At 40.5% G+C, this 144,179-nt stretch overlaps 7 protein-coding genes across 8 annotated transcripts; 3 read left to right on the plus strand and 4 right to left on the minus strand.

Annotated features, from left to right (window-relative positions):
- Positions 1 to 16,505: 16,505 nt before the first annotated feature.
- Positions 16,506 to 26,056, plus strand: LOC134749072 (acid-sensing ion channel 5-like). Its single transcript, XM_063683978.1, has 10 exons — positions 16,506 to 16,880; positions 17,772 to 17,850; positions 18,886 to 19,007; positions 19,507 to 19,618; positions 21,312 to 21,502; positions 22,637 to 22,742; positions 23,373 to 23,524; positions 23,993 to 24,117; positions 24,384 to 24,677; positions 25,905 to 26,056. Exons 1-10 carry the CDS (start codon positions 16,735 to 16,737, stop codon positions 26,054 to 26,056), a joined length of 1,479 nt encoding a protein of 492 aa, XP_063540048.1. The 5' UTR covers positions 16,506 to 16,734.
- Positions 26,057 to 26,093: 37 nt separating this feature from the next.
- On the minus strand, positions 26,094 to 43,135 carry LOC134748812 (heterogeneous nuclear ribonucleoprotein M-like). 2 transcript variants are annotated; one of them, XR_010128434.1, is made up of 13 exons: positions 42,984 to 43,135; positions 42,464 to 42,663; positions 41,401 to 41,563; positions 40,912 to 41,002; positions 39,706 to 39,823; positions 38,716 to 38,862; positions 37,439 to 37,777; positions 36,542 to 36,812; positions 34,740 to 34,855; positions 33,865 to 34,000; positions 32,948 to 33,017; positions 27,532 to 28,404; positions 26,094 to 26,206 (listed from the first exon to the last, which is right to left on the minus strand). XR_010128434.1 is itself a non-coding variant. In XM_063683617.1 (12 exons), exons 2-11 carry the CDS (start codon positions 42,647 to 42,649, stop codon positions 32,962 to 32,964), a joined length of 1,623 nt encoding a protein of 540 aa, XP_063539687.1. In that variant the 5' UTR covers positions 42,650 to 42,663; positions 42,984 to 43,135; the 3' UTR covers positions 29,795 to 30,550; positions 32,948 to 32,961. The 2 variants fall into 2 exon arrangements, 1 of the variants encoding a protein (XP_063539687.1); XM_063683617.1 differs by lacking the exons at positions 26,094 to 26,206; positions 27,532 to 28,404 and adding an exon at positions 29,795 to 30,550.
- A 150-nt stretch (positions 43,136 to 43,285) lies between these two features.
- LOC134748805 (integrator complex subunit 3 homolog) lies at positions 43,286 to 55,830 on the plus strand. The gene is made up of 5 exons (XM_063683599.1): positions 43,286 to 43,527; positions 43,713 to 46,313; positions 46,840 to 46,965; positions 49,969 to 50,103; positions 52,082 to 55,830. Exons 1-5 carry the CDS (start codon positions 43,453 to 43,455, stop codon positions 52,145 to 52,147), a joined length of 3,003 nt encoding a protein of 1,000 aa, XP_063539669.1. The 5' UTR covers positions 43,286 to 43,452; the 3' UTR covers positions 52,148 to 55,830.
- Positions 55,831 to 59,315: 3,485 nt separating this feature from the next.
- LOC134748831 (uncharacterized) lies at positions 59,316 to 63,374 on the minus strand. The gene is made up of 5 exons (XM_063683641.1): positions 62,951 to 63,374; positions 62,282 to 62,435; positions 61,264 to 61,364; positions 60,068 to 60,188; positions 59,316 to 59,504 (listed from the first exon to the last, which is right to left on the minus strand). The coding sequence occupies exons 1-5, from the start codon at positions 63,194 to 63,196 to the stop codon at positions 59,407 to 59,409; spliced, it is 720 nt and encodes a 239-aa protein (XP_063539711.1). The 5' UTR covers positions 63,197 to 63,374; the 3' UTR covers positions 59,316 to 59,406.
- A 4,373-nt stretch (positions 63,375 to 67,747) lies between these two features.
- LOC134748768 (UDP-GlcNAc:betaGal beta-1,3-N-acetylglucosaminyltransferase-like protein 1) lies at positions 67,748 to 69,130 on the minus strand. The gene has a single exon (XM_063683547.1). It carries the CDS (start codon positions 68,921 to 68,923, stop codon positions 67,883 to 67,885), a length of 1,041 nt encoding a protein of 346 aa, XP_063539617.1. The 5' UTR covers positions 68,924 to 69,130; the 3' UTR covers positions 67,748 to 67,882.
- Positions 69,131 to 71,672: 2,542 nt separating this feature from the next.
- LOC134748816 (arrestin domain-containing protein 17) lies at positions 71,673 to 81,614 on the plus strand. The gene is made up of 8 exons (XM_063683622.1): positions 71,673 to 71,887; positions 74,064 to 74,219; positions 74,379 to 74,590; positions 74,963 to 75,145; positions 76,924 to 77,112; positions 77,631 to 77,819; positions 78,070 to 78,160; positions 80,080 to 81,614. The coding sequence occupies exons 1-8, from the start codon at positions 71,773 to 71,775 to the stop codon at positions 80,226 to 80,228; spliced, it is 1,284 nt and encodes a 427-aa protein (XP_063539692.1). The 5' UTR covers positions 71,673 to 71,772; the 3' UTR covers positions 80,229 to 81,614.
- Positions 81,615 to 82,144: 530 nt separating this feature from the next.
- LOC134748804 (regulator of nonsense transcripts 1) lies at positions 82,145 to 108,927 on the minus strand. Its single transcript, XM_063683598.1, has 12 exons — positions 108,567 to 108,927; positions 108,297 to 108,484; positions 104,721 to 104,921; positions 103,714 to 103,784; positions 101,170 to 101,237; positions 100,680 to 100,795; positions 99,269 to 99,478; positions 96,070 to 96,240; positions 94,671 to 94,830; positions 94,141 to 94,407; positions 93,273 to 93,444; positions 82,145 to 84,200 (listed from the first exon to the last, which is right to left on the minus strand). The coding sequence occupies exons 1-12, from the start codon at positions 108,744 to 108,746 to the stop codon at positions 82,894 to 82,896; spliced, it is 3,111 nt and encodes a 1,036-aa protein (XP_063539668.1). The 5' UTR covers positions 108,747 to 108,927; the 3' UTR covers positions 82,145 to 82,893.
- Positions 108,928 to 144,179: the final 35,252 nt, after the last annotated feature.

The raw sequence follows: 144,179 nt of genomic DNA on the forward strand, positions 1-144,179 counted from the left end.
GGAAGAACATGATGGAAATTTTAAGGGAGGCAGGCTTAGACTTCAGAGACCGAAGAATAATTTTTAACTTATATAAGGAACAGGAGACAATTATTAGTGTGGGAGAGGAAAGTTGCAGAGCAAGGATAAAACAAGGTGTGCGGCAGGGTTGTCCACTCTCACCCCTTATTTTTAATATATTTATAGAGTGTGCCATTAGAAAATTTTTAGAAGAAACTGAAGGAGGAGTCAAATTTAATGGGGAAAGAATAGTATTTATTAGATTTGCGGACGACATAGCAGCACTGGCCCCTAGTTCAACTGAATTAAAAAGAGTAATGGAACAGATGGATTTAATCTTTACACAATTTGGACTCAAAATTAACACTAATAAAACTAAAACACTTATTGCTTCAAAATCTCACCCGGTTAAAGAACAAATTGACATCAGAGGGACACACATAGAACAAGTAAACAAATTTAGATATTTAGGCAGCTTAATTACGCAAGACTCCAGATGTACAGGGGAAATAGTATCAAGGATAGCAATGGCGAAAACAGCTTTCAACGCCAAAAAACATTTGCTTAAGGCTAGGATCTCTAAGAGTACAAAAAAACGCCTAATTAAGATATACATCTGGAGCATCGCTTTGTATGGGTGTGAGACGTGGACAATGCGGCAGAAAGATAGGAAGCGATTAGAGGCTTTTGAGATGTGGTTGTGGAGAAGAATGGAGAGAATAAGTTGGACGGAGAAAAAAACGAACGAGGAAGTGCTTCGAATTGTGGGAGAGAAGAGAAACCTGCTGAGAACTATAGAAAATAGACGAGGCAGAAGTATAGGTCACTTGATAAGACACGACACTTTCTTTAACACTATATTAGAAGGCAAGATAGAAGCGAGAAGAGGCCGCGGAAAACCACGAGCAAGCTACACACAACAACTGAAAGCGAAAGCAAATGTCGTGTCTTACAGGGACCTAAAGAACCTGGCCGAGGACCGAGAAAACTGGCGCATACTCCACCGACAAGAGCCATGCTTTTAAATTATGAATGAATGAATTTTTTAATGTTGAAAAACCGTTCTTAATAAGTTGTCTGAATGGAACAGAACGCCTGTCAAAGAAGAGGCGTATTTTCTTATTGCAAGAATGTTTTAAGTTTCCAAAGGCAACATTCGATATTGTTTTTATAAATATACAATACACAAATAATCATAAATAACGATATTTAGGTAATAATAGTAGTTTTAATATTTACAATTGTTTCTGTCTTATAGAACATGCATTTGAAAAAAAAACTATTGAAGTGGGTTCAATAATAATATCAAAATCAATTCTAGTAGAATAAAAGCTAGAAAAACACTTCTTCATAATGTCAATGTCAATGATGTCACAGAATTAATAATATAAAAGTTTCGAATTCCGTTCCTTACTTGTTGCTTTCCTTATTTTTTCGCAACTGTATTTAAAAACGTCGTTCGATACACGTGCGGAGATGTCATTCTTCACTCGTGGCAAGATATCTCGGTACTCGTGAAGTAATGACATACTTTCCGCACTAGCATCGAAATGTACTATTACATAATTGGATAACCATAGCTATGCCCGCACGTTACGTTTGACTTTTTTCGATTTTTTGATTATAGTAAAAATTAGGAGCGAAAAACAGATCAAAAACGAGCAATCGGACATGTCGACATCGTGGTCCTCCTCCTCCGCAGCCTCAGGCAACGGCGCCGGCGGCGGTGCTGCGGTTTCCGAGGACACCTCCTCTCTCGGCTAATGACATGAGGTGGTGGCCATGAGAACTCTGTGATAAAACAACTCAAACTAATTGTGTTTGGGGTTGTTAGAATTGTGTCGATGAGTAAGTGCTTGTGGAAAGAAAAGTGTCAGCGATAAAAGCTTGTACCAAAAAAGATTTTTTTGCCAGAAACTTATTTTATCGTGAGATCAACGTTGTTCGTTAAAAATTACTTGTATTTTAGAAGTACAATTTCTCATGGGATGATGATATATGTACATTTTTAACGTTTATATGTGTCATTTCCAACCAAAAGGTACCACATTGTCGGTTGTCGATAAGGTTAGAATAGAATAGAATAGAATAGAATAGAATAGAATATTTTTTATTTGATTGATTTGTAATTGAAGCTATATGGTAATAGTGTGTCCTAGCCCTAAGTTAGCTCCTAGTCATTAGTTAATTTGCATGTTAATTTGTTTTGTAATAGCACTAACATTATCTTTATTAGCTATGTAAGTTACTAACACATATGGGTGTATTAGGCCTGAAATAAATGACAATTTAATTTAATTTATAGCGCCTTACTGACAAGCGACAATAAGTACCCTTTTGGTTGAAAATGGCACATATGTTGATATACTTATAGGTATATAAAATTTGTAAACAAGTGTCACACGTCACACGAGTGAGTTTGATGTGCTTCGTAAAACCGATTAAAGCAATTTTGTGTACATAAAACTGGTAAACCACATCCACCATCCATCAGCGATCAATCGATCAGCGTCGAATATGTACATAGGTATGCCTACAAGATCATAATGTATATATATATATACAGGTCTTTTCCCGTCTGCCGCTGACAAGCCAACTGGTTACAATTTACCATTACTTCGAAACTTAGAAACCCTGTTTCGCAAATATGTAATCACAAATTCACGGAATCCACTACTAAATAAACGAGTAGGTACCCATAGTAATGTTTGTTTTCTATTAAGCGATCTCGCAAATAGTTGCGTCTTCTGGCTAGTGGATTAAAGGTTCGTCCACACCGGCGCTCAAAAGACGAAACCCCGTTAACGCAGTGATCTGACTCATGCGCCACGTTTGTTTTTTCCTAGATTCTACAAAATAAGGAGACGCACCGTAAATAGAGCTGCGTCGAAATTGCAACAACTACAATCTGGCACACTAATTTTGTAACACTAAAACTATATACAAATCCTTCTCATCAAAGTTCGAAGACGGTTAATATGTCATAGATATAAAACTAACCAAACTAAATTTAACTGTGCACCAACGTTTTTCGAGCACCGGTGTGGCCGAAGCTTTACGTTGGATTGGAAGTACATTTGACGTAAATATCATTACGAACGAGAATATTTACGCTCACAAAGTGTCTGCAAAGTTTTGATTAAGCACGTTATTGCGGGAAAATACATGAAACACGTGGGACCCCTCAGTAGTCGATCTCTTGCAATCTTACTTTTTAAATTGTAAACTAGTATATTACCGGTAAATCGCAAAGCACTGATTACGATGACCTCGTAACGTTCAATATTACTAAAGGTACTGTTTTGAAAAATATTAAATTATAACCTGTGTTTTTGGGGTTTACTCTGTTTGGGGTTGGGATCAATTTTCATATATAAGCCCGGGGTATGAAAATATATGGGGAGTAAAATCATACGTTACGTTAAGTAACGCGTTACGTTATGTTTTGTGCGCAACGCAACTTATCTTGCGCATCCCCTTTTTTTTTTTTAACGTTGGGGAAATGCGTTTACGCATGCCACCTGGTCCGGGGGAACCAGGAGGGATGACGGACTAACCAGAGGACTACCGTCTAAAACCACCAACGAGTGCCGAATCCGCCTTAGATGGGATCTTGCGCATCCCCTAGTAAAGGCTGCATGAAAACAGGAGCGGTATTCGACATGCGTTAAGTGACGTTTCGTGTTGAACTTCAGTTGAATGGAAGAAATCGTGTGTTGTCAAATAGGTAAATTTGACATTAGCAATCCACAGTTAGGTGACAACGAAACCAAACCGAACCACGCAGAGTTCAGAGCCATTTTAAACCGTATAGTAGTAAGAAAACAAAGTTGATTTTTGTTGCATAATTTTTTCAATGAATGAGTTTTGGTGTACAACCAAATGATACTTTCCACAGTTGATGAACAAATGATTCATTCCACTGTTGAACTGATGTTGAAGCCGAAACTGACAGTTGTGCATCTCGAATAGGGCCCCAGTTTATTATTTATTCAATGTCAACAAATAACAACTGTCATTTTGCGGTTTTGATCTTATATAATTTATTTTATAATCGTTCGTATAAGGAGGAAACTCCAGTCGTGCGTCGGAGCTGACAGACACACACTTATTTTTGAATTTAAATCTTATGCGTTTTTTTTGCTTCACAATTTTATTTAGTTATTGCAAATTATTTTCATTCTGCTTACTAGTCGCTATGCTAGTATGAGAAAGGGTCTCTATTGTTTGACATAATTATTGAAAGTCATAATGTAATGATTGTCATATTATCATTAGTCATAATTTGGTTTTTCTCAGAAACGCGTAACTTTTCAGGATTTCCATAAAACAAACCTAACCTAACCTATCTATAGGATAACCCGAGGAAAATCCTGAAAAGTTAACGGTTTCAGAATTATGACTAATGATAATATGACAATCATTACATTATGACTTTCAACAATTATATCAAACAAAGGGACCCCATGAGGGAGCAGTTAAATGGCTGGAGCATATTGTCTTCCAGCAAGAAGAAGAGAATCTATCTAGTGATCGTAAATTAAGAATATAGATATGATAACACTTTAAACAGTTCAGTTAACATTTGAGTAAAGCAATCGAAATTCACTTATTTACGCCTAAATAATTATTAATTACAAAGTTTAAATTGTATGTCTGTTCAAGGACGTCGCCAGCTGATGGGCTTGGGGGGGACAGTTGCTATGGCCGATGGCGGTGGGAAGCTTTTTTGTTACAAATTTTATTCTCTAGGGGGGGCAGCTGCCCCCCCCCCCCCTTCGTCCCCCCTGGCAATGCCCTTGTGTCTGTTATTTTCTTTCACAACGGCAAAAAGAAAATGTGACAGCGAAATAATATCTTCAACAAACAAATAGTTTATAGGTATTTGACGTCCGTACAATCAAGATTTAGTATTTAGGTTTCCTTTGCAATGTTTTACTTATATAGTAGAACTTAATTTGGTATTAATTTTGTCTTAGTCGTAATAATTTGACTGCCTACTAGCCACTGAATTTTTAATCAAAATTATTTTAAGTAGGCAAGAACCTCCTCGCGAGAAAACCAATATTTTCCGATGTCCATTATAGTATTTTCCACATAGCTTGGGTTACAGTGGTTACAGCTCACAATTTGTAAAAGTTCAATAGGCAAAATATTGTGTAATGACAGCTGTCACCGCACACCGCACCCAAGCTATGTGAAATAGTTATTTACGATACAAGTGCGGAAAAGAGGAAATTCGAAACGAGTGGCGATAAATTAAAACACGACCGCAGGGAGTGTTTTAAATCGACACGAGTTGCGAATTACCTTTTCGCACGTGTATCGTACTACGTTTTACAGTACATATGGCCCTTTAAACTTTCGACATATGCACGAAAAGTGCTCTTTACGCACTAGTGCGAGAAAGTAGCATCATATGTACTGTAAAATTCTATAATGTCCATCGCCCACCTATGTTTTCTAACCTAAACCTAAATAAATGTTTTTTTATAACCTTTTGAACGCTTTTCCTCAAGCGTCAAGACGAGTCCTACACGCCAATATCTCGACTAGTGAATAACGAATATAAACCTTATCTGTCAGCAGGATAATTGCTTTGACAGCGTCCGCCATGACCACTTTAGTGGTCGCTGGCGTGGCAGGCACGACAGCACACGACCTATTAAGTGACTCTTGGCGTCCAAAAGGGTATTAGTACTTGACACACATACGTGGTACAGTATACATGGTAATACTATAATTAACACAATTTCGCCCCTAACCTGTGTAAGTTCGTAACTGCGTAATTAATATCTGTGGGAGCGGTTGAATAGTGAATAGCGGCCAAGTTTGAATGTGCTGGAGCGAACTAATTGGCGAGCTAATATATCGTACGTAGGCATAGAAGATATATTGGCGATCTAATATAATATAGTAGATCGCAGATTACTCCTTTGACTTCAGGAACGTGTTATTTTGAGTTACTTTAATTCGTTATGAATCGTGAAATAAAATCGTGCTGGATCGTGAAAAAAACCGGACAAGAGCGAGTCGGACTCGCCCACCGAGGGTTCCGTACAAATTTAACTTTTTTTTTTTTTAATGTATAATTTTGAGTATTTTTCCTGTACTTGTAGTGTAAGACAATATTACTTGCTAAATTTCATAGTTCTAGGTCAAAGGGAAGTACCCTATAAATGTTGATTCCCTTGAATGTCAAAATATACGTTTTTTTTTTCGGCATATACGGCCGTAAGTATCTTTTTTCACAGCTTCAAGGGACTGTAGACCTAAGTATATTTATGGTTTTAATTTCAACTGGCAAAAACGAGGTACAAAAATTCATCAAAAAACACCTCATCGAAAAGAAAACACTTTTGAGAACAGTAAAAAAACCGACCAAGTGCGAGTCGGACTCGCGCACTGAGGGTTCCGTACTTTTTAGTATTTGTTGTTATAGCAGCAACAGAAATACATCATCTGTGAAAATTTCAACTGTCTAGCTATCACGGTTCATGAGCTACAGCCTGGTGACAGACAGACAGACGGACAGACGGACAGCGGAGTCTTAGTAATAGGGTCCCGTTTTTACCCTTTGGGTACGGAACCCTACAAAATGGTCGGCCAAATTCCGTGTTGGCAGGTTCCTGTGTCCGACCGAATTTGTGGTACCACGTGACAGCTACATTGTAACTTATAGACCGCTATAACAACAAATACTCCGTACTCCGTAAAAAGTGGGCGAGTCTGACTCGCAATTGACCGATTTTTTATTCTGAGCTGTGGTTGTATATCTAGATTACACACAAACGATTACAAACGGGGTGATGGCGATGGCGGGCGTCTTGAGCGCACAATTCTTATTTAACTTTAAATAGCTTTGAAACGAACGAGGTGAGCTCGCGGCCGGAGATTGAGGCGCCGGGTCCCGGTGAACGACCGAGCTTTTCGACAAAGAGTAATGATGTAACTGCGCCGGACCGCTCCAATGTTCTTGTTAAGGTGGCTACATACAAGATACATTTGTGCGAAACCCGATCCTGATTAACCTGAACCTGATTAACCTGAATAACTTGTTACGATTTTGATCTTACTTTGATACGAACTTGAATGTCGCGAAAATGCTACTATATACCTACATTTCCTTGCCATTGTAGTTAATATTTACTCCCTATCGCAATGAGACCTACTCAAACAAAATACGTTAACCGACTCCATTGTAAAAGATCAGCGGTTCGGATTGTTTGCCATTCCATCGGCAGCCAAACGAAGTTGTTATCTCGGTGCACGTTTTGTTGAATTACTAAGAGGGTACAGACAAACGGGCAATAAGAAACGGGGAACGATCTCTACGGTGTTGCTAGGTAAATGATTTGAAAATTCTGAAATTTGTTAGCAATTCGAAACACGCTGACAGACGTTTCATGGGTGCTTAAATAGATCTGTGAATTTGATTGATTTTGACTATAAAATTGAACTTAAAGTACTCATGAAATAAAATTATGAAAACGGATTATATCGCGTATATTGAATTTATAATACATCCCGACGTTTCGAACCCTTTACAGCGTTCGTGGTCAACGGGTGACAAAGGAAAAAAAAAAGCACTCAAAAAAACTCTTAAAGTACTCTTCAAAATGTCACCCATTTTCAATGAATAATCTAATATATATTCAACTGTAAATAAAATTTATCATCTTATCCTTATCCTACAAATTCTGATCATGATTAATCGGCCATATGTTCATCATGATTCATGATTATGGATGATGATGATTATTATTAGAGATTTAGTTTGACCAGCTTTCATAATTAAAATTCTGCTATTTTACTCTATAACTATTCCCTTATGAAACTACTATCATTAGAATAGTCATTGTTCATAATGTTCATTGGCGCAAATCGCAATTAATGTTAGAAAGGGTTATACTTTGTCTTCCAGCTTTCCCGTGATCTCTAAAAGTACACATTATTTTAAGTTTACAATAACATAACGCAGCTGGAAACAGTTTTTTTTTTAATCTATAGACTTGTAGTTTTGTACTGCCCGGCCCGAAATTTTTCAACTACAGATTTTTCAACCGCCCTAGCAACGCAGGTTCCCCGGCCCACTACGAAAACGATAGTGGCCGACTAGTTACGATAATAAATAGCGGCTTAACGCTAGCAAATGGCCGATTAGGGCATTCTTGACTACAACACGGGCATTCTGATAAAGTTCGCGTTTGTTTGCAACGAGTCTCGAGGGCTGGCCGGTGAATGGATCGCTCCCCAGCTAAATCACTACTCCTCTGTTTGAATGACTTGCTCGTTTGCAGCGCTTTGGCTGTTAATTAGGTTGGCCAAAGTTGGAGTTTGAATAGCTATGATGAGCTAGACGAGTTAGATTCTATCATAAGATTGGGAACCGATAATCTGTGCAGCGTGCCATGTGCCATGCAAATTGGTAAGGTGAACTATTGAATACATAGCTTTTTTTTTTAACCTGACTTGGGCTCTATTGCACCTAGGGCAATTAGAGCGGTAGGACTGTGTGGGGGGATAGTAGCCTGGGGAAAATCCAGGACCCTTCCGCATCACACGAGACGGTTTTGCTACGCTGGAATACTCCTACAGAGTTTTCGCTCCAGCGCAGATCGGTTGAGCGGTCTCAACCTGATCTGAGGGTGTAAAGGGAATCGAGCTAATGGGAGAATACATAGCTTATAAGCTAAGGGCTATAGGCCTGTGAAATACAGTCATTGGAACTTATTGTTGTAGGAAAATTATTACTACTGCATTAAAATAAGGTTAAATAGATCTCACATTGGGAAGCACCAGTAATGGGGTGGGTCCAAAAACATTATTTTATTTTATTTTGTTGTCGTCAATCAATGATCTATACCTGTAATAGCATATCTACTCGAACTAAACAAGTAAACAGTAAAATAATCAACTCTTTCACGATTAAGAGCCCGTAGTCGATTTGAAAACGCGCGAAGATACGACTTTTACACAGTAACCGAACGCCGGCCGCTGCTTGAAATAACGCGACCGCCTAAACAATATTGATACTTTCGCAACATTATGCGTCACTTTATAACTTTAATTAGGTTAAAATAAAACTTTCGGTAAATTTGATATAATCGTTTATTACTCTTAACAATTTTCCTATGTATTCATATAATACATACAAATTATATAGCATGATGATAATGATTTGCACTAAGGCAATATCTTATATATATATATATATATAATCATCTTACTCGCGTTATCCCAGCCTTTTTGCCACGGCTCATGGAAGTCTGCTAAGGTCCGCTTGGCAACTAATCCCAAGAATTGGCGTAGGCACTAGTTTTTACGAAAGCGACTGCCATCTGACTTTCCAACGTTCCAACCCAGAGGGGAAACTAGCCTTTTGTTGAAATTTGGTATACAGATAGTTTGAATCCCGGGGAAGGACATAGAATACTTTTTATTCAAGAACTTACCCTTTAAGGGGGTGGAAATTTGTATGGGGAATCAATAAACGCTGAACCGATTAAGATGAAATGAGGTATGGACATAGTTTGAGTCCTGGGGAAGGACATAGGATAGGTTTTACCCCAGAAACGGGGGGGGGGGGGGGGTAATGGAAATTTGTATGGGATCCAATAAAACCGATTTGGATGGAATTTGATATTATGGAGATAGTCTTAATCGTTGGGAAGGGTGTATAACAATTTTTATTTCCAAAGTCATCCTCTTCTCTTCTCCACTCTTCTAACACTCGCTCAACGTGTTGTTGGTTGTACGATGAATACTGCTCAAGACCTGGAACACCTGGAGTGCTTCTGGGTGCAAAGGGTCAGGGGTAACACTCGCTCAACGTGCCGCTGGTAGAGTTTGATGGGGATAACTCAAGACCTGGAACCTGGGACTTCAGGTGAAGTGCTGCTGGGTGCAAAGGGTCAGGGGTAACACTCGCTCAACATGCCGCTGGTAGTGTGTAGTGTACGATGGATACAGCTCAAGACCTGGAACACCTGGAATGCTTCTGGGTGCAGAGTCAGGGGTAACACTCGCTCAACGTGCTGCTGGTAGTGTATGATAGGGAAAGCTCCAGACCTGGAACACCTGGAGTGCTGCTGGGTACAAAGGGTCAGGGGTAACGGGTAACACTCGCTCAACGTGCCGCTGGTAGTGTATGATGGGGAAAGCTCCAGTTCTGAAACACCTGGAGTGCTGCTGAGTGCAAAGGGTCAAGGGCAAAGGGTGGGTAACACTCGCTCAACGTGTTGTGGGTAGTGTATGACGGAGACAGCTCAAAACCTGGAACACCTGGAGTGCTGCTGGACGCATCGGATCAGGGGTAAAACTCTTTTAATCTGAAGTTGGTAGAGTATGCTGTAGGCAGGTTAAGTTCTTCAAGACCTGGAACACCTGGAGGGCTGCCAGATAGCAGGCACCTGACCAGAGCTACCACACGTTTAACATGCAGTAGGTACTGGGGGTTAAAAGGGGGTGGAAGTTCTGATAACAATAAATGAACCTGAGTTCCACTAAGTACAGCCAGGGTTCATCATCAGCTCTATCTTGGGTACTGCTCTCCCATTTGCTCATCAAGACGTGTCAGAAGACCAAAACAGCGTGTGCCTATATTGCACCAAACCTGAGTTCCACTAGGTACAGCCAGGGTTCAGCTTCAGCTCTATCTTGGGTACTGCTCTCCCAAGTGTTCATCAAGACGTGTCGGAGGACCAAAACAGCGTGTGCCTATGTTGCACGAAACCTGAGTTCCACTAGGTACAGCCAGGGTTCAGCATCAGCTCTATCTTGGGTACTGCTCTCCCAAGTGCTCATCAAGACGTGTCGGAAGACCAAAACAGCGTGTGCCTATGTTGCACGAAACCTGATTTCCACTAGGTACAGCCAGGGTTCAGCATCAGCTCCAACTTGGGTAATGCTCTCCTAATTGCTCATCAAGACAGACCAAAACAGCGTGTGCCTATGTTGCACTAAACCTGCGTTCCACTAGGTACAGCCAGGGTTCAGCATCAGCCCAGCTCTATGTATACTAAAACCTTCTCCAGAATGTAACAAACACTTTTCTAAAAACCGCATCAAAATCGGTTCAGCCAAATGCGAGATAATCGCGAACAAACATACATACATACATACATACATATACATACAAACATACGGGTCAAACTGAGTACCTCCTTTTTTTTGAAGGCGGTTAATAAACAAGTACTTACAACCCAAGGATTAAAGTTTCTGGTCGCAGTTTACACGCACACAGTACAGCCAAACACGCAAACAAATATAACTTTTTACACGGCGAGCGACGCACACAATGATAAATAACTTCGTCGTCGTCGATGCAACGTGCGGAGCCGATCAACAAACGTCCTGCCTCTACCAGCTCCCGCGCGGGACTGAGGCCGCGGGCGCGTGTCACCGATGTTATGCCAGTAAAAGGGGAAGTTTTTAAAAAATCGTCAGAAAATAAAAGTTGCAATTTAAATAAAATGAAGTACAGCAACAGTTTAAGTAAACATTGCAGATTATTTGAGTATGCAATCTACGTCGAAAATAAGTAGATTTTCGGAGAAATTGTCACTTGTTTTGAGGTCATTTCTGGAGAAAATTGAATTCGTTTAACTTTCATTTCCTCGAACTTTAAGTCATATAACAACAATGTAATCTGATAAACCTAGAGTACAGAATATGTGTAATACAAATTTACCATTTTTAGCAGTCCAAACTTTACGAAATTTACAAATAAGAGCATCAAAGTCAGTGCTTTACACGCGTTTACCTAAACGTCCATCAGAAAAAAAATCATTACTAATTTAGTAAGCCTTTTTTCAAAAAAATTATCTGATAAACCTAGAGATAAGAAGTCGTGCTAATAGAAACCAGTACTTGTTATTTCAATTAGGTAACAAAAGGTGTACAATTTCACAGAAGAAATCTATCAACTTTACATTTTTGCGAGTAAAATCGTAACCGGGCTCTTAAATAATCAGCATTTGATGTCTACCATATTGATAGTGGGTTGACGCCTTGTCATTGCATATGAAATACTTATAACTCAAGAAATCGTTTTCAACTGAGGAGCTTATAGGTAAATTGACAGTTTCTAAAGAAGATTTTAGTTAGGTGTATTCCGTGGCAGGAGTTTCTAACAGACTTTTTTTTTCTTTTTAGGCAACCCATTTTCAAAAAAAGATAAAAAATACAAATACGAATACAAAAGATGATTAATTTTGTTTCCTAAACTGGTTCCGAAACTTTGATTTCGGTAGTGGCCGAAAGGGAACCTTCAAATTGTCGCGCACTGTGCGCTTCAAGAGGAATTTTGTCCCGCGGACGCTCTGGCTGTTGATTGAGCTTCCTGCTGAAGTTTTCTCGAGGGACTATAACATGGGGTTCTTCAAAAAAGTAGTGTACAGGTTTTAAAAGGTTTGGCAGCGCGCATGTTGTTACATGGCGGCCATAGGCTACTGTAAAGGTTTGTAACCTTTCCAGCCTTATTATCAGTAACTGGCAACAGCCACGTTTTGAATTTAGAATCGTATCGCCCTGTCAAATGGAACGGGGGTGCGTGTTCGCCATTCCTGAAGAGGCAGCCATCTCGGCTAGTCATATATATTTGTAAACTAGCTAACTTGTGAGAAAAAATACGAAGATATTATCCATAACAGCAGCTCTGAAATACCGTCTTTCCATTCCACATCCTCCCACTAGGCGTATCCCCATTACATGGTGGAGGTGCGGGGTGATCGCTTACCATCAGGTTGGCCGTTTTCTCCCGACGTGGTATAAAAAACATCGATAGCGATATTGTGGGGCGATTATATGTCTCTCCACTTTAGGAGGACTATTCCGGAGACATATAATCGCCTGTTATTAAAACGGGCCGACCATTCCCTTTGTCAGGAGGAGACATCTTGCGCGAAATGTCTCTATTAAACCTTTCATTAAGGACATTTGACTGTATATCGCCGGCGAAGAGTGTGTTTGAAGCAATTGGGACCGTGTGAATTGTTTTAAAATCTCATATTCGCTTGATATTAGGCGTTTAATCCAATGCTAGTACTTTTGTATGTCTTTATAAGTACTTCAATAAAGACTGATGTTTGTTTTTCTTTTTCGTAGTTTCGTACAGACGGACTGACGTCCGGAGTCTTAGTAATAGGTTCCCGTTTTTACTCTTTGGGTACGGAACCCTAAAAATGAACCACCCTATTTATATTTTCGAGGCTTTCAGAATATCTCAGTACATAGTAGTATTTCATAATGAACTAAAGTTGGTGTTAGTAGTTTCGTGAAGTTTTTTGTTTCCGAGTTAGGCATTCGTAGTTTCACTTCGTATCATTATGAGATTCGACTGGTGCATTTTACACGAATATTGTGATGTTTCATCTTACCCAGAAGGTCTATTTTAATTATCTAATTATGATTACTTACTCAGACATTTTTAAATTATAATTTTGAATGTATTTGATAATGTAATGTATATTATGTAATTAAATTGTATTTTTTAATTTATCAAATAATGTAAATTGTATGTACTGACGATCATAATATAAATTCGTGTAGATTAGTCTGATAATTTATATTGTAATTTTATATTATGAGAATAAATAATATATCTAAATCTCAAAATATTTATCAGTACGGTTTTTACTCACTATTATTTTTAGTCGCTTTTGGCGACATGTTTCGGATTCTTTGGGAATCCATCCTCAGGCACGAGTGTCCGCGGCGGTTGTACGTCGTGCACACAAATAAATATTTTGAAATATGTCTCACGATAGTTTAAGTGCGATATCTAAATTTATCTAAATCTATTCAAATTTAACTATTTTATGGTTCTGAACTGGTTTTGATCTTGGTGATTGGCATTGGAACGCACGACTTCACTTTATTTCGCATGCACTAATCAGCGTGAGCGATCTTCAAGGTCGTATCAAAACAAGATCATAACCGTAACAAAACGTTAAATCTGAATCGGGCTCCTGTTCATTATTGTGCAAAAAAAATTACAGAGAGTACCTACTTAATTATTATAACCAACGACCTGAGTCGCCTGATCGCCACATATCGTAATTTTTGTAGCAAGAAATTTCGGTTGAACACAAACGTCACTTTTGACACTGACAGATCAGTATCATATCGGTAACAGATCGAATAACTAAAACTCGAATTGGCCTGTTGGTCGATCTGCGTAATTTATCCTATAATAATATTTATACTGTCTTCGGTTACCGCGATAGTTACTCATGAAATAAAACTATGAAATCGGACTGTATCGCGTATATTGAATTTATAATACATCCAATGCGATATAATCCAATTTCATAGTTATTTCCATAATAATATTTTTTTACCCCACTTACCTACTGATTAGCTCACTGTAGTCACTGTATCATTTTACCATTGTTTTGTAAAGCAATCGGTAACAATAACAGAATTCATTTCACGTTAATGTTCCCGAATCTCGACACACAAAAACGCCCTTATTGTTAAGCTAACAATCAGAATGTTATATTGTAGTTAAACAATGTTTCGACATTATTTCATATTTAATAAATAATCACATTGTCAATAAATACAACTCAGTAAAAACGCAAAAGCGTGGAGAGGCGGGTACTTAAAATTTCAAAACAACAAACCTATACAGCGATTTATAATATTGATAGGTACAGTAAAACAATTTAACATACTATGTTAAAGGTACTATATATGTTACGAGCAAAGACTAGAAAAAATGTTTCTATTAATTTGGCAATACACGACATGCTTAAAGTTGCAGTGGAGAGTATTGACAGAAGGAACCCGATTTGTGCGATTTATAACAACATGTCTAAGGCTTCTGATTATGTTTGCCATGATCGACTCTTACACAAACTTTGTATGTATGAATTGTATGGTGTAAGGGGCAACACATTGAATCTTATATCGTCTTATTTAAAAGATAGGACACAAAATACTGAGATATCCAGAATATGCAACGCAACCAAGAAACAATGTAGAACATCTGGAGAACACTTTATACAACATGGGGTTCCTCAGGGAAGTGTACTCGGTTCGTTATTGTTTTTAGTCTATATTCATGATGTGCCGAAGAATGTCAATTATCCAATTGTTTTATTTGCGGACGATAGTACATCAATTATACGTTGTAATGATTTAAAAAACTATGAACATGACATAAATACAGAATTGAATAATAAGACAAATGTAATGCATTTTCATCAGCGGACGTCAACACAATCTAACAATAGCAATATCAATGTTAACTACGAAGGTACAACAATAGATAATGTAGCCGTTACTAAATTTCTAGGTTTATTAATACATTTTGCCCGCGACTTCGTCTGCGTGGACTTAGTAACAGCAGCCAAAGTAAGTATAGCGCCTGGAAAAATTCTCATAGCAATCATTCAATTTAAGCATAGATATTAGATTAGATATATTTATTTCACAACATATGATTACAGTACAAATAAAGAGAAAACACAAATAAGGAGGATTATGCAAATCTTACTTGAAGAAATTAACGTTTGGATTAATTACCCTCTAGGATGAACAGAACATTCAATAATCATAAACCATCGTGAATTAGGAGGGGCTTAATACGGTATTAGCCTATAAATATAGCTACGCATAGCGACCAGATTATATTTTGTCGACAATATTGCCCGACAAAAATTTGCCCGGTATTAGCATATAGATAGATACCTACCTATCCACAGCGACCAGATTAGAATTCCTCGACAATATTTCCAGATGCAAAAAATGCCTGATTCGCCATAGGTAGGTACAAGTTCCGAGAGGATTTCGTTAACTCGTTAATATCTTCAGATAAGTGGCGGAAGACAGGGGACACTTTAATTGTCCAACAGTGGGGCATAACGAAGGATTTTAAGAAAACTACCAACAGATTTTTAAATGAAAATGCACCCATTTGCCATATAAGTCGTTCGAGAGATATTTGCAAATTATATTATTCCTAAATTACTTACATCTAAATAATTTGTTCAAATGAAAGGCAGAATATAGCATTCTCCATGGCTTAAAGAAACCCATCAACTACCTACAATTTTATTTATTTATTTTGCGAAAACTTAATACTAAGAATTTTACAATAAAAATTTGCCAAAATTTCACGTTTGATGGGACGATACGCTCATTTTTTTAAACAAATATAAAAAGCATCTTAACCTAACTTTTCCTTCGTATTTTCTCAGAAACATTCGTATAATTGTCATGCTTCAGTCAACCTCAGTGATTTTTGTACCGAGACTGACTGAAATAGTAAGACATGTTCGTACGTTTCCGTGAAAATACGAAGGAAAATAATTATGCACTACATCTGTACGTGACAACTTGATTTGATATTAGTAATGTCGTATCTCATATTAAGTTGAGTTTTGTAAAGTTCGAATAGGTCTCCTATTTGTTTAAAATACGATCCTATTTTATCACGGAATGTAAGTTTAGAAAGTTTGAAACTGTATTGCTGTTGTTAACTTGCTTTAACACACTACACATTGATATAAATTAATATTGTACCATAAAGAGCACCCGTACTAAAGCTAAACTACAGTTATAAATGAAAGCTATAATTATTACGCGAAGGCCTCTCTAGGGACGCCCTAGTTCTCAGCTTCTGACTCATTAGCGCTGAACACCGTCCAACTCCATAATTCCATTTTCTACCGTCTAGGGGACACTATTATCACACTAACTAATAAATTAATTGAAACCCCACATATTATGATTAATGAAAGGCTATTGATGATCAAAGAAAAGCGAAAAATGAAGAGAGAGAAACTTATCAACTATTTACGGACTGAATTACGAAGCTCGACGACTCATGGGTTGCCCTATATTGTAAACACGGAAATACATTGGTTGGAGAGGTAAATATTGACATTTCATCACCGTCGCGGGAAAATTACGAAAAAGCTGATTTTTTATGGGATATGTTTACGTAGACGTATTGGGGCGTTTTCTAAAATAAATATTGAAAACATGATTCTTTTAAATCTGGACTTTATTGGGCCTCATTCTTCTCAGAATCGACAGCATTCTCCATCCTTCCATTAAAAAGATGTCCCAAAATTTTCATTCCATTACGTCACGTTTTAGTGTGATCATTTTTTTTTTCACTTTTATGTGCGTGACGTAGTGGAATGTACAATTTTCATACAAATTTTTGGGACATTTTTTTAACATCAGGATTGAATATGCTAGTGATCCAGAGTTGAAAGAACTCAAAAACACCAGGATCAATTTTTAATATTTATTTTAGAAAACGCCCATTGACGATGATATATATATAACGGCTGTGGCTGGGTAGAATTTTGTGTAGGTGTATCACAAGTGGATTAATATTGTCTTCGATTTTGATTTGGTTTGATATAAACAAGTGGCTTGTTGTGTTGGTATTTTTTTTTTTATAAGGTGTGTCTCTGACCATGGGGCTTTAAATTCAGGGCTCGATTCTATTCCCTAAACTGAGCTACTTTTATTATGGGACCATCCCCGAAATCGCGAAAAAAAATTAGCTTTTTCATACATTTTGGCTGATCTGATGTCGACGTTTTCTATGAAAAAGCCAAATTCTTTTTCGCGATTTTGGGGTTGGTAGGCACTCATTCCAACTCGAATTATTGGTGCTCTCACATTCCTCGTTTGGTTTTTTGTCTCACAATACAATGGTGGGTTCATTTTAGTATATGGTTAAGAAATATAAAAAAAAGAATATTAAGTAAAATCTAAATTTAATACGTTATTTTTTTACTTCGCAGAGCATACTGGTTGATGAATTTTGTAATATGTTTGACAATAGCAACCATGTTGCTGACCACGCAATACATAAGATTCCTGGTAAGTATTATTTTAAGAACTGTACCGTACATTTTTAGTGTGTACCCAGTGATGGTATATAACTATAGAAAGGTAACTTATACTCATAAGGAGCACATAAATACTTCCATATTTTTATCATTACCTACGAGTGAATCGTTTTTTTGTTGATTAATTTTTACCTACCATTCGTCTTTTTTACACTAGTTCTCTTTCTCTTGCGATGATCGGGAGCTCTAACGAGCTCTAACTCGAGCTCTAACTGAGCTCGTGCTAACGCACGTGTACATCTCTCGCTTGCCTAGGTGAGACTAAACAGCAACTGTACAATTTGCACAATTTAAGCGCCTCAATCTTGGAACGCCTAATAGTTCAAAGTACACTTCATTTAACGTAATAATAGCAGCAAAACTACTTTATCCAGTAAACTTGCTGCTTATTAAATTAAAGCTACAAACATACCTCAAAAATTACAATACCTACTATCGAATTAACTGATGTTAGCTACAATTAATTGTACGGAACATGAGACTACGTGCGCGTCTTACTATAGAGCGCGCGACTTTATCTCGACGTCATATATTATTCAAGCCCCACGTTGGGCGCCATTTATTGTACTTGAATGAAACTACGGAGCATTCCATTAACGCTTCGGAAGCCGTTCTGGAGGCCAATTTAAAGTTACAAATTCAATCTCATTTTCTAGGTATTTCTAATCCCATGCATCACTGTATTTGGTGGTGCGAGCAATTATGCGCTGCGCTTATTATGTGCAAGTAAATAAGCTAAGCTGAATAAACTGTGTAAACTGTTACATAACAACGCTCTTAGCGCTACGTCGCTGTAGATTATGTCAATTTATGTCAAACAAATCATCTTTTTTTTTTTATCTGAATACCGCCTCTATCCTTTTATACCCGTCATTTATATTTTGTCCGTAATTTCGCAATGGCTAAGTTTACCCTCTGGGCCAAAAGTTGACGGGTTTAGTTACACGGAATTATATTTATTTCTAAGGTATTTTTTCTACTTAATATTTGTTACTTGTGTTGCTAGAAATCGCCAGTTGTGATGAGTGTGGAGATGGATTATTTCAACTGGAACGTCTCTTACCCGGCTATCACACTGTGTCCTACTGGCAAAATTAATCAAGAATTATTCAGTGCGCTACTTAAGTGAGTATTAAAATAGAAAAGTTGATATTGTATTTATTTAAATTAGGTCAACCAAGTTAAATGCCACCATGGGATTGTTACGTCTTTTCTTTATTTCTCGAATACGAATTACGATTGATCGGAACGCCCTCTATGTTACGTTTTATTTCCAAGTAGCTCAGGCGTTTAACACTAGATGACGGGAGCTCTTGTAATTCACGTTGTTTAAAAATAGAACTCAATTAGACGCAATGACCCTAGTTATATTTAGTTGCATTAACGTCGACCTTAATATTATGTAAAAATAATTTAGATATTAAATTAAAGATCAAAACACTTTCCAATTCAAAAGGAGCAAACAAATACTTTCTCTGCCAATTGCACTTCGTTTGCACGCAGAAGCGACACGGCCGTTTTATCTAATCTGAACAAACCAACTGTCCTTCCAAGTTCGAAGGGATAATCAGATCAACTCGAGTTAGTTAAACTAATGGAAAGTAGCCGTTAATTCCGTTTGTTCCAGTGAGACGCGGCTGAGGACTGGCAAGACCTTGTACTCGTATTTTTGGTCGGTTGCAACGGCGTCTTTGGACACAATCGATAAGCTTGCTTTACAAAACTCGGAGACAGTAAAGGTAACACTAAAGTTTTCGCAAAAGTTCGTGTTTGTTTCGAGTGCTAATTTTGAGTCCCAAGCAAGCGAAAGATTATGTTGTAGCTTAACTTTGTTTTGTTATTATATTTTTAATAAATGACCGAAACGTAGCAAAGGTTTACGTTTTGACTCCCCGGGTATTTCGCTTTCCGTCCGGTATCCCCAGATGTTCTCCTTTACAGTTTACAATTTTCAACCGATTCTCGTGAAATTTTGTGACCATATTCTATAAATAAGACTTTTTTGTTGATCCGATTTTGGATTTTTTTCAAAATGGCGGCGTCGTAATAGCTCGCTCCTAAATAAATACTCGTATCGATAAGTTTTTTTTCTTTGTGAGACATGTTTACAGAGTAAATGGCAAAAATATACAGAAAATTAGTATCGCTGGTTTAGGCGGTATTTTGATATTTAGTTTTTACTCGAGAATAAGTAGCCAAATTTCGTCAACTTAGCTAAGGCCAGGATTACACATGTAAGTTTTACTAACGTAAGTAGGGACACAGCTATACTACAGAATGAGATATGAATATCGTTATCTCATTCTAGCAAATAGCTTTGTCCCTACTTACGTAAGTAAATAAAACTTACAAGTGTAATCCTGGCCTAAGAGCTATCATGGCGCAGTTTGCAAACATTCACTGAAGTAGGGGGGGGTCCCTGTGTAAAGGATTACAGTCTATTTCAATCAAAGCAATATTTCCAAAAGAAAACAATTATTCTACACAAAACCAACTAATAATTTCAAATACAATAATCAAAAACATAACACAACTTGTATAAATATATATCCCTCACATTACATACATGTAATCTCATTAAATTTCATCAGATAAATTCCCATTCAACATGGTAAGTAGTGTAAGTACTCAAATATTCCTCCACTCGACACGTCACCACTAAAATATAAATAAACCAGCTATCTCCTTTATTCACCCACTCGACTCATCAACACTAATCATCTATAATAAACCCTTTATTCTCCCACTCGACTCATCAACTATAATCATATTTAATATACAAGTATAATAATAACTCTAATATAAATAATAATTATTAAAAAAATAATTATAAAAATATTGAAATACAAACAGGAAAGCGCGGGCTAAACGTACCTAGTCGTTTCATAGTTCTACAGCTCACAGAGCCACTATATTACATATTTTAAATTTTAAGATGTAGCTATATGATACCACATGTGCTCTGCTGACTTGTGTGAGTTGTGTGTAAAATTTTATAAAATAAAAACAATATATTTCACCATTTTGTATACCGGTCATTTTTAGAAAACATCTGCAATGTATTTATAGGTACCTACTGCGGACATATTCACTGAAAACGTTCCAGTGTAGATAGATGCTCTAATTCCAAAAGTTTTCAACCCATTTTAACCTCTATCACAGAATAAGTAATTAGTATTATCATACAGAACGGCCACGCACCACCCCGCCCCAACTCGAATTACCTCGCCCCGAGACAGTAGTGAGCAAATTGGCCGCTCAACTATTTTTAAGCAACTTACTCCAACAATGACGCATGCCTTGTGTACAGACGTGTCGTTCACACAAAGAAACGCAAGTGATTTTTGATGTATAGCGTGTCCGCCCTGTGCCTCTATTGATAGAACAAGAGGTTAACTATTGGAGAGGTGTCAAGCACTGGTACACTAACGTTTATTCCAAAACTCTTTTCAGTTAATAAGCCCGAACGAATACGCAGGAATAGCCGGGCTGCTGTTCGAGAGCTTCGAGAACCGGACGGTAATGACGAAGACCAACTGGCCAGTGACCGTTGACGCGGTGTTAACCGAGATGGGCATGTGTCATGTCATTAACTCGAACGTTGCTGCCTTCCACGACCCCTTGTAAGTAACCCAGAGACACACAGGTGACTGGTGACTGTCTAGAGTAATAGAGCATACAGAATTCATTCTTACTCATGTAACTTTTTCCCTCCATCTTTTATTTAAAGTCAAACTTAAAGCATTTTCACATTGTCCGATCCGAAATCACATGTCGAATACACAAAGAATACAAAAAAAAAGGTGTTTATTTGTTTAATACACGAAGCTGTAATGTATATTTTGGTATCTGCCGATATCTAATCGCAAGGCATCTGCATGCATCTGCTCGGTATATTATGATATATTTTGGTATATTTCGTCTCTCTCACAATGCTAGACAGAGAGCGATATATATTTTGGTAACGTTGCGAGTGTGGTGCTTAGTGTTACTCGCAGATATCTGTCGGTATCTGCCAATATATGCATATATATTATCGCTCCGTCTGTGACTTTTCTGACGTCTGTGAATATCGCTGATTAGCGAACTAGACTCCAGTCTCCATACTTGCGTGCGCGGCTTCGCGCCGCAATTCGCGCACGAGTGTGGAGGGCCCTTTAGGTAACGCAAAAATAAAAGCACTTGATGCCGTAAAATAAATAAATAAAAATAAAATTCGTTTAATCGAATTTAAACTATCGTGAGAGTGAGACATATTAACTTAACTAACTTAGCGGTTTCACTCACGTATTTTTAGTCACTCGCGCGACATGTTTCGGAGAGCCTAGGTCTCCATTTTAAACCACTAACATGATGTACATGTTAGTACTTAATACTATCTAGTAAAGCATTCTCCAGCAGCTTCTTCTTTCAAGGGTCATTCGACATTCCGATATCGGATTGGAAAATGTGAAAACGCTATTACTTTAACGTAAAATTTGTGGGCAATTTAATTTTGTTACTCAGATCACATTACCATTAAATTTAAAATTAACTGTAATGAGGACCAAATAAAATAATACCGCCCCGTCAAATTCCTCTTATATGACTTAGGTACCTACCTACTAAAAACAACCAGCCAATTTTCTCTCCAAGATTTGTATTAAGATAGAAAATCTCGTCTGCAATCCTCACTCCATTACAAAGTAAAGCATATGACAACATAAAGTACACAGCGAAGTTTTCTTCTCATACCGAATTTTCCGTTGTATTTCTAGCAAATGGAAAGACGAGACGATGGCGTACGTTAAAAACAACATAGAACTCTCGGCGCATGACATAGATTTCTTTACTCAGATAATAAATTATGCTGATGAGTACAAGGTAAATTAATTTTTAACAAGCAGAAACATCTGCGAACGATGCTATTACGCTTAGAATAGATTTAAAAGTGTAAAAATACTGCCTTGGGTGAGACTTGAACTCACGGCCTCTAGATCGATACTCCAGCGCTCTGCCAACTGAACCACCAAGACCTCATCCATAGACAGCAAATCGTCCCACTATAAGGGTTTAGGGGACCGTAAGAGCGTTACACTTCTGAACTCTTCGAATGCCTTGTCCCGTATACGTCACAGACAATTTGAACTTTAATTTACAATTTCAAGGTTATTAATTCAGTAGCAAATTTTTGACAAAGCGTTCGAGGGGTTGAACGGCCACCGGAGTTTAAAGTCATATTGGAAATTCACCAGTTACGATCTGCTACCCATTCTACATTTATTTATTTATTTAAACTTTATTGCACAAGCAAAGAAAAATGTACAAATGGCGGACTTAATGCCAAAAGGCATTCTCTACCAGTCAACCATTAGGTCAAACAGAGACATAAATGTTGGTACAGGATAGATACATACACACACACACATACATTGGTTTTTAACAAGCAGAAACGACTGCGAACGAGAATAAAACTTATGTATTTCTGTATGTGTATGACCCTCATGTCGGTAGGTATACGTGCACAGCCCCGACGAGATCGCCCTCAGCACCACACCATCATACACTTTCGACACGGAGGGCTACGTGTATTTCGGCTACCGTGTGTGGACCGCCAAGATATCGGACACGCTGCGGCATGTGCCCGTCACTATACGGAAATGCAGGCGAGTTCATTTATTATGAACCTTATTATATGGACACTAGATATACGCTCACCCCACCATCATACACGTTCGACACGGAGGGCTTCGTGTACTTTGGTAACCGAGTGTGGACCGTCAAGATATCGGACACGCTGCGGTATGTGCCCGTCACTATACAGAAATGCAGGCGAGTTCCTTTATTATAAGCATTAATTATTACATGTGCGTGGCAGTATTACAGGTACTACTACATGTACCTAATTTTAGCGTATAATGTTAAGCATCTATGAACGCAATGCCGTATCAATTTATTTTGAAGTAATTTGTCGAAAGTAAAGTGGGATATACGTCCATAAAGAGCGAACTGTCAACAAACATTTTCTGACAAATATCTGCCCCACGTTTTCTAAATATAAGAGGTATTATCATATCATTTAATGATTAAAATAAATTGTGAACGCACTATGATACAATTTATTAAATTTTCAGATACTTGGACGAGCCTCTGACCAAGAGGTACCCAATATATTCGTATAACCACTGCTTGATGGAGTGCCGAATCAGAATGATCCAGACGCTTTGCGGATGCGTACCGCATTTCTACAAACCATTAGGTCAGTCTCACAGTACAGTTTGTTCTGTGCTCTGTATGTATTTCAAGAAACTCAAGAAAGTACACATAAAAGTGAGAGCGCACTATTCGCCAACAAACTGTTTTCAGTTTGGCGAAAATATTGTATAAGTAGTCCTAAAGTGTATTTTTGAAATAAATAAATTAAACAAAGAAAAATAACTTTGCCATCTTGTAAAACAAATACCTAACTATTATCATAGTTATATGCATTCATGCACTAATCTCACTATTTACCTTATTTTTCAGATCACGAAAAAATCTGCGATTTATCTGTACTCCGCTGCGTCTTACAGCATAAAAACGAAATACTGCGACTTTCTGTGACCAACGACACTCTCCACAAACACAGGAACGTTCCCTCCTTACCAAGAGCCTCGAGGGACTGCGGCTGTCCGAGCGACTGCGAGTCGCACGTCTATTTGAAAGACGCAGAAAGTATTCTATCGCAGTCAGACATGAACCGATTGAGGATCGGCATTTCTAGGTTCCCGAAAGTAAGGGTGATGCGGGAGTTCATTTTCAGTACGCCTGATATGTTTTGTGAGTAATGTCTATTGATAGAGCTTCAGGCCTAGTTTCAGTGTTGTGCATATCGCAGCCGTGAATAATGAATATAAAATGTGGCCAGTTTGCGTTCACCAGTGGAGACAGTGGGGAGACACTCCTTTCGGACGAACTCGGCTCAGTTCGGCTCAGCATTGCTCGGAGCACAAAGTCAAACCTGTATAAGCGAGAGCTCAAGGGGCCAGAATATTTTTTCTCGCTCATAGAGGTTTTTCTCTAATCAAAGTTTCTTACTCTTAGAGGTAAGCGATCGGAGATTTCTCGCTTAGGCAGGTTTGAAAAATAAGTCGCAGTGATATGTTCTATCACAGAGAAATATAACCGCAAATTGCGAACTGCGTTTTCCGCGGTTATAGCCTAGGCCACAGAAGGAATTTTAAAACTTGACTTCTCAAATCATACCCCTCCGAAGTTGCACACTACTTACTGATACAAGTTAGATTGCCTGCCATTCTGGTCTCCACCGATTAACATGTGCCAGACGCTTGGATATAATCATAAAGCAAGGTTTAGACCAGCAAGAACTTTCATCTAATTAAACTTTTGAATGCAGTCTAGTCGGCATTGTAACATAAATTGCATGCAATAAGTAGTCTAAGCCTCGCTTAAGGCTAAACTTAAGTTTCGTTGTTCTCAAAATTGTAGACCGGTTTACGGGGAGTCTAGAACTAGATTACTCTAGAAGCAATCACTCTTTATCATCGTACAAGTAAACTTATTATCAGCAGTGTTAAAAACAGTTACTAAGTACATCGGCATTGGCGTCTCCCAATTCTATTTTAATAACAAAACTTCCGTGAGACACGGACATATTAACTAACACGGGTCACTCACGTATTTTAAGTCGAAAATAGTTCAGTCTGCATCGGTCCGCCAACGCGTGCATCCGATTATGCTACTCGGTACGGAGTGAAACATGCCGAGCAATTTTCGACTTAAAATACGTGCACTATTTGCACAAAAATGAGAATTGAACTCCATTAATCTTAAGGTTACGAATTGTTACAGTAAATAATTTCACGGTTTAGACTCACTTGTTTTAGTCCCTCGCGCGACATGTCGCAATACACGGCCGTCGTGAACGCTGCTCGCACTATTAGTGCTTGAGAAAGGAGACCTAGGCTCTCCGAAACATGTCGCGTGAGTGACTAAAACAAGTGAGTCTAAACCGTGAAATTATTTTAAATTCGATAATTGTTACAGTGAAAACAGGAGGCGTAATAAACCTTTGTATCGGAAGTTCGGTAATATCTATGCTTGAACTGATACTAACAGTCATAAGGATCCCAATATCTAATCTGACCAAGTGGGCCGTCGAGAAAATGAACAAGCTCAGAGAGAGGAAGAAGAAATAAAATGACCACAAGTTTGTAATCAATTGTATTCAGTCTTTAATAATCAGAAAAAGTGGGTATATAATCGTAATAAAAATAAATTATATAGGTAATAAAAACTACACTTCTATTCAAAATATCACCATGCTAGCCAGAATGTAATGGAGTAACCTGCAAAGAAATAAAATGGATTAAGTAAATACCTATATCATGTTTTAGATGTTATATATGTATTGTCTTGTTGTTATTAGAAATATAGATCAAAAGTAGTCGAAACCAATGCTTTTTTATTCGCCTGGGTACGTTTTGCTTATTAAATTTTCTCCCTTATATAGATGAAATTGAAATTGAAATTGAAATCATTTATTGCATATCACATAGCAGGTACCGGTGTTCTTAAATATAAGCTGTTCATGTGACGCCCTGTTAGGGCACGGCAACATAGTTCCACATAGGGAAACATACTTATTTAATCTAAAATTATACATCTTATTATTTACATATGTGCCAAATAATTAATTAATTATTTTACATTTAAATAAAATCTGCCATGCACAATATCAAATACAATTACAATCAATTTACGATCACAAGTATCACAAAAGAGATATTATATGTCTTCAAAAAATTCTCTGATATTATAGTAACATTTATCTAACAGAAATGTTTTTAGTTTCTTGCTAAACAGGCTTAATTTACTCTCGTTTTTTATGTTATTTGGGAGGTGATTATATATTTTTATTGACATATAGTGTGGGCTAGATGTGAACAGTTTCAGTTTAGAAAAGGGAAGTTTCAGTTTATTTAAATTTCGGTCGTTTCTTTTGGGTAGTGTTTCAGGAGAATATAGTTCGCTATGTTTTCTTACAAATTTACTGGTCTCTAGAATATATATAGAGGTAAGAGTGAGTATTTTATACTTTACAAAAAATGGCTTACAGGTTTCCATTTCGTCAATGTTGGCCATTATTCTGATGCATCTTTTTTGAAGAATAAATATTTTATCTATGTCGGTACTATTACCCCATAATACGATTCCGTAGGATAATCTGGAGTGAACGTATGCATAGTACGCTGCAAGAGCTGTTTTTAAGTCCGTTACGCGTTTGAGGTGATTTAGGGCATAAATGAATGACGATACCCTTTTCGTCAGGTTTTGTATGTGTTGCTTCCAATTGGTACTAGTATCTATGTCGATCCCTAATAAAGTTGTTGATTTTATGCATTCTAATTTAATATTATTATAAGTAAGGCTGATTGGCAAGTCTTGTTTTTGATAAGGTTTGAATTGTATGAGTTTTGTTTTATTTAGGTTAAGTTCAAGATTGTTGGCTTGTAGCCATTCCTCTGTTTTTTGTAGCGTTTGGGTTAGTATTGTGGCAACTTCCTCAGACTGTTATAGATATAGATGAATGTATGTATGTTAACTAGATTGTCAAACATTAATTAATAACTACCCATGTAGTTTACCCCAAAACACATACAGAAACAATTACCTTTGCTTGCAGCAACGCGAGCATACGAGGGGCGACTGAAAATTTCTAAGCCTAAGATAGAAAAAACTATTGAATAAAATTTAACTAATTTTTATTTTTCAATAATCTCCCTATAATTCAATGCATTTATATTTTTTTATATGAAATGCTTTTAGAACGTTAGTTTTTATTGGCTGTCATAATGTTCCTGTAGGTACAGCTGTTTTCATTTCTTCATCACTTCCAAATCGTTTTCCTCTTAAGTCTCTTCAAATTACTGGATAGGAAATAATCGCTACGGGATAGATCTAAACTGTAGGGTAGGTGGTAAATTTATTTGAAGCCGGTTTCCTTCAGAGCAAGCTTGGCAACACGAGCGGTGTGAACGGGTGCGTTAGTGTTGCAAAAACAAAATGCCTTTGCTTTTCGTCAAAAATACTTTGCGGTGATTTGTTATTTTTCGTGAGGAACTTAATTACAGCACGGTGCTCAATTTTTTACAGACTTCAATTTCATAGTTATAATATGCGTTGAAAACACATGATAAACTATATCCTTGAATATCACGAGACATAATAAAATAAATGACATTTGTTTTATTTTTTATAATTTCCTTTTTAAATGGTATTTTTAGTGGTCTGTTAACGCATATGCAACCTCGAAGTACCTTAGGCTTAGAACTTTACAGTCGCCCCTCGTATTATCTCCTTGGGCATCGTATCCTCTGTTAACCATCTACCAAATAAGGCGGGTCCGTCAATTTTGACCCTTTAAATCCCACGGCTATCGTGTGCGCAAGTGAATCTGTAGCCGCGCCCGACAGTTGACATCTTTGGCGGTCAAATGGAGGTCAAAGGAATGGTCAGTTCCATTTATTTTAATCCATCTTGTAACCTGAAAATAGCACAATACTAGACAATAACAAGAATATAAAAAGTATAAAGACATACTTGTGTTTTAACATCTATGAAGGTCTTATAAAAGCAAAATGTTGGATGTCAAAATATTTGTCCATACAAACTCATGCCCAACAGAGCACCCACATTGAAAATATTGATATCCACATACACCCAACTCGTATTCGACCCATAGAAGTCACTAACATTAAATTGATTGTTCAAATAGGTACCCTGCCTTAGAAAGGCGAGACTTGGTCGAGTTACAGTAGTATCACGAATATAAATTACATCAACGGTATTGGGTAGATAATTTTAAAAATAGGCCATTATTTTTATTTAGTTGTACATTACACTTTAGAATTAGATTTTTTTATGTTACTTCTACTCGGAATCAGCTCTCTTGATCCTAATAGGAGACAAAGTGTCCGAAAACTTTCAGTCTTTTTTTAATCCCTCCTTTCCGTTGCCAAATACAGTCTATGAAAAATGGCAACGGAATGGACATAAAAATTTTGGGACAGTTTTTCTAAGGATCGAAAGAATTGAGTACCAAAATATCGAAATTAAAAGTGTTACAGCTTTATATAAATTGGCCCAAACACAGGATTAATTAGCTCAAAACAAGTATAGATAGAAGCATCAATGAAATATATAATGGTGATAATACTGTATGGGCACATACCTAATTCCAAATGGAAAGCGGAACCTGCATTACACTACCAAGTCTTTAAACACTTAAACGTACAATTTTAGAAACAACAATCCTACTAAGACTTCTTGTTGTTCAGAATCACAAATGGTAATTGTTGTCGTCCGTCGTGATTTTAGATATAAACTCAAAGCGCTTTGCCAAAACATAATATTTGTAGTGACAGTTAAATTTTATTAGAAGCAACGTAGAAGATAGGCAGATACGAACAACGAACGCAGCATCAACGTAGTTAACATAGATACCCTGCGCACGCGCACGGACGTAAGATCAAAAGAATCCCCATGCAAACCGTCAAAACTATAAGGGCTCGATGGCAGGCGACTTACCATTTAGTGTCACTTATTCTGAGGCTTGAACGACATCGCTGGAATCGATTCTTCGAGACATCATCCCTTGGAGAACCAAAATTATCTTTGAAGGAGGCCGGTGGGGTTCAAGCGAGACGTGGTAAGAGTGGAGAGCTTGACAAAACCACCATGTTGACCAACCTCTCAATTCTTTCTCGTAGATTCGTCCTTTCGGATCACACTTAACGAATAATAACAGTGAACTCAATATCGAATAACATCGAGAACTTTTTAGAAAGCACTCGATAGAATTCTTGAGCCATCTTTCTAGTTCACTGCAGAAATACTCGGGCTATAACCACGTGAGCGACAAAAATAAAAATTCATTGTACACAATACATTAAAATTTATTCAATTATACTTTTGCATGTGAATGGAAGTTATGACTGAACAATATTTATTAGACCTTAACAATTGTGCCGACTGGCTCGTTTTAAAGATACAATACACTACGCAAACTAACTTAAATTGTATAAGAAGGGTTTCGAAAAAATCTTGTCTCCTCCCACAAGGTATCCTAGAACCTATATTCGTCGCAGTTATAATTTGTAAGCAAATAAAAGTACCCGATTCAAAAAAATGTTTCAATAGAAACCCAATTGATCAAATTGTGGATAAAACAACACGATTAATGTCCAATTGAGCTCCATAACACCTGCCGGTAGTTTCCTTAGTAAAAGCGCAATATACGAGATAAATGAATATTCATTACAGTGTGATATCCCAAATGAGGGGAGTGAAACAAGTGAATCGTGAACCAGCTTAATATTACATCGAACATCAGCATATCACGCAAGTTCAAGACAAAGATCGACCCATTCTTAAGACCGAACCTATTTTTAAACAATTCTAAGTCCTAGATTTGTATTCAATTAAACTCAAAAATAAAATAATCCATCTTACAAATACATTAGAAACTAAAAATACGCAAATAGCAAACCGTCAACTTACACTAAACTTAAGATACATAACTAATCTGATTGTCAAACACAAAGTGGACTATTTCATGGAGAGTAAAGAACAAAGTTTTCTACGCAGGCAGCCGTTATACAAACCCCACAACAGATCAACTTGAAACACTCCTGAAAACACAAAAAAAACATACTGTTTAAGCTGAAGGAAGAATCTCCGGTTAACCAAGATCGTGTGTAAGGATTGCCTGTCAGTGTTATCGGAGATACAAACTCAGAATATAATCCTGATGTTGCACCATTAATGTACAAAAAAAAAGTCGTGTTGACAGGCGAAGGTTATAGCTGGACCACTGTCGACTACGACCGACGCAGCTCTTAAAATAGCGAGCAAACCCTGACAAGATTTTATTTGACCTTGGCCATGTTGCGAAGTTTAAGTGGTAAGTAGACAAGAAGAAAATATTTCGCAAATATAAACGATTTTACCACAAAAATGCCAAAATAGATGGTCAAAGATGCAAAAAACATTATTTTGAATATAATAAAACATTTAAGTACATCAATAATAAAAGGTCCAATAACATGTTTTGAAATTAGTCATTGACCTGACCGATAGGTACTTACATTTTATTTGACTAAACATGACGCACATTATTGCCATGTGTAAGCTGCTTGTAGCAACACTATTTCAGGGCCAAATAGAATCTTGTCAGACTTTCCTTGCTTTTGAAAACTGTCAAGAGATATCGAAGAGTCGGATCAAAAGGACCGGAAAAGACTCATTTACATCAGTTAATTTACTCGTTACACGCCTACACGACCGAATGATTCACTTCAACTGAAATCCACCCAACTATCCAAACGATTCCACCACCACCACCGCCACCGGTGGTTGGGGCCACCGGTACCAATCAACTATGCAACTAAACCACTTCGTGTTTGGGCTCGTTTGATTGCTCAACAAGATCTTTGATGCAAGATAAGACTCAGGGTCTGATGATAGAGCTCGAAGGTGGCCACCGGTACCAATCAACCATGCAACTAAATCACATCGTGTTTGGGCTCGTTTGATTCGTCTCAACAAGATCTTTGACGCAAGATAATACTCAGGGTCTGATGATGGAGCTGGAAGGTGGTGGTGGATCTTCATTATGATGAGTCATTTTCTAGTACCGACTTAAATGCAAAGCGACTCTGTTAAAAAGTATGTTTTTTTTTTTACGCACGATTACCCTACAAAATTTTGTAAACTTGTTTGTTTTTGAGAGTCCAACAAAAATCAAACAGTCAGCAGAAGTTGCTCAGCGGGCCAGTTGTTTAAAATGATCTTAACGCGACTGATGATGATGATTTTGAACACCTCGCCCGCTTAGCAACTTCTGCTGCTGACTGTACGTGCAACAGATTATAATTATAAACCAAATATCTACGTTATTTGAGGAAGCCGTACAGTTTTATCAGAAATGCTTGGTCAAGTTAAAGAAAAATTACTCGTTTGTGGATCACTGTATGTTGTCGTCCAAAACAGAAGCCTTTGACTAGTCAAAACATCCCGGAGACAATTGTAATTTTGAAAATTATGACCCAGGAACGAAGTACCTACGAGAGCAGAGTCGAGATCCAGACGAAGAACCGTAGCGTATTTGTTATAGATCAAACAAACATCGAAAACATTGAAAAAATAATTAACTCGGTCAGTACTTGAAACACCGATAACACCTTTTTCAGAACTTGCATGCAATAAACTGAAATAAATGTCATATACGAAGGAAAAAATGACCAAAGCCTCCAGTGTCCAGAGCTGGTAACGAACCAGCGTCCCCGGTTTACCGGACAGGTGCCTGAACCGCTCTGCTATCCCGGTCACGATGGCGTTGGTCGAAATTTCCAAGTATATGACAATTGTGTGCTTGTGGCGCCCCCTTTTGCATGCAATATTCGATACATTGGTAATTACAGAGTACAATTAATTCAGTCGATTGACCAAATAACTCCCGCAGGCACGAGCATTCCATGAAAACGGTAAGTTTTTCATCTAGTTTTTTTACAAAATTCTTTCTTTATGCAATGTCTACGTGTAGGACAAAGTATTGGCGTATATTTCATGCGAATCGCTAACGAAATATTTGCTTTAATTCCGAATTACGTTGTATTATTACTTGCTTTGTATTATTATTTGTGTTGACTTGCGTATTATAGTAAAAGTAAATTAAACAGTTTATTAAGTAAAGAAAACAAGCAGCTTTAAGATGATGCCAATATTGCACTATAAAAACGCAAGCCAAAAAAGAACCAGGCTCGGAAAGTCGAAACAATGGGTCCGAATGTCCCTTACGTAACGATGGAATGCTCCCGCAATGTAACGAAAATCGCAAGTTTTTGTACAGTCTAAATGGAGATAAGAGTGAAATAAGGTAACTAATAACTAATGACAAAAACTGACAATGTTTTCGATCCTTGTATTTAAATATGAAAATTTTCAGAAGTAATATGAAAAGCATGTAAAATATCATGATAGTAAAAACATCTGTGACCAAATGCATAGTGTAAAAATAACAATCTTACCTTGTTTCTTCGTCTCAGAAAAATCGGACGTCAATAGTTCTTCCGTCAATACGGGTCCTGTCGAACATTTCTGAGGATAACGTTAAGAAAATTTATTTGTAATCGCTGTTATAATTTAAATCAATATTATCTAGAGTATGATTAGACCGGTTTGACGACCGGTCTGGCCTAGTGGGTAGCGTGTGCGGTGTAGCGGTGCCTGTGAAGCCGATGGTCCTGGGTTCCAATCCCGGTAAGGGCATTTATTTGTGTGATGAACACATATATTTGTTCTCGAGTCATGGGTGTTTCCTATATAAGTATGTATTTATTTATCTATATACTAGCACATATAGTACAAGCTTTGCTTAATTTGGGGCTAGGTTAATCTGTGTAAGATGTTCCCTAATATTTATTTATTATTATACTCTTTATTTACTTTTCTTCTTAAGAGAATAATAACAGATAAGAAAAAGTTACGCAGCAAGAAGATAAAACATAACTACTAAATTAAAATTATTTATATAAAACAAGCATCGTACTTATAACTCTGTATCGGTCCGGTCCAACCATACTGAGGCTGAACATTACAGCTGCATATGCAACTAGCGCCAACGGTAGCTCGGGGCCATACTAGGACTATGGCACAGAATAAGTAATAGTATTATCATACAGAAAGGCCACGCCCCGCCCCGCCCCGGCTCGAATGACCTCGCCCCGCGACAGCAGATTGACGGCCGTTTGCCGGCCGCTCAGTACTATTTTTAAGCAACTTACACTATGATGCATACCGCGTATACGTGCCGTTCACACAGAAACGCAAGTCATTTTTGATGTAGGTATAGCGTGTCCGCCCTGTGACGTGTGTGATGAGAAAGCGCTAAGTCGTTTTGATATGATACTCGTATATTAGTAAGTGGTGTTGTAGTAAAGGATACTGATGGCCCGCTCGGCGTCCCACTCCTTGTGGAAGCGCACGATGGCGGAGTCGGCGCCGGTCATCTCCGCGAACTTCACGTCGCCGCACTCGCTGAACTTCTCGCGGATCAGCTGCCACGTCACCGTCGGCGGCAGCTACGTACGTATACGTACGAGTATAGCACGTGTACGACAACGTTCAAGTAATATACGGGGTGGCCAAAAAATAAGTGCATTCCCGTTGCCAGGGAGATTTTGGGATTATACTGAGCAACTTTTACTATGGGACCAACCACAAGACCGCAAAAAAAAAATACCCTCCCATAGAACATGGACCAGCCAAAATGTATGAAACGGCCAAATTTTTTTCGCGATTTCGGGGTTGATCCCATAGTAAATGTTGCTCAATATAATCCCAAAACCTCCCTGGCAACGGGAATGCAATTATTTTTTGGCCATCCTGTATATCAAAAACCGTCCAGCCGTTTGGGCCGGGCTGGACATATATACATACCCACGCTCGAAAAACGTTACCCTCCTTCTGATACAATCGAGTAAAAAATACGTTTCCAGTAACAAAATAGTATAAAATAGTATTTTTACCCGAAAAAAAGAGAGATAGACATGACTGCCTTAATTGGGTAACACGTTGGTAACAGCTGGGAATTTTTCCTGACCTTTCACCACTGGGAACGACGGGGAAAAAAATCTCAGTACTACTCTTTCCAGCAGTTACCACTAGTAAAAGATGAGAAAACTAATTCCCAGTAGTTGCCACCAAGAACTTTGTTATGTGTGTTATTAGTGTAGGTTAATTCTACACAAATCTCTTCATCTGTCTTAATTTGTCAAAGGGTACATTATTAATATAGCAAATATTAGGATTGTAACTTACATTAGTGATAGCAACCATGTCGGACGACTTGTCGCGGGAGCTCTGCTGGACGATGCTGGAGTCCCGGCCGTAGCCCTGTCCAGATCCGGTCACTCCCACCATTTGTCTGCTTGAAGCTGGAAATTAAAACTTATATTAAAATATGTTCATAACATATCAGTATCCGTATATCCGCAACAACAACGTATAAGAAATAATTTGCAATGAAAAATGTCCCGAATTTGATGGCCAATTTTCGGATTTAAACTATTATGAGACATATGTGCCATTTTCAACCAAAAGGGTACTTATTGTCGCTTGTCAGTAAGGCGCTATTTCCATATAGCGTCAATTAGAAATCAACCTTATCGACAACCGACAATGTGGTACCTTTTGATTGAAAACGTCACATATTAACATTAAATAATTTTACGGTTTAGACTCGCTTGTTTTAGTCACTCGCGCGACATGTTTCGGAGAGCCTAGGTCTCCTTTCATGTCACGCGAGTCACTAAAACAAGTGAGTCTAAACCGTAAAATTATTTAATGCCAATTTTCGGGCTATTGGCAAATTCCATGGCTAACAATCGGGACATGTGGCGGGAAAACATTTACCCCATCATTGGCAGCTTGGGCTACCTGGGCTTATGTCTGGGCCAGGGGATTGTTGCAAACATTTACACCATCATTGGCAGCTTGGGCTACCTGGGCTTATGTCTGGGCCAGGGGATTGTTGCAAACATTTACACCATCATTGGCAGCTTGGGCTACCTGGGCTTATGTCTGGGCCAGGGGATTGTTGCAAACATTTACACCATCATTGGCAGCTTGGGCTACCTGGGCCAGGGGATTGTTGCAAACATTTACACCATCATTGGCAGCTTGGGCTACCTGGGCTTATGTCTGGGCCAGGGGATTGTTGCAAACATTTACACCATCATTGGCAGCTTGGGCTACCTGGGCTTATGTCTAGGCCAGGGGATTGTTGCACACATTTACACCATCATTGGCAGCTTGGGCTACCTGGGCTTATGTCTGGGCCAGGGGATTGTTGCAAACATTTACACCATCATTGGCAGCTTGGGCTACCTGGGCTTATGTCTGGGCCAGGGGATTGTTGCAAACGCAATCTTTTATTTGTATAAAATCGTAAAATGTGACGTTTTCAACCATAAGGTACCATTCTGGCTTGTTGATAAGGTTGATTTCTAATTGAAGCTATATGGAAATAGCGCCTTACTGACAAGCGAAAATAAGTACCCTTTTGGTTGAAATTAGCACAAATATTCCCAATGCAGTAGCTAAACGCAGCCGTCGGGCTCGTCTAGTATACGGAAGCTTTTTCTAAAGCGCAATAGAAGCGCTCATAATTTGTATCGCGGCCAATTAGAGGCACCTTTTAAACCACTTTTTTAGGGTTCCGTACCCAAGGGGTAAAAACGGGACCCTATTACTAAGACTCCGCTGTCCGTCTGCCTGTTTGTATCTCGTGAACCGTGATACCTCGACAGTTGAAATTTTCACAGATGATGTATTTCTGGTGCCACTATAACAACAAATACTAAAAAAGTACGGAGCCCTCGGTGCGCGAGTCCGACTCGCACGTGGCCGATTTTTTTTAATGTTCAATTTTGCTAGATCACTCTCTCATCAGCCTCCATACAATAACCACCACTTCTACACTTTTTAACCGTCGGTCTTAACCCTTGTGAACCAATACCTTGGAAGAATATAATCAGTTTACTTTAATTTTATTTGAGTCGTCGAGATCTGCACGGCGGCAACAGGGATGTTATGTACCTACTAGACACTCATATATTTACCTGAAAGCGGCCCGCTGCTCATAGAAGAATTTCCTCCCATGACATTACTATGAGGATTATTCCCGAGCGCGCTCAAGTCATTATTCAGGTTCAGGCCACTGTTCACATTGACCCCGACACCGGCCGAATGCGCCACCTGGGCTTGCGCTTGCGCTTGGGCCTGCGCCTGCGCCTGCGCCTGCGCCGTGAGCATGGTGGCCAGGTCGCTGGCGGTCAGACCTTGCTGGAGGAGCTGGTTCTGGAGGGCGCCTAGCCCGGTTAGACCTAGAGCCTGAAAAGAGAAGGCTGTCTTGATATGGATTTTTTGATACGGATTTATACTTATGACATACAACAATTGAATTGTACAATAGAAAAAAAATCATTAAACTGTACGGGGACACGTTGGAGGGTTTGCCATCTTGTGCCTAGATCAGAAACTTAAACTTCACACTTCACGCCCCAAAGCAGGTGTCCCCCTACAATGCGCGTTGTAGGTTCTGCCATCTTGTGGTGTAAATTGGAAGCTTAAACTTGACATTTACACTTTGCGACAATAAACAGGAGGCTCACTGCTGCCCCCTACTGTTCATTCACGCTCCCTATATCATTTTCTCAAGCATTAAAGTCCACTTTCCAATGATTTATGGATACGTTTCTGTAAATTGATGAAATATTGTAGATTTTTACAGAGGTGTGAACAGAAAACGGTTTTTCTAACAGGTAGGTATAAAATAAGGTAATGTATGGTGCGACAGATCTACTATTGGAAACTGCACTTCCAATGATGAGTAGCGAAAAACGAGCAGCGATGAGCGAGTTTTTTCTCCATCACCAAAATACTATCTTCATAATGCAAAGGACATAAGATTCACTGATCAAGTGATCAAGTAAATATCCATGTTAGTAGTACAATACCTGTAATCCCAATCCTCCTCCTAATGTGTTGGTGGTGAGTGGGTTAGCCGCTAGACCAGCCCCTAGCCCGTTGAGGGCCACGCTGGCGGTGGGCACGGCCCCCAGTACTCCCGTCCCCAGCGAAGAGTTACTATTATTCATGTTCAAATTCGGCCCATTGGAGTTCTGAGGCAGATTCCTCGCTACATCTCTTAGTGGTTCGCCGTTAGGTCCTAAGCCTAAGCCGATGCCTTTTAGACCCTCGGGCAGCCTAAATTCTGACTTTTCTGAATTGCCTCGGTCCATTCGGACTGTCATTCGACGTTCATGTAACATTTGCTTGTCGAACATGGATATTGCCTGTAAAAAGAAGGAGTAATACCAATTTTCGTTAACACATCAATTCAAAGAACACAACTAATCAGTTCTAATAAGAATCATATATTTTATCTTTCACTCTAGGTATTCTGTCTACGGATTTGCCGTAAATAGGTACTATTTCAGGACGAATATGAGACTTGTGTAATAGAAAATAAAACCCATAGAAATATGAAACGCTTATCAGATATTTACATAAGGCTTTACTCATTTAAAGTAAAGTTAAATAAGTTTAACATAAAATGTTTTCCTTCTGGTCAGGTCAGGTTTTGTAAAAACCAGTGCCTAAACCAATTTTTAGTATCAGTGGGCTTAGCACAGGAGCGCCGCGATATTACCTCGCCCGCGAGTTAGACTTCCTGTCTTTTTCTAACTGTATTAATAAGAGAGGAAAGGGTAGTCTATCTCGCGGGCGAGGTAATGTCGCGGCGCTCCTGTGCTAAGCCTACAGGTTGCCAAATGGCCAACTAGATGCAACTGGGAACGACTATGATGTCCTAGGTTTTTATTTTTTAATATTCTCAGTTCATAGTAGTAGTCTCATTCTCAGTTCTAGTAGCTTTAGTTGACTTATATTGACCGGGATATAGACCGTCATTACATCAATCAATCAAATCAATATAGGTCTAGTGAAACTAACAGTGAATCATTCAAAACTGTTAGTAGCTTTTTATTATTATTATTAAAGCTTCATTTGTTCTACAGTCAGGTTATTATTATTTTTGTTTTTCTTTATTTTAACTTTGTTTTGGGGCTGACTGCAGATCCCATCTGCTGGGTGAAAGCCTCCTCACTTTTTCTCCACTCATCCCTGTCATAGGCTTTTGGGAGATGTGTGTGTGGGCGTTTGGGGTCGTGGTCTAATTCCCCACGAGGACCAGTCGGCTTGGGGAGTGTTAGTGATAGTAAATGTTATTTACCTGCACGGCTTCAACAGGATGGTCGTACTCAATAACGGCGAATCCCCTGCTGTTGCCATCCTTATCTACCGCCAAGTCTATGTTGCGGACTTTACCCGCCATTTTGAAGATTTCCTTTATTTTGGCACGATCCGCTTTGTAGTCAAGCTGTAAAGGGAATGGGTAATGACAGATTTTCTTGAAAGGTTTGGTGAAGTGTATAAAAGGCAATGGCGTTGCTACCAAAGGGCAAGACGGGGCAGTGCCCCGGGGCCCCTAAGCTCGGGAGAGCCCCAAAACCTAATTATTGATAAAGTAGCTTTGCATTTTTAGGGTTCCGTACCCAAAGGGTAAAAACGACCAGGCTGTATCTCATGAACCGTGATAGCCAGGTAGTTGAAATTTTCAAAGATGATGTATTTCTGTTGCCGCTATTTAAGTGGGGCTACCATATAACAAACGTGATTTTTTTGCCATTTTTTGCGTAATATACAGAACGGAACCCTTCGTGGGCGAGTGCGATTCGCACCTGGCCGGTTTTTTAAACTATGTATTTATGTATATTGGCCCCAGTTTTATTTTGCCCCAGGGCCCTTAGTCACCTAGCTATGACACTGATAAAATCATAAAAGGTAGTCGTTTTGGTGAGCTTGTTTATTAGTCTCTAGTGATTTATTGTACTAGGTAGACAAGAGGTTAGAAAGTCAATTTTCGATAAATCCAACAATCAAATTCAACTTCAATCAACACACCATTCAATATGGGTAGGTTGAACCAATCCGTCTGTCACTTTTAAAAATGTTTGAAAAATATTATTGCATATGCATGGGAAATTTACAGGTCACTGCTGATTGATGTTGATCAGTCTGTCAACTGTGATTGGTGCAACTATTCTGAATCTATTTCAAAGTAAGCGCCATTAGAAGGCATAGAATCTAGCAGCTAGCGGACCTGATTAGACTATGACATTATATGAATTTAAAAAATCAAACTTTAGGATTAAGAACTTACGTTGGCAACGAAAACTTTCTTCACTAGCGGCGGCTGAACATTAATGGAGTCGAGGAATTCGAGACTGAGGCCGTACGTGTTGAAGTTCTCAGGTTCGCGCGGTTTCATCATACCCCAACTAGAAATAAATACATTACAAATTGTAACTGAACATTTTCATTCATATTGCCTGTACCTATAACCTGTATACAAATATGTATAAAAGATCAAGCCTTTTAGGCAAGCCAGTAATAACTTAAAATAACAGTAATAACAACGCTTAAATAGGATAAGTTGCAAAATTTCATTAAACTAGGCATGCCAATTGAAATCAAGCATGTTATTCATCATCATTGATCCCACTTCTTGTTGTTGTAAGACAGATTAAGAACAAAATATATACAATACGCAAAGGCGAACTTATCCCTATACGGGATCTCTTCCAGTCAACCATGGTCTTACACATGCTGGTAATGACCAATTAGCAAATGCTCACCTTCAAATATCATTGATCATGTAATGTAGGTTTTCTTATCATCAAGCCTCGGATTTTTTATTGCATGGTAATATGAAAGAAAACTATGGAGTCGATATTAAAACTAAAATTAAACTCATATTCATACTCATATTCACTCGTTTTCTTAGTCCCGTAATATTTTTATCCCTTTATCAGGCTGACAGATCGAAAATTTAGAATTAGAATTAACAGAATTTAGAATTTTTGTAGTACGAAGTGGGAAGTGTTATGCCGTTAACTATATTTTTTTCAAGTCACAAGTGAATTTTCAACCAAAATAGAACCTGTTTTACGCCAGCAAATAAAAAAAAAATTCGCGATTATATACTTATTTCACAATTATAATTTTGAAATGGACAATACACGCCATAGCTTGGCAACATTTTGAAGCACTCATGCCCTATGGATATTACAAACTGGGAGCTTTCTTAATGTTATTTTTATTTATTGCGTGGCAGTATTTTTTTGTTTAAAAAATAAACTGTATTCAAATTATTTATTTTATTTATAATTCACTTTCGGTATTAATTAAATGAATGAGTATGAGTATGAATATGTTTTAGTTAATATCAACTCCATAGTTTTCTTTCACCATGCGATAAAACATCCGAGGCTTGCTTATCATATTTTCCTTCACTGCCACATGCAGTTTGGTAGTTTGGAAACTGTGATACTGGCTTGTGTAATACTAATAAATAAATATGGCTTACCCATCTTTAATATCATCCCTGTTGTTCCTGTTGCCGCCACCACCGCCCCCACCACCTTGTCTGGCAGACCCAACCCTGTTGCGTTCATTACCTACAACATACAAAGTCTTATTAACATTCACTACCAACGTCCCTGCGGCTCTGGAGCCCCAGATCGCAAAGGACGACGGCAAGCGCCCTGACGGGATGTCGTTGATCCCCTGGCGGATGGGTCGCGCGCTGGTGTGGGACCTGCGCAGACATGTTGGCCTTCTTTTTATGTGACCGTACCATCGCAGCCTGCTCTCCTACATTTTATCGGCGAAGTCGCGCACGCCCAGGCTTCCTCTCTCTAGTCTGTCTCTGGTTGATAAATACTTAAAATATCAAACAATATCTATAGATAGTGATTTTTCTATAATAATTCATATTGTTTTGTATTGTTTATTATTAATTGGGATCTTATTTAATTTAACCAAATAATAATTAATGGGAATTAAAATGCGTTACCTGTCTCTTCTTTTAACACTAGCTTCCTTCCATTGAGTTCATATCTGTGCATAACAAAGAGAGCTTTCTTCATGGCCTCAGTGTTACTGAACTCAACAACACCACACCCTCGTGGTTTCCCATTGTCATCATTATATAGCTCTACGTATGCCACATCACCAACCTAGAATATGATAAAAATGTTTTATGTGGAGAAATTAAAAAGATAGAAGCTATAAATGCAACTCTATAGAGTCTATAGTTTGTTCCCGTTAACCCTTCATATGCTTAGGAGCAGATCTGCTCCATATATAATCAACTAAATTCAACTTAAACATGAAGTTGTCACAATTGCTATTTATATGGTAACTTTTTGACATGCGCATCCCAAAGGTTAAGAATGCAGTAAAATCATTATTGTCTGCCAGCCTAGCCATGCCTGTAACCAATGATATCATTCCTAATTAGAAAGTCAAACTCACAGTAACCAGATAAAGGCATACTTTCTGATTAGGAACAATTTGATTGGTTATGAGACCCGACAATGATGATTTTATTGCATTCTTAAAGCGACCGAACTATAATCATCCTCCTGCAGCAGGGATAATGTGTTGTATGTGCCAGACTCATGACATTTCCACCACATACAACTTACCTTTGTCTTACAGTGTCTAAACTACTGTAAATTAATACAAAAGAACATTATTCAGAAAACTAGTGAAAGCTTTTGCATGTCTGTATGCACTACCATGTGTGTGTGTATGTTTTAAGAATAACTAGAATACAGTAATGATAAGAGTTTTGTTCAGAACTCATCTTTCGTCACGGAACGGCCGATTGCGTCCGAAATTCGAAGATCGGCAACGATCGGATGCGTATATAACGTCCGCCGACAGCAGCCAATATTGAATGACAAACTCACTGTATTTAATTTAATTATAATTTACAAATAAATCATTGTGAACAAGTTTAAATAACAAGTCTTCATTGAAGATCCACTTGGGCATCCCTGCATTACCTAGAAAGGAGCCTAAGCCCCAACAAGTTTCACTCTAACAAACCCATAAAGTAAAATTATGCCTACCTTTTCCTTGAATAAATCTTTTAGCTCAGTCCAGCGAAACTCGTATGGAATGTTGGACACGAACAAGCGTTTTCCATCTGACCGCGATTCGCGGTCACTAGATCGGTCTCTTTGAGCATCTGAAAACCTGGAAGGCCTGTCTCCACGCTTTGAACGGTCGCGTTCTTTCTCTCTTTGGTTATCCATTTCGTTATCAGAACCTAAATATAATGAAAATGCATGTATAATGATAATTACGCGTAGTTTTTTGCTGTTATAACATCAAGTGGTACAAAAAGCATCAAATCTGGGTTAATGACGTTAAGTTATGGAAACTTTCATCGATTAGCCTGCATGTACTTGTACTGACAGACTTGAACTTATTTGCTAAAATTTGTAAGAAACTAAGGTAACTGAAACGATAGCGTGTTCACTCGCCGGTTAACGTGCAATTACGCATGTCGAATGTGATGTTCGATGTTCCCTTTGCCGGCCAAAGTAAGATTGGTATTAATGTTATAATAATTTAAAAAATACTTACTGTTGGCTGCTATACCCTATAATAATATTTTAACTAGCGTAAAATTATAGAATGCTGTATCAATTAGTAGAAATTAACAGTGGTTATCAGTAAACAAATCACTCGCAAAACTGTACAAAATGGCGGTTCGATTTCTTTTTTTGTTATTTTGGCAGCCTTGTCACCGTATCTATTCCAAGCCGTTTAAGATATTCGTAATGACGCGGAAATTTGCATTTTATGTCCAGGTTAAATCGTGGGCATTGATTTTATGCGTAGAATGGAGCGTTATTTCGGTCGAAAGAAGCGATGGCGCACCCTGACGGTACTTTTTGACATGTTCAGGTTTTGTGACATATGCACGCACACATTCATGGCTGTGATTGTATTGCTTGTACTTCATAAATATTTTTCGCCTACGACAGCCATGCAGGAGACATCCTGTGCTAGATTTTTAACTAAATAAGTAGTTATAAAAAAAATACAAATTATGGAGCAGGCTAAATCTAGTTCACCTAAACTTTTTATGTGCACCGCTATAGAAAACAAGGATGAAATTGAAGAGGTACTGTCTAGGATTTTGCAGTTTTCCAACAAAGAATCATTTAGTCGGCCATGTACAGCATTAATTTCCCTTATCGACGATAGTGGCGCTAGTGGTTTTCGAGGCGCGAAAACTTAATTTGGTTGCGTGAGTTAATGTTTTCCTTATATTCTTAGTTATTCATCACGAAATGCGTATGTTTTCAGAGATACGAGAGAGCCTACAACTTCTTCCAATCCCTCGTAGCCGACTGCAGTGAAAAGGAAACACATGATGCACTTAATAATGCGGTTTGCAAAAATCATGAGGAGGTGTCCCTTGGGATGCTGATGTCCATATTGACAGAGCCCCACAACGCTACGAAGTGCTATCGAGATCTAACGCTAGTGACCCGCGATGGACTCACGTGTGTGCTCAACAATCTATCCAATTTGATTCTGGAAAGGTATTTAAAGTTTCAAGATACTACTCGAAATCAATTACTATGGCTGGTGAAAGAAATGATACGGAATTCCGTAACTGGAATAGACAGCGTGTGCTGGAACTTAATGCGATATGCTTCTGGGGGTGATATTACCCCAAAGAACATATTGTTAGTAGAATCTCTATTGGATATTTACATTGAGAACAGAGCATGGCTGGACAAATTTCCTGTACTTATTTGTATGGTGGTGTACACATATTTACGGTTAATAGAAGACCACAATATTCCACAACTCATGGTCTTAAGGCAGAAAGAAGTGAACTTTGTAATTTCTCTAATAAGAGAAAGATTTGCTGATGTTTTGACATTGGGACGAGATATGATCCGATTGCTGCAGAATGTGGCTCGCATTCCAGAATTTAATCAACTATGGCAGGATATACTAACAAATCCAAAATCTCTGTGTCCCACTTTTACTCATGTCTTGCAAATTCTACAAACAAGGACCTCCAGAAGGTATCTACAGTCCAGGTTAACACCGGACATGGAACGGAAATTAGTATTCCTTACATCTCAAGTAAGATTTGGTCATCATAAGAGGTATCAGGAGTGGTTTCAAAGACAGTACCTTGCTACACCAGAATCACAATCATTACGGAGTGACATGATACGATTCATTGTAGGTGTGATACATCCAACAAACGAACTTCTTTGTTCTGACATCATTCCGAGATGGGCTGTTATTGGATGGCTATTAACAACCTGCACGTCTAATGTTGCCGCTTCCAATGCCAAATTAGCTCTATTCTATGATTGGTTATTTTATGATCCAGAAAAGGACAACATCATGAACATAGAACCTGCAATATTAGTAATGCACCACTCTATGAGATCACACCCAGCCGTCACTGCCACTTTGTTAGACTTTTTATGTCGAATAATCCCTAACTTCTATCCGCCTTTTGCTGAGAAAGTTAAGCAAGGAATATATAGTTCCCTTCAGCAGATCATAGAAAAAAGAGTGCTGCCTAATCTTCAACCATTGTTCGATTCTCCTAAGTTGGATAGAGAATTGCGAACAACAGTGAGAGAGACTTTCAAAGAGTTCTGCAGCAATGGTAATGGGGAAGGTGCTTCCGGGGTGCTGGCGGAGAGTAACGAGGAGATGCCTAGAGGTCCGGATGAGCCTGCATTCTCAGATGATGAAGAAGACCCCTTGCCAATTATAGCTGAAGATACAGATGACGATGACTTACCCTTGTCTGAAGTACGTGCGCGCGAAAGACCTGAACTAGCAGCTGCTTTGCCTTTGAGCCTGCGGCCTTTAGCAGAAACTCTTCTAGACGACCGCTCCGCCGCCGCCGCGACCGCTCTGCTGAACGCTTGCAGCACATCAATGCCAACAGCTACGGCTCTAGCTGATCTTTTTACAGCTGCAAGTCAGGAGGCGCCACCGTTAAAAATCAGCGCAGACCCTACTCCAGCTGAACTAGAAATACAAGTTAACACGCCTATTTTCGCCATGTTCAACTTCCTTTCCAAAAGCAGCGACGGAGGCGAGACTAAACGCAAACTAATACTTGAGACATTCAAAGAGATTCGAGCTCAGAACGCATTTCACGGAGCTGGATACAGCCTTTTATTTTACTTGAAGGTATGCTTCGAGCGCGACCGGCGCGCCGAACAGGACCTCGGGAAAAGGAGAAACGTGAAATTCAAGTCAGAAATTTACCGAGATTATTGTAGTTATTTGGAACTTAAGATTGGCGACAGTTTGGCGGACGATTTTGAGAAATGTCAGGAATGCGACGCTAACGCTTTAGTGTGGTTAATACCGGACGTGTACAGAGAATTTAAAGATCAGGCTCAAAACCACATTAAGTTATTGCATGTGATAGTTTCTACTTTAGATGCTGGGCAGTTACAGCGCCTCGTATGTCTAACGTTGCAGAACAATTTGATGATGTTCAAGTCTGATGACATCACGATGATGTTATTGACAAGTTTGGGGTGGGAGACATTTGAACAGTATTGTCTATGGCAACTTTTGACTGCTCACGACATTTCCCTTGAAGATGTCTTGCCAATTATCCCGAAGTTGTCTTATAAGGATCATGCGGAAGCATTGACATCTGTTTTACTAATGTTGAAGCAAGGAAAGCCAAGCGCAGATGTGCTGAGACAACTGTTCTGTAGGGTGGTGCAACAGGAAGACACGTTTGTTGTGTCAACACTGTTGTATTGGTGTCAAGATTATGAGGACAAGGTTGGGGATTTGGTAGCGGTGTTGTTAAGCACGCGGTATCCAGGAACAAGCCCCAACAAGAGAAAACGGCCCGGGAAACACAGCATTCCACCGAATGCCCCTCCTTCTGCTGAACTGGTAAGTTACTTTTTTTAATACTACGTCGGTGGCAAACAAGCATACGGCCCGCCTGATGTTAAGCAGTCTCCATAGCCTATGTACGCCTGCATCTCCAGAGGAGTTACATGCGCGTGGCCGACCCTAACACTCCTCTCCGTCGTTGAGCGCTGGCAACCTATCTCAACTGGTCAGATACAGCTTGGTGACAGACAGACGGCAGCGGAGTCTTACTAATAGGGTCCCGTTTTTACCCTTTGGTTACGGAACCCTAAAAAGCTATAGGTGATAGATTTTTACGAATCAAATTTTTACGCTGCTGCTGTCCGCTGCCGACAGTTAAAATTTTCACAGATGATGTATTTCTGTTACCGCTTAACCGCTATAACAACAAATACTAAAAACAGAATAAAATAAATATTTAAGTGGGGCTCCCATACAGCAAACGAAATTTTTTGCAGTCTTTTTCGTAATGGTACGGAACCCTTCGTGCGCGGGTCCGACTCACTCTTGGCCGGTTTTTATTGTGTAATTTTCTGAATTTCAGGTCCTTGGACATCTAGAGCAGATGAGAGTGAACTGCGTGGAACAAGATGATATGTCAATTTTTAATATGGAATGTATGCAGAAATCGCTACAGTTAGCTCAGTCGAATAGTAGTGATAGTATAAGGGTAAGTTTATATATCTAAAATAAATTTATTGTATAAGAAGTATCAGAAAATAGTGGTCCTGAGTTTAACAACCGAACTAGATGGCGCTGTACGGCGTCATGTGTTTAATGGTATACAAATTGATAAATTCAACTTTTGTCAATTAAAACCATCTCATAAAGATCATGTAAGTATATTAACGCATTCACAGCCAACGTTTTCGGAGCGCTACGCTAGTAACCGATCCCTACGTTTTCCCGCTTTGTAGAGGAAAGCGACTACGAACAGAGAACCCATCGAGCGGGTTACCGGCACTCAATGTGTTAAAATTCGTGATGTTTTCAAGCAAAGTGCCTATTCCTATGTGACTATAATTATGGTTAGTAACGGAATTTTTAACAACCGCCAATTGTGCCGTTTTCAACCAAAAGGAGTACTTATTGTTGGTCGTCAATAAGGCGCTATTTCCTTATAGCTTCAGTTTAAAATCGACCTTATCGACAACCGACAATGTGGTACCTTTTAGTTGATAACGTCACAATTATAGCTACTTCTCTTTTGCTAAACTCAAATGGGGGATGACGTAGTACAGCTCATAAATTATGCCGCATTTGACCACTAAATATATGGTGCAGCAAAGCGCCATCTATTTCGGCCGACACTTTTTTTTATTAACTTTAAAATCAATCAATATCTATTTGTTAATGTTATTCCTGTCTCCACTTATCCCATTTGACAAGCGACAGAATATATATAGACGAAGCTCCTTCCTAAAAAACCGGTCCATAAAATGACTGAGGGCGTCGTCAACGTCGCGCACGTGCACGATGCGGGCGCACGCGCACGGGTGCACGCCCCTGCGTCCGCAACGTCGCGCACGTGCACAATGCGGGCGCACGTCCATTGTCGGCAGAACCCGCCGCACGAGCCCGCGTTAGCGTCGCTCATACTATTTTTCGTCCGCGACGTTGCGGACGCCCTGACACTTATCACGTTGCGTGCGGGGTATATTTATGGGGGGATAACTTTGAGTGATAAGTTATCTCTTAAAGTTATCCCCCCATAAATATGTATACCCCGCACGTAACTTTAAATATTATGTTACGAAATATTATCCAAAGCAATGGTGCATACCGTTATTTAGAAGAAGTTGTGATTGATCAATAAAAAGTTTTAATTGGCTATAATAAAATTCTATGTAGAGTGCTTTGGGGTAAGATTAAAGGGTTTTTTATGAGGGGTAAGATGAAAAGTCGTCCGTAATGCTTGGGCATACGGTTTTTTTTTTGTCTTACCCCATAAAAAAGTGCTTGTTGCTGGCCTATTTGAATAAAGAATATTTTGACTATTGACCAGGGACCGGCCCGCTATCCCTTATCGGGGTTTTATAAGGGTATTGCATAAGGCTTAACTCACCATACCCTTTGCCAGACGAAACCCTTTGTTTTGGTTTTAAAAACCCTTATATAAAGCTACCACATTTGAGTAATCGGTAGCCCAAATACCCTTACAAAACCCTTATCATCCGCTCACCAACACCTTGCATATTGCTTATAAGGGTTAGCCTTATAAAGGGCTTCCCTTTTAGCATATAAGCGTGCTAATTTAAGTCGTCTACCTTGTTCATAAAGCACACATTACTTCGAATCCGAGCGATCGTCGGCGGCGACGGCGGCGTTCTTTGACTAGGCACGTATTTTCTTTCCTTTTCATACACTACCGTAGATATATACTAACCCTGTCTCTTTCACGCAAAGGGAAACCTTTATAAAAAGCGCTTAAAGATAAGGGTAACCCTTATTAAGAGCTAGCCTTATTTTTGGTTAGCTTTTCGGTAAGGGTTAGTCAAAGGTAAGGGTATGAATGGGCTTGCAGTTCAAAAGGGAAAGTCTTTCAATGTGTTAGCCGTGTTTAAGTGTAGCCCATTGAAAGGGTTTTATCGCGGAAAGGGTTGTCCGGTCCCTGCTATTGACTAAACCCTTCAATCTTACCCCATCGCACTCTTTATGTCAAGAATGTTGCGCGACATACTGCATGCGCGCAACAGTTGAGTCGCTCGCAGCACCATTACCATGGGGTCGATTTTCTATAATTATTCTAGTTCAAATTTAAACATTGAAATATTACTGCCTCGGGTGAGACTTGAACTCACGGCCTCTGGTGGTTTGGAAGTCTCACCTCCTTAGGTAGTTTAGGCAGTTAGGCTTAGGCAGTTTTTCCACTTTTAAATTTATTCTAAGCTTAATAGCATCGTTCGCAGACGTTTCTGCTTGTTACAAATTAATTATTCTAGTACGTTGCATTTGTCATTTGACTAAGTGCCAGTTGCACCATCCGCACTTGACAGACTGATCAACGTCAACCGGCGCGCCGCGGCGGTTCTATGAAACTTTCCATACAATAAAATTTTGCGAACTCTTTAACGATGACATTTTGGTGCAACCGACCCTAAGGGGTCATCCATTCAATACATAATTACATCACACGTTTAGGGGCAGGGACGGGGTCAAGAAAATGTGACATGTTACGACAAGGGGGAGGGGGATGTCACAGCACTTTAACTTACTTAAATTATTTTATTCGCTGTACAGTTAAATAACAAGTTTTTGGAACGATAATCATTCTTATTCGTTTAACCTTTTGGACGCCAATGACGGATATATCCGCACCGCAAGTCCAACGCCAAAAACGGATTAATCCGTCACAGACCACAGAGCAACATAGACCTACGCGCATGTGCATAAAGTTCAATTTCAGTTCACTTCGGTCCGAGTGGCTTCTTTTGTGTTTGGCACGGCGTCGAAAAGGTTAATTTTCTTTTCTAATCACTTTTGGGTTATAAAATTACTAATACCTACCTACTTAATTCGATTTGCCGATTTCGTTGAAACAATGTGACGTCAAACCAGGGGGGGAGGGGTCAAAAAACCTAGAAATTCGTGTGACGTAATTAATGGATGACCCCTAAGTCTGTTATGTGACATGATATTACAATGCTAATTTTTTTTTCTTTTATAATTCCAGAGACAATACAGTGATTTGTTTCTACTGGCATGGGAAGACGAGTTGCCAATCTCCAGACGCGCTAGGAAGCTAGTCTCCAATTCACTGCCACTATCACTAAGCACAAGCTTGCATTCTTCCAACGACGATAGCGAGGTAACTACTTTTTTTTTCTAAAAAAACGAAATAAAATCAGCATGGGCATTTAAAAAAGTATTTAGCATTGGTGGCAAAACTTTTAAAACGAAGGTCGTAAACCCGCGACCTTGGCTTGTATTTTCTTGAAACTTAAGTACGATCGAAATATCATTTCATATAGTTTGTCAAAGGACTGTCTCATTTCAAACATAGACAGAGATAATCATACTATCTTTGTCTTACACTAGTACTAGCACCCAAAAAAAGGATGAGTATAGTTTTTTTGGTTACCAACTATATTTACCAATCTCTTTTCGGGGAAGAATAACATTGTTAGACGGCAGTCACTTTTGCAAAAACTAGCGACTATGTCAATTCTTAGGATTAGATTGCCTAGCGGAAGGAGTCATGATGATGAGGTTAGTTTAGACTAGTTTTTATTGTGGGACTATTGATTTAAAGAAAAGAGATTGCATGTAGCGGAAATGAGAATGTTAAGATGGATGTGTGGTGTGACAAGAATGGATAGGATAAGGAATGAGTATATAAGAGGAAGCCTGAAAGTTGCACCTATAGTAGAAAAAGTAAGAGCGAATCGCCTAGCGTGGTACGGACATGTAATGCGGAGGGATGAAAGGCATGTGACGAGAAAGGTATTACGAATGAATGTGGAGGGAAGTATCGGGAGAGGAAAACCGAGGAAAAGGTGGATGGACTGTGTGAGAGATGATATGAAACGAATGCGAGTGAGTGATGAGATGACGGGCGAGAGAGAGGTATGGAAGAAAAAGACATGCTGCGCCGACCCCAAATGAATGGGATAAGGGCAAGCGAATGATGATATTGATTTAAAGAATTAGAAAGAGCAACCATTTGATGTTTGAAACTCACTAACTCAATATTAGGACAGGTAAAAGCCCCAAATTCGATACTAAATTTAATATTCATGTTTTTTTGGTGGCATTTTTCGACCCCTAAGGAACTTTACATCCAACTACGTCTCTTTAATATCCTTTCCTCCTGCAGTACCCAAAGGATTTTGAGGAAAACGCCGTAACAACAAATATATGTAAAGGTTTTATATTTAACTATAGGTAGTTTCCTCTAAGGACATATTAATGTACATACCAGACCTTCATATACGTAGAAAACTAATCATATTACTGATACTCGTGTTTTAGGGTTCCGTACCCAAAGGGTAAAAACGGGACCCTTTAACTAAGACTCCGCTGTCCGTCTGTCTGTCTGTCACCAGGCTGTATCTCATGAACCGTGATAGTTAGACAGTTGAAATTTTCACAGATGATGTAATTCTGTTGCCGCTATAACACATACTAAAAAGTACGGAACCCTCGGTGCGCGAGTCCGACTCGCACTTGGCCGTTTTTTTAGAAGAAGCACAAGTGAATAAGCAGGCCAGGTGTTCAAAATTATCTTATTTTCCTAACAGGTTTTGTTTAGATATTTTAAATAGCTCGCCTCGCTTAGCTACTTCTACTGCTGATTGTAGCAAAAAGTCTATCAATCAGACCTAAATATAAAGCCTGACCAGGAATATATGATCACGCGCCATGTTGCGGAATTTCACTGAAACTATTTTTTTCATACTATACTGAACTGTCACCCTACATAAGAATAATAGCGCCCTCTTGACAATGATCAATATACAAGGGCCTGACACTCTTTGATAGAGAAAGATAGTCTTATTGCGATTCCTATAAGAGGAAAGAGAAAATAGTGCCAAGCTTTGTCCTTATCACCGACCGGGTTTTTTTTCATGGTCGGGTTATGGCAGCATAGGTAGGAGGCGATGGCGAAATACCGAAATTTATAAGTGAAAGAGCAAAAAGGATTATGCTGCCATACATTAACATGTCAATACATTATGTCTTTCTCTTACCCCTGGTCGCTCGGTTTCATGTCTATAACTACTATACTATGTCTATGTCAATATATTACTGGTCAGGCTTTACATTGTCAGTTTTTTATGTTACAGGAAGAAGAGATAGTGAAGCCAAAACAGGCAAAACGACGGAAGAAGGCTATCTCCGACAGCGATTGACATATCTGGCGTAAAATGGTAACTTAAACACCAAAGTGCAACTCTACGATACAAACCTCGTGAGGCCCACCATACAAAGTTTCCCTATTTTAAATTTGAGCCTTGTTGTATAATATATTGGGGTGACTTTCGTTTGTTTTAGAAAACAAAAGAAATGCAACTTTATTACGTTTCTGAAAGGTTCATATTAGATTGAAACAGGGTGTACATTGTAATGCACATTGGGCCTCACGAGAATAAATATTATGTGTAATACATAATTACGTTCGTTACCTTATGTTATCATCCGGGTACAGTTCTAAGAATTGTTACCTTTAGTTTTTTATTAGTTTTGCCTTTTAAGTAATTGTACATTAAATCCACACTTAATATACTCATGGTTGTTGGTTCTTAATGCTGTTGTTAGGCGGATTTTAGTTTTCAAACATTTGCCGAAACCGTATTTCTTCATCTTGTGGGTACCCTTTTAAAATGCTGGTTCCGCCGTCATTATAACCAGCATTATGATAAAGCTGTTTCTATATCCGAGATACTAAAATGACAATGCGATTGTCGTAACGAACAAGAATGACGCCAATGACCGGTATATCGGCACCGCAGGTCCAACGCCAAAGACGGATTAATCCGTCACAGACCACAGAGCAACATAGACCTACGTGCATGTGCATAAAGTTTAATTTCAGTTTTGACACTTCGGTGACGTGGCTTCCGAGTGACAGGTATTGTGTTTGACACGGCGTCGAAAAGGTTAAATACACGGTGGCTTAAAAATGAGTGCATTTCCGTTGCCAGGGAGGTTTTGGGATTATACTGAGCAACTTACTATGGGACCAACCCAGAAATCGCGAAAAAAAATTTGGCCGTTTCATACATTTTGGCTGGTCCATGTTCTATGGGAGGGTATTTTTTTTTTTCGCGATTGCGTGGTTTGTCCCATAGTAAAAGTTGCTCTGTATACTCCCTGTCAATGGGAATGCACTCATTTTTTAGCCCCCGTGTATTAACCTTTTCGACGCCGTGTCAAACACAAACGTTGTTGCCGCTACTAAGTACTAAAAAGTACGGAAGCCTCGGTGGGCGAGTCCGACTCGCACTTGTCCGGCTTTTTTTAATAAATGGAACCAGGTGTCAACTTCGCCTAAAAAGGTACTTTACGAGTAGTAATAATATTATCGCAAACATTAGTTCAACAAATATCACAATAAATGATTGAGCAGATCTGAAGGCCTACCGCGAACAGTTCGCAACGGGCATTTTTTTCTGTCACTAATGCCAATTGGAGTAAAAGGGAAAGACGCCCGCAATTTTCGAACTTCGGTGTTCGCGGTAGGCCTTCAGATGACCAAAACTCACTTATTACTACCACAAGTTCAGAGCCATCGTGAACAGTACTGGGCGTTTTCTAAAATAAATTTTGGTGTTTGACGATCCTTTTGTGAGTTTTTATTATTAAGTTTTGACATATCTATAATAATTCAATGTTTTTAAGAATAATAATAACTGTATCAATAAATTGCTCTGATATTTAGATTAAGGTAATATTTAAAACTTGACAATTTAAAAGTGCTTGTTGCTAGGTCTATTTGAATAAAGAATAAATTGAATTGAATTGAAAACCTGATTCTTTCAAATCTTGACATTCTTGGGCTCATTCTACTCAGAACTGACAGCATGAAATGAAATGTATTATATTTGTCAGAATATGGTACATTGATGTTATCTTAAGTTAGAATTAATGCAAGTAAAAATAGATGTCCCAAAATGTCCATTCCATTACGTCACGTTTTAGTGTGAAAAAATTTTTTACTTGCATGTGACGTACTTAGTGAAAAGTACAATTTTTATACTAATATTTGGGACATTTTTTTTATCATCACATCAGGATTCAGGATTGAATATGCTAGTGATTCTGAGTTGAAAGAACCCAAAAACACCAGGATCTGTGAGAATCAGGTTTTCATTTATTTTAGAAAACGCCCTACTGTGTTACTCACAGATTTAATATACGCTAGATGACGCAAATACCGCGATTTGTATTGAAACCAAGCGTGCCGACTTTTTCATACAAAATTTACGCATAATATAATTTTAAAATTATTTATTTGTGATAGGAAATGTTCTTGCCTTTGGAGTGTTGCTCGCAATTTTTGGGCTGTTGCAGTTAATTATTATCCAACAAAGCATTTTTTAAGTTTTCACGGACGTCCGGCTGCAACAACCGGCGGCGTGGACTGTAAAGAGCGACGGTCAACCTCGACGCTTGGTCGGGGTTCGGACGCGGAGTAGATGCATTTGCGTCTTCTATGGTATATTTATTTGTGATGTTACTCATCACTATGCCGACCTACTACGCAACACCGTATTTTCCAGCTACATATATTACGAACGTAATGACAAAATTCCGAAGCATGTTTGAGAAATAAGTTTAAATTTGAAACAACGCATGAGTACCTGAGCCATGAGTTGAAGAGGCAATATAAAGTGGAGCACGCTTTAGCGACGACTAATCACTGAGGGGCCTACCGCGAACACCGAAGTTCGCAAATACATCTTTATCTGTCACTCTAATTACGCCTTAATTGGAGTAAAAGAGAAAGATGCCCGCATTTTGGGAACTTCGGTGTTCGCGGTAGGCCTCCTGCTTTTAACGTGAACAACTTTGTTTCATTGTGCCGTCTAGCATATATAAATATGTGCATTCGAAAACCATTCAATTGTAAACCTTGCGTTTATGCAGCAAGGTTCATTTTCGGTTGCACGTACCGATTAATGCTTAGTGGCGCTATTTCACTGCTTTTGTGTTCACAGTTCGCCGCTAGTTCAATATTGAGATTTTTTAAATTATTGCGAATAAATATAAAAATGAAGTTAGGTATAATAAATTAAAAAAAGCATAGGCTTTAACTTTGCCTCGTCTTTTACTTAAGGGGACATTTTAGACCCCCCCCCCCCCCCCCCTAAAGGTGAGCCGACGATCTGGTTGTGGAGTTCCTCAGTGGAGAGAACTCGAAATGCTTTAAAATCCTGATAGAGCTGATAATACCTATCCCAAACGCAGAAATGACGATATGCAAAGAACTTTGACTTGAAAAACTTGTAGTTAAAAGTTTAAAAACCTCAATAAGTGCTAATGAATGTGGGTACAGGCGGCCAACGAAAATATAATTAACAGAGTAAGGTACTTCGAATTCAAAGACACTTAATAACGTTCTTTGAAGCAGGTTTCTTAATGCAAAAGGTTACAAATATGCTCAACTTTTATTAGGCTTACTGTACCTATGTAATATTGAACTAAAGGCCAGGGCACACCGGTTGCGGATCTATATATATTGTAGTATACGAATACGTATAAGAGACGCCACATCGATTGCGTGACATGTGCGTGCACGGCTCCAACATTTTTCACGGCTACGCACACAGCCGGTGTGAACAGGCAATAAGCATTTAGGCTGAATGTAAACACAAAAGCATAAAGACAATTGTAATGTAAATTCTAGCACATCCGAGTAGTCATAATGTGTAAAGTTAAATATTGTTGTACAGATTTTCTATTCCCGTATCAGTGTTGGACTTATTTTAAGTGTAAGGGTATGAGACCAAGAATTTTATTCAAATGATATATTGTATTATCGCAATTTTCGAATTACATTTTACACTAGGATCAATAAAGTATTTCCCCTTAATTTTGTTAATTTTATTTTGTTTCGTACATGAAATGTTCATATTCCAAATAGATACATATTTACATTTATTGGAAACTTTTTTTTAAATAATTGTAGCAAATTCTACAATATAAACAGTAGAGTCTCGCTAATCCGGTGATTGCTGTTATCCGGATGGTCTCGGGCTGAAGAATATTACTTTGATAGTAACAACATTTCTTTCCTAAGTGTCTTCAAAATGAAGTGCTACTTAAGTGATTTTTATGACACGAAAAGATTGAAGATAATTTGGAAACCTCTATAATCCGCCATGCCAGTTTTTTGCCTGTCCGGATTAGCGAAATCCTATTGTAAATCAAAATAGTAAAACTTAGTCCCAGCCCATAATTGTACCTACTGGAGTTTTTTCTCAAGTGACATTTTTTGCGTTTTCATAGTTTAGCCATATTAGATAAAAGAATGTTAAGACGCGCAAAGTAGTGTAAAATGTTGTGCCGCAAAATTGATGACTGAAGTAGGTCAGATGGCGCTATAATACTTTTTGTTGTAGATAGCCAAACGTTCATGATACGGGGCCGTACAACACTAAAACACCATCTACTGACAATTTGCGGCTACAGTTATAGTATGAATTTTCTCAAATGATTTTTAGACTTCCGTTAAACAAAAGTCTTTGTTTCTTTTATGGACAGGCGCCTTAGTCGCGTGCCGAGCGCTAGCCAAAGCAACCATGTCGTTAAAAAGCAACTATCATGATAGCATTATGGTTCAAAATGTAACAGCTCATTCTGAGATGAGTTTGGGTAATGAAGGACGATCGGTTGCCTGTGTGGCCTCAGAATACAGAGCTGCTACATAAATTTGAACCGTATAAATAGGACGGTAAAATTTCTTTTTAAACGAGTTTTTTCCCGTTCAGTCAGTAGCGGTAGCATCGGTAACCGCTGAACAAAAGAAACAAAGGCTTTTGTTTAACAGATTAAGGTTTGAGGCGTCAAAATCATTTGAGAAAATTCATACTAATGTGCCTTCGGAAAGTTACCAAAATATTCACATACGTTTGTATGGGAATCGAAACGAAATTTTATATTTCAAAAAAAAAAAGTTTTCTGTGAAATTTTCGAGAACTTTTTGAGAACTTTCCACAACTTGCATATCTATAGCTACAATTTTTGCACTACTTTACTAGTTTTAGTATTCTTTTGCCCATAGTCCTTGTTTTATGTAATATATTGGGACAATGAAATGAGTTCAATTGGGAGTAACCAACTTGTGAATTTCAATTTTAGTGTTGTCATGAATTGTAAGTCTTTGAACAATTTTCGTAACATTGTAAGTACGTCTCATAAGTTTGAAAGCATCAACTTTATCACCCATCAACAGAAAATGTGATCTGAAATTCCAGATGAAACTTGGATAAAATAAAGTAAATCTAAAACTAATTTACAAAGTTTTTACTTTCTATAATACAATCATGTATTGTTACCCCAAACCATTAAGAGGCCACCAACGTGCTCACTAGCGCCACTGGGAAATAATTGTGATTATTTAAAATTAACGATAGATATTCAAAAAAGGGGGCCGCTACGTACTGTATTTTGGTACCGTTTGAATACAAATAATACAATATAATAGTTTTTACGTTGCTATTCGCAAAGATAGATATAACTCCGTAATAGATGTTTACAGTCTAAGGAAAAAACGTGCCTCGAAAATCAAGAAAATTTGATTCTCGTTCAGAGGGCGTCACTAGTTTTGGCCCACTGTCGTATAGATGGCGTTGACTGTTTCGTTTGTTATTTAACAATTTTAACGCATATCAGTGAAAGAACATGGGTCACAATCATATAAAAATAATTAATGCAAACAAAAAATTCATTTATCATATTCATCATATTTAAATACATTTTATCGTATTTTTATAAATCTTAATTTTTAGTTTTAAAGTTTGTCGACAGATGGCAGTGAATTTACTGGGGTTACAAAATTTACTATGACAGTACCGCTCTAGTATAAGTTACTCTATGCTATTCGTCAATCTATGCGTCCAAAGTTAAAACGGCCGTTTTTGTTTTGAGTTCATAGATCGACGAATCCAGCAACGTAAAAACTATTATAATGTATTCAAAAGGTACCTAAATACAAAATAGTAGCGGCCCCCTTTTTTAAATATCTATCGTTCAATTTAAATAATCACAATTATTTAGCAGTGGCGCTAGTGAGCATGTTGATGGGCTCTTAATTTTTTTTATGTATATAAAAATCGATGAAAAATTGGTATTGGGCAATGAGGTTGGCCGGTCGAAGTGTTTAGCAGATGGCGCAATCATAGCTTGCCCTGTCAATCCCTAGAAATGTGTCAAATTTTTGTTTTTTTAATGCCCTTGATGCCAGCCCTTTAAGCCAAATCTCATAGAAAAAGGGGCAAGCTATGATGGCGCCATTTCTGCAAACCTTTGACAGTTGCCAACCTCATTATGCCACTGCCCCCACAAGCTGCCTTCCCCGTTTCAAGGAAATCGAATATACCTACGCAGTGAAGGTAAATAAAAGTGTGTAATAATCACTAATACAGACAGAATTATATCATACGGCACGGGTAAATAACTGCCTCAAATTATTACTCCAGTTCTATACATACAAGCTTCTTAAATATATTGATAACGGGTCACTCACGTGTTTTAAGTAAGAGTGACCCGTTATCAATATATTTAATATGTCTATGTCTCACGGAAGTTTTGTTATACAAGCTTCTTGTTTGAGTGTAAAGCGCATTCCACATGGGCCGAAATTAAGCATCGAAATCTCACAGAATAAATTTAGATATTATCTATAAAACCTATATTTGGTCTTTCTATACAAAAAGGCAGGTGCCATAAACAATATTCGAGTTAAGACTCCCCGGCAAGCTCGGTTCTCCATACAAACGTAGTTACGCTCTCATTTTAAATAAAACGACTAGCTAGATTTTTCTGAAACTTTGTACTTACAATAGGATAAGGTATATCTAGGTCTGTAATTAGTTCATGCAGTTTCAGATACCATAGTAAAAAAAATACAGTGAATTTAAGTTTTTCATATAAAACTTGTTTTTGCTCTATTTCGTTTGTTTTATATACTAGAGCTATATAAACTAATTACAGACCTAGATATTCCTCATGTCATTGTATGTGCAAAGTTTAACCTTTTGGACGCCAATGACGGATATATCGGCACCGCGGGTCCAACGCCAAAGACGGATTAATCGGTCAAAGACCACAGAGCAACATAGACCTACGTGCATGTGCGTAAAGTTCAATTTCAGTATTGACATTTCGAGTGACAGCTTTTGTGTTTGCCACGGCGTCGAAAAGGTTAATTACAATCCAACGCGTAGTTTTAAAATGAGAACGAAACTCCGTTTGTATGTGAAGGTGAAATTTGGCCGAGCTTGCCGGAGACTCTTAAATAAGTGATTTCGGTGCTTAATTTCAGCTTGCGTGCTTAGGGGAGTCGAAAAAGGTACGCAGAGAAGATACAAATATATTAAAATTGGGCCTATTAAGAGCCTAGCTATAGGGACAATCCACAATTATTGAAACAAAACTTAACCCTGGACTAGAGCTTGCCCTGCTTGTATCTGTGTCTTGCCTGAGCCTTGCTGTATTTCTTCTTTTCCGTTGGAGTCTCTTTCTCTTTCGACTCATCATTAACACCTGAAACCAAAAACATAATTAGCCTTTTGACCGCCAAAGACGCCAACACGCGACGCGTTCGGTTGCAGTGTAATATCAACCTTCGTGCATTTCTATAAGGTTTACAATAGCGCGTTGTATATTTTGTCAGCAAATGTTTAAAGATTTTGAAAATAGCAGAGCCATGAGAATTGCGAGGTAAGCAGCTCACAGAACGACTAGTCTACTCTACTACTAGACTATTTTAGGGTTCTGTACCCAAAGGGTAAAAACGGGACCCTTTTACTAAGACTCCGTTGTCCGTCTGTCAGTCTGTCCGTCTGTCTGTCACCAGGCTGTATCTTATGAACCGTGATAGCTAGACAGTTGAAATTTTCACAGATGATATATTTATGTTGCTACACTTGCTACTGTAACAACAAATACTAAAAACAGAATACAATAAATATTTAAGTGGGGCTCCCATACAACAAACGTGATTTTTTTGCCGTTTTTTGCGTAATGGTATGGAATGCCCATTTTGCTTCTTTATATTTTATAGTTAGTTAAAAAAGGAGGAAAAAGTTTTATAGAAGCTCATTTACCTAAGTCCTCTGGCGGTTGAAGTGATTTACCGGGATTGCTGCCCATCATGGTCGCAGCTTTGCCCGCCATCCACCCAATCCCAGACAGGGCCATTGAAAACGCTACCATGCTAAATGGATTCTGTGGAAATAATATTGTATTTAGTTACGTTACAGTAGGTGAAAACGGTACCCTATAACTAAAACTCCACTGTCCGTCTGTCTGTCATCAGGCTGTATCTCATGAACCGTGATAGCTAGACAGTTGAAATTTTCACAGATGATGTATTTCTGTTGCTGATAACAACAAAATACTAAAAATTACGGAACTCGGTGGGTGAGTCGGACTTGCACTTGTCCGGTTTTTCGCGTAACGGTACGGAACCCTTCGTGCGCGAGTCCGACTCGCACTTGGCCGGTTTTATAGTTTATTGTAGATGTCTATGTCACGTAATTATTGTTCCAATAAGGGCGTACGCTAGATGGCGCGGTTGCTCGTTACGGAGCGGGTTTACGAAAAATAGTATGAGCGTTGCTAACTGGCGCGGACGCGTGCGACGGATTTTACCTGCAATGGCATCCGCGTCCGTGCACCCGCCCAAGCTAGTGGACGCCCTAACGGCCCGGCCACGACAACGCGCGGCGGCCATAGGTGGGAACGGAAGGTCCGATCGCTGTGTCTCGCTTCAACCTATGGCCGCCGCTCGCCGCCGCCGCGCGATGTCGTGGCCGGGCCGTAAGAAGAAGGCTGTAGGCCTAAAGTGAAATAAATGTGCATATATTTGATCTAAGCAAGCAACATCATTAGTTTGTTTAGGTTTTAGTCCAAGGTGATCAAACTAATAAATATGATGGCGGTATAAAATCTTATGATTTTACTAAAGCCTGACCAGTAATATATGATTAGTGTCAAGAGGGCGCTGTTCATTCTCATGTATAGGGTGACAGTACAGTATAGTATGAAAAAATTAGTTCCAGTGAAATTCTGCAACATGGCGCATGATCATATATTCCTGGTCAGGCTTTACATTAGGAGCTAGCAAAGGATAAAAAATTATTTACTGAGTAACTCAACCATAATGACAATACAGGCATAATAGATAGATGGAATGTTCAGGTCCAGGAATAATTTTCAATTTATGCTTATAAATTAAACATTATCCTATCCATAGTTGAATCTCATAAAAGTCATAAATAATAATTAAATGGCTACTTACCGATAAAGTCGGGGTCTTGGTTAAACTATAGTCAAGTATAACAATAACAATACCAAATATAAGGCCAACACATGAGCAAATCCACATGATATTTTGACTATCTGTAAAAAAAGGGTCAATAAAAGTAATTTGAGTATAAAGAACCTGGTTCTAAATAAATTTAAATTTAAATTATTTATTATTGATTATATACCTCTTAGGCCCACTTGCACCATCCCACTTAAGCGGTTAAACCGTTAACCCAGTGTCAAATTGTACTGGTAACCATGGTAACTCCAGGTTTAACCGGTTAACCCCGGGATAGTGGAATGGTGCAAGTTGCCCTTAGGGCTTACCGCAAACACTGAAGTCCGCAAATTGCGTGCATCTTTCTCTGTCACTCTAATGATGCCATAATTGGAGTAAAAGAGGAAGGTGTTGGTGTTCACGGTAGACCCACTGCTGTTTATTGCACTTGTATTGTTTTCAAGAACATTGGCAAAAGCAGTGATACATATATCTATCAGGTCAATGTGGAGAAGACCGGAATATAAAATTTTTGCTCTAAGAACAAATTAAATTATTTTCTATGAAAATATTTTAATTTGTGGTTTTTCAAGTAGACACACTACTATTTAAACTATAAACTGAAATAAATATCATATACAAAGGAAAAAATGACCAAAGCCTCTAGTGTCCAGAGCTGGAATCGAACCAGCGTACCCCGTTTACCAGACAGGTGCCTGAACCGCTCGGCTATCCGGCCACGGTGGCATGGGTCGAACTTTCCAAGTATATGACAATTCCCGAAGGTTTTTATTTCAGTTTATAAAATTTTTGGTTGGGAATACCGTCTTAATGCACTGTCGTATTTGTATACGATATGTGTTACGCTCTGACACGGTCAGAAAGGATGAGCTTTGCTCCTTAAGCTCTACCAACCTTCTGTAAGTGGAGTATGTATACAAGTGCAAGTTAGAAGCAACGAAAGAGCTTGGTCTACTCTACATTGACTTTAGCAACAATCTTCTCTACCAACCTCTATAATTCTTTTTCTGTGTTTCACTTATGTTCTTAATGGACTCCATCAACTTGGTGTTGTGTGGGTCCAACTGGAGAGCCCTGGTGTATGATATGAGGGCCTCATCGTACAACTCACTGGCCGCTTCCACTTCAGCTCGACGGAAATATCCCTATATTGTAGAGAAAACAATTAAAAATAAAATATTCACATGAGAATTCAATTTTTATATGATAATTTCCTTTAAACTAGCTGCACTATTTTCTGGTCCAATATAAATATGAAAACGGTTTATTATAGATAAATGAAATATGTTGTTTTTATAAGCATACTTGAAAGTTCATAGCTTCCATATACCATATTTGTCTTAAGTATTTTTAGAGAAATGTATTCATTTATTACTTATTTAACAGTATTTGAGCCATTTTCATCCAAAAGGGTACTTATTGTCGGTAGTCAATGAGGCACTATTTTCATATAGCTTAAATTTGAAATCAACCTTATCGACAAGCGACAATGTGGAACCTTTTGGTTGAAAACGTCACATTTCTTTAGAATAGTTAGATTATATCCTTCATACACTTCGATAAAAAAAGCCCTACTTCTTCCTTTAGCATTTTAATTAATTTTAAAAATAATATTGTTACATAATGCTGTTGTATACAATAATATTCTAATTAATCTTACCTTGGCCCATTGAGGCTGTAACCTAACCGTCTCATTTGCATCTTGCAATGATAAGTAATGCTGGTCTAGTTTCAAGAACGCGAATGACCGGTTGCTGTACAACACATAATTGTTCGGGTCCATTTTAATAGCCTGGGTGTAATGTAGTACCGCTTCAATAAATTTTCCATCTTTAACACATTCATTTCCCTTGTTTTTTAGATCTTCTACACTGGGGCTTTGAGCACCTTTCTTCGATTCTTCCATCACTTGTAATTTAGCCGAAATTCAAACTCTTGGCATACTCTTAAAGACACGAATTGCGGACTGTAATACTAGGAAAATTAAACGTAATCCTATAATTCAAAATTCAGTAAAAAACGTAACTATCATCTAATTAAATATTGTAATGAATACAATGATAACCGTGATAAGACCTATTCATTTCATCTGTATTGGGGTACGTTCCAAAACTAGAAAGTAATAGTTTGACATTTATGTTGGTCAAACCAAATCAAAGAATATAATACTCACTAGGAGAACCAAATTTTCAGTAAAAACCGGCCAAGTGCGAGTCGGACTCGCGCACCGAGGTTTCCGTACTTTTTAATATTTGTTGTTATAGCGGCAACAGAAATACATCATCTGTGAAAATTTTCGGTTCATGAGATACAGCTTGGTGGACAGCGGAGTCTTAGTAATAGGGTCCCGTTTTTACCCTTTGGGTACGGAACCCTAAAAAGAACAAAAAAAACCATACTCATCCTTTTCTTTTGGGTGCTTGTACTTAGTGTAAGACAAAGATAGAATGATTCTCTCTGTCTATGTTTGAAATGAGACAGTCCTTTGACAAACTATACCTATTTCCTACACGAATTTATTTTGTATGTCATTTATCTTTTACTTGACATGACTATAATTTGTAATTATTCTATATTTATATTGTTTACAAAAGAAGGGTAAGGTTGAACTTTCTATTGCAGAGGGTCTACCGCAAAATTAGAAATTGCGTTATATGCCTCTCTATCACTCTTCCTCTTTCGAGCGATAGAGGCAAATCTCCAGCTATTAAAGATCCTACCACACGGTCGGCAACTGGCTTCCGACCATTGCGGCAAAGAGTAGTATAATCATTTCGGCCTTTGTAAGTCAGATTTTTTCAGACCGTGTAGAGGTGGTTGCCAACTAAATTGTATAGAGCCCCTGCCAAGATCAGGGTGACCTTGGAGTCGTTGGACCCTAAGGTATGGATGGTATAGAAAGGATGCCAATCTCTTACGGCAGAATTGTTGCAAAAGTGACCGCTTTCAGCTTTAAATAATAGTTCCTAATCTCTCCGGTGGCGCTAGTTAGGCTCTGGGACATGAGTATATTCCCTTCATAGATAATGACACTCACATCACAATACCTATTTTACATAATTAAATATATTAGAATGAACATACACCTATTTCCAATAAAGACATTTAAAAGTTCACGTATCACACAAAAACACAAAAATAAGTTGGACTCGACATGTTGCCGACTTGCGAAATCCACCAAAACGATAACTAATGCAGGGCCACCCGGCACCACCAATATTTTTAATGCTATCAGGTAGTTTATCTACAATAAACTACCTGATAGCATTAAAAATATTGAAAATGACCTGACATTCTTTTGACGACCGGTCTGGCCAAGTGGGTAGTGACCCTGCCTGTGAAGCCGATGGTCCTGGGTTCGAATCCCGGTAAGGGCATTTATTTGTGTGATGAGCACAGATATTTGCTCCTGAGTCATGGGTGTTTTCTATGTATTTAAGTATTTATATATTATATATATCGTTGTCTGAGTACCCATAACACAAGCCTCCTTGGGCTTACCGTGGGACTTAGTCAATCTGTGTAAGAATGTCCTATAATATTTATTTATTTATATTTATTTATTTATTCTATAATCAGTTAAAAAAATGGTTGACCACAAAAGCTCTTTATGACATGTCAGAATATAATAATATAATAATAATAATATATTTATTGCTAATAATAATTATTTAATCTTAATTTAATTTTATAATTTGTATTTTTATTAATTATTGGAAATTTGAAATGTGTTGATTATTTTTATATTGTATTATTTTACTTTAATTTAATTAATGATTATTTGAATGAATTGAATATATTATGTAAATCCAATAGGGTATTTTGACAACATTAATAATAAGCAATTCGTTATGCTGTCATCCTGAAAGATAATAAACTAATAAAGTATATTTCACTATATTTGAATGTAAATTAGGACTTCCGGTTCGAGCGCCATCTTGATAGTTAGCATCGTGATTAATTACTTTGTTTTTTGCTCATTAATATTGTTTAAAGTGTAATATCGATAGCTTATTATACAGTAAACTAATGTGGTAGTGTGCAGTGAATGGAGAATTAATTTTGAAGCGCGTTTAACCACCATCTTGGAGTCAACGGCCGGTAGTCCACGTGCTTCTTGTAAAGTCTAGCTATCGATTTACAAGAGCTAACAAATCACCGTACACTGTCTTGTACAACCGTACAATTTTTGTCGTTTTTAAACCTCTTAATACCTTGATACTGGCGAAATAGTCCCACTGGGCTGAAGCCATAATTTTAAAAGAAGAAGAAGAAGAATGTAAATTATGTTTATTTTTTGGAAAATAAACGAAAGAAGATTTAATATTTTTTGAAATTTCATCAGGGACGTGAACGCTCTGTGATTGGTCAACGCTCAGATGACGTCACACGCGGGTAAATTCTTGATTGTCTTGAGTGTTTTAGCAGTTTTATTTATATTTAGTTAATTATAGTTATTGTTCCACAGTTTTCTGATATATTCCGATTTATCCGTTTGTCGGTTTATTCGTATATTTATCGTGTAGTGGCTAGTGGCACAATATTCATAAGAATCTCAAAATGGAGCCGAAATATGTGAAAGCTGATAGCGGCAACCTTCTTTAAAGATAATCCGGATGCTGCGGAACTTAGAAATGTAATATCATTTCGATTTCGATGATACGAATACGACGACGATATATATATATATAGAATACGATAACGAGAATAGTATCTCCATACTGCACTTTAGTTTGAAAGAAAAAGTATGCTACTAACTACCTACTAATGCTGAAAGAGCTATGTTATGAGGTTATGTAGTAATACATTAAATACCTAGATCTTGTTTCGTTAAATAACAAAATCCGCTGCTTTAATTACCATATTTATTTAAAGTTAAATATTACTTACATCGAAGTGGTCTTTACACATAAAAACATTTGTATGCGCTAAAATGCTCTTTGGGGTCTCTTCGCGCTAGTTTTAAACACATTTTTCTTTTTTGGGATTCGTCGGAATGGAAACAAACGATTTGTCTGGATTTTTTATAGTCGTACTTGAACATTGCGGCACTATACACCATTTATATACCATTTTACAGTGAAATAATGAATTCAAACATAAACCATAAGATTAACTAAGGTCATTGACTGAGTTTACTTGCGCGTGACGTCACACGTGTCACGTGATTAGCCCCTTTGCGAAAACAGCGTTTAAGGCGCGTTCAAAATAAATAAACTTTAACATTGTTTTTTTTATATTTAATACAGGAAATTTCACGGAAATATCAATGTAGTGTAATTATTAAGACATAAACAATCAATTAAAACCATTTTCAAAAATTAGTCAAATAGCCTATTATGACGTGTAATATGAAATATTATTATAAATAAATGAGTATGAGTATAACATGGACCATATAAGGCAACAAATAACCCGACCAAATTACGTAGGTTGTTTTTGGTAGTATTTCGGTGTATGGTGGCGCCGCCTAATTACTGTTTTTTGATGGACACTTTTCGTGCATAGAGATTTGGCTCCTTTATACATATAGTCTCCATGCCCTAAGGCCCCATCGCACGTGACGCACCCATAAGTAAGAGCGAGAAAGAGATATCGCTTTCTCGCTCATACTTATGGGTGCGTCAAACACGCAACGCTTTTTAAGCTCTCGTGCTTATGGGGCCTACCTGGCTTGCAAAATTGAGCCTATTTTCTTCTTATTATATTTTTCATGTTATGTATAACTAATGAAATTAATATGCCATGGGACACCATGGCTTGTCTTGCGTAATTAATATGCTGTCCTCGGCGAGGGCTACATATTTGCGCCGTTCGGAGTCGAAACTCTGGGACCCCTACGGGCCCAGTGCGAAATTATTATTCAAAGACATTTCCGAGCGCCATAGCCTCGTAGACGCCTCTGGTGACCGGTGACCAGAGGGCTGGTAGCTACTTCGGCCAGAGACTAAGTCTGGCCATCCAAAGAGGTAAAGCCCGCTCCAGACTACGCGGCGCGAAGCCGCGAACGCGAATGTGGAGTCGATTTCGCTGATTAGCGAACTAGACTCCACACTCGTCGCGGCTTCGCGCCGTGATTCGCGCATGAGTGTGGAGGGCCCTCACCGCTGCCAGTCTTGGGCACCATAACACATGATAGTGACCTGGGGAGCACTTTGATTTATAAGTTTAATTGATTTGGATTATCCTGCTATTATTTTTGAAATTTATTTCTGACAATTACATTACAATATAGATTCTTATAAATTGACGAAATTAATGTAATTTTTACTGTATCTTGTGAAATAAAAATAAATAGATCTAATCTAATCTTACTATTTTTATATATTATTTACCTAGTAAATTAGGTAACCATGAATTTATTATTCAAATCAAATTACATAAAACCTTAGAATAAAAGACTTAAGACTTACTTAGGTATTATTTATTTATAAATTGAAATTTTCTCAATTCTCACCCAACTAGTATAGAAAAATACATATGTACTAAACCATATTTTCTTAATTACATTTTTATGGCACAGTGGTAGATATATTATGTAGATAACTACATAATATATTATATTCATAGATCAGTGTAAAAATAATAATTTTTAGTTAAATATGATATAGTCTAATCCTTCATTGAGGTTCATTGACTTGAGATTTTGTTCAAAAATGCCATTAGTCATGTCTAGCTTCACACAAATGAGTAAAGGTGGTTTTGCAGCAGAAAAATGAATAACTGGTACACTAATGAAGACTGCTTTCTTCACCGGGCAGTATAACTCAACTGTAGACCCAATTTTCTTCATATCAACATCACAAAAAGCTACTACGTTTTTTATATGCTCCTGATTCAAAGCTCGAACCAATCTTCTGCCTGCTTTACCAGCATTCCAAATAGTGAATGTCTCCCAATTTGGTAAAACAAGCTTTTGCAATCGTTCTAACTGGATTTGCCATATCATTTCTCTTTTAACAGAAAATGTTGCCGCACCTTCATGGTAGGTGTAAATAAGTAATTCCTTGTTGACTTTAATCAAGTCTCCTCCCACATCCAAGTGTGAATAAAAGAATATCAAGTCTTCCGGAGTGCCTTTGCCACTTTCATCAAAACTACCCACTCTTTCAAATACTGTTCTGTGGCAAAACCAAGTAGGCATTAACAAGGTGGGCCCATTGGCAGTGTAGATTTGTAATTTTAGTTGTTCAGCACTGAGACTATTGGCCCAGCGAACCAGACGCGGAGTAGAATCGTGCGGTATTCGAGAAATATTACTGCCAACAATTGCATTATGATTACTTTCTGCAGCAAGTAGCTGGAGATGTATCCTGTCTGGGTGCATAACATCATCAATATCTTGAAAACAAAGGAATTCTCCTGTGCTCATAGACACTGCCCCATTTTTAGCGGCACCGACGCCTCTCGAAATTGCAGATCCGGTTAAAATTAACTCAATTCCATGTTTTATAAAGTAGCGCTGCCATTCCTTCAGCAAATTCTCTGTTTCATCATTGCTTCCGTCATTATATACAACGATTTCGATGTCGATTCCTGAATTAAGTATAGATTGGTCTGTTATTGATTTTAAACAGTTATTTATCCACTGTTCGCCGTTACGTACTGGAATTATTATGGAAACTTTAGTCATGCTCAAACTCCTAATAAAAATGGGGTCTACGTTTATTAATTACTACCGTTCACACGTCAAAAAAGCAATTTTTGGATGTGAAATGAATGAGGGCGCTTGAAATATGTTTATTGTTTACTTTACACCACAATAAGTACATTATAACATCCATCACGCCAGGACGCCACGCAAACGCATATTGTCCTCTGTGAGTCTGTGCCATGCGATTGCGATGCGGACTTGACTTGACACTGACAGCTGAGATTGCCATTTGCCAAACATGTGCAGGTTGTGTCGTCGCAGGGTACGTTCCAAAATATAACAACGTAAAACAAATTACTGTCAAAAAATCTTTGTAACACTTATTGCCGACTGTATTTCTTCATGTTGATCTATAATACTTCTTAATGGTTGGAGAGCCGGCAGTAAAATTTCGTACCAACTTGATACCGCGATGAAATGCACAATGGTTTCCCATAAAAGTCATACGGGTTCCACAGATGTTGCTTACGTAATCTCGTATTTCAAGGTGTTTCGGCAGACTTATAGTTGGTCAAGTCATTCTTGTCAGTAGAAAAAGGCGGCAAATTTAAAAAATGTAGGCACAAAGGGTTATCGTCCCATAGAAAATTTGAATTTCGCGCCTTTTTCTACTGACAGGATTTCCTTGCCCAACTATATATATTCCTGAAGTGAAGGTTCATACCTACCGACTGGGCTGATTAGCGAACTAGGCTCCACACTTGCGTTCGCGGCTTCACGCCGCGATTCGCGCATGAGTGTGGAGGGCCCTTTAGCAATTGGCATTAACCTGAGGCATTAACAAAATAATGGGTGACGTCGCAGGGTACGTTCCAAAATATAAAATATTAATACAACTCGCCAAATCGGATATAGAAAATTTTGAGGAATGGAATGAGTTTTGTCAGGATATAATTTCAATAATTATGTAAGAATTCAGCAGTTACTATAACTATACATATTTTTGGTTGCAGTAATTTAAAAAAGAATATACTTTAATTTTTATTTTATTCCAATAAATTGTTTGTGACTTAGATTAAAGCCACAGTGCTTAAAGTTAATTAAGCTCTATTCCTTAGTTAATTAAGTTCTAGAATTAGGTCTTGATACTCCTTCTGTATGTCTTCATTGTAACTCAGATGAGTGTTGCTGATGATAAGGTGCAGTCGGTGCCCCAAGCAGAGGTTGTGCCGAGCAGCCGCTGCGCGTGCAGGCAGAGTTGATGTTAGTTCCTGCGCCCCACTCACGGACAACCATGTGAGCTTAGGACAATCAGTTATGCAGGTTATCACATCATCATCACATAATAAGGTGAAGTCATGTAGCCCGAGTCTGGTAAGCCGCAGACCGGAATTTCGGCAAATAGTCTTCACAGCCTGCGAGCTGAGAGCATTGCAATTAGAAAACTCAAGGCTTCTTAGCTTTTTGCAGCACTGTGTTATGGCTTCGACTACATTATCGGTAACTTTCATGCCTGTACTTAGATATTTCAAGTGACTGAGTCGACATAGAGGCTCAAAATGTAATAAATCAGGCTGATCTGTTTTTGCATGGCTGTATATATATACTACAGTTTGACTTATTTCTAACCATTCTAATTTAGCCATCTTATCCAGCACTAACTGAATTTTAGTACATATTTCATTAGGAACATCATTTAGTATAAGCTTAGTCAGCTTAAGTTGGCTCATAGTTAAAAGAATGTACTGAGACTTTAGGCTATAGCATATGTCAAATACAAGGGATTTTAAGTTTGTTATTTTTACAATATTCAAACATTGACCAGTGATATCATAACAACTATTGAATTCCAATTCTTCTAAAACTCTGTCACCTATGAAATTACTGACACAGTCATCTGAGGTGTAACTTTCATAGAAACAAATTTTTTTGAGGCATTTGAAATCTTCTTTAAGAGTGTGTGGGGCTATTTCCTCTCTGGACTCGGGTAGGTCATACATGTGGAGCAACGTGAGAGCTACCAAGTTAGGGCAGTTAGCTCTAATTATTTTCAAACTCTCCAGGTCTTTGCAATAAGTAGCCACAACTGAAGCGCCTAGTTTGTTAGTCCACTTTGCGAATGACTGATAGTACTCATTACCAAGACCATATCGTGACAATCTCAAACTACATAGATTAGAAGGAAACGGAAGATTCTTCTTCTTTTCATCATATTCCTCCTCTAAAGACGTGATACGAAAATGGGTCCCTCGCAAATAGATCAGCACAGCGCGTTGCCATCGTCGGCTCGCTCGCTCGGTTCGTATTATATCCAAGACGGGCACATAGCTTAGCACGACGCGCCAGCAGTCCTCATTTAAATAATCTAGTATTGAACGGTTGTTATTAACTTCTGCTTCATACATACTCGAAATCAACCAAATTTTAGCAAAACTACAAAGTAAACAAACTGTCACTGTCAACTGTTGACATAACAGTGAGCAAAAGGAAGACTTTATACTGAAACTGACTTATGAAATTTAATCTTACTGAAGAAGAGGCAGTATGGCCTATGGTCTTAGCCTGTCCAGAAGGACGAATATAAAAAAAAGTGACATAAGCGCTTAAAGGCCACTCCACACGGGATAATCAAATCGACCGATTTAATGTCACGCTTACCTTGGTCAAGGAGCAATATAATTTCTAGCGATTGAAACCATAACTCAAACAGCATTTTTGAAGTTGACAGTAGACATCTAGACATCTAGACCTTCTCGGCCTGACAGGCTGTCAATTACTGTAATGACTGTAACCTTTTCCGGTTATTATTCGTATTCTTAATCTTTTTTAACCAGTGTGTTTGACTAGGCTTAGATTATTCATTCTAATTTGGTGTTAATGTTTAAACAATGGGCCTTAAAGAAGCAGTTATTTATCTAGACAATCAGTTGAACACATATTATGCCGGCCAAACAATTAATGGAAGGATAGAATACGTTTTCGATAGTCCCAAAAAAGTTCGTGGTAAGTGGTAGACTTGCGATGATAAATGAATTGATGATTCATTGTCTAATTATAATTCATATGTAATCAACTCGGTTATTGATTGCTTAATGCACTTGCACCTTGTTTGCATTTTAATTTTTCATTTGCCGGAAATGATTATAGTTTTAATTGGTTTACCTCACAAACTATCGAACGTTAATTTGAGTCTGTGTAATATAAATAAAATGTGGGCGTATGTTTGTTCTTTAATTTTTTTTTTAAATCTATATTTCGTTAAAAAAGCATGTATAATTGCATATTTATAAACTTAGCTACCACTAGCTACTAATCTTAAATTAAAAAGATTTTTTGAGTTAAGGAGTACAAGGAGGAGGAGTTCTGAACAAGTAATATAATACTGTGAAGTTCTCTCAGTCTATCAAATGGCTGTGAGTAAGAAATTACATCAGTATCTAAATATTGTCACGCGTATATTAAATGTATCGTTGTATTCCAAAGTAATAGCACTTGTGAGTTTTATAGGTATTTGGGCAATTTTATTTAAAGTTGTAGTCACCTGCAATAATATGTTATTCTTCGAAGGCCTTAATAGTTATTTTCACCTCAGCAGCTCGAACAAGCTACAGGGAGTGAAGAAAGTGCGACTCCTCACTCCAGGGAGTGAAATGAAGTAGCTTTTTAATTAAGTGAAGGTAACTGCCACTTCACACTTTTTTTTTGTCTGTATTATTCCGTGTAATTCGAAATACATTTTAACCTTTAATATGTTCTCACTACTGAGGTGAAAAATTATGTGTGCAACACGAGAGCAAAGATATTTTACATCACATGTTTTTGAGTCCCTCGCTACGCTCAAGATTCTAACTTAGAATGACTCGCTTCGCTCGTGATTCAATTATAGAATCTTTCACTTTCTCCAGACTCAAAATAAACACTCTCAAGAAAAACCAACTTTCCTCTCTTGTTACACAATAGTTATTTGATTAGAGTGATTTTAAGTTAGAATCTTGAGCGTAGCGAGGGACTCAAAAACATGAGATGTAAAATAACTTTGCTCTCGTGTTGCACACATAATTTTTCACCTCAGTAGTGAGAACATATTAAAGATGTATTTCGAATTACACACAATAATACAGAAAAAAAGTGTAATAAAAGTATGAAGTGGCAGGTCATAGCCTTCACTAAATTAAAAAGCTACTTTGTTTCACTCGCTGGAGTGAGGAAAAGGTTTTCTTCAGTGACGTGAGTGAGTGACTAAAGTAGGCTTGTTCGAGCTGCTGAGGTGAAAAAATATTTGACACACTCTTATGGCTCTACAAATAAGATTGTGTCAGATATTTTTATGATCTTTGTTGTGTAACATATTATTGCAGATGACTGTACACTACACTTTTTTTTTATTTGGAATTATATTTTTTTTATGTTATACTCCAGTCACAAGCTCGGTCCTATTAGGAGAAAGGGTCCCAAAATTTCGATACATTTTTCATTCTTTCCATTTTGTTACAGTCATGCAAAGTCTAGGAATGGTAACGGAACGGGAATAAAATCTTGGGACACTTTTTATTTCATATAATGGTTAGAGTGTAATTCTAAGTAGAAATAACATAAAAACCGGCCAAGTGCTAGTCGGACTCGCGCACGAAGGGTTCCGTGCCATTACGCAAAAAAACGGCAAAAAAATCACGTTTGTTGTATGGGAGCCCACTTAGATAAAAACGGGACCCTATTACTAAGACTCCGCTGTCCGTCTGTCTGTCAGTCACCAGGCTGTATCTCATGAACCGTGATAGCTAGACAGTTGAAATTTTCACAGATGATGTACTTATTTCTGTTGCCGCTATAACAACAAATATTAAAAACAGAATAATATAAATATTTAAATGGGGCTCCCATACAACAAACGTGATTTTTTTGCTGTTTTTTCCGTAATGGTACCGAACCCTTCGTGCGCGAGTCCGACTCGCACTTGCCCGCTTTTTATTTCATAATTATTAGGATAGAAAGTGTAATTCTAAGTCCCAAATCTCAAGCCCATTTACGGCTTTTAGAGTGGTTGACTACAATAAATTGCATTAATTAGCTAAATCCTGATACTGACATTCAATTTTGATCTAGCTGTGATGACATGTCTCTTAAACTATTTTTCTGATTTCTAAAGATAAATTTGAACAATGTGATCGCAATCTTTTAGGTATCCATGTCAAGTTTAAAGGCGAGGCCCACACTGAGTGGCGTGAAAGTAAAGAACAGCAAACATCCGACGGGAAAACTGAGAACACTGATGAAGTACACACGGGGAATGAGGAGTACTTCCAAATATTTTACTATTTACTTGGAAGCAATACTGGTATGTTATAATTAATTTTGGTTCCATTTATGAAAAATGCTTGAATGTATTTTTGAGACAACCACATAAGTTAGTAATAATGAAGAGGTAACAGACAGACTGACACACTTTCGCATTTATAATATTAGTATGGATTAGTAAGGATTTGTATTTTTTTAGGTAATGAGATAGAAGTGCCAGCAGGCAAGCAAGTGTACAGCTTCACCTGCGCCCTGCCTCCCGTGCTGCCATCCTCTTTCGAGGGGGAATTCGGATATGTTCGATACACGGTCAAGGTGACCCTTGACCGTCCGTGGAAGTTTGACCAGGAGACGAAGATGGCTTTCACTGTTATCAACGCTTTGGACCTTAATCTCAATCCGTCTTACCGGGTAAGAAGTTTAGTTTTTTATTCGGATACGTCAGATACACTCTGTCAAGGTGACTCGCGACCGTCTGTGGAAGTTTGACTAGAAGACGAAGATGGCTTTCACTGTTATCAACGCTTTGGACATTAATCTCAATCTATTTTACCGGGTAAGAAGTTTAATTTATAATCTTGCACGGTTATCTCAAAAAAGTCGGAAAGTTTCCAAATTTGCAAAATTTCCACTTATTTAATAAAAATTCACTGTCTTGTACTAACCGTAATATTTTAGCCGTATTTAAAGCTCCTAATACTTTGATTCTGGCGAAATAGTCCCATTGGACTGAAGCCATAATTTTAAAAGAATAAATTAATGATAGAATAATCACTTATACAGGAGCCAATCCGTATGCAGCTGGAGAAGACATTCTGCTGCTTTTGCTGCGCGTCCCCACCGCTGTCCGTGGACATCCAAGCCCCGGTGTCCGGCTACTGTCCCGGACAAGTGATCCCCTTGACTGTGGACATTGAGAATAAGAGCAATGTGCAGCTGCATTTGGTTAAACTGTTTTTAAGAAAGGTGAGTGTTTTTTATTTCGCGTTATTCCTCCATTCCACCGCTGTCCGTGGTAGGGTTTGCAATCCGAATATTCGGATATGAATAATATTCGAATATCCGCTAATAATAATACCCGAAAATATTCGAATAATACAACTTAAAATATTCGAATAATCGGATATTTTAGATAACACAGAAATAACGTTTTTAACTATGTTTTAATACAAAGACCCCAACCAATTTTAAACTTGGTAGGTAGATGTATTCTGTGAACCGCATTAAGATTTTCACACAAAAAAAAAAAAAATTTTTTTGGGGTTCCCCATACTTGGAACTGACTCAAAAAATTTTTTTTCATCAAACCCATACGTGTGGGGTATCTAAGGATAGGTCTTCAAAAATGATATTGAGGTTTCTAATATCACTTTTTTCTAAACTGAACAGTTTGCGAAGAACTGAACTGAACACTTCCCCCTTGTAACATCTAAAATAAGAGAATGATAAAACTGAAAAAAATATATGCAAACTTCCACCGAAAATTGGTTTGAATGAGATCTAGTAAGTAGTTTTTTTTAATACGTCATAAATCGTAAACCGCAATTTACCGTTCACTCACGTTTCACATAAAAAATACATTGTTATAAAATTATGTAATGTACGCAACCCTCGGTGCGCGAGTCCGACTCACACTTGGCCGGTTTTTTTTAACAATTTCCTTCTTACAACATACTTACCTCCTCTTGTACATACGAGTATAATACATACGTTGTAAAATATGTTCACACAGTTACCTCAGTATTATGTAACGAATTACGTCATCATGAATGGTTGAATACATTGTGCTAATAACGCTAGTTGAGTCATAGTATAGGCTCAGCCAAACGAATGTGGTAAACGGCGGCTACATAAAAATTGAAAATGTTTAACATTAGTAACTATTTGTGACGTTTTTAACCAAAAGGTACCACATTGTCGCTTGTCGATAAGGTTGATTTCTAATTGAAGCTATAGCGCCTTACTGACAAGCGACAATAAGTACCCTTTTGGTTGAAAATGGCACATTTTAGGATTTTTTACTCAAAGTTAACAAAAACCTTAGTTTTCAAAACAAACTGTGAGCATTCGGTTACTTTGTCTTCGGTATATGACATTTGTGTATTATGATTTTCGAGTCCGACTCGCACTAGGCCGGTTTTTTTAGTATTAGTAAGAAGTTTTCCCTGCCGAGGTTTTCCCGAGGGGCTACAGTATGGGGTTCTTCAAAAAAGGAGTGTACAGGTTTTTAAAGGGTCGGCAACGCGCGTGTAATATCTCTGGTGTTGCAGGCGTCCATAGGCTACGGTAACTGCTTACCATCAGGCGGGCCGTATGCTTGATTGCCACCGACGTGGTATAAAAAAAAAGTTAAGCGATCTTGACTTGTCTTTTTATTAAAAATCACTTTTGAAAAATAAGATTATAAATCATTTACGATCTTTTACATTCTTTGGCTTTCATAAGTAATATAAACAATTTTTTGTAAAAGCGTTTTTCAATATTTTTCAATCAAAAGACATGTCAAGATTACCTTTTTTCTAATGCTAATAAAAACGAACTATAACTTCGTAAACCATAGTTGCAAAGACAGTCCACCGATAACCTTTGAAGAATGTTGCTGTTAGTACCTTAATGTCATTCTTTTTTCAGCTCACTATCATTCGATATGTTTTAAGGTGTCTCTGCAAAAATGCGTTGTGCACGATGCCTCTAAAGTTTTGATTCCCAAATTTACCAATCATTTAAAGAATATATTTTTTCAGGTTGTGACATACCGAGCGACTTCGCCAAGCACAGCCACAAAGAAATGCAAAGAAGTGGTGTTAACGGTCCAAGAGGGCCCCGCGCCGGCCGGCTCCACCAAGCACTGGGACATGCGGCTCGAGATACCCCCGATACCGCCCTCTAACCTGGTCAACTGTAGCATTATCGACTTGGATTACGATCTGAAGGTAATGTAGCTCTACTTTGCTTTCCTAAAATAATGATTTTCTGTTTGGGTATTATACCTAGATTTAATTGAACTAACGATTACAAAGTCGACATTATATGCCTCTAAGCGCAGAGCAATGTTGTTGCAAATCATGGCAATCTTCAAAAAAGTAGTGTACAGGTTTTTAAAAGGTCGGCAACGTGCATGTAACACCTCTGGAGTTGTAGGCGTCCATATGCTACGGCTAATTGGACTGTCATCGTTTTACCTCTGGTCCTCAATAGAGTATTTTAAAATAAATTATTTTACACCATGCATGAAATGAAGCACCAGAAGATTAATAGAGAAACGTAGACAGCTGTTATTTTTAGACACAATTTCTATTTCAAAACTCGTATGAAACTATAGAGTAGGTAATTTGATTGTGACGTCACATGCTAGTGTTTCATATAATATCCATAGTAGCAAAATCATTTTGACAGTTCAAAAATAAAACTGATTTGACTGGTAGTCTAATACCGTATCATAATATTACAGGTGGAGTGCGTAGTATCGGGGCTGCACACGAACCTGAAGGACCGCAAGTACGTGACGATCGGCACCGTGCCGCTCATGGGCGGCCCGCTCCCCTCCGCACCGCCCGCCCCCGCCCCCGCCCCCGCCCCGGCGTCGCCCGGCCAGCCCGCCGTGCTGCCGCTCGGCCCGGGGGAGATAGCGCAGCCTAATGTAAGAAACTTTATTATAATTTGCCATGGCTCACTTGGGCAGACTGAGGTTCGCTCTGTAACCTAACCGATTGGTAAACACAAAAAAATATTACTTATAGTTGGTCAATCCAATTTGTCAGTCAGTAACAACCACGAAAATTAGAACCTTTCTTTTGGGTGCTAGTAACAGTGTAAGACAATGATAGTGTGATTCTCTCTGTCTATGTTTGAAATGAGACAGTCCTTTGACAAAGTATATTTATTTGCAGGGCCCGCCCGGGGGAGACTCGGCCGGCGGCTGGGCGGTGCCGGGCTCCGGGCCGTCGGCGCCGCCGCACCAGTCGCTCTATCCTACACTCTGTAAGTATTTTTTCTCAAAAATGGACGGCAAAGTCGACGTTGCCGGTTAAAAATTAGGTCGGTTTAAAAAGTTAAAAACAAAACAAAGTCCCGAAATCGAGACTGCAATGTTGCATCCAAATTCCATTATTTGTCGAGTTCCAAACTTTTTAAAAGTTGAAGTGGTCATATCAAATGAAGGCATAGGTGCATTAAACAGCCAAACAGATGATCAGTACTCATTATTGTAATGTTGGTACCGCGATTATTTAGGTGTCTCAAATAGGTTGGCGTATTTTTAGCAGATAAATACACTTCTATTTTTAAGGGGATCCCATGCCCCAATGACCTTCGATCTGAATCCCTTAGTTTTCTTATGTTTTTTGTAGCTTATCATATTAACAGCAACAGTTTTAAGCAGTATAGTATCCCATATTTACTTCGAAGTTCATTGTTTTCGAGATATTTGGCATCAAAGTTGAATAATTTTAGGTCATAAAACTGATTTTCTGGCCATAACTTTTGTGTTAATCAGTTTAAAATTAAAACCTTAGACAAATGTTTAGAGACGTCAAAGACGAACCCAAATATGTAGATTTCGTATATGTAAGATCTTTTACAGCAATCGAGATACGCAAAAAGTGTTTTTTTAGACAGTGTTTAAAAAAATCTTAAATAAATAAGTATTCATTTCTTTCAAAATCCGGTAGACAAAAATGGAGATAAAAGATTGAAGAACCGACAGCCGTTTGTCTTATTATTCTATATGTAGAGCAAAAGTAGGAGATACGATTCAAAACTTGTCAAAAATCGATGAAAACCTCGGATAGCCCCTTAATAAAAAAATAAAAAGGCGACAGCAAATATTTTTACTTTTTTCTGTGAAAATATATACATAAGAACGTTACTTCTATAAAATATTTCTACTATATTTGTTTTTAAGCACTATACATATATGACTCGGCTGGAAGGCTACTTGCTGGCTTCGGATTCAATTAAACGGACTCCCAAGGTCGTCCGTTTAAAACGAATCCTCAGCCAGCAAGTAGCTACTTCCGAGCCTCGACAATAATGTACTATTAACTCAGTGAATACCTACTTAGGAAATAATCGCTCTGGAAGTGAATATAATGTTCAAATAAATAAACAACAATTAACAGAGCCCGGAATTTTCGCGGCAAAACAAAAGACTGTCACAATCTTGCTAGAGTTAGAAACATTTTTTATCGGTATCGATAGTTGTGTAATAGAAGAAAAAGACGGTCAACCAAATAAAAATATTTTTTTATTTTATTGTGATAGGAGTTTTGAATGATTCACGGTTAGTTTCACTAAACTTATATTGACCGGGATATAGACCGTGATTACCTTATAAACAATACAAAAGATAATCACGGTCTATATCCCGGTCAATATAAGTTTTTTTTATTGTGGTTTGAATAAAATTATATACAAACAGATACAGATACAATTAGTATACATAAAATGGCTTTATAGTGATAAACGAAACTGTTTACTTTCAGAGGAGTTTGAGAAATTAATGGAATATTATGGTACCATGGAGCTGATCTGATGATGGAGACAGGAGGTGGTCATAGGAACTCTGTAATAAAACAACGCAACCTAATTGTGTTTGGAGTTTTTAGAATTGTCTTGATGAGTATTAGTTGTCTGTGGAAAGAAAAGCACATGCAGTCAGCCATAAAAGCTTGTACGAAAAATGAAATTTTTGCCAAAAACTTATTTTATAAAAACCTTACGTTAATTTACTTATTAATTTTTTTTTAAATTGGTGGGCTTTTTTCTACTTGCATTACCCAACTATCGATATCGATAAAAAAAACCGTTTCTAACTAACAAGATTGCGACAGTTCAGTTTGCCGCAAAAATTTCGGGCTCTGACAGTCTAATCTATGTCTGATATAAACGTTTCTCCACAGCCATGCCCGTGTACAAGGAGTCCAGCTACACCGCGCGCACGATCCAGGACCGCGGCGACAACAACCACACTCGGATCGCGGGGCCGGTCAGCTTCGCCCCCTTCTACCCCACCTACGCGGCCGTGCTGCCTCCTCCGCTGCCTCAGTAGTTCCTAGTAGAACCAAACTAATTCTGATAATCATTTTCCAATTTCATTAAATTGTTCGGGTACGCTCGGCAAGACGGTTTCGAGTACAGATTTAGAGCATAATTGTATTCCTTCGTATTTTCTGGGAAACGTTCGTATTTGCAAAGAGGATATATTAAGATAAGGTACTGTCATAGTAAATTTTGTAACCACTGTAAATTCACTGCCATCTATCGACATACTTTAAAACTAAAAATGAAGATTTATAAAAATACGTTAAAATGTATTTAGATATGGATAAATGATTTTTTTTATTTGCATTAATTATATTTATATGATTTTGACCCATGTTCTTTAACGAATATGCGTTAAAATTATAAATAACAAACGAAACCGTCAACGCCCTCTATACGAGAGTAGGCCAAAACTAGTGGTGACATCTGATCGAGAATCAAATTTTCGTGACTTTCGAGGCACGTTTTTTCCTTAGACTGTATCCATCTATTACGGAGTTATTGTATTTTTGGTATTTGTCATGCTACTTCAGTCAACCTTGGTACTTTTTGTACCGAGACTGACTGAAATAGCAAGACACGTTCGTACGTTTCCGTGAAAATACGTAGGAAAATAATTATGCTCTACATCTGTATAGTTAAGACATGGAATTCACAGTCTAGTCGAATTTAGGTAGCGGACGGAACTCATAACGTCAGGTTTTAACGCGAAGCTTTTTAAACTTGTGCGAATGAGGCCTAAAGTTCCGCACTCTTTGTCGCGGGTCAAAAACCGACCAAAATCGGGCAACAAGGCGCCAAAAATGCGAATCAGGACCACAAAGCTAGTCAAGAAGAAGAAATATTAGGATTCACAAGATCTATTTACAGAAGGGGGAGCTAGGCAATGCTAAATCGGAAAATTATTGTTAGAATCTAGTTTCGGAAATATTATTGCATCAAATTTTTCTAATTATAATAATTATATACAAAAAGCTTTTCGATATATTTATACAAACTTAGCGTAACGTAATATTTAAGTGAATGTTATCGTGGTTAACTAACAAAATATATGATATTTAGCAATTATTGTAGCGCCAACGCCAAAATAATGTTGCCAGAGAATCTCATTTGCTTTATTCGGCTGTTGAACAAAAATTATGCTGAATATTTTTATAGAATCTCGGTGCAGCTGAAGTTACAAAATATTGGCATTTCTAAGTGCTTTTTGGCATATATTTAGGCACTTTATCTTATTGATGCTTCCGTCCTAACGCACACAATGCATCGCGTTTATTATAAATTAAACTAACCTTTTAGTATTATTTTGGATTTGTATTTTCTAATATAATAAGGACATTAATGTTTTCCCTCGTTTTCTAATATTATTTCAAAAGACAAATATACTACAGTGTTTAATTTCTTTGGTGTTTCATTTTATACCTCGTTTTTTTAGCATTAGAAAAAAGAGAAACAATCTTTGTCTTTTTGAAAAATAAGTTACAGCAAATATGTAACAATTGTATAGCAAGAATATGTAATTTACATTCTTTTGGTTTCGTAATATTAATATTCGTAATATTTCAATAAAAAGACGTGCCAAAATTGTTTACCATTTTTTAATGCAAAAAACGAGGTATAGTGATCCTGTTTATGTAAATGCAAAGATAATGTAAAGGAACGGTTCGTGCGTATTTGTGCCATTTTCAACCAAAAGGGTACTTAATGTCGGTTGTCAATAAGGCGCTATTTCCATATAGCTTCAATTCGAAATCAACCTTATCGACAAGCGACAATGTGGTACCTTTTGATTGAAAACGTCACATTTATTGGTCTGCAATCTACCCTGTGGGATGCCGAATTGCCGAGAGTAAGTTATCTAGTTTACGCTAAACCAATGTGGGTGTACGTCGTTGGGATAATGAAAATTTAAAACAACATCCATGACATAGGTAAATCTTTATTGATTTTCCTTCACAAATGATGTGGCAGTTTTCTCGGTTACATAACAATTTGAAACGCGCAACGCAACATTGCAGTTCTTACATCAACCAACAATTTAGAAATACTTTCATATTTTATACAAAAATATTTTTAATCTAAATTAGACTTCTTAGTACTATCTCCTTCGCTTTTAACTTTTACGGCAAATTAATTTGGTGGCAGTTCGATCTGAATTAGTGTGACATTTTGTGTTCAGTGTGTTCTCTTTTTAACTTGAGAAGGAAAAACAATGAAGTATTCTACACTTATTTAATCAGACTGACTTTAGAACTCGGACTGAAGACTACATACTGTGGTCGTTAATGTTGCAGACGATATTGATAACAGAGACGTCGCTTATCGGTTAGAATTTAAAGTAAAATAAGTCGCACTATCGCAAATACGGAAAAACTAGGGTCGTCGACGACCGAAAGCTAAATGATGTCTCTATGAAAACAATTCGATTAGAATACAAAAAACGTAACATGAATTTGGTTATTTAACAGCTGATTAAGTTTTGAAATCTGCTCAGTTTTAGTCGCAGTTTAGAACGCTTTCGAACATTCGAAGGGCGGTCGTCCCCGTCAGTCGTGTGGTCGCCTCGGAGGCCGGCGCCGGCCTCGTCGGCCTCGCCGCTCCCGGGGCTCTCGGCCTCCCCGCGGCCCCCTCGGCGTGTCGCGTCGGCATCATCCGCGTGCGGCGCGCGCCGCTCAGTACTGTCGCCGGAACCCGCCCTGGTACGTGGAGTCTTGCGAGAGCAGCCCGTCGGGTTGCGACGGGCAGTCCGGCGCGGCAGACTCCTGGCTGAAGTCTGGCTGCGACGCGCCCTGCGACAGCGACAGCGGCGGCTGCTGGGACAGGGGCTCCTGGGACAGACGCGGAGGCCGACGGCGAGCGGCGAGGCCGCGGGCCATAGGCGGGAACGGGCGTTGCGGGCCTCGCATGGGGAAGGCCGCCGGCGGAACCGGCGCGTGCAGCAAGGCGGCGCGCTCCGGGCCGACATAAGCCAGCGGGTCTCGCAGCGGCCTCGCGCGGTCGTATATGGAGCCCGGCACCATGGCCTCGCGCGCGTCGAACATGGACGTCGACATGAAGTGCGAGCCGGGGTTCTGCGCGTTCACCAGCTTCTTCGGCTTCGCGAACTGAATCGCCGACTCCTTTAGATTAGACAGCGGGCCTTCGGTCAGCACGCGACGCTCCTTGTAAAACGCGAGCAGATGATTCCAGAGCGGCTGCTTGCTAAGAACCTTAGGGTTGCCAACGACAATGAGTCCGTACTTCGCGCGGGTCAAAGCCACATTAAGACGCCTCGGATCGCTTAGGAAACCGATACCTTGATGTTCGTTGGAGCGCACGCACGACATAATGATGATATCCTTCTCCCTTCCTTGGAATGCGTCGACGCTGGCAACCTCAATCTCCTGATACAGTTTAGAGTGCAAGCTCCCCTGATACTGCATATGTTGGACTAAATACGACCTCTGTCCTTCGTAGGGGGTGATAATACCGATCTGCTCAGGTCGCACGCCGGCTTTTAAAAAGCGAGTGGTCAGCTTTTCAACATTAGCGGCCTCGGTACGATTCAGATAGGACGTTCCGGATCCGGCAATCTCTTCCTGTCCCTGGGTGACGTAGAAGAACATGGGACGATCGGGTCTCGGCCAGGGGAAGTCTATCTTATGTAGGCGGCGTTCCTCAGCGCTGACTCCATTCTGCAGCGAACCCTCGTAGAAGAAATCGGATGGGAAACGAGAGAGTTCGGGATGCATACGATACTGGACTTCGAGACGGAAGGGTCGGATGCCGAGTACCACGAGGCGCTCGAAGAGGCTCTGGCTGAGGCCCGCTTTAGCGGCCTTCTTGCACATGACGACGGGTCCGAGCTGGCAGTGGTCGCCGACGAGGATGAGTTGTCTGGCCCCCAGGACGACCGGCACCATGCACTCGGGCTCGGTGGACTGCATGCCCTCGTCGATCAGGATGGACTGGAAGCGCATGCGCGCCACGCGGGGGTCACCTGTTGTAGGACAAATATTTGATTTAACTTTTACATTATGATATATTTTAGAACGATTTATTTTATTAGCGATTAAGGTAAGTTAAATATGTTTTGTATCAATATAAAAACGTTTATTAGCCATACAGAATTTGGGTTGGAATTTTTTATTTCTGAATAATATTGAGAGAATATTTCTAGTGTTTTAATGTCCGAGGCGCAGAGGGAGGTAGGCAAAGCGTTGTCCGTGAACCGCATGCAGCTTTTTGAACCCGCAAGTGCGGCCTTTCAAGACATCCAGACAGACAGTCAAATCAACAACGGTAGCGGCGCTCGTCGGCCGCCGACAGCTCGCCCGCCTCCTCCTCCAGGCGGGACAGCTGTGGGTCTCCCTCTAGCTACAGTACGGACCTGCGCCGACGCACGTGGTGCAGACGACGTCGGCGGCGTCGAGCAGGCGGCGCTCGGCGGCGCGGCGCAGCGCGCGGTAGCGGCGCTCGTCGGCCGCCGACAGCTCGCCCGCCTCCTCCTCCAGGCGGGACAGCTGTGGGTCTCCCTCTAGCTACAGTACGGACCTGCGCCGACGCACGTGGTGCAGACGACGTCGGCGGCGTCGAGCAGGCGGCGCTCGGCGGCGCGGCGCAGCGCGCGGTAGCGGCGCTCGTCGGCCGCCGACAGCTCGCCCGCCTCCTCCTCCAGGCGGGACAGCTGTGGGTCTCCCTCTAGCTACAGTACGGACCTGCGCCGACGCACGTGGTGCAGACGACGTCGGCGGCGTCGAGCAGGCGGCGCTCGGCGGCGCGGCGCAGCGCGCGGTAGCGGCGCTCGTCGGCCGCCGACAGCTCGCCCGCCTCCTCCTCCAGGCGGGACAGCTGTGGGTCTCCCTCTAGCTACAGTACGGACCTGCGCCGACGCACGTGGTGCAGACGACGTCGGCGGCGTCGAGCAGGCGGCGCTCGGCGGCGCGGCGCAGCGCGCGGTAGCGGCGCTCGTCGGCCGCCGACAGCTCGCCCGCCTCCTCCTCCAGGCGGGACAGCTGTGGGTCTCCCTCTAGCTACAGTACGGACCTGCGCCGACGCACGTGGTGCAGACGACGTCGGCGGCGTCGAGCAGGCGGCGCTCGGCGGCGCGGCGCAGCGCGCGGTAGCGGCGCTCGTCGGCCGCCGACAGCTCGCCCGCCTCCTCCTCCAGGCGGGACAGCTGTGGGTCTCCCTCTAGCTACAGTACGGACCTGCGCCGACGCACGTGGTGCAGACGACGTCGGCGGCGTCGAGCAGGCGGCGCTCGGCGGCGCGGCGCAGCGCGCGGTAGCGGCGCTCGTCGGCCGCCGACAGATCGCCCGCCTCCTCCTCCAGGCGGGACAGCTGTGGGTCTCCCTCTAGCTACAGTACGGACCTGCGCCGACGCACGTGGTGCAGACGACGTCGGCGGCGTCGAGCAGGCGGCGCTCGGCGGCGCGGCGCAGCGCGCGGTAGCGGCGCTCGTCGGCCGCCGACAGCTCGCCCGCCTCCTCCTCCAGGCGGGACAGCTGTGGGTCTCCCTCTAGCTACAGTACGGACCTGCGCCGACGCACGTGGTGCAGACGACGTCGGCGGCGTCGAGCAGGCGGCGCTCGGCGGCGCGGCGCAGCGCGCGGTAGCGGCGCTCGTCGGCCGCCGACAGCTCGCCCGCCTCCTCCTCCAGGCGGGACAGCTGTGGGTCTCCCTCTAGCTACAGTACGGACCTGCGCCGACGCACGTGGTGCAGACGACGTCGGCGGCGTCGAGCAGGCGGCGCTCGGCGGCGCGGCGCAGCGCGCGGTAGCGGCGCTCGTCGGCCGCCGACAGCTCGCCCGCCTCCTCCTCCAGGCGGGACAGCTGTGGGTCTCCCTCTAGCTACAGTACGGACCTGCGCCGACGCACGTGGTGCAGACGACGTCGGCGGCGTCGAGCAGGCGGCGCTCGGCGGCGCGGCGCAGCGCGCGGTAGCGGCGCTCGTCGGCCGCCGACAGCTCGCCCGCCTCCTCCTCCAGGCGGGACAGCTGTGGGTCTCCCTCTAGCTACAGTACGGACCTGCGCCGACGCACGTGGTGCAGACGACGTCGGCGGCGTCGAGCAGGCGGCGCTCGGCGGCGCGGCGCAGCGCGCGGTAGCGGCGCTCGTCGGCCGCCGACAGCTCGCCCGCCTCCTCCTCCAGGCGGGACAGCTGTGGGTCTCCCTCTAGCTACAGTACGGACCTGCGCCGACGCACGTGGTGCAGACGACGTCGGCGGCGTCGAGCAGGCGGCGCGGCGCAGCGCGCGGTAGCGGCGCTCGTCGGCCGCCGACAGCTCGCCCGCCTCCTCCTCCAGGCGGGACAGCTGTGGGTCTCCCTCTAGCTACAGTACGGACCTGCGCCGACGCACGTGGTGCAGACGACGTCGGCGGCGTCGAGCAGGCGGCGCTCGGCGGCGCGGCGCAGCGCGCGGTAGCGGCGCTCGTCGGCCGCCGACAGCTCGCCCGCCTCCTCCTCCAGGCGGGACAGCTGTGGGTCTCCCTCTAGCTACAGTACGGACCTGCGCCGACGCACGTGGTGCAGACGACGTCGGCGGCGTCGAGCAGGCGGCGCTCGGCGGCGCGGCGCAGCGCGCGGTAGCGGCGCTCGTCGGCCGCCGACAGCTCGCCCGCCTCCTCCTCCAGGCGGGACAGCTGTGGGTCTCCCTCTAGCTACAGTACGGACCTGCGCCGACGCACGTGGTGCAGACGACGTCGGCGGCGTCGAGCAGGCGGCGCTCGGCGGCGCGGCGCAGCGCGCGGTAGCGGCGCTCGTCGGCCGCCGACAGCTCGCCCGCCTCCTCCTCCAGGCGGGACAGCTGTGGGTCTCCCTCTAGCTACAGTACGGACCTGCGCCGACGCACGTGGTGCAGACGACGTCGGCGGCGTCGAGCAGGCGGCGCTCGGCGGCGCGGCGCAGCGCGCGGTAGCGGCGCTCGTCGGCCGCCGACAGCTCGCCCGCCTCCTCCTCCAGGCGGGACAGCTGTGGGTCTCCCTCTAGCTACAGTACGGACCTGCGCCGACGCACGTGGTGCAGACGACGTCGGCGGCGTCGAGCAGGCGGCGCTCGGCGGCGCGGCGCAGCGCGCGGTAGCGGCGCTCGTCGGCCGCCGACAGCTCGCCCGCCTCCTCCTCCAGGCGGGACAGCTGTGGGTCTCCCTCTAGCTACAGTACGGACCTGCGCCGACGCACGTGGTGCAGACGACGTCGGCGGCGTCGAGCAGGCGGCGCTCGGCGGCGCGGCGCAGCGCGCGGTAGCGGCGCTCGTCGGCCGCCGACAGCTCGCCCGCCTCCTCCTCCAGGCGGGACAGCTGTGGGTCTCCCTCTAGCTACAGTACGGACCTGCGCCGACGCACGTGGTGCAGACGACGTCGGCGGCGTCGAGCAGGCGGCGCTCGGCGGCGCGGCGCAGCGCGCGGTAGCGGCGCTCGTCGGCCGCCGACAGCTCGCCCGCCTCCTCCTCCAGGCGGGACAGCTGTGGGTCTCCCTCTAGCTACAGTACGGACCTGCGCCGACGCACGTGGTGCAGACGACGTCGGCGGCGTCGAGCAGGCGGCGCTCGGCGGCGCGGCGCAGCGCGCGGTAGCGGCGCTCGTCGGCCGCCGACAGCTCGCCCGCCTCCTCCTCCAGGCGGGACAGCTGTGGGTCTCCCTCTAGCTACAGTACGGACCTGCGCCGACGCACGTGGTGCAGACGACGTCGGCGGCGTCGAGCAGGCGGCGCTCGGCGGCGCGGCGCAGCGCGCGGTAGCGGCGCTCGTCGGCCGCCGACAGCTCGCCCGCCTCCTCCTCCAGGCGGGACAGCTGTGGGTCTCCCTCTAGCTACAGTACGGACCTGCGCCGACGCACGTGGTGCAGACGACGTCGGCGGCGTCGAGCAGGCGGCGCTCGGCGGCGCGGCGCAGCGCGCGGTAGCGGCGCTCGTCGGCCGCCGACAGCTCGCCCGCCTCCTCCTCCAGGCGGGACAGCTGTGGGTCTCCCTCTAGCTACAGTACGGACCTGCGCCGACGCACGTGGTGCAGACGACGTCGGCGGCGTCGAGCAGGCGGCGCTCGGCGGCGCGGCGCAGCGCGCGGTAGCGGCGCTCGTCGGCCGCCGACAGCTCGCCCGCCTCCTCCTCCAGGCGGGACAGCTGTGGGTCTCCCTCTAGCTACAGTACGGACCTGCGCCGACGCACGTGGTGCAGACGACGTCGGCGGCGTCGAGCAGGCGGCGCTCGGCGGCGCGGCGCAGCGCGCGGTAGCGGCGCTCGTCGGCCGCCGACAGCTCGCCCGCCTCCTCCTCCAGGCGGGACAGCTGTGGGTCTCCCTCTAGCTACAGTACGGACCTGCGCCGACGCACGTGGTGCAGACGACGTCGGCGGCGTCGAGCAGGCGGCGCTCGGCGGCGCGGCGCAGCGCGCGGTAGCGGCGCTCGTCGGCCGCCGACAGCTCGCCCGCCTCCTCCTCCAGGCGGGACAGCTGTGGGTCTCCCTCTAGCTACAGTACGGACCTGCGCCGACGCACGTGGTGCAGACGACGTCGGCGGCGTCGAGCAGGCGGCGCTCGGCGGCGCGGCGCAGCGCGCGGTAGCGGCGCTCGTCGGCCGCCGACAGCTCGCCCGCCTCCTCCTCCAGGCGGGACAGCTGTGGGTCTCCCTCTAGCTACAGTACGGACCTGCGCCGACGCACGTGGTGCAGACGACGTCGGCGGCGTCGAGCAGGCGGCGCTCGGCGGCGCGGCGCAGCGCGCGGTAGCGGCGCTCGTCGGCCGCCGACAGCTCGCCCGCCTCCTCCTCCAGGCGGGACAGCTGTGGGTCTCCCTCTAGCTACAGTACGGACCTGCGCCGACGCACGTGGTGCAGACGACGTCGGCGGCGTCGAGCAGGCGGCGCTCGGCGGCGCGGCGCAGCGCGCGGTAGCGGCGCTCGTCGGCCGCCGACAGCTCGCCCGCCTCCTCCTCCAGGCGGGACAGCTGTGGGTCTCCCTCTAGCTACAGTACGGACCTGCGCCGACGCACGTGGTGCAGACGACGTCGGCGGCGTCGAGCAGGCGGCGCTCGGCGGCGCGGCGCAGCGCGCGGTAGCGGCGCTCGTCGGCCGCCGACAGCTCGCCCGCCTCCTCCTCCAGGCGGGACAGCTGTGGGTCTCCCTCTAGCTACAGTACGGACCTGCGCCGACGCACGTGGTGCAGACGACGTCGGCGGCGTCGAGCAGGCGGCGCTCGGCGGCGCGGCGCAGCGCGCGGTAGCGGCGCTCGTCGGCCGCCGACAGCTCGCCCGCCTCCTCCTCCAGGCGGGACAGCTGTGGGTCTCCCTCTAGCTACAGTACGGACCTGCGCCGACGCACGTGGTGCAGACGACGTCGGCGGCGTCGAGCAGGCGGCGCTCGGCGGCGCGGCGCAGCGCGCGGTAGCGGCGCTCGTCGGCCGCCGACAGCTCGCCCGCCTCCTCCTCCAGGCGGGACAGCTGTGGGTCTCCCTCTAGCTACAGTACGGACCTGCGCCGACGCACGTGGTGCAGACGACGTCGGCGGCGTCGAGCAGGCGGCGCTCGGCGGCGCGGCGCAGCGCGCGGTAGCGGCGCTCGTCGGCCGCCGACAGCTCGCCCGCCTCCTCCTCCAGGCGGGACAGCTGTGGGTCTCCCTCTAGCTACAGTACGGACCTGCGCCGACGCACGTGGTGCAGACGACGTCGGCGGCGTCGAGCAGGCGGCGCTCGGCGGCGCGGCGCAGCGCGCGGTAGCGGCGCTCGTCGGCCGCCGACAGCTCGCCCGCCTCCTCCTCCAGGCGGGACAGCTGTGGGTCTCCCTCTAGCTACAGTACGGACCTGCGCCGACGCACGTGGTGCAGACGACGTCGGCGGCGTCGAGCAGGCGGCGCTCGGCGGCGCGGCGCAGCGCGCGGTAGCGGCGCTCGTCGGCCGCCGACAGCTCGCCCGCCTCCTCCTCCAGGCGGGACAGCTGTGGGTCTCCCTCTAGCTACAGTACGGACCTGCGCCGACGCACGTGGTGCAGACGACGTCGGCGGCGTCGAGCAGGCGGCGCTCGGCGGCGCGGCGCAGCGCGCGGTAGCGGCGCTCGTCGGCCGCCGACAGCTCGCCCGCCTCCTCCTCCAGGCGGGACAGCTGTGGGTCTCCCTCTAGCTACAGTACGGACCTGCGCCGACGCACGTGGTGCAGACGACGTCGGCGGCGTCGAGCAGGCGGCGCTCGGCGGCGCGGCGCAGCGCGCGGTAGCGGCGCTCGTCGGCCGCCGACAGCTCGCCCGCCTCCTCCTCCAGGCGGGACAGCTGTGGGTCTCCCTCTAGCTACAGTACGGACCTGCGCCGACGCACGTGGTGCAGACGACGTCGGCGGCGTCGAGCAGGCGGCGCTCGGCGGCGCGGCGCAGCGCGCGGTAGCGGCGCTCGTCGGCCGCCGACAGCTCGCCCGCCTCCTCCTCCAGGCGGGACAGCTGTGGGTCTCCCTCTAGCTACAGTACGGACCTGCGCCGACGCACGTGGTGCAGACGACGTCGGCGGCGTCGAGCAGGCGGCGCTCGGCGGCGCGGCGCAGCGCGCGGTAGCGGCGCTCGTCGGCCGCCGACAGCTCGCCCGCCTCCTCCTCCAGGCGGGACAGCTGTGGGTCTCCCTCTAGCTACAGTACGGACCTGCGCCGACGCACGTGGTGCAGACGACGTCGGCGGCGTCGAGCAGGCGGCGCTCGGCGGCGCGGCGCAGCGCGCGGTAGCGGCGCTCGTCGGCCGCCGACAGCTCGCCCGCCTCCTCCTCCAGGCGGGACAGCTGTGGGTCTCCCTCTAGCTACAGTACGGACCTGCGCCGACGCACGTGGTGCAGACGACGTCGGCGGCGTCGAGCAGGCGGCGCTCGGCGGCGCGGCGCAGCGCGCGGTAGCGGCGCTCGTCGGCCGCCGACAGCTCGCCCGCCTCCTCCTCCAGGCGGGACAGCTGTGGGTCTCCCTCTAGCTACAGTACGGACCTGCGCCGACGCACGTGGTGCAGACGACGTCGGCGGCGTCGAGCAGGCGGCGCTCGGCGGCGCGGCGCAGCGCGCGGTAGCGGCGCTCGTCGGCCGCCGACAGCTCGCCCGCCTCCTCCTCCAGGCGGGACAGCTGTGGGTCTCCCTCTAGCTACAGTACGGACCTGCGCCGACGCACGTGGTGCAGACGACGTCGGCGGCGTCGAGCAGGCGGCGCTCGGCGGCGCGGCGCAGCGCGCGGTAGCGGCGCTCGTCGGCCGCCGACAGCTCGCCCGCCTCCTCCTCCAGGCGGGACAGCTGTGGGTCTCCCTCTAGCTACAGTACGGACCTGCGCCGACGCACGTGGTGCAGACGACGTCGGCGGCGTCGAGCAGGCGGCGCTCGGCGGCGCGGCGCAGCGCGCGGTAGCGGCGCTCGTCGGCCGCCGACAGCTCGCCCGCCTCCTCCTCCAGGCGGGACAGCTGTGGGTCTCCCTCTAGCTACAGTACGGACCTGCGCCGACGCACGTGGTGCAGACGACGTCGGCGGCGTCGAGCAGGCGGCGCTCGGCGGCGCGGCGCAGCGCGCGGTAGCGGCGCTCGTCGGCCGCCGACAGCTCGCCCGCCTCCTCCTCCAGGCGGGACAGCTGTGGGTCTCCCTCTAGCTACAGTACGGACCTGCGCCGACGCACGTGGTGCAGACGACGTCGGCGGCGTCGAGCAGGCGGCGCTCGGCGGCGCGGCGCAGCGCGCGGTAGCGGCGCTCGTCGGCCGCCGACAGCTCGCCCGCCTCCTCCTCCAGGCGGGACAGCTGTGGGTCTCCCTCTAGCTACAGTACGGACCTGCGCCGACGCACGTGGTGCAGACGACGTCGGCGGCGTCGAGCAGGCGGCGCTCGGCGGCGCGGCGCAGCGCGCGGTAGCGGCGCTCGTCGGCCGCCGACAGCTCGCCCGCCTCCTCCTCCAGGCGGGACAGCTGTGGGTCTCCCTCTAGCTACAGTACGGACCTGCGCCGACGCACGTGGTGCAGACGACGTCGGCGGCGTCGAGCAGGCGGCGCTCGGCGGCGCGGCGCAGCGCGCGGTAGCGGCGCTCGTCGGCCGCCGACAGCTCGCCCGCCTCCTCCTCCAGGCGGGACAGCTGTGGGTCTCCCTCTAGCTACAGTACGGACCTGCGCCGACGCACGTGGTGCAGACGACGTCGGCGGCGTCGAGCAGGCGGCGCTCGGCGGCGCGGCGCAGCGCGCGGTAGCGGCGCTCGTCGGCCGCCGACAGCTCGCCCGCCTCCTCCTCCAGGCGGGACAGCTGTGGGTCTCCCTCTAGCTACAGTACGGACCTGCGCCGACGCACGTGGTGCAGACGACGTCGGCGGCGTCGAGCAGGCGGCGCTCGGCGGCGCGGCGCAGCGCGCGGTAGCGGCGCTCGTCGGCCGCCGACAGCTCGCCCGCCTCCTCCTCCAGGCGGGACAGCTGTGGGTCTCCCTCTAGCTACAGTACGGACCTGCGCCGACGCACGTGGTGCAGACGACGTCGGCGGCGTCGAGCAGGCGGCGCTCGGCGGCGCGGCGCAGCGCGCGGTAGCGGCGCTCGTCGGCCGCCGACAGCTCGCCCGCCTCCTCCTCCAGGCGGGACAGCTGTGGGTCTCCCTCTAGCTACAGTACGGACCTGCGCCGACGCACGTGGTGCAGACGACGTCGGCGGCGTCGAGCAGGCGGCGCTCGGCGGCGCGGCGCAGCGCGCGGTAGCGGCGCTCGTCGGCCGCCGACAGCTCGCCCGCCTCCTCCTCCAGGCGGGACAGCTGTGGGTCTCCCTCTAGCTACAGTACGGACCTGCGCCGACGCACGTGGTGCAGACGACGTCGGCGGCGTCGAGCAGGCGGCGCTCGGCGGCGCGGCGCAGCGCGCGGTAGCGGCGCTCGTCGGCCGCCGACAGCTCGCCCGCCTCCTCCTCCAGGCGGGACAGCTGTGGGTCTCCCTCTAGCTACAGTACGGACCTGCGCCGACGCACGTGGTGCAGACGACGTCGGCGGCGTCGAGCAGGCGGCGCTCGGCGGCGCGGCGCAGCGCGCGGTAGCGGCGCTCGTCGGCCGCCGACAGCTCGCCCGCCTCCTCCTCCAGGCGGGACAGCTGTGGGTCTCCCTCTAGCTACAGTACGGACCTGCGCCGACGCACGTGGTGCAGACGACGTCGGCGGCGTCGAGCAGGCGGCGCTCGGCGGCGCGGCGCAGCGCGCGGTAGCGGCGCTCGTCGGCCGCCGACAGCTCGCCCGCCTCCTCCTTCAGGCGCGTCAGCTTGCGCAGCTCGCTGTCCGCGGATCCGAGTGCGCGCGCCTGTCGAATATTACAATTAATGTATGTCTGAATATAATACGCGGGGGCGGGGCGGCGGAGACAAATACGAGGGCGCGAGGAACGCGGCACGACTCACAGCGGCGCGGCCGGCGGTGGGTTTTCTCAGTGAGCTGGTCCACTGCGGTGTTGGAAAGTGTGCATACAAGCACCAATCAGCCGGACGAGTTGGTAGACAATGGTGGCAAAGGCAACTATAGTCTCGTATATGTAACATTAGGTACAAGGGTAGTTAGTAATATTGTAAGACTTACAGTTTCCTTAATTCAATTTATGTTAACCTAAACATTAAAATCTTAGTAATCTTAGTAATTTAAGTCTAAGTAAGTGAAAAGTGTAAGTATAAGTCTTTTCTCTTGTTTATACATTTATATGCTATTGTATTAGTTGGTATACTATTGTTTTGATTATGTACAACTACTAGGTACTACAAGTTTGCACTATTTATCATTACTTTTTAATTGTACCTCGATATGTGAATTAGGAAACTATAGGTCTATAAAAAATCAATTTGTAGCTATTAGCTAAGTTGCTTATGTTTACTTTAAGACTGTTTGTTTCTCAATAAATTAAAAAAAATAATAATAATAATAATTTGAAAGTATTTAAACTTTTCAACCAACGCGGCAATGGAATTTGAGGGTTTAAGTAAGATATGGCATTGTAATACACACTAACCTGCTCATGCAAAGCCAGAAAAGACACAGAGGACTCCATAGCCTCCCTCGACTTGGCGCACAGCCGCACGACCTTCAGCCCGGTGCGGTGGATCTTCTCCGTGAGCTGGTCCACGGCGGTGTTGGAGGGCGCGCACACGAGCACGGGCCCGCCGGCCTGGCGCACGAGCTGGAACACGATGGTGGCCGACGTCACGGTCTTGCCGGTGCCGGGCGGGCCCTGGATCAGGGACAGCGGCCGCTGCAGCGCGTGCTTCACCGCGTACACCTAACGAACATTACTGTTTTAGAGTCATTTTTACTTTTTACTGCAGGTTTTTACGATTTCAAACAATCTATGTATATGTCCCACAGCCCCACCCTCTAGGGCCGCCACTAATATAGAACCTAAATGACCGCTTATGGTGCGATTTCAGAAGAATTTTCTTTCGCGAATGAAATGATTTTTTCTGAAAATTGTAGCATGGGGTTTATCAAGTTTTATACAGGCTTTTAATGGTTCGAAAACGTGCACGTGACACCGTACAGTACCTGCGAGCGGTTGAGGTCGGGCAGGTTGGGCGCGCTGAAGTGCTTGGGCAGGTGCACGCGGAACAGCACCTCGTCGACCTCGTGTCCCAGCAGGCGCCGGTAGATGTAGCCCGACACGGAAGACTCGTCCACGGCGAACTTGCGCAGCGCTAGTTGCATCCTAGAAAAAAAAAACAAATAAAAAAAAAAACTTTATAATTACAACCAATGGAGCGGCAGCTTACGTTCACGAGGCTTCATGAGTTATCACCTGGGAGGTACTTGTTCATAAACACCTGTTATTGGAAAAGGGCGGGAAACTTCGAGCCGAGCGAGCGTATTTTGTTCACCATTATCAAATTTTAAATATTTTTAATATTTTGTAATAGTGGTCAACACAGTGTAAATTATTTTTTTTTTTTTTATATTTTATAAATATCATAAGTAGTTAGTTTATAATATTTTGTATATACATATTCATCATCTAGTTGGCTACGGGCAACACCGCCCTCAAGTCCATTGACTGGAACACGGCTGGAATTGGCGCGTGTTTTGTTTCACTAGGGACACTAGGGTAAATGAAATTCGAGCTATCCTACAGTATTGCTTTCCACGTGCCACGCTCCCTTAAGCTTGCGTCGCGAACGCACTGATGTTATTATTCAGTATAAGGTCATTAACAACATTATCGACGCCCCTGAGTTATTAAAATCTATTTCCTTTAGAGTACCCCGTCGTTGTGAGCGAGCATGTAGAAAGAAGAACCTCTTTTATATTCCTCGTAGTCGAACTTCATACGCGAGAAACGGTTTCATTAGAAGAGCTTGCAGGATGTATGATAATAAATTTCAAAATTTAGATATTTTCAATAACAAGTTTTGTACCTTCAAACGCCTGACCTTGAAGTGTATTAATAGGCTTTAACAGGCTTTAATTAGAAAATTTACTTTAATTGCACTTTTGTTTTGTTTACAATTTATCCATTTTTGTTTTATTTTTCCATTCTTGTTTTATTTTTGTTAAAAGGAAAGAGTATTGTTGTAACATTGTTTTGACAACTTGGAATTTCTATTTCTAGTTTAATTTAGCATTTATATAAGTCACATGGTTTTCATACAATTTTTTAGGAAACTGTAGGTCTATAAGTCTATTACCCTATATTGTAACAACTTATTAATATAAGTCTGTTTGTTTCTAAATAAATAAATAAAAAAAATTAATGACCATGTCGCATCGTTGCTCGCGCCCCGCTGCTGTCATCATGCCATTAGAATGAGCAGCTGTAGAAAGTTCACATACCGTTTGACTCAAATGAAACACTCATCAATTCCAACCGAATGATAGAAATCCTACGTTCAACTATAACAGAAAACAATTTGAAACAACATTTATGGATCGGTGTGGCTACGGCTATGGCTACCTGTCGAAGCTGGTGCTCTTCCATATGAAGTCGACGACGAAGCTGGCCGTGCAGTCGGCGGGCGCGCCGGCGCCGGACTTGAGCTCCAGCCCCACGTCGTCGCCGAAGTTGTCCGGCACCTTGATCACGTGCCCCACCCCCGCCCACGGCTTGTGCAGCTCGCCCACGTATCTGCCAACAAAACATTACATTATAGCATAGAGTAACTTATACTAGAGCGGTACTGTCATAGTAAATTTTGTAACCCCAGTAAATTCACTGCCATCTGTCGACACACTTTAAAACTAAAAATGAAGATTTATAAAAATACGATAAAACGTATTTAAATATAATATAATGTATATATTAGTTAATTGTTAATTGTTTTAAAAATTTAATGTTTCTTTTTATGTATAGTTTAAGATCTCGTTCCCAGTCCTATTATACACAGTTAACGCTATGTACTCCTTAATTGTCGTACTGTATCAGGTGAAGCACCTTGACACAATTTTAATGCAACATATGTAATACATACGATGTGGATGTACTTAATAAATAAAATAAAAATAAAATAAAATAGAGATAAATGTTTTTTTTTTTATTTGCATTAATTATTTTTATGATTTTGACCCATGTTCTTTCACTGATATGCGTTAAAATTGTTAAATAACAAACGAAACCGTCAACGCCATCTATACGACTGTAGGCCAAAACTAGTAGCGCCCTCTGAACGAAAATCAAATTTTCTTGATTTTCGAGGCACGTTTTTTCCTTAGACTGTATCCATCTATTACGGAGTTATATCTATCTTTGATTATAGCTTCATTTAACCCCCCCTAAGGCGAAAGTGGAGGACCTGCGCGAAATCTACTTTTCATACAAACGTAGTCCTCATTTTCCTCTCTGGATATTAAGAGCGCTCTTACAAGAAAAGTAGAAATAATGTAAAATTGATGATATTCCCGACAACATTTAAGACTTTACGCTCATTATTAGAAACAAAGAGTACTTGTTCCAGTAAGAGCGTCTTCTCTTTAGGAATATCGTTGTGTACATTTTAGAAAAAGGACTAATTAAATTAGTAATGATTTTTTTTCTGATGGTCGTTTACGAAAAACCGCGTGAAGCACTGAATTGTGAGATCTTATTTGTAAATTTTGAGAAGGTCGAAATCTACTTTTCATACAAACGTAGTCCTCATTTTCCTCTCTGGATATTAAGAGCGCTCTTACAAGAAAAGTCGAAATAATGTAAAATTGATGATATTCCCGACAACATTTAAGACTTTACGCTCATTATTAAAAACAAAGAGTACTTGTTCCAGTAAGAGCGTCTTCTTCTCTTTAGGAATATCGTTGTGTACATTTTAGAAAAAGGACTAATTAAATTAGTAATGATTTTTTTTCTGATGGTCGTTTACGAAAAACCGCGTGAAGCACTGAATTGTGAGATCTTATTTGTAAATTTTGAGAAGGTCGAAATCTACTTTTCATACAAACGTAGTCCTCATTTTCCTCTCTGGATATTAAGAGCGCTCTTACAAGAAAAGTCGAAATAATGTAAAATTGATGATATTCCCGACAACATTTAAGACTTTACGCTCATTATTAGAAACAAAGAGTACTTGTTCCAGTAAGAGCGTCTTCTTCTCTTTAGGAATATCGTTGTGTACATTTTAGAAATAGGACTAATTAAATTAGTAATGATTTTTTTTCTGATGGTCGTTTACGAAAAACCGCGTGAAGCACTGAATTGTGAGATCTTATTTGTAAATTTTGAGAAGGTTACTCTGCTAAAGTTGGATATTTTGTATTACTAATATCCTGTTCTTTAGGAATATCGAATGATATTCTTCCTACATGCTTTTGAGAAAGAGAAAATCAATGTAAAACGAATTTCGTACCAAATAACAATAATTAGGATTTTAATATTTAAGTACAGTTAGTGTCGTTATAATTGTTTTCAATATGCTTCACGAAGGATCAAGATTGTTTAATCCATCATTGTAGTGTGAGCGAGAGGGAAAACGTGGTAGAAGGGATCGGCATACTGAGCTCGCACAGCCCGCCGCAGCGCGTAAAATACCTAAACTCGCTCAACGCCGAAATGTAATAACGCTCTTAACATAACGCCCTTGAAAATATTTTTACACAATTTGATTTTTTCACTTTTAATTATTATAAGAGTTAGGAGCATTTAAAAATTTGTATGAAATCTGTTTTTCGCTCCTAATTTTGAAATCTCCATAAAAAAATAATTCATATGCGATCGTGCGACATCATCGTCAGCAAGTTTTTATTTCCGGTTTAAATGAAAACTATTTAGGTACCTGCATAAGAGTGGAAAAAATCGCCTACAATAAACGATTTTCCGCTCAACGTCGGTCAAACTTACTATAATTATAAATTGACCTTAATAAATTCTGTTTGCTCAATTTTGAAACTTACATGGCGACTCTGCCAACAATGGTTCTTTACAATGACTTTGTTAATAATAAATAATTCTGCTAATTCACTTGGACAACCGTACCCGTAGTATGAAAGTGAATCATCAAGAGAGAAGACACGCACTTGGTGTGATTTGCAAAACCCGCGCACCCTGAAGATGTCGATACAATATCTCGCCAGTCTACCTGGGCGTAATGCGTTCGAAGCGTCAGGACAAATAATAAAATAAGTGCACGTCCCGTTCAACTGTCTGTCTTGGTCAGAGTGAAGTAGATATTCTTCTTTATGTTAAACAGTACGTCAACGAACACGACAATGTCTTCAGGAACGTATTCAGTCTCTTGTCTAAGAGGATCTAAATTCTAATCCAATGTATCAAAATAAAATATAAACTTCATACCTCAACCTAAGTTTATCTATGCATTTATCACTATCCGTCTTCGCCAGAGTAAAGTTTTAAGCCCAACATCGTAACGCATCTCAATGCTCTTTTGTGTCTGTTTTGCGTTTTGTTTTGCGTTTTACTCTTTCAGTTTCTTGTCACAATCCAACCTATTTCATAGAAATATAATAAAAACTTCGTTACCAGAGTCTAAGTTCATCTCCATGCACTATGCATCAGCTTCATATCGCTGTCAGTCTTGGCCAGCGTGAAGTAAGGATCACCTTGTTGAGCCCCACGTCCTAGAGAACCTCAGTGCCCTCTTGCGCCTGAGACTCTTTCAGAGTCTTGTGTCTACTATTGAAAAAATAAATAAATGAAAGTTCCATACCTCAGCCTAAGTTCATCTCCATGCATCAGCTTCATATCGCTGTCAGTCTTGGCCAGCGTGAAGTAAGCTATGGTCTTCTTGTTGAGCCCCACGTCCCAGCGAACCTCAATGCCCTCTTGAGTTTGAGACTCTTTCAGTCTCTTGTCGTAATCCGCTTCGAGCTTGACCAGAGGGCCGAAGATGTTCTGGTACTGATAGCCGTCTTCGTATCTGTAACAATTTATTGGTGATTCGAGATATGACAATATTGGCAATCATCACAGAAATAAATATACCATAGAAGACGTAAATGCATGTACTTCGCGTGTCCGAACCCCGACCAAGCGTCAAGGTTGACCGTCGCTCTTTACAGTCCACGCCGCCGGTTGTTGCAGCCGGACGTCCGTGAAAACTTAAAAAATGCTTCGTTGCATGATAATTAGCCTCATGCATGAAGTTTATATTTGAACGAAATATGTTTTATTCGGATGTTTGTTACCGTTATATCATGTTACAAATGCATTTCCGTTTTTAAATTACCATTTAATTACTTAAAATTATAAATAAAAAGTACAAAAATTTGCCCGCGAAAAGCTAGTGACCGAAACGCTCGAAATGCCACGTGACGTCACGCGTTCGACGGATTAGTGTCATTAGTAGCAAACGTCAGTTGGGCCGCCCAACGTGTGACGTCATCACGCTCTGTCGAATTCGCGCCAAAAATTATGAGCGTTTCAACCGCTCAAATATTTTCAACATTTTAAATATTTTTTAATAAAATAATGTTAAGGTTTACAAAAGTATTTTTATCATTTCCGGTGTTCCAACGATATAAATTATGAATCCAAAAATAAAAATAAAAACATGCATGGAGCTAATTAACTGCAACAGCCCAAAAATTGCGAGCACCCAATGGCAAGAACATATTTCCTATCACAGATATGAGATAAGTAATTTTAAAATTATATTGTGCGTAAATTTTGTATGAAAAAGTCGGCACGCTTGGTTTCAATACAAATCGTGGTATTTGCGTCATCTGTGGCAATCATTGATTACTCGTTTTAAGACCTGGCATATGGGCGAGTTTTTGGCGTGACCGTGACCGCGACCAGTGTTATAAAAAAAAATGTAAGATTAATATAGTCCCTTCGATAGAAAAGATAGACCAAAAAATTCAAATGTGCTTTGTCCAGCTGTTTTCCTTTACAGATCGCTTTTCTCAACCGACTCTCGCGAAATTTTGAGAGCAGGTTCGATTTGTTATTTATTTATTAAATTTTTGTAAGTTTCAAATGCAAGGTCCAAAGCTCACAGAGCCACTAGTTATAAACCAAACTAGTAGCCCCATATGTCACTTGTTCCATGATCCCCGATGGTTCTATTTGGTTGAGCATGGAAAGTTTTCTCCAGCCGTCACCGGCATCAGCAGTACCTGAGCAGAACCTGGTGGGGCTCCTCGTCCACACCGGGCTTCTCCAGGTCCTGGAAGGTGGCGTCCACGTTGTCGCGCCACAGCTCCTCCAGCCGGCCGATCTGCTGCGGGGTCACCTGGCGAACACCGATAAGGTTACACACTGAAATAGATTATATGGCAAGACCCGGATGAGCTGGCCTAAATTAGTTGAACTACCCGTGCGAAGCCGGGGCGGGTCGCTAGTTAAGGATAATATAGCTAACATTACTACACTATTACTTAGCTTGAAAATATTGGTTTGTAGATCTTTGCCTACAAGTCAGAATAAAAAAAAACAACAGTTGCATAATATTGTACGAATATCCCTAAGAACACTGCTGTAAGATCCTTATAACACTGCGCCGGGGCCCGCCGCGCCGCGCACCTTATGAAGTTGATTTCGATCTCACTGGCAGTCATTTAATCTACAAATAAGAGTGCTGGAATAGAAAAAACTATTATATCTTACTTGACGAGCCCTCATCTGCTCAGCTTCAGATGGTACTTTAACCAGCCAGGATAGGAACGCGCGGTCCGCTGTAAATTGAAACAAGTTAATTAATTTCAAAGACTAACCCCCTTATTTTTTAATTATCAGTTTTTTTTTGTCTTTGTAACATAAAGAAGTGTCAACATGATGGAAAGGGACAGCCGAATATCAGTGGCTTGTTTGACAGGTGTTTATGAAAATTATGAATAAGAGCTCATTTAGACGGCGCGCGACCTCGCATGCGAGTAGTTTTATTGCGGACTATTCTTGAAAGGAAATTCAATGAAAGGAACCTGGCATGCGAGTTTTCGCACTCTAAATGAACCTTCTCGCAATAAAGTTATACATATACACGGTGGCTAAAAAATAAGTGCATTCCCGTTGCCAGGGTTTGGTATTATACTGAGCAGGGACCGGCCCGCTATCCCTTATCGGGGTTTTATAAGGGTATTGCATAAGGCTTAACTCACCATACCCTTTGCCAGACGAAACCCTTTGTTTTGGTTTTAAAAACCCTTATATAAAGCTACCACATTTGAGTAATCGGTAGCCCAAATACCCTTACAAAACCCTTATCATCCGCTCACCAACACCTTGCATATTGCTTATAAGGGTTAGCCTTATAAAGGGCTTCCCTTTTAGCATATAAGCGTGCTAATTTAAGTCGTCTACCTTGTTCATAAAGCACACATTACTTCGAATCCGAGCGATCGTCGGCGGCGACGGCGGCGTTCTTTGACTAGGCACGTATTTTCTTTCCTTTTCATACACTACCTTAGATATATACTAATCCTGTCTCTTTCACTCAAAGGGAAACCTTTATAAAAAGCGCTTAAAGATAAGGGTAACCCTTATTAAGAGCTAGCCTTATTTTTGGTTAGCTTTTCGGTAAGGGTTAGTCAAAGGTAAGGGTATGAATAGGCTTGCAGTTCAAAAGTCTTTCAATGTGTTAGCCGTGTTTAAGTGTCACCCATTGAAAGGGTTTTATCGCGGAAAGGGTTGTCCGGTCCCTGATACTCAGCAACTTTTACCATAGGACCAACCCCGAAATCGCGAAAAAAAATTTGGCTGGTTCATACATTTTGGCTGGTCCATTTTCTATGGAAGGGTAAAAAAATTATTTGCGATTTCGTGGATGGTCCCATAGTAACAGTTGCTCAGTGTAATCCCAAAATCTCCCTGGCAACGGGAATGCCCTTTTAGCCAACCTGTATAAGATATAGTAGTAGTAGTAGTAGTAAATCACTTTATTGTACAAAACAAAAATTGATAACATGAAATTCATATAAATTTAGGTACAAAGGCGAGCTTATCCCTATAAGGGATTTCTTCCAGCTAACCTTAGAGTAAATGAGTGGAAAATTCGAATTAGATAGATAGACAAACTTATAGAACATACAATAATATTTAAAAAGGAAAACTACAATATTAACGTCTACGAATAACTAAAATACATCAATTGCATTATGCAATAAAATAAATATGTACTAGCAACTAGCATACATATAGTACTAAATAAATATTAAATAAATATATACATATATATATAATATATAAATAATATATATATATTAGCACTCAACCAAATCACAGTTCGTGGGAAAGCCAAAGCTTTTTCAGATTAACTTTGAGTGATGCTACAGACCGGGACCGTTTGAGCGACAGGGGCAACTCGTTCCACAACTTCACAGCGCATATAGTTATGGTAAAATCTAGCCTCATATTCATGTTAAAACTTTCGTTAGCCGAAAGAAAACTTGCCACCACACCTCTATCAAAGAATTTTAACTCTGTAACCAGTGTTATATTGAACAAATTTTGTCCTTAATCAGGCGGTAAAAAAACATGGATTATTAACTCGTAACCATTCCGAGAATAGGTATTTCATGGCATAAGGAATATTCATTAATTCATGAGATTGACTGACCTTTGTGGTTTACACATTATTTAGCATTGCAAAGTGTATAAGGGCACCTGTTTAATTATTTATGGACTTAACTCTGGTTTTTATTATTTCAAAACAATGCAAAATAATGATTTAAACTTTCACGATTTTTACTCATTATTATTTACAATGACGGGACTTAATCGCGTAAAATAAGTATTAAATTTACCTCCGACGTTTCGAGGACGGCGTTGTCCCCGTGGTCTCGGAGAAGACTGGGTAAAGTTGACATCAACATCTTCTAGGCGCGCGAGTTTTTCGAACTACCCGCACTTGGTCTTGTTTATTAACTTGAACGTTTTGCGCACTAGGGATGTTACCGGGTCGACACACAACACTCACAATATTCGATTTTTCAACTTTCGATATTTGGTTTCGCTTACACTTACTAATGACTGGGTTCCATGTGGATGAGATCTTAAAACCTTCGTCTCGATTGAAATTTCTATGTTTCTTGATTTCATACTTATTTTACGCGATTAAGTCCCGTCATTGTAAATAATAATGCAAAATAATATTAATGGTGTTGAAGCAAAAAAAGATGAATAATAATGAAAATACAATAAAAATATACGCACAAATCAATGGCTTCCACTGCTCCTGGTCCCAGTTCATGTCTTTGAGGGAGCTCTGCGCCGCACAAGGTTGACTGAAACAAAGTATTTATGATGTCACAAGCGTCATTATGACGTTGCTGACGTCGCCTCATTTGCTAGGTCTGGACGCACCTTTACGAAACGCGTGTATGCACTGTGTCATACAACCCATTTATCTGATTCGTTAATTAAACTTTTATAACTTGTAAATTTATGTTAGACGAAAGTGGAGGACACGCGCGAAATCGCATTTTCATACAAACATAGCCCTCATTTTCCTCTCTGGATATTAACATTATTGAAAATATTTTGACACAATTTGTTGTATATCAACCACAGCTATGCTCCTACGTTTGATTTTTTTCGAAGTTTTAATTACATATTATAAGAGTTAGGGGCATTTAAAAATTTGTATGAAACTAGACTTATATTGACCGGGATATGGACCGTGATTACCTTTTGTATTGTTTTCGAGCTCTCAATATTTTTTTTATCTCGATAATATAAGTCTAGTGAAACTAACCGTGAATCATTCAAAACTCATATTGTATGAAAACTGTTTTTGCTCGTAATTTTTATAATAAAAAAATCTAAAAAAGTCAAATGTACGGGCATAGGCATGGATAATATACACCAAATTATGTAAAAATATTTTCCATAATGTCAATGTCAATATCCAGAGAGGAAAATGAGGACTATGTTTGTATGGAGAAACGGCCGTCCCCTTTCCTCTTAATTGTTAACATATGAGCTTTAATTTTTTTAAATACAGACTTTATAAATTTTCAATGTATAAAAACTGCTATGGAAAAAATTCTACTAAAAGTATTACTACAAAAATCTTCGAACATTGCGTTACGTAATATTTGAACGCCCCCTATAAGGCAACGAGGCTCATATTACAAATATCTCATAGACTAACATAGATACATGTCGTGGCTCTGTATGAACTAGGTGATTAGAGACAAGGTAGTCAATGTATAACTTACCGACACAGCAACACCACAACGGAGTCAGCTTTAGCGGGTATAAAGCCAAGAACAAAGACATTTCTTGCACCACACGAGTAGCACTCAAGCAGGGTCTCGCCCAGCGGCCCGTCGCGGTGTAGAGCAGCCTCTTTATGCTTGGCACGGACCAGGTGGTTGATGATATGCGAGCCGGAGGTGTTGCCGCGGCCATTGCAGAACCTAGAATGGTAGATTGGATTAGCATGAGTTGTTGTGGTTTACAATAGAAAACAATAAAAACAGATCAATGTAAAGATTTCCAAACAAAGTGTCCTATTTTAATTTATATTAAGATCTGTGCCCTTCTGTGATCTGTGTTTCTTCGACTTAAATCTCCAATCGGCTGTTCTAGCCATGATCAGATGGTTTATTTTTTCGTTTTTAGGTTAATTATTTAGGGTGGTGTTCCACTGAGCACCATCACCAGTTTACGTGGGGGCTTATTGTTTCTGGCCCAGCCCTACAATATGCCATCTTCTTAGCTTCGGTATGTAGTCTTGTTTGATTAACAGGTTTCTGGCTAATTTGTTCCAGAGGTTTTGAAGTCATGCCTTGTACTTTTTGCAGTATTCGTAAACGAATATAATAGAGAAAAATATTACGACGACCTGGGTAATGGTTTATAAAAGGGCTGTCACCCATATGTTAGCATATCTTTCTAGCAAATATTCAAACAAAGCTTTTTCATAAAAAAAGATGCAAACTAAGATTATAAGTTACATGGCTTTATTTTATACTCACTTATTAATAAAATTTTACAAGCCTCAATTGGGTCATTTGTTTTATTCCTTTCTAAGAAATATGTTAAGGGGCCCACTGACTATCAGTCCGCCGGACGATATCGGCCTGTCAGTTAGAACAAAAATTTGACAGTTCCGAACAACTGACAGGCCGATATCGTCCGGCGGACTGGTAGTCAGTGGGCCCCTTAAGTCAAAATGACAGATTTAGTGCCAGTTGCACCATCCGCACTTGACAGACTGATGAACGTCACCCGGCGCGCCGCGGCGGTTTACTATGAAACTTTCTATACAATACAAAAATCTTTATTTGTTTTAAACACAAATTGCCATGATTTAGGTGATGGAGCCCCCCGGTAAGCAAAAAATTGCCTGTGTCGGGAGGCACCGCTCTTCCCTAGGTTAAAGCAAACTATTTGTACAAATAAAAATTTAAAATCTAAAGATTAATTTCTAAAACCAAAACAACAAAAATGACCATTTAACTTACACTAAATTTTAACAAACTTATGATATTGTAACTTAAATAATTTATAATAATAACTATAAATGCATGAAAAACGTGTGCGTGTGTGTGTGTGTGTGTGTGTGTGTGTGTGTGTGATACTGTTCTGTCCGTTTGCCTATTTATTTATTTTTATTTTTTTAGTATTCTGATATTAGTAGTTTTTCCGTTTCTTCGTATGATTTTGTTTTTAGCCACACAGTAAGAAGTATTTTGCAATCACGGTGTGACTTTGAGTGAATGTCTAATTCTTTATTTATTTTATTATATAAATAGGCAGACTGCGTTAAATTGCGACCTTGCAAAGTGCGATCTTGTACGTGAAGTCTTAGCTACATAGATAATATGTCTATTATTTTTGTAGTTAGGGTTATATGGTAATAATTTGTGTGTTTTTAGTGTATAACTTCCTGACCGAAAGTAGGCCACTGGTTTGGAATAACAAGTCGGTAGGGTATCTATTTTTTTTGAAAAACATGACTTTTAACAGTGCACGTTGAGCTCGTTCCAGGTCAATGAGACGACTTTTTGCTGCGCCTCCCCACACAGGTATGCAATACACTATTATAGATTGTACCAGAGATATATAAATTTCATTTAAAACGTTGCGGGAGTTGGTTAAACTTGTGCTCACTTTACATACAATAAAATTAAGCGAACTCTTTAACGATGAAAAACAGTTGGTGCAACCGACCCTAAGACAAACAATTCATAGGTAGTTGAGAGTTGTAGTGCTTTTAGTAATAACGCCAAAAATATGTGACCCTGCAATTGATTACTATAGGTTATAGGTTTTCGCGGGCTTGGTTTCCGCAACTCGACGTCATATAATGCGCCTATTTTGCGTGATGGGTTGACGGCACTACTCTTGCCAACCCAAGTCTTCCAGGAAGCCTAGCAGCCGAGGTATTGTGCCCGGTATTCTGCCACACCCAATTGATTACTATCAGTATTATCAGTAGACAAGGCATCAATTCATTGTTATCAATGTATGTCTTGTAATCAAAGTATGTTAGTATTATAATAACATATATTATACGGATGGATTATCTTCAGTTCTTAAAGAAAAATACTTTCACTGCATAACTTTTAAAATAAAAACTAGAGGCTAGTATATTGAAAAGACAACCTCCCATACAACACCATATTCCTGGGTGCTTCATTATTATAAACTCACAATTCTTGAAAAATACATCGTGCTTTGGGTTATAAAGTTATAATCAATTGAGACTAAAAATTTAATTGATAAATTGTATCGCCACATACGCACATATCAATGTTAATGGGATAGATGACTGATGTGTCATCAAAAAGTTTTTTGAATTGCGTTATTTCCACATGAAAAATTTCAAAAAGTTGTCTTATTTCTTGTATGGGGATCGTAACTTTCCATTTACAAAATAAGGTAATTTCATACAATTTCCGAAAACTTCTAACTTTTTTGTAACTCCGCAATTTGCACAAATGTAGGACAGATTGTGTTAAATGATTCCATGGACTAAGCCAGGGGTCACTAAATGGGGGACCACCTATATATGCAATAAACTCAAGTAATAATGGACCGCAATGGTCATTTTAATTAGTGGCCCCCTGGACTAAGCAGTTATAACAAGCACCAACTCAATTTAACATCAAGTGTAATGAACTTTAAGGAAATTCATATCAGTTTTATTTATAAATTCATGTGCATTTGACCTACAACATACATTTTTCCTTAACATTATTTGCAGTAGCTGTTATCATAGTTATTATTAGTAGTAGTAGTAGTAAAACTCTTTATTGTACAAAAAGAAACATAAAACAAGAGAAAAACGCAAGAATAGAATTAGTTTACTTTTTAAGAATTTAACTGGAAGGTCCTTTTTACTGATAAGACTTTTTCCGTGACTAATTGTCAACTACAGTTTATTAATTAAAGTTAGTTACACAAAAATAGTCAATTTAAGTTATAGCATCACCTCATTACAACAAACATGGAACAGTTGCGTCAATAATGCTGGTTACCAGTTATATATTTAAAAGAAACTGTTTACCATTATAATATACTATAAAGCCTTGTTACATTATAATTTAATATCCCTGATAGGAACATTACAGCTAGATTGCCACAATTTGTCTGACTGACCTGTCATTTTAGTACAAAATTGGTACAAAAGCAGGATGATTAGGTAGTGAATTGGTCAATCAATCTCTCATTCTAATAGTTGAGACATAAAATCAGTATACCAATGTTATTTTATTTTTAATATTTCTTACTTTTTTTTTGGATTTTATTCTGGTTACCAGACCTTTAAGCCATATTTAACTTACCACTTATTGCATATGTTGCACATCACTACGGTCGCGGGGTCGTGGATACCGCAGTACTTGCAAGCATGGTCAGGCAGCTCTTTGCTGCTATACAGAGCTTCATCTTCTTCCTCAAATTGCAACTCTGCTATGGCATTCGTAACAGAAGATACTTTAGAACTCAGATCCAAACGACCTAGGCCGTTAACCTACAAGAACACAGAAATCATATGGTGTAATCAAAACGAATAAATAAAACGAGGTTAGGTGCACTAGTTTACAGCCACTGACCTGGTTGGAAGTGGTTAGACCATGATCATGCTGCGAAGCCTGGGTTTGGCTCTGAGAAGGGAGGGTGAAATCAGTGAATTCGAACTCCGATCCCTGAGTATCAGCTCCTATAAGATCCGCTTCTTCAGTATCCAGAAATGTGAGCGTTTGGGAGCTCGGTCCATACGCGTCGACGCTCATGGTTGTGTATGGTAATTTAAGTTAAAATTTGGAATACGTGTCAAAAAGATTAATAAAAACAGAACGATAAAACAATTCTCCCATAACAGCCACGCAATAATTATCAAACGGCTCGGAAAGAATGACGAATAGGAAAATACGCCATGTTAGTTGTTGGTATGTTGGTAGTACTGAAAGTCTGTTTTCGTTTACGAAATTCAACGAAATTAATCACCTTCAATTATTTTGTAAACTTTCCTAAACATCTTACAGTCAAAAATGTAACATTTTATTACAAAAAATGTTTAGAACGCTATAAATTTTCTAATATAAGATAAAACATCCAGCTTTTATTTAATTATTTACCTTGACAACACTAAGTTCAAGTTCACAAGTTCCCCTCAATAACCACTAGATGGCGCTCAAAGGCTCATCAACTGCTAACTTGCTAAGGGTGGATTACTGGATTTCTTTGTTCAACGCTTGTATGGTGATCAATCCAAATGGGTCAGTAGGAAGAAGTCAGAAACTATGAGATAGCGAAATCTGTTCTTAGAACCCAGTCCGTCGATTTAAGATTTAATAATAATGACATTCAAACTGTTTTTTTTAACTCATACATAACCGGGAATCGAATCTGGTCAATATTCTTTATGTAATCGCGGGAGTATTTGTTTGTATTATTGATCCTGAAATTTAAATAAAAAAAATGAAAAAATTGAATACCATCATCTTCCTCGCGTTGCACGTTGTTCCGGATTTTGCCACGGCTCATGGGAGCCTGGGGTCCGCTTGGTAACCAATCCTAAGAATTGACGTGGACGATTTTTACAAAACTTTACTGACCTTCCAACCCAGAGGGGAAACTAGGCATGTCAAACTAATAAATTCTAATCTCACGTTGAAATTGCCGTCTCCTTCATGCTAGCTGCAGGTTATTCTTTTGAAAGAAGCTGTAACGTTGTTTCCTCGAAAGCAACAGTTAAGCTATTTTCAAAATAATCATCCCGCAGTGGTTTACGTAATGCTGGCACCACACTTCGCCTTATTTGGGAAATATTCGTGTTGCATCTCTTTCCTTTGACATACAAAACAAAAGGGATGCAACACGAATATTTGCCAAATACAGCGAAGTGTGGTGCTGGTATAACGATCAAGAAGAATGACGTTATAAGTTATTCGATTTTCGATGTGCCGCGAAAAACGAAAATCAAGATTTTGTTATTTTATTTGTCTTTCTACCGGGAACACACCTTATTTAGATCCGGGCCAGATTATGTCTGCTTTATCAAGAAACCATAAAGATGCGGATGCCTGATGGAAACAAATGCGACCTTGATTAGACCAAACGTGTCCCTAATTAGACTTCCCGTTTGGTTTATTTCTTTAGTAGAATAGGATCGCCATTAAACAATCGACTGATGGACGGATCCCGGTCAGTGGAACTGGGGCCCATTTCTCGAACGGTATTAGTCTAGTACTATTAGTGTGTTGCCATGGTAACCCATACGACTTGACAGGGACACATTTCTCGAACGGTATTAGTCTAGTATTATTAGTGTGTTGCCATGGTAACCCATACGACTTGACAGGGATCCATTTCTCGAACGGTATTAGTCTAATATTATTAGTGTGTTGCCATGGTAACCCATACGATTTGACAGTTCGTGGACTAATAATATTAGTCTAATATCGTTCGAGAAACGGGCCCCAGTTCGTGGACTAATAATATTAGTCTAATACCGTTTGAGAAATGGGGCCCCTGGGCATGTCATGAAACTATACCAGTGGATTGCTAAGTCCTTCCTAGATGCTCTTTGTGTAGTTTCCTTTATTTAGACAGTGAGTTTTCACATACCCAATTATTGACACCACAAAGTTTTTAGGGGTTCCGTACCCAAAGGGTAAAAATGGGACCCTATTACTAAGACTCCGCTGTCCGTCTGTCTATCTGTCTGTCACCAGGCTATATCTCATGAACCGTGATAGCTAGACAGTTGAAATGTTTACAGGATGATGTATTTATGTTGCCGCTATAACAACAAATACTAAAAACATTATAAAATAAATATTTAAGTGGGGCTCCCATACAACAAACGCGATTTTTTTGCCGTTTTTTTTTTGCTTAATGGTACGGAACCCTTCGTGCGCGAGTCCGACTCGCACTTGGCCGGTTTTTCTGACTTACTTGTCTAAAATATCGATATGCATGGAAGGCCAAAAATATTGGTAGGTACACTACCTCAAAGAATGAAAGCTTCTAGGCAAAGGTACCTATAGTTTTTAACCGACTTCAATTTCATAGGTTTTTTTTTTTTAAAGATGTGCGAATGTTATAAAAGATTTCTCAATGCCATTCTTGGACTTCTTTTAAAAATTCTAATGGTAGGTATATACCAGATATTTTTGATGGCAAGGTAACTGTCATGTGTAAAGCATATAAACTATAATTTCGTACAAAAAAAAAACATAAATAAGTACGAAGCATATCTAACAGTTTTACTCGTTAGCGCCCACGGGCGTTGACAGTCATCATTGCATTTTGATAGTTCCGAGAAAAACTTTTCACACTTCGTCTCAGCCGACGAATGATGAGTATAAATCATTACTTAGGTAATGTGTAAAAGTGGCTACCAGATTTTTTGCAAACTGAATAGGCCCCGATTTAGGGTTCCGTACCCAAAGGGTAAAAACGGAACCCTATTATTAAGACTACACTTGACTGTCCATCTGTCTGTTACCAGGCTGTAACCCATGAACCGTGATAGCTAGACAGTTGACATTTTCACAGATGATGTATTTCCGTTGCCGCTATAAAAACAGATATTAAAAAGTAGGGAACCCTCGGGTTTTGCCTGAAAACTGCGTTCATTGCTGCGACATCATTTACATGGGATTAAAATTTTGAAAGATGAATACCATACTTTTTCCACAAAATTATCCTTTATTTTATTCAATAATACCATTTAGAAGTTATTTCTACAACAAAATAATTTTGGCCGCGTTGATCGATTAAGGGTCCTCGGCAAATAGGATAATGTCTGTAATTAGTTTATGTAGGTTCAGGTTCAGATACCATAGTTAAAAAAAAATACAGCGAATTTAAGTTTTTTATACAAAACTTGTTTTTGTTCTATTTCGTTTGTTTTATCAACTGGAGCTATATAAACTAATTACAGACCTAGATATACCTCATGTTATTGTATGTGCAAAGTTTCATTACAATCCAACACGTAGTTTTAAAATAAGAGCGGAAGTACGTTTGTATGAAAAGGTGCAATACGGCCGAGCTTGCCGGGAACTCTTAAATATTCGTATGAACACTATGAGCTTCACTGATTCATAGTGACATCGTCTGCAATGTTAAAGTACCTAGTACTTAACTTGCATGGAGTGTACTGCTGAGTAACCTTTCAGAACATATTAGCAATTAAGTAATTAGTCAGTTCGTTCTCGGGACATTGCCAAAAGTATGTGTATTCTAAGCCTTATTCATTCATGTAACTGGCTCAGCCCTGCAGACTCTTAAAGCCTAGCTATTTTTGAACAGGTCTAAAAGCGTGGGTTGTCGGACTGATATCATAAAAATGGGCCGTACATTAGCAGAAGTCTGATATCATTTGGTTCTGCGAAATCTATTTCCGTTCTAAACATTTTAGTGTCTTGGGTTTCGTATTCATAATTGAACCTCTTTTTCCATTTTTCTGCAATATTTAGTACCGTAACGTGAGAAAAATAAACCACTCTTTTCTTTGGTGAATTGGGGTTATTCAAATTCGCTTTTAGGGTTCCGTACCCAAAGGGTAAAAGCGGGAACCCTATTACTAAGATTCCACTGTCCGTCTGTCTGTCTGTCACGAGGCTGTATCTCATAAACCGTGATAGCTGGACAGTTGAAATTTTCACAGATGTTGTATTTCTGATGTTGCCGCTATAACAACTATAATACCGTAATAGATGGATACAGTCTAATTAAAAAACGTGCCTCGAAAATCACGAAAATTTGAATCTCGATCAGATGGCGCCACTACCTTTGGCCTACTCTCTTATAGAGGGCGTTGACGGTTTCGTTTGTTATTTAACAATTTTTAACGCATATCAGTGAAAGAACATGGGTCAAAATCATATAAAAATAATTAATCCATACAAAAAAAAAAAACATTTATCCATATTTAAATACATATTATCGTATTTTTAAAATCTTAATTTTTAGTTTTAAAGTGTGTCGAATTGTCAATAGATGGCAGTGAATTTACTGTGGTTACAAAATTTACTAATGACAGTATCGCTCTATCCTATTATATCCTCTTTGCTAATACTAAAAAGTACAGAACCTTCTGTGGGCGAGTCCGACTCGCACTTGTCCGGTTTTTGGGTGATTAAGGTGTAGTTTTTGTGAGAGTAGATGTCATAATTTTTTTTCTTTAATATAACTGTCATATAAACTCACTATGTGTCAAACAAGAATTACGAGCTTTTTAATTGAAACCTTTTATAATCAAACTTGTTCTATCATAATCGTAAAATCCAAACATGGGATAGCTATAAGAATAAGAGCTTGGTTCCACCGCGTCAGCTTTGTTCCTTATAAGGGCTATGACCACTTATAGTTAGACAACAGTAAAAAACCGGCCAAGTACGAGTCGGACTTGCGCACCGAGGGTTCCGTACTTTTTAGTATTTGTTGTTATAGCGGCAACAGAAATACATCATCTGTGAAAATTTCAACTGTCTAGCTATCACGGTTCATGAGATACAGCCTGGTGACAGACAGACAGACGGACAGCGGAGCCTTAGTAATAGGGTCCCGTTTTTACCCTTTGGGTACGGAACCCTAAAACTATCGTAGTGCGAGGTGAGTTCGCACACCGAAGGTTCCGTTCCGAATAGGTATGATTACTCACGTTTTTTAGTCGTGACAGCATTAACGAAATAATTTGTACTCTAATGAAAATATAGATACTTTCGACAAAGGAAATATACAATACGGCAGCGGCTCTAAAACTTTTTTCGTTACAGAACCCTTTTGGAAAGCAAAATGTTTGACGGAATCCCAAATTAAAAATGTTAGTTCGTCACTGTGAACTAGACATACCTATAGAAGAGCTGACTCTTTTTCTTATTATTACAAGTATTACTTATCGCGGAGCCCCAACAGAGGGTGGGGGAAGACTTCTCGGGTCAGAGGTGTAGGGTTAGAGTCGGCGTAGCTTTATTTGAAGTTCATAAGCGCATTCTCATATGCCTACCTGAAAAATAAACTATCTTTATCGGGTTAGTATGGCGGGCGTAGGTATACGTTTTCAATCTCTTGCCAATGTGCCAGAAAGCAGCTAACAGAGAATAATGGCGGCATGTTGTGAAGTTTGTCACCATCCGACGATGACCACGACCAACCACTTCTGTCAAGAGTGAAACGACTAAGAATAAGAAGGGGCGCTTTGAGGTAACTTCGATACCGGGGTAATTTTGAATACACCTAATATCTACTGAACTAGAAACACTTTCTACTGTTGCAACAGTAGGTAAGCAGGATGCCTTGATGAAGTGCTTCCAGTTTAGTTGATGGTAGCAATTTTCAAAATTATCTTCACCTTACATACCTACTTACTCACTTACTCCTCTGGCGCAGCGACCCAAAGTGTGTCTTGGCCTCCAACACGACAGTTCGCCACTAATCCCGGTCCTGTACCTTTTCTCGCCAGTCTTGGACCTGGAGCTCGCGCAGATCAGCGTCCACCACATCCGCCCATCGGTACCTAGGTCGCCCGACCGGGCGGCGTGCTGTCGGTTTTCCCCCAAACGCTCTTTTCACCGCCCGATCGCCTCCCATTCGCTCCAGATGGCCGACACCTCACCTCACCTTACATAGTTAAAGTTTTATTAATGAACGTATCTTAAACTCCATGTAACCATGTAGCGATAAGGTATAAATAAAATAATGGATATAGTTATAGATATGCACTTCCGTCCAAATTAGAAGCAGACATCTGTCTGGCAGCGGGCCAGATCTGATACCGACTCGAAATTGGTCCAGTGGAATCAAGGTTTCACCAGCTGATGTATCAAATCTTACTAATATTACAAGGGGTAATCAATAATATGAAAGATTTAATGTTTCCCTCTTCATTGTGGCGGTATTCTGGAGCGGTATTCGACATGCGTTAAGTGACGTTTCGTGTTGAACTTCAGTTGAATGGAAGAAATCGTGTGTTGTCAAATAGGTAAATTTGACATTAGCAATCCACAGTTAGGTGACAACGAAACCAAACCGAACCACGCAGAGTTCAGAGCCATTTTAAACCGTATAGTAGTAAGAAAACAAAGTTGATTTTTGTTGCATAATTTTTTCAATGAATGAGTTTTGGTGTACAACCAAATGATACTTTCCACAGTTGATGAACAAATGATTCATTCCACTGTTGAACTGATGTTGAAGCCGAAACTGACAGTTGTGCATCTCGAATAGGGCCCCTGTAATCTGTGTTTGACGTGTGTGTTGTCACTTCGTTTAGTTTTAGTTTAGTTGTAGCTTAGTTTTAAGTCACCTCCCACTTCCCAGCTTCCCACCCTACCCACCTAGGTGGGTACCTACCCACTGAAAATCAGCGTCAAGGCTTTCCGTGGCATTATGCTGAGTGGGGATCCTGTTTAGCATCTAGTTTGTGTTGTATGTGTTATTTTAAAGTATTGTCCAATGTTTATGATGTTAAATTATCTTTTATCCATAACGTTTAGAAATTGTTCGGATTAATCCCTGCCGCTTCTTGCCATCGCTCTACGCAGTATACGCGACAACATTTCCGTTTTCATTTTATATGGTTGACAGCTCAGCTGTGCGTTTCTCCAGAAAACTCCTGCCTCGCACTGCAAACTGTGGAATGAACTGTTGCCTGCGGTAATTCTGGACCAATACGAACTTCAAAGTCTTCGAACCTTCAAAGGCGTAGTTACTTAAAGGCCGGCAACGCCCTTGCAATCCCTCTGGGTGTTGCAGGTGACCATGGGCGAAGGTAAGATTACCATCAGACAATTCGTCTGCTCGCTTTCCTCCTCATCATTATCATCAGCCTACTCTCGTCCACTGCTAGGCATAGGCCTCTCCTATTGCACGCCATTGAGCACGATTTGCGGCTAATCTGATCCAGCTCTTGCCAGCCACCTTGCTAAGGTCATCGCTCCATCTAGTTTGAGGCTACGCTACGTTTGCCGATACGCGGTTTCCACTCGAGAACTCGTCTACCCCAATGGTTATCGGTTCATTCGGTTCTACGGCTAATATGACTGGCCCACTGCCACTTCAGCTTGCTAATCCGGTCCGCTTTCTTCCTATATTATAAAACATGATATAAAACGAAATACCTACGCGTAATTTATTTATTAAATAAGAAAAAATACCATGCCTATTTAAGTTGGTATCATTTTTAGGCCACAAGATTTAATATTCGTATTGGAATAGCAACAACCGCAATAAATTACATAGACCATATGACACATCTGCTGCTTGTAAACATTATAAATCATAACACTATAAACCATTCGTAACAAATCGCAATCATTCACAAGATTTACCATTCCGACCTAGTTTTGGTAAAGTTAATATTTAATTTTCAAACAAATTAAGAGTGTCGTTTGCCCACATGTCAAGTATTGCTTTAGAATAAACGTGTCACAAGTGCTTTGGAAATATAAAGGTTATGAGACTTTTTGGATCTGAGTAGGTGTAAAATGCGTGGGTTGCCTCATGATTGGCATCAGATTACATTTCAGCATTAGCTGTCCCGTACCTTTCAGCGGGCAAGCTGTTGACTTTAACCAATATAAGTTGATCTCCAGAATCATTGGTTCGATGAGTAATCAAAGTTCACAGTTATCCTGGTTTTATAGAGCGATGACAATGACAGTTCAGTTTGAAAATACTAATTGATGTAAATGTCTGGTCTGGAGACCAATGCCCTTAAATAAAGCAAATGCTGGTTACACTTGATATTTATTAAGCCCAGTTGTAAACGCATTCTTTAGCAAATTTGAATGAATGAAAACATTTACTTCAGACAACAAAGGATAATGTAATAATATCCATTATGGAACTTAAAAGTAACTCTGCATACGGCTGTCACTTGCATCAGCCGTAAGACCACGTAAGACGTACACCACACAACTGAAGTGTACATACAGCTGCAAAGAAAATGTACCTCCCCTGCATATAAATTTGTGTGCAAAGGTGCGAATAGTTTTCCTGGCTGAACGTAGTTACGTACTGGCGCGACCGCAGTTGGAGCACTTGGAACACCCTCAACCCACGCTAACTTCAGAAGCCTATCCGGTCCATGCGTCGATCACGAGTACTCCAACTTGGGGGGGTAGATGGCGCACGCGTCATGTCAACATCGAGCTCCGTGTTTATATTTGTCGAAACAGTATATTTTGCGTAAAACTCGGAAAATCCTAACTCGGTGTGTTGAAAACAATTACTGTGAACTGTGAAAGTGTTATCTTAAGACAATGTAGATTTTAAGTGACATAAATTTGTACTTTTTTTCGGTGGTGGTAATGAACTAACTTCGACGAAATAATCAGTGTTCCGTTCATTAACAGTTTTTAAACATAATTTTACAAACATTTTTGACGCAGTGACTGTCAATTAATACTATTTTTGACGAAAAGTTATAATATATCAGTGGTCATGAACAATTGTGTTGTGTTCTAAGCGCTCGTCACTTGATGCGCCATCTGTGGTTGATTTGCCGAACTGCCTAATTAAGTTGCTTCCTACGCCTTAACTCTCGTATTGATCATAATCCTTGCTTAAACGCCATCTGTGAGGATCTATCTGAACTACACAGTTAACCCAAGAACATCTAAGTACGATCATAGAGTATGCCAATTTCGTTAAACACGTCACTGTCATCATAGCTAAGTGGACTAAGTGGCTTACTGACGGTTTTACGTATCGCAAGTTAACCGGGTTCAATCCTCAGCCAGTGTGAACTTTTTGTATTATTGCGATTACATTAAAAACAAAAAAAAATGTCTTCGAAGACTAACATAAATTATTGTGCCAAATGTTCAAAGGAAATTAAATCCAAAGACTACTTAAAATGTCATCAGTGTGGAAGTTATTACGACGTGACATGTACTACGAATGTCAGTCTTATAAGTCAGGTAAACAGGCTTGGAAATGTCATCTGTGCCGTAAAAACAGTCCGAATACCACAAAGGCACAACAGAAAAATACGGCTAGGTGCACCAGCAGTGTACGCTCGCCGATAAAAACGCGACTGCGACTGAAAGCCAAAGTGACTCAACCAAGTCCTTCTCCGGAATCGTCTCCAAAATCCGAATCTGACTCAAACTTCGACTCCCAAGAGCATGACGATACTATGCACAGCCTTCCGGACCTACCAACGACGGAGGATGCGCAAGTACTAGAACTAAAATCGCAGGTGTCAAATCTATCCGTACAGCTGGCCAGCGCACACGAAGAAATCGAGCGTTTAAATGGTACCATCTCAGAAATGACAAAAGATCTCGAGGAGAAACTGAAAAAAATAGCTTTATACAAACAAATTTTAGAAGGAAAAAGTACACCTAAAAAATCATCGAAGAAAAATAACTCAAATCAACTCACGACTGATACCTTATTCAGCTGCACTTCTCAGGAAACTGTTTCCCGTGCTCCCATCACGCAAGCAGATATTACCTGCACATCAGAACCTCCTACACAAGACTCCTTAAACAACTCCGCTGCTAATTTCGAGGCTACTCCTGCCGCGAGCGTCGAAAATGAAATTTTGCCCGAATTTAAGACTAATGTCGACACTGGAAATGACCATGAATCCTCTACGTCTGCCACACAAGTCTCCTTAAACAGTTCGACTACCGTGGAAATTGAAAATTCAGTCAAAATCAACAAACGAAAAGTATTAATTTTTTCCGATGGAAAATGTGTATTTTTACGCAGATATCTTCAAAACCATCTCGGTGATTCACACATTGTTACGGCCATGGTAAAACCAGGAGCATCAACAGACAAACTTTTAGAATCTTGTGTAATTTTGTGTAAGGATTTTACCAAGTATGACTATGTGATTATAATCAGTGGCCAAAATGATGAAAGCCTCATGAAATTGCAGGCAACTCTTTATAATTGCATGGAGCGATTATCTCACACTAACATTTTACTTAGCGATGTATACATTAACATAAATCGCAATGTTCCTAGTATTAGCGAAATGTATAAGTTGCTGTGTTTTGAATATAAACAATGGTCGTATTTTATAAGTCCTTATGACGATTCTTCACATTCTTTTAGAACTAGGAAATTTAAATTAAGTTCAGCATTGTTAAATCGGATACTTAGTCTTAACTATAAGTACGAATACTATACCTTTAAGAACACTCAAACAAAACCGGAATTAGACGAAAATATTGTAATCAGAAAACCAATTGATGTTCATAACGAATGTGAGGATTTTTTTCGACTCTAATAATTGCACCTTTTCAGTTTTTCACCAAAATGTTCAAGGTATAAAGTCAAAAATAGGTGAACTAGAAATTTTAACAGACTCCATAAACATAGATGTTCTCTGCTGTTCAGAAACATTTTTAAAAAAGAATGAAGTACACTCACTTCAAATTAATGATTACATGTTGGGTTCACAATTTTGTAGAAGCCGAATGACTCGAGGCGGGGTCTGCATCTATGTAAAAAAATCCATAAGCTTTGTAAATCTTGAATGGATTTCTGCTCTGTCCAAAGAGTTGCACTTCGAAGCTTGCGGCATTTTAATACCTGACCTAAACTGTATAGTGGTGTGTATATACAGAAGCCCCGATAGCGATATATTCTTTTTCTTTGAAAGGTTGGAAGTTTTACTTGACAAATTAACACTGCGTTCTCGTAATTTTAAGCGCAAAGTAATTTTGGCAGGTGATTTTAACATTAATTTACTAAGTAACGATTCAGCAAAGCATTCTTTCATGTCTTGTTTAAATAAGTATAACTTTAAAGCCAAAATTATAGAACCGACTAGAATCACGAATACATCTCAAACGTGCATTGACAATTTGATCTCAAACTTTCGGCAATGCACAGCTAAAGTCTTAAACTTGGGTATATCTGATCACACAGGTCAGATAATTACTTTTCCTACCTCACTTGGCTTCAAAGAGAAATACTGGTTTGTTAAAAGTAGACACATTGATAAGCACATGGAAATTTTTATTAAGTACATTTCACAGACAAAATTCTCTGATGTATTCGAGAAACAGGACCCCAACAGTGCTTATCAGACATTTATTGATATGTTTAAGTTAGTATTTGACTTAACAATACCTCTCGAAACTGTTCGTAAGACGTACAAGAGTAATCCTAACTGGAAAACGAGAGGTATCGTGAAGGCAAGTAAAACCAAGCGTAAAATGCACTTGTTAACTCAGAGGTACAAAAATATCCAGACTTTGACTAATTATAAGATGTACTGTAAACTGTACAAAAAAGTGATACGTCGTGCAAAAATGATCACAAATGATAAATTCATCTACAACAGTGCCAATAAATCTAAAGCTTCATGGGCACTGATTAAGCAACATACTTCTTCCGTAAACCCTCTGCAGTCAATGATAAAAAAAGTAATGAATGATGGAATTAGTATATCGAATCCCTCAACGATAGCCGAAACTTTTAACCATTTTTTTCTTAATCAAAATTCGAGTAAAGCTGCTTGTGATAAATCTTATAAATGTATTTCCCAAACCGTCTGCAAAAGCATTTTTCTAAACCCTGTTGACAAAAATGAACTGAAGAACATTGTAAACTCGTTAAGCAATAAAAAAAGTGTTGGTCACGACTCTATTCCAGTACAAGTAATTAAAGCTAGTATTGATTTTATCGCTGATCCTTTGATACACATTTTAAACCTAACTCTTGAGACGGGAATATTTCCTGAAGATTTAAAAAAAGCCTTAATTAAACCTTTACATAAAAAAGGTGAGAGGGATCAAATTAATAATTACAGACCGATTGCTCTGCTTCCAACTTTTTCGAAAATCTTCGAGAAAGTTATTTACAGTAGATTATTTAGCTTCATACAAGCAAACAAAATACTTAATTCAAACCAGTTCGGATTTCAGAAGGGAAAATCTACATCATTGGCAATATTTAAGATTTTTATGCACATATGGGATCAGATTAACAATAAGAGACCATGTTTTGCTCTTCTGCTAGACCTGTCTAAAGCCTTTGATTGCGTGGTTCATAATACTGTTTTACGTCAATTAGAAAATTTAGGAATACGAGGAAATGCTCTGAAACTTTTCAAAACTTATTTATGTAATAGGAAGCAGGCGACAGTTATTGAATCGTTTAATAGTTTAACAAAAACCATAGAGCAGGAGCAATCAGACTTTGAAACTGTCAATGTAGGAGTTCCGCAAGGAAGTGTATTAGGTCCGCTTATTTTTCTAATTTATATTAACGAATTACCCAAAATTGTCAATGAATTATGCGTTCTATTTGCTGATGACGCTACACTTTTATTTTCAGGATCACTAACTGATGAGCAACTTGAACACAATATAAACAACACACTAGGCACTGTAATTGAATGGCTGAAAACACTAAACCTTAATGTTAACTTAAACAAAACAAAACTCGTTCAAATTAGAAATTATAGAACTTCACCTATGTCTATCACCGTAACACAAGAAGCGGTGCCAATAGAACAAGTGGACAGTGCTAAATTCCTAGGAATTACAATAGATTCTCATCTCAATTGGAAGTCTCACATTGCTGATTTAAACTGTAAAATTGCAAAAGCAGCTTATGCCTTATCTATACTCTCTGAAACATGTTCAGAAAATGTAGTTAAGAGCGCATACTATGGAAATGTACATTCACAACTCACTTATGGCATAATTTATTGGGGTGACTCTGTTGATGTTCTTACTACATTCAGGTTACAAAAAAGATGCTTACGAAACATGTTTCACTTGCACCACCGTCACTCAGTTAGAAATGTTTTCAAGGAAAAGCAGATTTTGACTCTAACTGGAATCTATATACTCGAGCTTTGCCTCTTTGTAAAGCGCAATGGAGAGTATTTCACAAAACTGTCCTCAATTAATGATAACTTGCGCGTGCAATATAAATATAATTATCGTATCCCAAAGGTGAACAATAAGCTTATGGATAAAAGTGCCTACATTGCAGCAATAAAAGTTTTTAACAAGTTGCCTGTTGAAATAAAGTCAGTCGAATGCAAACAATTTAAAACCATTCTAAAAAAATGGCTTATTAGTAGAGTGTTCTACAGCATGAAAGAATTTGACGCTTATGACAATAGTGCATGCATGTATTAATTTTGTTATTTAGTTATAGGTTAGTCTTAAGTATATTGTACGTCCGTGATGGACAAACTGTTGAATCCTAAATGTATTATTACCAACATCGTACACAGTTATACAATAAATATTATCTTATCTTATCTTATCTAGTGTACCTACTAGTCAGAACAAGCTAAGTTGGTAGCGATTTTGATAGCCCAGACGGTTCTTCAAAAAAGGAGTGTACAGGTTTTTAAAGGGTCGGCAACGCGCGTGTAATATCTCCGGTGTTGCAGGCGTCCATAGGCTACGGTAACTGCTTACCATCAGGCGGGCCGTATGCTTGATTGCCACCGACGTGGTATAAAAAAAAACGGTGCAAGTGTTAAGAGCACGGCAAGCTCGGCCGAATTTTACCTTCCCATACAAACGGAGTTTCGTTCTCATTTTAAAACTACGGGTTGTATTGTAATGAAACTTTGCATATATGAGATATATATGTAGATCTATGTCTCTAATTAGTTTATATAGCTCCAGTTTATAAAACAAACGAAATAGAGCAAAAACAAGTTTTGTATGAAAAACTTGAATTCGCTGTATTTTTTACTATGGTATCTGAAGCTACATAAACTAATTATAGACCTAGATATACCTTATCCTATTATAAGTACAAAGTTTCAAAGCAATCTAGCTAGTCGTTTTAAAATGAGAGCGTAACTAACGTTTGTATGGAGAACCGAGCTTGCCGGGCGGGGACTCGTAATTTCATAGAAGATTGACGTTTAAAATAAAACTTGCACCGTCTGGGCTATCAAAATCGCTGCTAACTTAGCTTGGTCTGACTATAGTAATTCTCCGACCCATGTCACTAGCTTACTTTATTTTTGTTGTGGGTCTTATAATATTTATCATCATCGAGTATTGATGACTCCGTAGCTCGCCGAATTTCAGTCTGTGAACCAAAACTATTCATTTTATTAGGGTTCCGTAGCCAAATGGCAAAAAACGGAATCCTTAGAGATTCGTCATGTCTGTCTGTCTGTCCGTCCGTATGTCACAGCCACTTTTTTCCGAAACTATAAGAGCTATACTGTTGAAACTTGGTAAGTAGATGTATTCTGTGAACCGCATTAAGATTTTCACACAAAATTAGAAAAAAAACAATTTTTGGGGGTTACCCATACTTAGAACTGAAACTAAAAAAAAAAATTTTTTCATCAAATCCATACGTGTGGGGTATCTATGGGTAGGTCTCCAAAAATGATATTGAGGTTTCTAACATCATTTTTTTCTAAACTAAATAGTTTGCGCGAGAGACACTTCCAAAGTGGTAAAACGTGTGTCCCCCGTCCCCCCCCCCTGCAACTTCTAAAATAAGAGAATGATAAAACTAAAAAAAATATATGATATACATTACCATGCAAACTTCCATTGAAAATTGGTTTGAACGAGATCTAGTAAGTAGTTTTTTTTAATACGCCATAAATCGTAAACCGCAATTAACCTTTCACTTACGTTTCACATAAAAAATACATTGTTTAAATTGTGTAATGTACGGAACCCTCGGTGCGCGAGTCCGACTCGCACTTGGCCGGTTTTATTATTAGGATTTTACGACAAGTTCCTATTAGATACTGTCATTGTTCAACAAGGTTCTATCGTCCCAGTACTCAATTCATTTGCCTTTAAATCAAACTCAATATTAACGCTTTTAATTTCGTTTGTTCCCGATGAGACAATAAAACACACTCAAAGAGCCGAAGCACACATAAAATTCAAATTTTACGATGTCGTTTATTCCATTGGAGCCATTGTAATTATTAGTATGCAATGATTAAGTGCGCGTACTCGCGTAGTAAACGCCGTGAGAGTTGTCGCGCGACAATTGTGGCAATTAGGGCGGCGCGGGCGCCACGCGTGATGTCACCGTAGACGGTCCTTAGGTACTCCACTCAGTGAGTACTCGTACTCGTACAATACAACAGTCACTATATTAATAGGCAACAAAACTTCCGCGTGACGGTATAGGCAGCCAGGGTTATTTTTAAGACGACGCATTGTCGACTGGCCTGGCCTAGTGGGTAGTGACCCTGCCTGTGAAGCCGATGGTCCTGGGTTGGAATCCCGGTAAGGGCATTTATTTGTGTGATGAGCACAGATATTTGTTGGGTGGGGGTGGGTGTTTTCTATGTATTTATGTATTAATATATTATATATATCGTTGTCTGAGTACCCATAACACAAGCCTTCTTGAGCTTACTGTGGGACTTAGTCAATCTGTGTAAGAATGTCCTATAATATTTATTTATTTATTTATTTATTGTAAATTTTGGCCTCAGGTATCTTGATTTATCTCAGCAATTACAAAACTCATGAAGGTGACAATCGCTATCGCTAGTTATTCATGGCATCGACTTCATTTATGTAGTTACCGTTACCTACACGATTGGTTAACATTTATTACTTACGTTCGTTAATAAATTGATGCAGTGAAAAATGTATATTAGTGACGGTATGTTTACGAGGTATCTTTGTCATAGAAGTCTACAGTCTTTGTTGATCGGCGTACATTTCCCATCTAGCACACGTGGTTAAACTCGTATCCTATTTTACTATCCTGTTCCAACATACTTGTATAAAACCCTCAAATGGCATACGGTTCAATATCTAACTGCTTCACTGGCCAAGATATGTCTGTTCCAAAATAACCAAAAATACGTTAAAATTATTGTGATGCGTACATTAGGTACTAGTCATCAATTGTCTCAAGCTGAACATTAAGTTTGAGCCTGCGTTGTATTTAGACTACATATTTAGAGCAACATTCTCAACTGACTATGTTTGAACTGTATGCCTTTGAAATAAGGGTTACGAATTATGAATTGCTATCCCTTTAATCGCCAAAGACGTCAACTGCGACATAGGCGTCAATGGGTTAACAGTGTGATGGCATTGGCATGCGAATAACCTTAGTTTTAGTGTCAAAATGTATCCAGGCGTCCCCAATTTGCTGTGATGCTATCTTTATGGTTATGGTTCTTCCGACATTTAATGGCCACGCATTTTGTTATGATGTGTCAAGGGGACTCCGGGGACTATTATGAAGTACCAAGTGGTTATTTGATATGCCTGATGCCCTGAAAAATTATATGAAGCCAGCATTAAAAATTCTAAATAGCTTTTATCAAAAAGAAACACAAATTTCCATCACTGCGAGAAAATACTATGAAGAATTGCTGCTTCCTTGAGCAAATATGATTTTTAATTAAACTTTCCTAAAATTAAAAAGGATTAAGTTCCGATTTTCATACATTTAGCAAAAGAAAACTTAAGAAACTTTAGAATGCTCAGTTAAATTCAGATTGTTTATAAAGATACAAGTTGCTACGTTATCAATCGTTTATTCTCTTTTTTTTTAACATAGAAATTAGAGTCGGCCGGACAATTTCCCGGCCCTATTGCTCTTTACCCTAAATCGTTTATTCTCTCATTTGACAGGATGAACTACCGTTACCTAGTTTGCGTTTGTAACAGCGCCATCTTTCATGAAATTTGGACATCAAACTAAATACAGATTGCAATAAAATTTATTGCGGAGATGTCGACAGACTGACCCAGTTAGAGACCTATAGTGGACGATGCTGTCTATTTATCTACGAGCACCTATTTCATAAAGATAAATGTGATAATTGTAATGACAAAATGTTCAGATTTCTATCAGGGTCAGTTTAGTTACTGTGGACATTGTTTTGTTGTGTGATTAAATTGTACTCGTATTAAGGTTAAGATTCAAAACGAATTATAGGTTTTTTATGATATGATAGGCAAATGAGCAGACAAATCACACAATGATAAGCAATCACCGTCGCCCATGAACTACGTAAGCGAATAACACGCGAACGCGAAGCGAAGCGTTGCGGCGCGGGGTGAATCAATCTTTTGATTTTAAATTAAAGGTCTTCGGAAATACCGCGGGTAACGTGATCATTCCACAGTGGACGTTTTTTAAACCGCTTGACTTTTGAAGCTGAAAAGGCGGTAAATTAGAGATACTTTTAAGTCTGTGTGTAATTTTCAACAAAACTATATGTAATTAATGTCCCGGGTCTAACTCGATTTTTCATTATTTTACCTTTTTTCCGGCGAGAGTTTAAAGTGTTATAAAACTTATGATAATTTTGGATAATTTGTGGAAAATCACAATAATAAGCAGAAAGTTCTTCTAGTTTAGTAACTAGATATTTACTGATATTTTCAAAAGTACTGTTAGAAGTATTAGAACAAATTAAATTATTTTCAGAAAATACTTTTTTTTATTTTATGAGATAGGAGGAGGCAAACGAGCAAACGGATCACCTGATGTTAAGCAATTACCGCCGCCCATGGACACCCGCAACACCAGAGGGGTTGTAAGTGCACTGCCGGCCTTTAAGGCCTTGGTCACTTTTTCTTAGTATATGACATTTATTTCAGTTTATTTTCAAAAGTATCCTGTTTTCCCTTTCACACCTTATAACACCTTTCACACCAATATAACAAACTTGCCACACACGTGTTCCCACATTAAAATTATAAATATCATGTCTACTGTATAAATAGAGAGTAGTAAAAGCAAGACGTGAGCTGTAATTAGTCATACTTAACACCGGTAGTTAGGAGAGGAATGCCACCGGGATGGTATGCTGGTTTGAAAGATATCCTGCCATATAGTACTACGTTATTATAAAGACGCGTACAGACAGGCGAGGCGCTCATAAACCGTTTAGTCGTCGTAGTTTTGTCGGGGACGACGTGACGCGTATGGCAGCTACCTTAATTAACCTGCAGAAGTGCAGACATCTGTATTATATACCTACCTATCGTTGAATTTAAAGCTAAGTTAATATAAGATTAGAGCTAAAAATATTGTAATTCTTGTTCCTTATGAAAAATAAACAGTTAAAATTTAAAAAAATATTTTTTTTTAAACGTGATCAAGCAAAATATTCAGAAGCGTTAAAAAAAACAGAAGCGTTAAAATCTTGATCGTTTTTTTTTAAATTTATTATACATAATTTTATCACTGACACCTAGAGACTTTTACATCTCTAAACAATTTTAGTAATTGTCTGTTGTTTCTATATTTTTTATAAGTTTTCTTTTTTTTGTGTAATTCGACATTTAGACTGGATACATCTCTGACAAAGTATCTAATATTTTATTGATTCCATATTTGTAATTGTTTTTTGTAAAGTGGCCTATTTGCTGAATAAATGTTTGATGTTTGAGGTTGATGTTTGACTCTTTCTAATATGAGTGTGTAACCGACTTTAGCTTCCGACAAAAAGTCGTCCAAGTACCTTTGCAGCGCTCGCCGGCGGCGCCGGTTCTGATCAGCATTCACGACGTGTGAAGATGACGGCAGGTCGGATGTGCGAACGACGGGCCTTAAAAGGGACTAGTCGGGAAAGGGTTTAGTTACTAAGCTGTGCTTTAATCTTGTAAAAATACACACTGTATGTATGTATCCACTAGGGGGATCCCTTTGTTTGACATAATTATTGAAAGTCATAATGTAATGATTGTCATATTATCATTAGTCATAATTCAAGATTTTTCTCGAGTTATCCTATAGATAGGTTAAGTTAGGTTAAGTTTGTTATATGGCAATCCTGAAAAGTTACGGGTTTCTGAGAAAAACCAAATTATGACTAATGATAATATGACAATCATTACATTATGACTTGTAATAATTATGTCTAACAATAGAGACCTACTAGGTCTATAAATACAGGATGGCTGAAAAATAAGTGCATTCCCGTTGCCAGGGAGGTTTTGGGATTATACTGAGCAACTTTTACTATGGGACCAACCACAAATCGCGAAACAAACGATATAGTTCGTTTCCTCAATTGCCTCCTATATTATAAATTGCAATTGTGGATGGCCTGAAGGGTGGCAATCTGGCGATAGACCTGTTATCGCTACCTATACTGCATCTCTACTTCTCTCCGATCGTAGCGCTGCCGTGATAACAACATAATATGCAGTAGGTAGTCGCAGTAGAAGTGTCATGCAATTGTTTGCAAGATGCATGCAAGAGGGGTAGGGACAAGAGGGTGCATATGTGCTTGCGCGAGCATTTACGCACCATAATATATCCTGCGCAACTGGTAAATGAACTTCAAAAGTCCTATTAAAAATTGCCTACACAGTCGCTGTGGCCGAAATCGTTCAGGAGAGCATCATCAGCATATCATTAAAAAAATCTGCAATTTATATCACTCTTGCTTATGTTAAACACAATGGCATGTGCCGTAGCACGCGCTCAGACTCAATGGCACACAATAGCCGACCGCTCGCAAAAAGGAACAATGGCTTTTGTTTAACAGATTACCGTCTTAGGCGTAAAAATCATTTGAGAAGATGCAGACTATAGATTACATAGTAAGATTAATAGTCACAATTATTTCCATGGCACCTATGCTAGTTAATTGCACCGCAATTGTCACAAATATGAGATGCATCAACGAGGAATCTAGACCTAACTGACGCATACCTAGACTATATTAAGAACAATTTACGAGATGGTTATTTTATGTTTGCAGACAATTTAGTTCACGGCTCATTGGTACACTCAGCGTCAAATACTTTGTAACAACCAAAGTAGTAAAATAGTTCGGTACCTACACCATGTATTTAGTATGGTGTACCGAACTATTTGGCCACTTTGACTGCTACAGAGTATTTGACGCTGAATTTACCTTTATTTGTGCAACGTTTAAACGGCAGATTTCTGTCATCGTTTAACAAACCGATTAGTGCTAAAAGTAGCGGCCGCCTGGCAACTTGGAAGAATGAAGGTTAGGTACATTCTGTTTGTGACTGCAGCAGCACTGCTGCAGGCGTATTCTGATGTTAATAACAGGTTAAGAATTAGATCTGTATTAGATATGGATCTAATTCTTAACCTATTCATCATTTGCTTGCCCTTGTCCCAATCACTTGGGGTCGGCGCAGCATGTCTTTTTCCTCCATATCTCTCTGTCACCCGTCATCTCATCATTCACTTGCGTTAGTTTCATGTCATCTATCACACAGTCCATCCACCTATTCATCGGTTTTCTTCTCCTCGTACCTCCCTCCACATTCATTCTTAATACCTTTCTCGTCACATGACTTTCATCCCTCCGCATCACATGCCCGTACCACGCTAGGCGATTCTTAACCTATTATTAAAATTATAATGCCTTTTAGGTAGTGTTACTGCTACGCTTTACAGCGGCGGGAAACGAACGATGAGTCCGTCTAAGATAATTTTGCACGGACATGAAAAAAAAGAAAAAAAAAGTGAGGGTGTGGGATGTCAGTCTAACCGTCATATTTTTATAGAAATTTGTAGATTCCCCGAATAGTGGTTTTGGCCGAATAGTGAATAATCGGTCCCTCTCTCGGTCTAAACGCCGAATATTCGGTCATGACATGCGAACATTTCGAGTTACAATTATTATGAAAATGAAAACTGCTCGCCAACAAAGAACAACGTTTGCTAAGATATATTTTTTGTTGAACAGAATTAATGAATGTAAGTAGTTAGTCAAACGAATCAGACCCATGATCAAAAAAATATTTTGTAGTCAACAAAAATGCTCTAAATAGGGTCTTCGTATTTAACAACTTTCCAAGAATTCATGTTAAATATTAAATATAGGCTAGTTTTTGGTTATTTTTATTGTGTAATTTTTCTTTTTAGGTAGGTATTCTGCCGAATAGTAGGCAACATTCGGCCGAATACCGAATATTCGGCAAAGTGGCCGAATAGGCCGAATACCGAATAGTTGCCGAATATTCGTGGCATCGCTAGAAATTTGACTTTAGTGATGACGTTGATGCACTTTGTCATTGCAAATACGCCGTGCAAATTTAGCTTATAATAGTTATAATGTCATATTGTAATAGACTTGTATTAAGCCGGTAACGGGCAAATTTGTACAATAACTTACCCACATATTAGTAAAACAGAGTGAAAAGTTAAAACAATCCATGACCGGATTTACAGATTATATTCCAGCGGGTTTAATTTTGTTGTTGTTTAAAGATTACAATGCATGGCATGGTAAACTGTTACAAGACTTACAAGTAACAAGAAACAAAGACTAGTAAAATATAAAGACTGACAGTCCCCATCTATAGAATTACGCTACAGCCAGCATAAGTAGCTAAGCGGGTCAGGTGTTCGTCAGGTCCCATCTTCTGTCAAATATATTATAACATTTATAACCAAAGAATCCCAGTTACCAGAACAGAGGTTACCTAACCTAATTAATCTGTTAGGTTATATTATGTTCGAGGGGAAGTAAGTTTACGGAATTTGTTTCGATAACCAGATATTCGATTGTAGAAAGAGTGTATTGTTTTCAGGGCTCATGTTTGTATGTGGGTATGTAAGTTCATTTGTTCCACCGTAACAGCTAAGTGCCTGAACCGATCTAGGTGTTTGAGGTATCAATGGAATCCTTACATCATCCCAAGTAACATAGGCTATAATACGTCATCACAAACCAATATGGCGGACTCTACACTGCAAATTGTGCAACGGAAACAAAAATAAAACTTATAAACCTATCGAGATGGGTATACGAAAGGGGTAAAGGATTTTGAAAGACGATTCCAAAACTGTACAAAACAAGATCATATTTTTAACTTTTTAGGTCATTTTATTTATTCTTCCGTTTATTAGTATCTCGAAGAATAAAATCAGATATGTAGTCAACTGACTTCATATGTATCTCAGCTAACCATGGTCCGTTACAGTAGTCTGGACAATTTTGTCTTTCCCAAAGTGTTCTGTCGTTATGTGTCAAGCTTGTCAGCGAAGTCATGTTCTGACAGAAAGTGCCTAGTGTCTAGTTGTGTCTAGACACTACTCTTGCAATTAGGCCATGCAAACACACATAAACATGTAGGTGCATAAACATGCAGGGCGCTGCCATTTACAACAAGGCAGTATAAAACCTCTTTTACAATTGACTTCACAAATATTCTACACTACACTACAGATGTCTTTACAACTAACTCGTCTTTGCCAAAGTGTTCTGTGTCAAGTAATTGGGCTGTGTCAGCGACACGACACGACGCGGAAGTCATGCTCTGACAGAAACTGTCCAGTGTCTAGTCGTTTCTAGTGTCTAGACATTTCTCTTGCAATTAGGCCGTGTTTATTGGATAGAGCAACTATTTCTTGTTGTATTCTGTCCCGTGACCCAAGAGACAATACATAGTAACACAGTTTGTTTGAAGAAATGTACTATAATCCCTACTAATATTATCAATGCGAATGTAATTCTGTCTTACATCCTCACGGCTCTTAAACCGCTGAACCGATTGTAAGAAGAGTGCATTTGTCGATTAGACCGAGTTTCAATAAATGTACCTTCATTCTTAGAAGAGCCTCGGTAGAGAGTATCATTTCGTTCCATTTGGAGTTGAAACTCTAGGTCCATGGGGTCCCAGCGCGCATAAGTTGTTTGCAGAAATCGCGAAGCGTCTGGTTGACGTAACTGGTAACCGAAGAGCTGGCGGCTTTCTCGCACAACGTATCAGCATTGCGATACAGCGGGGAAATGCCGCCAGCATCCTTGGTACAATGCCTCAAGGGCCTATTTTAGATTTAAGCTAGTTATTAATTTCGTTTACGTAGTACCACTGTATATATCTTGTATTTCTTAGAATAGTTTTACTTTAAAGGCCAATTCGAATTTTAGTCAGGTATTCGATGTTTCCGATATGATACTGATCTGACAGTATTAAAAGTGACATTTCTTCCACTAAACTTATGTACTTATCCACGGAACTTATGTACGAAATCTCATTTGATATTTACCAGTCGCTTTTCAGTGAAGGAAAACATCGTGAAGAAACCGGACTAATCCCAACAAGGCCTAGTTTCCCCTCTGGGTTGAAAGGTCAGATGGTAGTCGCTTTCGTAAAAACTAGTGTCTACGCCAATTCTTGCGATTAGTTGCTAAGCGGACCACAGGCTCCCATGAGCCGTGGCCGTGGCAAAATGCCGGGACAACGCGAGGAAGATGATGATTTCTTCCACCAAAAACGTCACTTTTGTCACTGATATCGGAAACAGACCTAAAATCTAAAACCTATTGGCCTGTTTAAGAAATTCCAATAATCTATTTTTCAGTCCGCAACATGACCTGCCTCGTTCTAGGAAGATCGCCGCACATTTGCATATTAAATAGACACGTGTCATATACGATTAACATATTGATGTTTATGGTCTGTGTAGAGAATAAGAATAACCTAAGTGGAAGTAATTGATTAATATTTAAACTCAGTACGCGCGCGAAGCGAGCCATATTGACAATCGTGTCCAAGATTATTAATATATTTATTATACAATTTGAAACTTTTAACGGGACAAATAAATAATATAAAAGCTGATATTTATCAGGTTTTATTGGATAAGCAGTATAACTACTGCATGGTTCTATAAGCTGTAGACCTTAGGAACGTACCCCTAAGGACTCCGCCATATTGAAAAAATAAAAATCTACAAACAAATACATATTCCATTTTCATAAAACCCGCTCACAAAATTTGACGAGAAATCCCAGGAAAACAGCCGAACATTAAAAAATAACCGGCCAAGTGCAAGTCGGACTCGCGCACGAAGGGTTCCGTACCATTACGCAGAAAACGGCAAAAAATCACGTTTGTTGATGGGAGCCCCACTTAAATATTAATTTTATTCTGTTTTTAGTATTTGTTGCTATAGCGGCAACAGAAATCACGATTCATGAGATACAGCCTTGGTGACAGACAGACACACAGACAGCGGAATCTTAGTAATCTTAGTAATAGGGTACGGAACCCTAAAAAAAGAATCTACAAACAAATACATATTCCATTTTCATAAAACCTGCTCACAAAATTTGACGAGAAATCTCAGGAAAACAGCCGAACATCCACATTGAAAGCATTTTTTGCCCAAATTGCAACGTTAACTTGCTCAGGCAATTAGCATCGCGAAAGAAACTGTAAACCTGTATCTGTGGTAGCTTGTGCAATGTGCCACCTTTATTTTGCCGGAGAATCTACTTATTTATTATTTTGATCTGTCAGCTAGCCAATTCCAGCGGGCTAAGCACGGTCGGTTTTATCGCCTCGCCTGTCACCATGCCTGTCACGTTCTTACAAGTATGTAAGTGCGAAAATGACAGGCACAGTGACAGACAATAAAAATGCAACCATGCTGCCACCGCAACATCTTAGCATTCTTTAAAGAAATCGTATCGTAAACTTTATAAAACATCTCTGCCTGCCCCTGCGCAGTCTTTTCTGAACATAACCCTTTGGTTATATAACCGTGGGTCCTATCTATTGTCCACTAGCACCTATTGACCCGTGTATTAGCGATGACACAACACATCAATTTCAAATCAGACTACAAAAAGCTATAAAGTACTTAGCAAAATCCCAGCACGCATTTATCTTGCTCGACTAATTTTGTTCACCTTATAAGCACGAACTGTATCCCTTTTTGGTAAACGACCTCGCGTCCCATAGTACTAACAGCAAATTAAATTACTATTGATAGACTTTATGTCGTTGTAATAGGGTTTAAAATTTGTCAGTTAACAGTGAACGATGGTAGATAATAATGTAATTGTACTTTGTACTCCCATTTCGAGCCGTGACGTGGGAATGGGCCTAATTTATCCCTATGACGTCATGTTAATTTAATCCGTTATGGGATTCATTTTAGAGCTGTAAATGGTAACTGAATTACTGCTGCGACTATTAGAGCTATTGCTGACTGCCGTGTGCATTGCTTCGTGTGAACCAGTGTTAGCTTGAGCTCAACTGCTACATATTATGGTCACACTTGTCTACGTCTCTGTCTCTTTCAATCGCACGGTGTTGAAAAGTGACGTATGGTCTTCTTTCTGTAAGGTGAGCCTTAAGCGTGTGCTAGACGGTCGCTGACAAGCCTTCAAACCGTCTGACCTTGGTAATGTTTGTCCGAGGGGCTTGTCGGCGACCGTCTAGCAAGGGCTTTAGGATCGAGTACTGATGCATGTAGAGTACCTACTGCGAACAGTCATCTCGCTCGAACCGATTGTAGTAAGGTCAATGTGGGTAAGTGTGGCTGAGGGAAAGGGGCTTTGATACCGGAGCCTGTTAACACTTTTATTAACGATTAGTGTTTAGTGCGAGTTCATCCACTAAACGCAACAGACGCAAGCACTCACTAGCAAGTGCGCAGCGCAGCCGCTAAACGCAAGTAACAAGTTCCAAATCTATGAACTCGCATCGTATTGACTATAGTAGTTACGCTCAAGACTACAGCACAGGCGACACACAGATCTATTTATACTAGTTCGCCTTTGTAAATCGTTTGGTAAGCGATGGATGTAACTTGCGCATCGCTTTGGCGCTTGGTGTCTAGTTAATTCTCAATTAAATGTTTGGAGAACTAAATTGATAATTTAATCTATGAGGTGATGTGACCAATGATTTTTGTCACGACTAGCCAGTGGCGTAGTAAAAATATGTATAAAATAAATTAATTGCTTACGTTAACACAGATTTGCAACTTGCTGAATATTTCCCAAAAAATTCTTCTTCTTCTTCCAAGTGCCATCTCCTACCGGAGGTCGGCTATCATGAGGGCTGTACGAACTTTAGACGCAGCTGCGCGGAATAATGAACGTGTGCTCTGTTTGAAAAATGTTCGGAGATCTTTGAGCCATGAGTTACGTCTTCGTCCGGATGATCTTTTACCTTGGATCTTTCCTATCCAAGGAACAGAGCATGAGTTGAAGTTCATACTTCTCGTTTCGCATGATATGACCAAAGTACTGTAGCTTGCGTTTTTTGACCGTCTTTAAAACCTCGGCCTCTTTACTAACTGCAGCACTCTTTCGTTAGTTATTCTATCCCATTAAATTACAACAGGTCATTACTAGATATTAGTGGAAAATTTGCCTATAGGATAGATGAGATCCGTGTGGAAATGAAATAAAACTATGAAAACGGATTATATCGCGTATATTGAATTTATAATACATCCCGACCTTTCGAACCCTTTACAGCGTTCGTGGTCAACGGGTGACGGGTGCTTGAAATTTCATGCAAAATTATAAGGAACCTTAAATACTGTGAGTTTAATACGTCAAACTCTCTCTATCTGTCAAATTCTATGGCAAATAGTCATATTATAATAGGAAGTTTACAGTTTACAGTCTGGCAAAAAAGGATAGAAATTAAAAAGTGGCAACACTGTAGCGTCGTCTCGTTTTTCTTACATTGATTTGAAAGGGACGACACTACAGTGTTGCCACTTTTAAATTTCTACTCTTTTTTGCCAGACTGTACTTTTTGTTTTCGAACGTCACGGACGTGACAATTCCGTGAAACAATTCCCAACGGTTGGATACATGCAAGCGTGTAGACATCTCGAAAACCCCAGTGTAACGTGACCGTGAGATCCTTAACAACCTATGCGTAATCGGAGAGCTTACTTATAGGTACTAGTTTCTTTAGTCCTTGACTCGCGTATGATAAGTAAGCGATATTAATAATTAATTACAGCGCCATTCCGTGTTGAGTAGCTGAATTACATTGGCGTCAGGCGAGCTTTTGCAAGATAATTAAAGAAGATATTTATTTTATTAAGTTAAGATTAAAACCGCGATTTTAATACAATAAATCAAATAATTTTCTGAAAATTTTCAGTTAAATGCCTACAATCCGAAAAAAAGTTTCACTTGCATCGTGGTTTCATAAAACCACACAATTACTTTTTTATTGGCTGCGAGATTTCTCATTTTCATTTCCTTTCGGAATTAGACATAGTTTTTTTAAGAATTTAGTTTTCGTAGTTTTTAATGTTTAGCTGTCTCTGATGACTTGTACGGAAACCAGTGGACAACGATTCTAATTTGAAAGTAATCGAGCATGAAATGTTCGTATTATTGGGCGTGGGTGCAACGCATCCTTATTCCGAGTTATAAATTATTGATTTTTATAATAAACTGGCAACCCGCCCCGGCTTCGCACGGGTGGTTCAACTAATTTACACAAAACCTTTACAAATTATACATATAAGCCTTTCTCTTGAATCACTCTATCTATTAAAAAAAACCGCATCAAAATCCGTCGCGTAGTTTCAAAGATCTAAACATACATAGGGACAGACATACAGACAGCGGAAAGCGACTTTTATACTATGTAGTGATAATAAGCGACTGTTGCAAAGAAAAATAGCTGAATAATTAATTCAGTTGTATAGGGTAGGCTGGGGTAGCCAGTACGCGGGCGATAAGAGTCCGCAGTGGCTAGTGAAGCTACTTACGAAACGGTTTGCTACTTGAAGCTATTTTCAGTTGTGTTTAAACGTGCCCGCAAATAAAACAAGAACTGATTCGTAAAATCTATTTGTTTATTTTTTATAACACTTTGAACCAGCCTACCCTATTAACCTTTACCTTGCCTGCCTACCATAAGTACCATAGCAGTATAAATTTAGGGTCATTCTCTGAGAATATGTCTGCGTTTGCGTCTAATTGCCACGACTCTTTTTAGATATGTAAGTAAGTAAGTAAGTAAGTAAGTAAATATTCTTTATTGCACCAAAATTATACATTTTACATACATGTAAAACTACAAAGAAATATTTAAAGAAAAAATAGAACCAGGTAACAACAGGCGGTCTTATCGCTAAAAAGCGATCTCTTCCAGACAACCTTTGGGTAGCAGGAAATGTAGAACTCATACAAAAGTCAACAGGTAGTGCAAAGAGCTAAATATGGAGACTATTAAACACAAACACACATACTACAATTACTACTTATACATATAAGTATTAAAACGAAACCTAACACACAAATAAATATACAATACAATATATATATATATATATATATAATATATATTTATACAAGCATATATACAATATATAAAATGGCAACTTAAGGCAGAGATAGAAAGTATAGTTTTAGCTGATTTTTGAATATGGGGAGAGATTTAGCTAATCTTAATTCTACTGGTAAAGCATTCCACAGCCGAACAGCCCTGAAGGTAAAAGAGCTATTATAAAATTTAGAAGTAGATGAGGGAGAAGCAAGAATATGAGTCTGAGAACATCTGATAGAAGAGAGATACTTGAAACGCTCTTTGAGATAAGGTGGTGTAGCGGGGTTAAAGAGAATGCCATAGAGAAGGGCGAGAACATGAGAGTCACGGCGAAGACGAATAGGAAGCCACTTGAGCTGAGAACGGAACTGTGACACATGGTCAAATTTGCGCAGACCAAATATAAACCTTATACCGAGATTCTGGAGGCGCTCGAGCTTATTCAGCTGGTCCTCCGTAAGGTCCAGATAGCAAATGTCGGCATAATCTAATATGGGCAATAAGAGGGATTGAGCTAGCGCAATCTTAGTGGCGTAAGGCAAGAAATTACGGAGTCTGCGGAGTGATGCAGTTGCAGCAAACATTTTCCTGCTAACCTCATTCACCTGAGGTACCCAAGAGAGACTCTGGTCCATCATGACACCGAGATTCTTTACCTGGAGAGAGTAGGGAATCTGAATACCGTCAAACACAATGGCAGGTAGAGAACCTAAATCAATCCGGGCAGTGAGCTTTGAGCTACCTATGACTATAACCTGAGTTTTAGTAGGGTTAACCTTGAGACCGTAACGTTTACTCCAATTTAAAATACTCTCCAAGTCAGTGTTCATGGCGCAGATAGTCTGTGATAGATCGGTAACAGAGCCCTGAGAGTAGATTTGAAGGTCGTCAGCGTAAAGGTGGTAGGAGGACAAAATATTGGAAGTGATAGAGTTTATGAAGATAGAAAAAAGAAGAGGAGACAACACGCCGCCCTGTGGGACACCAGCAAGCGTGTTGCACCACGAAGATCGATAGGAATCCGCCTTTATACGCTGCCGACGCCCTACTAAGTAACTGTGAAACCAGTCAACTACCGCAGGAGATACATTAAGTGAACGCAATATGTAGTTTATGTAGTTTATTTTTCATTGTTTGTAGTTTATACTTAGGTATTTGATTTGTAAACTTTACACCTTTGTTATTTTGCACTGCCCATTAACTTATTTCTAGCCACTGAATCGCTATCTGAAGGTTGTCTGGAAGAGATCGCTTTTTAGCGATAAGTCCGCCTGTTGTTACCTACTCACTTATGTCCTGTCTTTGTTTGTAACATGTATTTTTATTTGTAGTGCACAATAAAGTATTTTATTATTATTATATTTTGTCCATACATACAACCCATGTCGCGGCAATTAGACCGCAGACATTTTTCTTGAGAATGAACCTATAATAGTAAAAAGGTAGTGATATTGACGAGGGATCTGACGAACAAAAATTTTAAACAGAAGTACTTAGTTCAGAGTAATTGAGATAAAAATTAAAAACCCGCGCGATGGCCATTTGTTCCGTCGCAAGTTTCGCGTGGCGTACTATATCTTTTGTCCCCTTCTAAATGTTTTGATTTTAGGCCCTCTCTTGTAAAAGGAATGAAAGAAGTCTCATATTATAGTTACGTGTCCGAATAAGGCCGCGTTTACATCGCTATTTACACACGACATACGCCATTGAACAGCAATATAAGAATGATGCTTTGTCTGGGAGACAGCGGATGCAGATATTATAGTAATTGTAAGCATTATGTAAATCTAGACTTATGGCTGTATGTAGTGATTGTAGTGTATGCGCCCGATTAAGTCGAAGAAAAAGCGGTGTTTTTTACATGGACTCCTTTTTAGAGTTTGGAATAATTCACGGTTAGTTTCACTAGGAGTCACTAGACTTATATTGACCGGGATATAGATCGTGATTACAAAAGGTAATCACGGTTTATATCCCGGTCAATATAAGTCGTGACTCCTTTTTAGGGTTCCGTACCCTTTGGGAAAAACGGGACCCTATTACTAAGACTCCGCTGTCCGTCTGTCCGTCCGCCTGTCCGTCTGTCTGTCACCAGGCTGTATCTCATGAACCGTGATAGCTAGACAGTTGAAATTTTCACAGATGATGTATTTCTGTTGCCGCTATAATAACAAATACTAAAAACAGAATAATATAAATATTTAAATGGGGCTCCCATACTACAAACGTGATTTTTTTTGCTGTTTTTTTCCGTAATGGTACGGAACCCTTCGTGCGCGAGTCCGACTCGCACTTGGCCGGTTTTGAATTTTTATTTTGTCGTCGTGTTTTTCTGGTTAATAGATTGAGTATTATTCTGTACAATTTAAGTGCAATTTCACCGTACCTATTGTTCTAAGAAATCTTCGAAGTTTTGAAAACGTATAGAATTTTCGTAACTGAATGGTTTTTTTTTTCAAATTGGGATTTTGTGTTGAATCCGCCCAGAATTACGAGCTCTTCAAACTTACCACATTTTATCAAAATTTGACGAAAAGAAAAATAGACAACAAAATATAAATCTGCGCCAAATTTAATTCGTCCTTAGTAAGACGCTCATGCGTACAATGTATTTTATGTCTGAATCACATTTAGTGTATCTTGCACTATTTCCTATTTAAATTGAAATTGTTGGCATAAGTTCAAAGTCTATCATAGTTACTAGATGAACTAAGGGCATCATATGAAAAAAATTGAGTTGCACATTTTAAAACAATTTTGGTTTATGCTGGAATTTACAAAGAAAAAAATATGAAATTATTACAAAATGTAACATTATTACTAATACTAGAGGAAAAGTATACCTATATATCTGTCTTCACAATTTTTAATCTACTAAACTAACTAATTAATTAAACTACGTGCATATTAGAAGTAATATTTTTTTTTGTACGGAAACCTCGGCGCGCGAGTTAGACTGACACTTGACCGGTTTTTATTTATTTCTTATAATATAATAATCGATAACACAATATATTATGTCAACACACTTCGAATGGTCGTTACAGTCTGAAATAACTATTTAGTCATACCATACTACGTAGGTTACATAATTGTTAACTTCATTCATATTTGGTTTTCGCCGACGATAGCTAATAGTAAGGACTTAGAGCGTTTTCACATTGTCCGATCCGATATCGGATGTCGGATCCTACATCCGCGTAGTCAGCGTCCGTCTTTAGCGGTCACGTACACTACAACAAACATTATGTCTACACATACGGACACAAACAAATATTATCGGTCCTACAGCTGACGGGGGGTTCCGACATGGCTGAATTGCGCCCTTCCGATATCGGTCATCGGAAGGCACCTATGACAAAAACAGCTGCAGGACAGTGCCATTGGCATTAAGTCCGCCTTTAGCATTATTTATAGTTTTTTAGTAATAATGATTTATTAAATGCATAAATAAATACATAGAAGCACATATCTTACATTTTACTTCCTTCCGACATCCGATATCGGAACGGACAATGTGAAAACGCCAGTATTTATTTGTTTGTGTGCGTATGTGTAAGCATATTGCTTGTTGTAGTGTGTGTGGCCGCTAAGGACAATGTGAAAACGCTAGTATTTATTTGTTTGTGGCCGTATTTGTAAGCATAATGCTTGTTGTAGTGTGTGTAGCCGCTAAGGACAATGTGAAAACGCTAGTATTTATTTGTTTGTGTGCGTATGTGTAAGCATAATGCTTGTTGTAGTGTGCGTGGCCGCTAAAGACGGCGCCCGGGCGCGCCCCCGCAACCTGACTACGCGAATGTAGGATCCTACACTCCTACATCCGATTGATCCGATATCGGATCGGACAATGTGAAAACGCTAGTATTTATTTGTTTGTGTGCGTATGTGTAAGCATAATGCTTGTTGTAGTGTGCGTGGCCGCTAAAGACGGCGCCCGGGCGCGCCCCCGCGACCTGACTACCCGAATGTAGGATCCTACACTCCTACATCCGATTGATCCGATATCGGATCGGACAATGTGAAAACGCTAGTATTTATTTGTTTGTGTGCGTATGTGTAAGCATTATGCTTGTTGTAGTGTGCGTGGCCGCTAAAGACGCCGCCCGGGTGCGACCCCGCAACCTGACTACGCGAATGTAGGATCCTACACTCCTACATCCGATTGATCCGATATCGGATCGGACAATGTGAAAACGCTGTAAATATTTGTTTGTGTGCGTATGTGTAAGCATAATGCTTGTTGTAGTGTGTGTGGCCGCTAAGGACAATGTGAAAACGCTAGTATTTATTTGTTTGTGGCCGTATGTGTAAGCATAATGCTTGTTGTAGTGTGTGTAGCCGCTAAGGACAATGTGAAAACGCTAGTATTTATTTGTTTGTGTGCGTATGTGTAAGCATAATGCTTATTGTAGTGTGCGTGGCCGCTAAAGACGGCGCCCGGGCGCGCCCCCGCGACCTGACTACCCGAATGTAGGATCCTACACTCCTACATCCGATTGATCCGATATCGGCTCGGACAATGTGAAAACGCTCTTATGCGTCAACTATTTTAATATACATACAGCCATTCGCAGTTCAGAGGCATTGCAATTGCATCAGTTCGTGTGCATAATCGATAACAATGATTTTCCTCTTGAACGACACTTTTCTATGTTGTTGTAGCTTAGCGAATCGCCGCATTTAGAAACGTGTAAAATTTGTAAAAATGTATAAAGTGAAAATTTTAAACGTATTCTTCACGCACTTTTTAGGGTTCCGTACCCAAAGGGTAAAAACGGGACCCTATTATATTGGCCGGTTTTTTTGTGGGCATATTTTTGTCGACGTCTACTTGAATTATACGTATTGAATTCATACATAAATGAATGTTTTAATTAGTCACACAGTAGGTAATCGCTTTTTAGGGTTCCGTACCGAAAGGGTAAAATATTACTAAGACTCCGCTGTCCGTCTGTCCGTCTGTCTGTCTGTCTGTCTGTCACCAGGCTGTATCTCATGAACCGTGATAGCTAGACAGTTGAAATTTTCACAGATGATGTATTTCTGTTGCCGGTATAACAACAAATACTAAAAACAGAATAATATAAATATTTTAATGGGGCTCCCATACAACAAACGTTATTGTTTTGCTGTTTTTTTCCGCAATAGTACGGAACCCTTCGTGCGCGAGTCCGACTCGCACTTGGCCGGTTTTTCTTTTAATGTGGGCATATTATTGTCGACGTCTACTTGAATTATACGTATTGAATTCATACATAAATGAATGTTTTAATTAGTCACACAGTAGGTAATCGCTTTTTTTTATTTGGCGCGGATTCAGTGCAATATCAGGGGATATCCTGAGCGAAGAGACTTTATACTGGCTTGCCAAGGATAAATGCTCTTAATAGCAATAAGAATAACATCTCTAAAATGTATGCACATATTGTATTAACGCGCTTACTAGGGACGTAATGACTGAAATGAGAACAATGGACAAGAAAGAACCAAATGCTAAGGTTTTGAAAGTCTGTAGTAAGATGTTACATGTTTTGTATTTCTACTTGTATATTATACGCTACTTTCAAATACCTACTACACATATTATTACAACAGGCTCAATAAAACTTGTTTTGTGGACATTAGACAATCATACTCGTATAGGATTACATTTTCTATGGAGATAAGTAGGAAACAAATGATCAAAAATCATCCCAGTTAACAATTACAAACTACGTGGTTTAAAAAACCCCTAGAGGTATAAATAAATAAATATTAGGGGACATCTTACACAGATCAACCTAACCCCAAACTAAGCGAAGCTTGTACTATAGGTATAGGTTTATAAATTATTTTAATATCGTAAATTTAAAAAAAACAATATTATAAATGCGCAAACACTTTCATTTGATAGTTTTGATACCAAACTCGACCATACCTTCTTGCAAATAAGATGACCAGAATAGCAAGACCCCTCACAAATTGCTTTTTGGCCTTCTAGGCTTTTCTAGCTCCATAACCCCTTGATCGAGCCTGCTCATAACTTATTGACTAAAATATAATGCCTTCATCTACACATTTACCGAATTTCATTTTAATTAGAAATTTTTTATTTAAGTTATTGTCCATCAAACTATTATACTCTGATAGTTCAGCCACAGGGCGGACACGAGATACATAAAAAATCACTTGCGTTCTATGTGTGAACGGCACGTCTGTACACGCGGCATGCGTCATAGTGAGTAAGTTGCTTAAAAATAGTACTGAGCGGCCGGCAAACAGCCGTCAATCTGATGTCGCGGGGCGAGGTAATACGAGTCGGGGCGGGGCGGTGCGTGGCCATTCTGTATGATAATACTATTACTTATTCTGTGGTTCAGCTTAACATCGAAATGCCGGGACTTGCCCCTAGCCAGCCGTGTTCCAAGTTGAATGTAAGAACTTCACTTCGCTTGGCTCGCTCGTTCCATAAAAGGTATTTATATCCATGCGCTGACCTAGCCCCTAAAATTGCGAAACATTATAAGGACTTGGACTACGGAACCCTAAAAAATTATACCCAGCTCGTGTGATTGCAATTGTTATTGTGACCTCCTGTCTCAATGAAAGCTGTAGACCAATAGAATATTGATGAACGATTTCAATTGTTTAAATGTCAATGGATGATTGACATATCGAACGAAGCCTCGGGAAGTGCATGCAGCTGGACTTACCTCAAGTTTTTAAAATTGTAAGGGTTACATTGCTCGTAAAGCCAAAAGCCGTTGGGGAACATTAACCCGTACTGGGACAATACGCAGAATAATAGAATAAAATGAAGATTAGACTTCGACGCAGAAATATCGGGAGCTCATAAACAATACAAAAGGTAATCACGGTCTATATCCCGGTCAATATAAGTCTAGTGAAACTAACCGTGAATCATTAAAAAACTCTTAAAATGAAGATTCTCGAATAAGCGTAAAAAGTAGGTAGGTATGGGGCACATTGCTCGTAGACAAAAATATTAAGTTATATCGCAGTGTCTTACACGGTTTCATAGCTGAACAAACTAAATGTATGATCTTGTGTTACCTATGAAAGCAACACACTGATTACTGAAAATGCTTCAGCTGTTCTTGGGTGGCGATCACCTCATGTGGGCTCGATGTTAGTTCAGTGGGCAGGTCTATCTGGTTAAAATTGCACAGATCTTTCATAGATACATTCATAGATTCATAGATCATACCTATT

Source organism: Cydia strobilella, chromosome 17, assembly GCF_947568885.1.
Source record: "Cydia strobilella chromosome 17, ilCydStro3.1, whole genome shotgun sequence".
Classification (NCBI taxonomy): Eukaryota; Metazoa; Arthropoda; class Insecta; order Lepidoptera; family Tortricidae; genus Cydia; species Cydia strobilella.

Excerpts from the sequence above, each read along its gene's own strand:
- LOC134748804 (XM_063683598.1), bottom strand. The coding sequence starts at position 108,746 with ATGAGCGTCGACGCGTATGGACCGAGCTCCCAAACGCTCACATTTCTG. Across the intron at positions 99,479-100,679 it reads CCCCACCAGGTTCTGCTCAG|ATACGAAGACGGCTATCAGT; the intron begins GTACTGCTGATG and ends AAATTGTTACAG. Across the intron at positions 96,241-99,268 it reads GGAGATGAACTTAGGCTGAG|ATACGTGGGCGAGCTGCACA; the intron begins GTATGGAACTTT and ends TTTTGTTGGCAG.
- LOC134748816 (XM_063683622.1), top strand. The coding sequence starts at position 71,773 with ATGGGCCTTAAAGAAGCAGTTATTTATCTAGACAATCAGTTGAACACA. Across the intron at positions 75,146-76,923 it reads TTAAACTGTTTTTAAGAAAG|GTTGTGACATACCGAGCGAC; the intron begins GTGAGTGTTTTT and ends ATATTTTTTCAG. Across the intron at positions 78,161-80,079 it reads GTCGCTCTATCCTACACTCT|CCATGCCCGTGTACAAGGAG; the intron begins GTAAGTATTTTT and ends GTTTCTCCACAG.
- LOC134749072 (XM_063683978.1), top strand. The coding sequence starts at position 16,735 with ATGATTAATGAAAGGCTATTGATGATCAAAGAAAAGCGAAAAATGAAG. Across the intron at positions 16,881-17,771 it reads GAAATACATTGGTTGGAGAG|AGCATACTGGTTGATGAATT; the intron begins GTAAATATTGAC and ends TTTACTTCGCAG. Across the intron at positions 23,525-23,992 it reads GTCACTATACGGAAATGCAG|ATACTTGGACGAGCCTCTGA; the intron begins GCGAGTTCATTT and ends TTAAATTTTCAG.
- LOC134748812 (XM_063683617.1), bottom strand. The coding sequence starts at position 42,649 with ATGGATAACCAAAGAGAGAAAGAACGCGACCGTTCAAAGCGTGGAGAC. Across the intron at positions 41,003-41,400 it reads AGTGTTAAAAGAAGAGACAG|GTAATGAACGCAACAGGGTT; the intron begins GTAACGCATTTT and ends TGTATGTTGTAG. Across the intron at positions 34,856-36,541 it reads GAGCAGCGGGCCGCTTTCAG|CTTCAAGCAGACAAATGGTG; the intron begins GTAAATATATGA and ends TTTAATTTCCAG.
- LOC134748831 (XM_063683641.1), bottom strand. The coding sequence starts at position 63,196 with ATGGAAGAATCGAAGAAAGGTGCTCAAAGCCCCAGTGTAGAAGATCTA. Across the intron at positions 62,436-62,950 it reads TACAGCCTCAATGGGCCAAG|GGATATTTCCGTCGAGCTGA; the intron begins GTAAGATTAATT and ends TCTACAATATAG. Across the intron at positions 61,365-62,281 it reads ACAGAAAAAGAATTATAGAG|ATAGTCAAAATATCATGTGG; the intron begins GTTGGTAGAGAA and ends CTTTTTTTACAG.
- LOC134748805 (XM_063683599.1), top strand. The coding sequence starts at position 43,453 with ATGGAGCAGGCTAAATCTAGTTCACCTAAACTTTTTATGTGCACCGCT. Across the intron at positions 43,528-43,712 it reads ACAAGGATGAAATTGAAGAG|AGATACGAGAGAGCCTACAA; the intron begins GTACTGTCTAGG and ends GTATGTTTTCAG. Across the intron at positions 46,966-49,968 it reads ATAGTAGTGATAGTATAAGG|AGACAATACAGTGATTTGTT; the intron begins GTAAGTTTATAT and ends TTATAATTCCAG.
- LOC134748768 (XM_063683547.1), bottom strand. The coding sequence starts at position 68,923 with ATGACTAAAGTTTCCATAATAATTCCAGTACGTAACGGCGAACAGTGG.